The following is a 144179-nucleotide window of genomic DNA, read 5'->3' as shown; positions in this document are numbered from 1 at the left end:
AAGTTTGGCAGGAATCAGAAAGAACAACCCTGCAAGGATTTTTAAGGATTATTCAAGCATTCTCAAGGTTGGAGCTTTTGCTCCAGAAGAAACTCCAGCGCATCCAGAACGCCTCTGCACGACTTATCCTCAACCTCCCTCGCCACGAACACTACTCAGCCCACCTCAGAGATCTCCACTGGCTCCCCGTCAACAAAAGGATCATCTCCAAGCTCCTGATCCACGCTCACAAAGCTCTCCATGACACCGGACCGGCCTACCTCAACGAGTGCCTCAACTTCCACATCCCTACACGCCAACTCCGATCCGCCAACCTCGCCCTTGCTACCACTCCCCGCATTTACCGCACCACATCTGGCGGTAGATCCTTCTCCCACCTTGCAACCAAAACCTGGAACTCCCTCCCTGTCAACCTACGTCTGACCCAGGACCTCCTGACCTTCGGGAAGCACCGCAAGACCTGGCACTTCGAGCAGTAGCACCCCACCCCCTTCACCCTCAGACCCTGCCGGGTGAGTAGCGTGCCTAACAAATTCACTGATTGATTGATTGATTGCTCTACAGTTAGTAGTTTTGCACTTTGTGGCAGAAACTATGGTTGCAGTCCTTGTGGCCTGAAGTGGTTTAATAGAAGTTTTCATGTTGTTAAACATCCCCCAGGGGGAAAGTTGGTAATTGCACTTTGTGCTGTGATTACAAGTGTGCTGCCCTTTAGGGGCTATGGTAAATGGCCGTATGTGTTGTTGAAGGGTATTTAAAGTATATGTTGCGAATACCTCCAGGGATGAAATGATAATTGCACAAATTGTGACTAGAAGTGGTATATTTCGATTGTGTTATTCATGCTAAAAGTTAAGCTGAGTTCACCAATCACCTAGACATGCTTAGGCACTTTCCCTTGTAAATGCTTTAATGAAGTAATGCCATTGACCTTCATTCATGTCCAAAGTATACATGCTTTAATGGCAATGTTAAGTGTGTTCCTTCAAATTTACATGCCATCATGGCATTTTAAGACAAGTAAAGATTTTGACGTGTGATTGTTGACCCCTTTTTGGGAGGGGCAAGAGTGATTATTGACGTGTGATTGTTGACCCCTTTTTGGGAGGGGCAAGAGTGATTATGCAATGTCAATAAGAAGCATTTCCATCCACTTATGTATATTTGTAAATTGCTGCTTAGTAATAAGTAGTGTGTATAATATATGTACTTTTTCCTTTTTCAAAAGAAAAAGCACAGGCTGGACAATCATTTATTGAGTGTTATTATTGTATATCTGAGAATGGGGATTGCTAGCCCCCTCACCTCCCTTGAGTAGGCCTTGAACTGCTCTGTTTTGAGCTATAATGGGGTGTTTTGTTCCCAGTGGAGGAAAAATGTGGACCCATTACTTGTGCAGGTCACAACACTAATGACCCATTTTTTACAATGGGTCATATCAAAACAAAATAAACAAATAATATAACACACAAAAAAGAGGGGTTTTGAAATGTTCATTGGCTAACAATTTGATTAGCCGTTAATTATTAGAGTTTGCCCAAGGAGAGGGACTCTTTCTAAAAAAATCTTTGGCTGTCTAGTACAGCACATGTGAATAAAAAAAAAATGATTATACTGACAGAGGTTTGTGGTCAGCCTTTTTAACTGCCACAGCAGCAACAGCTGAAGGAGCAGCAACAACGTGAGCTGTAACAGCAGCAGTGACCACGCAAGTATCTACAGCTGTAAACACAGCACTGATTAGGAAAGTGACTGCAGCTTAAAACACTGACGACCACAGTATCAATTGTATATGCTTCTTTTTATTAAATGGGCATTGGTAGCAATAACAGCAGCAACAATAACTACAGTAATCACAGCTCCAGGGACATCATTGACACTGCTTGCACCACAGCAGTACCACAGCAGTACCCACAGCAGAAACAACAGCAGTAGCAATAGGTTCATTCAATAGCAAAACCACAACAATAGCAAGTGAAGTCCCAAAAAGTTGTGAATACAGTTACCACCACAGTATCAACATTTGCTGCAACAATAGTTGAAAGCAGAGCAAGGAGCACAGGTGTAACAAAACTTTCCAGTACAGATATAATCACAGTACTGACCGGACCTTTAACCATGATGGGGACAAAAGCTGTGAGACGGCAGTCAACACAATATGGAACAAAAGCAGTAACCTCAGGAATGACCACAGCTCCCACAGCAGCAGGGATCGCTAGGGTGAAAACAGCTGCCATCATGTTGGGGAACAACAGAATTAATCACAACTGTAACCATAGAACAGACCACATCTGCCACTATTGAATAGGTAACAGAATCACCATCTACCACAATAGTAAAGGAACACAATAGTGACCACAGGTCTAAATATGGCAGTAAACAATGCAGTGATCAAAGCTGTAACCCCCAACAGGGACCACAGAGTTAGCAAGAGTCAGCAAGAGCTACCACCGCAGCAGAAACAGAAGGAGCACCAAAAATGTCTAGCACCGCAGCAGTACCAGCTGTAATCACTGCCATCACCACCAGTGCCACAGTTGTAAAAGCAGCTGCAACAACAGCAGAGACCATAGTAGTCATGACAGCTTCTTTGAAAACTGTAACCACAGCAGGGAAGAGAACAGTGATCCAACTGCTACCATGATAGGGGCAAGAAAGAGGTCCACAGATTTAATCACAACAAATACCTTATCTGCTTCCATGTCAGGTACATGAGAACCAACAACAGCTTTCAACAAAGGAGGAATCTCTGAAGTAGCAAAGCTTCCAGCACATCACAAACCACAGCAGCAACAGTAAGTACAACAATAGCATGGACCATAGCAACAACCACATATATATCCTCAGAAGGGAAAATGGTAGCAACTCCATATGACATCACAACAAGGACAACAGCACTAACAAAAGCTGTCAAAGCTCATTCCATACCCTGAAAATCAGTAGCGGAATCCAAGGTTAATCCCCAACTTCACATAAGCTTTACCCTTGCCCTGAATGAGAAACAGGTCAGTATAGGCGTTGGGAAAATAAGGGGAAAGGGAAGAAGTGAAAGAGCAACAGCTATTGTCACCCAAATGGAAACTCCAGACTTCAGAAATGAGTAGGATGTAGGAACACCAGCCATAATAGAAAACAGGATGTCACAATCAATAGAACTCAGAAAGTGTTGCATACAAAATGCTGCACACACATATTAAGTACAGTACCCTCAACTATAATGGTTTGTTTGAGGTGTCAGGTTAAAACTAGCCCACTAGAAGCCCTTGATACATTTTGAGCAACCAAATATGAAGGAAGTGCTAAAAAGAAGCAAACACAGTAGAACACCAAATATACAGCACACAAGTCGGAGGAAAAAAAGGAAGAAGGGAAAAAATAACAGAGTATAAACAGAAAGAAATGGGTGCAGGGTAGGTCACAACCAGAGAGGAGTCTTAGCAAGAACAAAACGGATGCCAAATGCTGGCTCCCATGTGCAGTTGCTACTTACACTGCTTCTACCTCTGCTCTGTTGCCCTGGAAGTGCCTTGTGTGACCTGCAGTCCAAAGCCCCGAGCCTCCTCAGTCATCACAGATCCGTTCTTCAGCGATTTCTCTTTTGATTTCCCTGGAGCTGTCTTCTTTAATGAAAAAGATATGCAGTGTTTGAATAAGACCTTCCCATATTTTGTTACATGGTTGTTTTCTGATTTTATGGGGTACTAAAAAGTTGATTGAGAAATGAATGCATGACCTGTCCCTGACAACATATTGACGACAACTGCTGCAACAGCAGTCACCCCTACCGGATATCATAACAGTTACAACGGCTGCCACAATATCTGAAACAACAACAGCAGGTGTTAGCAAGGCAGAGACAGCAGCATTGACCCCATTTGCAACCACAGCTGGGCCAGCAGCAGCAACAGTTGCCACAAGACAGAGAACCTCTGCAGCCAGTGCAGCGGGGATAACAACTACAACAGGATCAAATACAAGTAAAGCACAGACAATAACTCAGAAAAATAAAACAGTGAAAACTGCTCGAATTAATGTCAGTCACTGATAAATTATTCAGTGTCATGTTTCAGTCTATCATTGTATTTACACACTGTGGTGCTAGAACCAGGGACTAAGGGGCATATTTATACTCCGTTTGCGCCGAATGTGCGTCAAAACTTTTGACGCACAATCAGCGCAAACGTTGCCCCATATTTAAACCCTGACGCCCGAGCCCGCGCAAGGGAAAAATCTGCAATGTGCGCCATTTTCTGGATGCGGCAACCCGCCCTGCGTTAATGATATGCAGGGTAGGCGTTCCCGTCCAAAAAACGACGCACACAGCTGTGCGCCGTATTTATGCTTCCGGGCAAAAATGACTCTCGGCCGGGAGGCGGAGCAAAAAAATGACGCAAAGCCCGATTTGCGTCAAAATTTAACGCCTGGGTCAGGGCAGGTGTTAAAATGGGGCAAACACACCTGCATTTAATCAGAACACACAGAACAAACAACAGAGCAGCAGAGCAGCAGCGCAGCAACAGGGAGACATGGAAGTGATTTTTATTCAGCGGGCACGTCGACGCAGAGCCCTGCAGCAACAACAGCAGCTACAACAACAACAGCAGGGACCCCAAAGGCAGCGCAGAAGGCAGGAGAGGATATTCCGCCCAAGAACAACCCTGCATGGCCTCAGGGAACACGACATCATACAGAGGTACCGGTTGAACTGGCAGGCCATTCAGCAGCTGCTGAGAAATATTGAACAGCAGTTGGCCCCCACTTTGGTGACACCCCACACCATACAGAAACAAAGCTGCTTGCCGTACTTCACCTGCTGGCAAGTGGCTCGTTTCAGACAACTGGTGCCCTGGTTGGTGGAATATCACAACCATCATTCTCCGCATTCCTGCCAAAAGTACTGGATGCCATCATTCGCCTGACACCCCTCCACATCTGCTTCCCTAACACACTGCAGAAGCAGCAGGAAACAAAACAGGGGTTCTACGCCATCAGTGGCTTCCCACACATCCTTGGTGCAATCGACTGCACACACGTACGCCTTGTGCCACCTGCTGCAACAGAACACCTCTACCGCAACAGGAAGCATACACATTCAATCAATGTGCAGGCCATAGTCGATCACCAAGGATTGATCAGCAACATTGTGGCAAAATATCCTGGGAGTGTACATGACGCATTCATCTTCCGTCACTCTACCATCAACCAACACTTCCAGTATGGACGGTATGGCAATGGACTACTTGTTGGTAAGTACAAAAATCCAACTTATATACACACTGCACAGCAACCCTCTAGGACACACAACACATACACCACAATAGCAACACCTAGCCAGGAACACACTGAGGTCCTGACATCACTAGCCATGTTTCTGAAGTCACCATTGAACCTGTCACACATTGGAATTTACTCTACAGCTTAATGTGAAGGCATTAATGAGTGTGGTTGCCTAAATGTCACCTTGCAATTTGTAAGTGTTACAATAACCTGTACATTAATACATTGCATAAGTCTTAAGGTATGGGATGTCCAGGGTACTTTCATATGAACGTGTTAACTACACATTCATGTTTTAACTCTGCATGGAACTATCATCTCACCCCCAGTGAAGACACACGGACACCTGTATCACAAGTCACAATGCTAGGGAGGGCACACTGTACTGAAAATCCAAATACATACTGCTAACAATCAGTTAGCTAACAAACCCTTGCTCAGCCAAGGAAAAAAACTCAATGCAAAAGTTTTCTCCTACAAGTATAGGTAGTCACATTAGTACACAAAAGAGTCACAGACAACACAAGACAACTACTGCCATCAAAGGTCTGTACAAGAGTGCCTCCTACATCTACATGATCCCATTCTGTGTTTCTCTTTCAGCTGATCAGGGGTATGGCATCCAGCCTTGGCTAATGACACCATTTGGGAACCCGACTACTGCTGCCGAGCGGGCATACAATGACGCCCATAAGAGGACACGCAGCATTGTTGAGCGGACCTTTGGGATCCTAAAGTCAAGGTTCCGCTGCCTTGACATCACTGGCGGTAGCCTACTATATTCCCCAGAGATGGTCTGTAGGATCATACTCACTTGTGCCATATTGCACAATATTTGTGTCAAAAGGAACATTCCCCTCCTTGAACCAGACCCAGACATGCCTGAAGACGACGAAGAGGAGGATGCTGGCCTGCAACAGGAGGGGGAACAACCAAACACGTCTGCTGGAGTGCGTAGGTGCCAACAGCTTGTAAATAATTTATTTTCTTAATTGCTTATATCAACACTTATTGCACAATTGTAAATAAACACAGATAACAAACACCACATCATGGTTTGGCCTATTCATTTCTGCCCACCTTTAGTTTGAAATTGCTGAAGAAGAATGTCGTCTCATTGAGCAATAATGACATCACACTCATCACACAAAAAATATACACCACAAATGTCTGCACAGAGGCTATGAGGTTTCATGATACATTACCATCCACAGAGGCCAACAAGAGTACAAATGTGGCAATGACACATGCCTGATCCAGACACCTGAGACATTCTCTCACTCAGCACAAAAATGTAGCTCATTTGAAAGTCTCATTACACATGTTCAGTGACAGGGTGGGACAATCCATGTGTACGTGACCATGTCCTCAATGGCTTCTCTCAATTTTTGCTACAAACAATGACCAATTGGAACAAGAATAGCTGCCACTAACTCATGAGGAGACCTTGAAGTTACAGTGACAACATACACCCAGACAGTTGATAGTGGATCTACATTCGCCCACACATATAAACATATGTCATCCAATCAATCATATATTTTCAAGCAGCCGATCACAGTATTGTCCCAGTTCGAACCTAGCAGGAAGAATGTAACATGCCACTAAACCAGGTAATGCATAAAGGGCCACATACATCAACAACCTATTTGTCATCAGCACATGAGGAACGCCGAGAGTTCGAAAAAAGATTCAGTGCAAAATGGTATGTCAGATTGCTCCAAATAATCAATAGGGCAAACGTCAAATGGGCAAATGGGATTATTGAATGGCTAACAGTGATTCATACCCTATGGCCTTCCATGAGCCTGCTGCTGCAGGTTTAGCATAACAGAATAAAGGAAAGCCATGGATAAATTAGCAAATCTGGAAGGGCAAACCCTAGGGTGCTGGTGGCCTAAGTCCACCTCTATCGCCCCCCAAATATACAATAATTATGTACATGTGAAGTAAACACATGCACATGTCAAAAGTAAAACACATATAAGATACACAAAATCATTATTAGGACATGGTTAGCCCCATAAAAAGTGTAAGTGACAATTGCACTACCTGTTTGGACTATAGATAAATGCATTACCGTGATAAATGTGGACACATTTTTGAGAAGGAATACATCCTGGTATCCCATTCATCATTTCAAAATAGCCATCAGCAATTACCCAAAATATGTGTACAAATATGGTTATTAACCATTTTGAGCAATCATTGATATTACAGTGTGAATGCCTTCTATACATCCAATAAGGGACATGTGTCATAGCTAACCACAAATGTGGATCACATAGCACCGTTTGGTCGTGACAAAATTCCTTTCACAACTTGAAAAAATTAAGACATTTTTGTCAAATGCGTCATATTTCCACGCATACAGCATGGGTGTCATATTTATTTGACGTACAGGAGTGCACAGAATGCAGAGTCAAAAATGTTCCTATTAAAAATAATAGAATAATAAGCTGCATTACATGTCCACCATATTTTCTATGATGCGTCATATTTCCACGCATACAGCATGGGCGTCATAATTTTTTGACGTGCAGGAGTGCACAGAATGCAGAGTCAAAAATTTTCCTATTAAAAATAATAGAATAATAAGCTGCATTACATGTCCACCATATTTTCTATGATGCGTCATATTTCCACGCATACAGCATGGGCGTCATAATTTTTTGACGTACAGGAGTGCATAGAATGCAGAGTCAAAAAATTTCCTATTAAAAATAATAGATTAATAAGCTGCATTACATGTCCACCATATTTTCTATGATGCGTCATATTTCCACGCATACAGCATGGGCGTCATAATTTTTTGACGTACAGGAGTGCACAGAATGCAGAGTCAAATATCATATTCATATTTGGTTCTCATATTTGCCAGCAATTTACATTTCTACTCTAGAACTGTAAACTCAGCCTCACACAAATGTAAGGGAACAATGAAGAAAATAGTTTTGACTCTGCATTATGTGCACTGTTATGCATCAAAAAATATGACGCACAATCTGTATGCGTGAAAGTATGACGCATAACGGAAAAATAAAAACGGCGGCCATTTTATGCAGGAAGTGATGTAATAGGATATCCTGTTTACAGAATCTGTACTGTGAGTTTACTTTCACTTTCACTTTGCAGTCTCAGAGTATTCTAGACTGTGTGGCTGTGTGAAAAGTGTTGTCCTGTGTTTTACTGCTTTTGTGTCCTGTGTACCTTGTCTATTGTGCTTTTGTGATCATAGTCTTGTTGTCTAATATTGTCTTAGTCTGTTTTGTATACTTTTGTCAAATCCAGTGTTTCTTTTTTTTGTCTGTGGGAGTCTGTTCTGGGTAGTTTAAATTTGGGGTTACTTGGGCTATTTTTCTTAAGTTTTCTTTTTCCTTCACTACTCTACCTTTCCCCATTTCCCCCTTTTACTTTTTGTTCTAATTTTTTCACCTTGCTAATAGTTAAGATGTCAGGTAGGCCACGGCTTTCCAGGATGGGTGAGGAGGAATTGGGGGGATTCATTTGGCTTGTTTGCCATTTCCTCCGACTCATGCTGGAGGCTGGGGGCCGTGTGATACAGGGGTATCACACGGAGGCACGCAAAGTCCGGTGGGGGAAGGTGCGCCATCACTTGGTCCGGGTCTACGGTAGCATGAGGAATGACCATCAACTCAAGCACCGCTGGGCTGATCAGATATCCAGGGAGCAGGATCTGCTGGACCACCTGGGAATCAGGATTGGTGGCCATGTTGGTGAGTACAAATCATTTACATGTGAATAATTGATAGCTGTGTGGGGACATGTGATGATTGTTACCCAATCTGCTAGATTAGTAGCTGACTGTGTGTAATGCTAGGGAAACCTAATGTGTATTTGTTGCACAATGTGTAGGAAGACCAATGCTAGCAGTCAGATGGCTCATGTTTTCAACACATACCGGATGCCTGTAGCTGTATGTAATGTAGTGTTGCCTTTGTGTCAGACAAGCGACACGTTAATGCCTCTATTTGAACTCTACAGGTCATAATTGCCAGTGAAAAAAGGGATGATGAAACATCATACCTGCATATGTAGACGCCATAGCTAGACAGAAATTTCTAAAACCATGATGATGCTATAAATGAGTGGTGCCTTCACGTCACATGGAGTTAGCTATGTTGTCCACACATATGTCACATGTGTGTCTGGTTGGTGTGTGTTGAAAATGACCACCTAGCCTGTTTGCATTTGAGGGGTCATGCAGTCCTCAAGTAAACAGCTTTTGGATGTCTCTCTGGGATGCACATGAAGAGATGAATGCAACCCGATATTGTTGGGGCATACTAATGGAGGTGTATCTTTGACACCACATGACTATCCTGGCCACTGCATGTGTGTAGTAGGGTGTGTAACTGTAGCAGGAGACTCATCCAATGTAAATGTTGATTAAGAATTCTTCCATGCAGTATGAGCATGTGTGAAAGTGTATCATTACGCATGTCATATTCACACAGTGTCATTGTAACTGCAATTGTTTGTCAGTGCACGGAGTCTGAGTATATTCTTCCTTCCATGCTTTACAGGTGGACCTGCACCGTACACCGTGGGAGAGGTGGCTCATTTTGAGGACCCCGACACCTACAGTGAGTGTGGCCTGAGTGCTATTTTTATTGTTTGCTAGTGATGCATGATGGACTACTGTGTGTTCAACAGAATTCAAGGTTTGATGCGCTGCCCGTTCATTGGTATTGTTGCATTAGTGGGATTTCAAATATCACTTCAGTTTCCTTAGACCAATGCTTAGCCATCTCTCAGATTTAGGGGCTGTAGGTTATTCCAGTTGGCCCGCTATGGGGAGTGGGATGAGTCATGTGGAATACACTGGTTAATGTAAGAGTTGCTCTGGGACTTGGCTTGGACTGAGTCTGCATATCAGACTAACATTCTCCCAGATAGCTTCTGCAAAATGCTTGTATTAAATATGCAGCTTCCGAGTTGAGGATAGACTGAGTACACTGTAGGTTGGATCTTCCGGGGCAATGTACTTCCACAAGTTGAACTAGAAGTGTGTGGGACTAGAGTGCAATGGCCTAGGTGTTCATTCGACTCATGATCATGGGTGTTCTTGCTCCTCTGTGTGTGTGGTAAAATATGCCTCACTGGTAGTATGTGATGTTGGCCTGAGTCAGTGCATTTTGACATGTGTGGACCTTGGATAAAACAATGTTTGGCTGACTCCAAAGTGTTGCTAGCCCTTCATTGGTGTTGTGTGTGGAGGCAAATACTTGTTGAGCTTTCTATACACTCCTGGGTGTGCATTGAATCTGGGATTGTTGGTTGTTCTTCCCACCTCACCATCAAAGACTGCCATGTGATTGGGAATAGGGTACCTAGGACTGTAGCAACCAGTATGTTACACATACTTGTGACCTTTTGCAACTTAGTTTAGAACCTAGTGTACACATTCGGTTAGGGCACATGGGTTCAATATTTGCAAACAACAATTTACAAATGGCATTAAGTGAGGGTTGTGATAGTTATCACATAGAGTGACATATGTAGTGAAGTCAGTATGCGGAAGAGGTTCAGCCATAATGTCAGCTGCATTAGCCATTATTTGGATGAGAAGTTTAGGCTGATGTCACCCATCATGTAGAGACATGGATATGCTAGGTGTGAGATGGCCTTTTGTATGCAGGCTTCACATGCACTTCCTCTAAGACTTTCAATGAACTATGTTGTGACAATTGCTGTAACAAATACAGTACAAGTAATGTGCAAATGACCCATTGTGCAATTCCACCCAATGCATTTCCTATGGTAAATAGTTGCCATTTCTCTTCACAGCTGCAAACATGAGTGCCGCAGAGAGACACCAGTTTGAAAGGCGTGCCATGCGATACCGGCACATCCTGCAGGTGCAGTCGGGGTACAGGAGGATGGCCTGCAAATACCAAGCAGATCGGGCCTCCGGGGCATGGTGGGCCTCACCACAGGGTGGCCCTACATTGCCCACAACAGCCACCACCACCATATCCACCAGGTCTCCCCAAGTGGCCCCAGCAACGGCGGGGACAGTTGACCCTGCCTCGTCAGCAAGACCTGGACCCAGCCATTTTCAACACCCAGGACAGTCCAGTGGGCATACAACTACTGCCACACCATCCACCTCGGCCAGCACACAGACTGCAGCAGCCCCTCCTGTAGACCCAGCCGCATTCCTGGCATTAAGCCGTAAAGTGTACAAAGTTTTTTCAAAGGTGGACAAGCTAAGCCAGGATGTGGCATATATTAAGAAAAGGGTTCGGTCCATCAGGCGGACCCTACGGAGGGCCAACCTCTAGGACTTTTGCATGTTTAACTTTTACCCCTCCCCTCTCTCCTCTTTCCTATTTTGTACTGATAGTTGGGTTTTGGGGATTAGTGTTAGGTTAGTGTAGGTTGTTAGCTTAGTTAGTGTTAGGGAGGAGGGTGGGGGGTCCTTATTCTTTCTATTTTTCTTTTTTGGGTGGGTGGGTGGCTGTCAATGTTGGGATTCATGTTTGTTTAAAAAAAAAATATATATATATATATAAAAAATCACCCCAAAAATATATGATTGTTTAGGATAGTATAGTATGTGTGTAGGTTAGTATGTGTTATCCTGCATGTGTCCTGTCTCATAATGGTGGGTGGGGGGTTGATGTTTAGATCGTTTCGTTATATGTGTAGAGTAAGTTTAGCTTAGGTTAGTTAGGGACAGTTGTGGGTTAGTAGTAGTCAGGTTAGATTAGTGTAGGTATGACTTTTCCCTTAGTTGCCTCTTGTGTGAATAAATAGGAATAAACATATAGTTAACCCTTTGCATGATGCGTTAAGTGCTACTTTATCATGGCCTTGACATCAGTGTAGGTGAATGTTTTTCTATGACATTAGTGTCCTATGCTACCCACCACAGAAAATGGAGGTTTAACATGCCAGCTACCCGTGTGCTAACTTGGTAAGTATCCACCATTTGGGAGACCCACCATTGGTAGTTTACATCGATCACCAAGGATTTGTGTTGATGAGTAGGTATTCTACATCACAAAGTGTGCTTCCAGACTTGTTATTGTGGGTAATTGAATAGATCGGACTGCAGTGTGATGTTCAGGGAGATCTTTGTAGATGAGGTGTTGTTAACACTCTTGTCTTGTTGCCTTCATTGCTGACCTAGAACATGTGTGTAATGTTTCAGCATGACTTTCCTTCATGGAAGTATACTCAGAAAGGGTGATTGATGCAGTGTTTTCTTTTTTTCTTTGCTTAGATTTTGCTGCATAATTGCATGTTTTAGTATTGCATGGTGCCTACATTTATCAGCCACCATTAGTTGACTTGAATTGCTATAGATGGAGCATTATTCTGTCCAACACAGCATGATTGTGTGTGGTTTGTCCCTTCATCAGTTAATCTCCTCAGGATGGTAAGGCTATGATGCAATCCTGGCCACTGCACAGATGTATCAGACTACATGATGTCAGGACAGTTGTATTGACAAGCTACATGGTTGCCAAACAGGCACTTTTGAGTTATCTACTGCACAGTTGATGTGTCAAATAACACAGAGACATATTAGGTGTGCAAGTGCTATTTATTGATAGGTGCTGTAGTGCAAAATGTCCATTGTCCATGTTTGCTGAGTCCGTTCTGGTGCATTCTTACATGGTGATCCTACAGAAGGGGTGTGGATGATGCTCCTGACATGCTGGGGTGATGTCACAGACAGTGCAGAGGGACAGGATTTGGTAAATAGTAGGAGAGAGACATTCACTGGCATTGGTGACAAGTCATACAGTAGTTAGCAGAACAGTCATTGAGTGTAGTTGTAGTGAGGCTGGCATTTGACAAAACATAGGACCTTGGTCAAAGTAGGCCATGGTGCAGGGACTAGTGCTTCCGGGTACTCTTCCGTGAGAATGTGATCTGTTCCATGTCTTCTTCTGATGTGTGTGTTGCCTGGTTTGTCCTTGTTGTTGTTGGTTGTGAAGGGGCAACACACACCTCAGTGTTAGAAGACGTGGAGTCAGACATCCCGGGGGCTGCTCCCTGTGAAGTTCTTAAGGGCAGTACTGCTGCAAGGAGGGCCTGCTGGTTTTTGAGAGTAGCAGCCACATCACGATGGTAGGCAGCCAGGTCGGCCCTGAGGGGTTCAATGTTGCATTCGTGCACACGTTGACTGGATTGCAGTTGTAGGTGTTGTGTCAACTGGATGACAGCTGTGCTGATTTCCTTCTGTGTTTTAGCAAGTTCCTGCAAGAGAGATGTTAGGGCTTGCATTGCAGCTGCCTGATCTGCAAATGACGTCATGCACGAACGCACCCCCTCAAGGCTGGCTGCCATGTTTTGCATCCCCACCCGCACCTCCTTGGCCAGCTCCCGCTGTACACCAACTACAGTTCTTTCAAAGCTGGTGCCAGTGTCGTCAGAGTCCTCAGCTGTGTTGGAGCTGGCAGGTCTTACAATTGGGGTGGTGGGTGGGTCTTCTGTGATGGCTGCTTGTTCTCTGCTCCTCCTTGTGACTGAAGGTGGGGTCTGGAGGGTTTCAAGGACCTTTTGGATGGTCTCCTGGGAAATGTTTATGGGCTCGTCATCCATGTCATCAGGGAAATCAGGGACAGGCATATCGGCAGGAGATCCATGTTCCTCTGCAATGAAACAGGGTACAATTAGTGTGTCTGTGTTGTGACAATTTTGCCGTAACATGCAAGCCTTTTGCTGAGTTTACTTTGTGCTCTGGTTTGGTATTGGTATCTGCTGTCCTTCATATGAGCATTGTTATAGGCCTATGGCCCACCTGTGTGTCACATGTATGATATATAGTTATCAGACTTGTCTGCCTAATCGCCTCTAGGTGTTGCTTTGTACCAATTAGGGAATTGCCATCTTTTTGTCCTACTCGTCCCTCCGTGTATATCTATTCTTATGGAGAGACATTTTGTCGCGTGGGCTCTCATTATCCTAAATGAGACTACTGGATTTCTAGGCAGCAGGATCGATAACGGTGTGGGGGCCTGAGTCTGACCCACTTGTAAAGAACTCTGTCACCCTAAATCTTTTTTATGGCTCTGGCTAACTAGCAGTGCCTCATGTCTCCCACGGGGAAGAAATGATTAGGCAGCCGAGCGCATGACATTTTTGGAACTTCTCAGGGAAGTGGTGGTCACTCAGATCCAAACCAACTCTCTCATTTCCAGTATGATCTCATATACAAATGACAAAGACAGTATGAGTTTTATATGATGATTTCATTAAACAACTGTATTTTAGATAATAATGCGTGAGCCGCAATAACCAGAACAATACAACATAGTAGAATTGAAATAGTCACCAGGAGAGTAAAACTTAAGAACAAAGCTATCATAGTGCCTAACAGTTTCTACTCTCCCTCTGCTTGTTCTATTTAGAGCACAGCATGTTCAGCTTCTAGCTTGCCTTTCCGAATCACTGGGGAGACATCAGCCCTCATACCTGAGTAAAGGCCTGTGATCTGGTTCAGCATCTGCAACAAGGCAGGCAGCGTCTAGTTGTGGTTCTCTGTTCGGAAACTCCCTCTTGTGTGTATTGGGACAAGGAAGTGATTTTATAACTAACATGTCATCGTGATCACAAAATGTCCCTACGCAGGAATGCGACATCTAAACTCCTACCACGTCTATCGGCAATGTACCAGACTGTATCCTTGACTGAAGCACAGAGTGAATATGTTATGGAGAACTCCAGTGCTGAAGTAGGCAAAACAGTGTGAAATGAATACAAAACAAGACCGTAGAACTGGCTATTTGAAAAATAACAGTACGAAGCCTAATAAAAAGCATTTAGTGCAAAGTGCACAGAGGCTCTAAGCTGTCAGCAAATGAATAAAATACATTCAGGGCAAAGTGCACAAAGGCCTAAAGCCTGAAGCTAATGCGCAAAGGATACGTAAAACTTACCACACTACACTTTCACTGGCTGTGGGTGTTGTGATTGCCCTGGCAGCACACTTGCCTCTCAGGACCTGCCCCAAAATCTTTTTATTCACATTGACCTAAATGTAATTGTTATGTGACATATCCTATGCATGGCAATGTTAGGATGTGATATGGATGTAAACATTGTTGATGTTTCCAGCTGATGTTGGGTAATGTGTGTTTAATTGGATTGCCCTGTTTATCGTATCAATGTCCTATTTGGTTCTCAGACTGTGCAGGTGTGTTTCAGTGACCAGTTGCATGTGTCCCCTCCTCAATGTTGTTGTCTGAGCAGTATGACATTAGTGATGTTGCCTTGTTAGCCAGGCATGTGAGGGACCCTGACGTATGCAGCATGTGTGTGTCCTTAGTGCTGTGTGGCTCCTATTGCTGTTTACTTTGGCTGATGTATGTGTCAGCTATGGGCATTGGCATTTGAGTGTACTGGTGCCTTTGTCTTATTTCTAGAAATAGTTGCAGAAGTCATCCTCACCCCCTAATTTAGGTAGGTATGGTCCATGGGGAGGTTCCTGCCATTTGCTACTATAGCTGCACAGAGATCAGAGGTGTTAGTGTCAACTGTTGTTGCAGTTACGTGGCAGTTGTCGTTTTGGCTACTGGATTACTGATAGGGACCTAGTTGATGTAGGATACATTTTGACTGTTGAGTGCCTGGATGTAAGTTTGACGTAGTGGCCTTCCCACCTGTCGCTGCTTTCCCTTAGCTCCATTGTTGTCATGACAGGATGGCCCCATGGGACTGGTGTTGGTGCTGTGTTTTGTCGTGCCCCAGCTTCTGTCTGTGCTGGGCATGCCCCCCTGCTGTGCCCCTTTACCCATGCCACTTCATATATATGCTGACTTACATGCATTGTGTAGTTGGTATTCCCCACCCCGGTTGCAGTTATCATTATTGCATTATAATTCCCCATGTGACTTACCCTGCATGTGCGTTGTGTCCTGGTAGTCTGCGCTGTCCTGTTCTTGAATCCCTGTGACGATCTCCTCAGGGATGACGGCTGCGACCATCTCCTCCATGTGGTCCAGGGCCTCCTGTTGTGCTGGACTCCCCCCTCCAGTCTGCAGTGCTGCCTTCCTGTTCCTGGCCATTTTTTCCTTTGTCCTACGTTTGCAGTCATGCCAGCGTTTCTTACACTCTGTGACTGTTCTGCGTTCTTCAGCCACACTGTTGATCTTGTCCACAATTTGTTGCCATATGGCCTCTCTCCTGCTGATTGGCAACTTAGAGGTGATGAACAGTTGGTGCTGGTGTTCCGTCACCTCTTTAACCAGGATTTCCTGCTCCTCTGCACTGAAGCGACACTTTCTTTTTTTTCTAAAAATGTCCTGGTTCCTGTATGGATTATCCTGGCTGGTTCCTGGTCTGCTGTCAACTTCCTGGGGTCTGTTGTGGCATCTGGGATCCATTTTGGCTCTCCTCTGCTGAAAGGGCAGTGTTCGCGGGTGAATTTGACGCTATTGCGTCAAAATTTACGGCGCTTTCCGGGTTGCGCTGTCGTAAATCGACCCACAGTCATTTGCGTCGCGTTAACGTTGGTTTCCTTTACGACTTGACGCCGCTGTGTGCGTCACGAAATAATGACTCCCACCTGTTGGTTGCGCCGCCGTGCGTCAAAGTATAAATTTGACGCCCGCATGGCGCATCGAAATGGCGTTAGCCAGTGGTAATTTGTTTGACGCAAAACTGCGACGGCGCAGCTTTGCGTCAAAAAGTATAAATATGGCCCTAACTGTATGCAGATCAGCGTTGGTTCTGCTCTAATATTAAAGGCCCAGACCAAAATGCTAAACTGAATTCTAGCAAACTCAGACCAGGTGTGTCATTTGTGGGCAACAGCCTTGAGGCGCAGCTTGAGTTTTATGGGACAGAGAGCAAAGGCCCACGACTTGGCATATTCTTAGACGTAGGCCACCTTTCTGAGAAAAACAAACAGGCATTAGCAAATATTATTGGTGTAGAATAAATTTGCTCATACACGTAAAGACAAGCATGCACAAATATGCACGCTACTTATACCTTGCCTCATTGAAACCTGTCTCTCTCTGTGACTTCTATGTCTGAGCACTGTTTTTACCCCAAGCGTGTGGCACCTTGCAAAAAGTTACACAGTGGCACCACACATGCAGTCTCTGTGCATTTGAGTATTCCTGTTATTACACGTTATAGCATATTAACACCAGATCTATAAGCAGTGAGAGTGCTTATTTGAACTTTGCTTTTGCCTTTCGGCCACTGCAAGCTCAGAACACCAATGTACGTACCTATTTGACCGGGACTGACAATAGCGTACATGAAAGTCAAACACACACAGAGTGAAAAAAAAGAAACAGAAAGTTTAGAAAAAAATACTCACATGCATGCACGCACACACACACATACAAAACACAATCTCCCTGGTGAAAAATATCAGACACAAATGTGGATAACTGTCACAAACACAGGTTGTATGCAAACAGACACAAAGACAGAGGGCCAGATTTACAAGGCCCCAGTGCCTCCTTGTGCCACATTAGCGTCATTTGTTTTTATGCTAATGTGGCACAAGGAGGCAATTTCCGCTGCTAATATTTTTAACAAAGTGGCGCAATGCATGCATTGTGCACTTTGCTAACCCTTGCGGCACATTATTCCTGCATCAGGCGTAATGTATGCAAGGGGGGGCGTTCAGGCATTAGGAGGCCCACAAAATTGGCACAGTGAAATCTACAAAATTTCACTGCGCCATTTTCGGCGTCATATTTAACGCCTGCTCAATGTAGGTGTTAAAGTGACACACCCATTGTAATAAAATCTAAGGGCATCCTCGCACTTTGCTGCACTAGCATCAACATTTTTGACGGTAGTGCAGCAAAGCACCAAAATAGCATAAAAATGTTGACGCTATTGTCTTCACGTGCACCATGGAGCTCCGTATTGTAAATACGGTGCAAACATGGTGTCGTTAGGTTGTGGTAAAGGCACACAAGAAAAGTGGCACATCGGGATAAATGCGCCACTTTCTTGTAAATCAGGCCCAGAGTGTGCTGAATATTATCAACGCATAATGGCTGGGACCGTGGTCGTATAGCAGGACGCACAAGGAAGCCATAATAAGACACAGATGATGAGAGAACACTGAACACAGTGTAGATGTGTAAATCTTTCATCCTCAGCCCATGGAGCTCTCACCACTGGTTGCCATATTTCACTGTACTGCATTGGGTAGCACTTCATCAAACTGAGCAGCACAGTGTGAAACACAACACTACTTTATACTGGAATACACTCAGAAATATTGGGCTGCATTGCTTGATATTGTGTGGTATGAAGCAGCACTGTGCTTTTGTGTAGTAGTGTCATACAGGGCAGCACTGTATTAAACTGAGCTGCATTGTTCTGATGATTGGCAGATGTATGTGTATTGGGCAGCACTGCATAACAGTGGGTGATTTTGTTGTGTCACACTGGGCTGAGCAAATTCATGCTAGACCCCATTCTGCCTTCGGAATTGGTGGAAGTTGATGACTCAACATTACTCTTGTAACATAGATTTTGGGACAAATTCCACCAATTGATGTGTGGTGGAATTTTGTTTCCTGCAACGCTCCAGAAATGAGAGCTGGCAAGCATGAGCGGGATTTGGCATCCACAAGTGTAATTTTTTTTAATGCTGGCAGCTATATTGAGAGGACTTCTTCTAGAGTGATCTGCTGCCACTCCAGTATATTTTCTACTAAGGTGGGAGGAAAACCAACTTGAATGGCCGTGCACTCTAGCACACCACTTAGTGGCGTATGTGTTGATTTTTCAGCGCTACTAATGCTACTGGTGCACAATTGCCATACGAGCAGGGAAACATGTATATGTTCCACCTATTGGCGTAACTCTGCAGAATTTCACAGAGTTTTTAGGTTACTCCGTGGAATTTAGCAGAGTGAAACTCTGCCGGTTCTGCCCACACTTTGCTATAATAAACAGATCTGTAAATTTGAATCCTCCTTTGTAATGGGTAGCACTGAGTAATATCAGACAACATTCTATCACTTTGAGTAGGACGTTTATCATAATGGGCACCACAGTGTCATATTGGGCAGTTCTGGATTAATTCACACCTAGTAATAATAAAATCTTTGTGATTCAGGCCCAATGTATTTCCTCACAAACATTTCACTTTTTTCCAACTCTACCTTCTCACAAACTAGAAAGTTACTATAGCCTATAAAGACATTCCTGACTATTTTTTATGTCTGTCTCAAAAAGGAAAATAGGGAGAGTATGGTAAATAATAATAGCAAAGATACTCAAGACCAGCGCCAGCAAGAACCCTGTGCACTTCTGGTATCCTGTGAAGGAAGGTCAACTGGTAATTCACAGGAAAATTAAGTATCAGACAAAGGGGCATATTTATGAGCCCTTAGCGCCACCGGAGTGTCACTTTTCATGACGCTCCAGTGGTGCAATGCCCTGCACTGTATTTACAAGGTGGCATTAAGCCACTTTTTGTGCCACTTGTAAATACGGCCCCTTCACACGCAGCAATTTGCGTGGAAGGGGCATGCAATGAGTGTTGCTGTGGACGTGCCACAGCAACACCCATTCTTATTTGACGCTGCCTCAGATTTACTAGTTTTCAGAAACGTGAGAGAGCACCAAAATCTAACGCCAACCCAGGGGTGGTGTTAGCAAGGCGCAATGAGGAGGAATACTTTTATTCCGCCTAGGTTTTTGCTTTTTCTATGTGTGCTGCATTCTGTAGCACGCATAGAAAGATCAAAATGCCAGACATGCTTGTTTATGTGCGGGATGGTGTCTCTTCCTGCACTTAAACAAACATTTCAAAATGACGCTTTGGCACTTTTTTGTGTGCTACATTCTGCAGCACACACAGAAGTGCCAAATTGCCATTAGGGATTGTTTATGTGCAGGAAGGGAAACCTTCCCACACATAAACAATGAAACCTCTTAAAGAAGACATCCTTGCACCATGGTGCAGAGATACTTGCAGGCAGCACAACTTAGTGCCAGCACAGGGGACAACACAGGGATGCACTGTATTCAATTAAATACGGCGCATACCTGCGCTGTGAAAATGGCAGGATGCGGCGTTGCCAATTTTGGCGCAGTGTCGCGCTCCATCATTTTCTTTTAAAGATGGGCCTTAGCTGTTAAATTTTGCTAATTTTGAAGGTTAGGATAAGATTATTAAGTAAGCCATGTGTTAGACCTGGCATCCTCCGTGTGGCTTCCCTTAACTTTTTTGTCTTCAGATCTCCTGTTTTTGCTGTCTTCGTTTTTGCTGTCTTTAGGATTCGGCACACTTTACCACTGCTAGCGAGTGCTAAACTGCTTGTGCTCTTCCCCTAAAACAAGGTAAGATTGGCATATACTCAATTGGGATATTTAATTTACCTATAAATCTGTAGTAAAGTAACTACATGTGCCCAGGACCTATACATTAAATTCTACTTATTGGTTTGCAGCACTAATTGTGCCACCCACTTAAGTAACCCTTTAAACATTTCTAAGGCCTGGCATTGCAGAGCCTCTGTGTGCAATTTTGATCTGCCATTTCGACCTGGAAAAATAAACCTTTTGCCACTCCAAACCTTCCTTTTTAACACATATACGTCACCCCTAGTGTAAAATACGAAACCACCACATACAGGTTTGGGTCACAGTCCATAAGTTTATTCAATGTCGCCTCAGCCATCGATCCAAACCATCTCAACCGTCTTCTCGCATCCCGTCATTCTATCTCTCGAATGACGGCGATCGCGTGCGGTGATCGCGTGTGCTAATACATCACACATCTCCCTTTTATACAATGAACAAATTAATACAGAAATAGAGTTCCCACATAACCATGACATCAAATAAATGAGTAGAAACAGAAACTATGTACACCAAACATATGAACTAAACATCATATCAACCCCACCTATCCGCTAAATAAGTTTAATACATGCTATACCACAACACCATAAACGTCACCTTTGTCAAATGAGAACATAGGGGGTCATTCCGACCCCGGCGGGCGGCGGGCACCGCCCGCCGGGCGGAAACCGCCCAAACCCCGCCCCGGGAAAATGACCGCGGGGAGCATTCTAACTTTCCCGCTGGGCCGGCGGGCGATCTTCAAAAGATCGCCCGCCGGCCCAGCGGGAAAGCCCCAGCAAAGATGAAGCCGGCTCCGAATGGAGCCGGCGGATTTGCTGGGGTGCGACGGGTGCAGTTGCACCCGTCGCGATTTTCAGTGTCTGCCAAGCAGACACTTAAAATCTTAATGGGGCCCTGTTAGGGGGCCCCTGCACTGCCCATGCCAGTGGCATGGGCAGTGCAGGGGCCCCCAGGGGCCCCACGACACCCGTTCCCGCCAGCCTCTTCCTGGCGGTGTAAACCGCCAGGAACAGGCTGGCGGGAAGGGGGTCGGAATCCCCATGGCGGCGCTGCTTGCAGCGCCGCCATGAAGAATTCCTTTGGCCAGGGGAAAACCGGCGGGAAACCGCCGTTTTCCCCTTTCTAACACCGCCGTTTTTACGCCGCGGTCAGAATTGGCCAGGAAGCACCGCCAGCCTGTTGGAGGTGCTTCCGTGGTCGTTGGCCCTGGCGGTCAATGACCGCCAGGGTCAGAATGACCCCCATAGTCTTTAAGATGTCCAGGACTTATTTTCCTTCTACTACTTCTCCTTATTACATTAAATTCATCAGTGTCATGTCGTCCCTTATCTTGTGTTCGTGACCAATCATTGTCTCCGATACTTCTGGACCTTTCAGTACTTACACTCGTTTCCACCACCCCTTTCAACCGAACCACTCTGTTCATGTTCCATATCTTGCCATCTGAAGTTTTGATAGCATTCTTAAAAAGTTTAATCACATGAAGAGGTCTAGTGAACTTTGACCCCTCTAGACATCCAACTGGCGCCTTCACCTTTACCACATCACCCACAGCTATATTATTTTTACATACTCTCTTCCTTGTATCAAATTCTTGCTTCCTTTTTTCCATGAGCCTTTCTTCTCTATCTCTCCACTCCGTGTGGACCAAATTATATCCATTTTTTATCCACTCCATCCATCCAGGAGACAACTTGGTATTAGGTATCCTTTTCCTAAACAGTTCAAAAGGGGATCTGCCCGTAGTTGAAAGTGGAGAGAACCGATAGGCTGTAATCCTTTTCAAAAGTTCTGCACGCCAATTCTGAGCGTTCACCTTTGCAAGTTGAATGCTTTTCTTTATATACTTGTTGAATCTTTCAACTGCACCGTTAGTTTCTGGATGATAGACTGCTGACTTCTTATGAGATATGCCACAATTTCTCAAAAATTTCTCAAAGACTGTCGAACAAAATTGTGGACTATTATCTGACAATAATGACTTTGGAAATCCCTCTTTCCTAAAAATGTCTTCCAAGAAAATCATCACACTAGAAGAGGAAACTTCATGCACATTTTTGACTTCCACCCACCTGGAATACAAATCTATTAACACAATTAGATATGGCATAGAATTTTCACCCGGTAAAGGACCAACAATATCTATTGCTACCTCATCCCAGGGTTTGCATGGTAAACTTTTACAATACATAGGTGCATTTCGAGTTTTTAGAATTTTGTTACTCCGTGCACATTGTATACACTCTCTAACCACACGCTCCACTTCTACATCCATACCTGGCCACCAAAAATTTGCTCGTAAATTTTCTTTTGTCTTAACTATCCCAAGATCACCTTCATGGGCTTGATTCATTACCCTGAATCTTAATATTTTTGGTGGAATCAATCTTGTTCCCCTCAACAATATACCTTTATCCACCGCCAATTCATCTTTCATCAACCTCCAGAATTTCCCTAAAGCCTCAAATTTACCAGTCTCTAAAACCTCACACACTCCACTCAACTCAACATCTTCTTTCAACGCCTCTTTCCACTCTTGTTCTGTTATTATTCCACATGTAACTTCAGACACATCACAACATACTTCACACACCAATTCCTCCTGAAAATTTATATCTTTTTGTTCCTCATCCTTCCTGTTTTCTTCCACTAATCTTGAAAGACAATCCGCACTAACATTCAATGCACCTGGTAAATACTCTACTTTGACGGTCTGGAGATTCACAAATCCCTGGATGTTGAGGCGACACCCACCTTCGTCGCCAGATGTAAAATACGAAACCACCACATACAGGTTTGGGTCACAGTCCATAAGTTTATTCAATGTCGCCTCAGCCATCGATCCAAACCATCTCAACCGTCTTCTCGCGTCCCCGTCATTCTATCTCTCGAATGACGGCGATCGCGTGCGGTGATCGCGTGTGCTAATACATCACACCTAGTGTAGGCCCTGGACAACCCAGAGGGCAAGGTGCAATATATTTAAAAGGTAGGACATGTACTTTTTAGTTTTATGTGTCCTGGTGGTGAAAAACTCCCAAATTCGTTTTTCACCACTGCAAGGCCTACCTCTCCTTTAGGTTAACATTGGAATTGCTTTGTTACACTTTATTGGCATCCTTTCTATATGGTAAGAGATGACCCCTTCATGTTTGGTGTTTATGGAATCACAATTTAAAATTTGAAGTCAGATTTTAAATTTCATTTCTGAAAATGCCACTTTTAGAACGTTTGCAATTTCTTGCCTTAGCCATTTGGTGCCTGTAGTCTGTCTCTAGTCATATGACTGGGTGTAGATGGCAGCTGGGCTTTGTGTATTGACAGCCACACACAATGGGAGCTTAGGTGGGACTTGATGGGCCATCTTGGGCAGGATGGGAGGGGGGAGCTGGACACAACCTCACTTACAATTGAATAGGTTATGCCTTACACAAAGGGCTGCCTACCCCCTGTAGATAGTCTGCAGCCAGGGCAGGGAGGGCAGGACATCTGTGTACTTCAAAGGTGTGCCTTTGAAGTCTCCCCCCATCAAAGGCACCACTGAGTATTAGAAATGCATTTCAGACACCACCACTTAAGTGCACTTCTGGACTGGTGGTTAATCTGCCAGGAAGATGGACTGTTGTGCTCCTGAAGGATTGCCACTCTGATGGACTACACTCTGCTGCACTCCTGCTTTGCTGTGCTGACCTGTTGCCTGATGCCTGGGAGTCAGAAGGACTGGACCTGCATCTCTTGATCCCATAACCCAGAGTAAAGGTTTGATTCATTGCCTTTGGAATTGCTGCTGTGCAACACTTCCCTGGAGCAGGTCCTCGCATCCTTCGTTGAAGGCAGCCTTGATTACATTGCAAGGCTCCACATTGCAGTTTCAATGCTCATCGGAACCAATGCATTGCCTAGACAGCACAAGGCATCCCCAACACTGTCTTTCACATCGCAAGCACCGTCAACAGGATCCTTGATGTTGCAGCAACAGGAACTGCACCGCAAACTTGCAGCATCTCAGAACCAATCCATTGCATCAGTTGTGCAACAGATCTTCTACTCACATCTACGCAACATTCTGCAACCAGAATTTAAGGTACATTGTTCAGCGAGCCTAACTGTATCCCCGTAGCCGGCATGTGCTCCATCGCAGTAGGCCTGTACTTTTGACTTTGGCCCAGTCCGGCACAACCAAATATATATAGCTGGTGCTTTTTGCTTTTAGGTGCTGCACTACAGTTTGTTCTTTAAAAATCATAACTCAAGTTCTACTGACTGGATTTTTCATTGTTAGAAATGGGTTTCTGGTTGGCTATGATATGCAACTAAGCCAGACAGAAACCACCCACTCTAGTCTGGGCGAGGGAGTTACACACCCAAGATATCCCCTGCTCATCCCCTTGGTAGCTTGGCACGAGCAGTCAAGCCTATCTCAGAGGCAATGTGTAAAGCGATTGCACAACACACACAACACATGTGATACACTATCCACACCACAAAGGAAACACAACTCCAAATTATTTATTGTACACAACCTTATTAGACCAAACACAACATGTCAGTAATACCTTGCTACACAAGCAGTTGTCACAACATTACTTAGTTAATAGTACTCCGCAAAAGCCAGCAGTAGTCACAGAAAACACACAGGTTACTGGTTATTTTGCAACATAAGGGGTAGTCAGGAAAGCAATATCAGTAGAAATGCACATATCATGGAAAACACCTGTCACCCAAAAGGTCAAACAACATCATGAATGTACATATGAGAAACGACATTGCGTAAATGTCACAACAACATCATGAATGTACATTCAATGAAACCTTCTCATGTGGCATAGGTCATAAGACTCACCCAAAACCGGCAAGTACGATCTGCTACCTACTCAGGTGCTAAAACAGAGACATACTGAGCAAAACAGGGACATCTGTGCCCAGAATCTGGGAGCTCCTATGCTCCGATCATGCTCCCTAGGGGGCAGTAGGCTAATCGTTGGCAGCACCGGGGACCTCCATCGAAGGTCCCCACCCTGGCCTGCTTATATGGCACAAAAATGCAAGTGGGGGGCCCAGTGGGAGAGGGGGACCTCCGATGAGGTTTCCGGCCTGCTCGTGGGCCTTGCTTCCACACAGGGGCCTGGCAGGACAGGGGGCCTCCAATGAGGTTGTTCTCCCGAGCGTGAGTCTCAGGAACCAACCAGAGGTCCAGCGGGAACATGCAGGGGACATCCAATGAGGTCACCCTGATGAGTGTGATCCTCAGAAACACGGAGGAGGCCCCACAGGAGCGAGGGACCTCCGATGAGGTTTCCCCTCTTCCGAGCAGCCGCTCCTCCTCTGGCCTGCACTCCAACACTGATCTGGTGCATGAGCCTCCTTCCACAGTTCTCCCGGGTTGTGGCTGTGAATGTACCAAAGCAGGTGCCTGCCTGTGCCCTGGGGGCACTCCTCACAGTGTTCCTAGCCCTGGAGACTTACACAGAGCTTGATCGCTCCGGACTCCGTTCTCCGGAGCCTCAGGGGCACTCCACGAAGTGCGTTCGGATACACTAGCTCCTTGCAACGCACCTCGGTCACGGCGGTGAGTACTCCCTCAGGAAGACTGAGAAGGGTGCTCCACTGCACTTAAACAAATAAAGAGAACAAGCGCTACACTCCTACACAGGAGCCTTCAAATATAGCGCTATCCTTGCGCTTTCTCACACAGTCCACAACGCTTCTCCCCATGCTGGGGAAACAGAGAGTACAGCACTCTGATAGCGCTGTGAAGCAGAGAACAGGGGACTCAGCACCCAGCCTCTGGAGACAGTCAAAGGGAGCACAATGTAGTAGGGCCTAAACAAGCAGGACAGCACAAACAGTTGCAGTAAGAGGCAGTTCCTCCTAGTGACCCGCAGGTCACAGGCCAGCACAACAGCAGTAGTCCATGGCGGTTCCTGGTGAGTCCCTCCAGTAGTATTCTGTGTCCAGTTCAGTAGTCCATTATTGTCTCTCTTACCTGGGGAAAAACTCCCAGTTTTGCACAAGATTTCACAAAAAGGGGATGTTAGACCTGACATCCTTGGCAAATCTTCCCTGCCTTTGCCTCTGCTTCCTATGTTTTAACTGTGCGCTGGACTTTGTTTTTGCTGGTTTTTGTACTCTGGGCACTTTACCACTGCTGAGCAGTGCTAAAGTGAATGTGTAATTGGATTTGCCATGATTGGCACATTTGAGTTACTAGCAGGTCCACTAGAGGTACCCAGTGCCTGTAAATAAAATGCTACCAGTGGGCCTGCAGCAATTAATGTGCCACCCCCATGAGTAGCCTTGTAAACATGTCTCAGACCTGCCACTGCACTGTGTGTGCAGTTTCAAACTGCCAATTTGACCTGGTAAGCGTATCCACTCGCCAGGCCCGAACCTTCCCTTTTTATAAATGTAAGGCACCACTAAGGTAGGCCCTAGGTAGCCCCAGGGGCAGGATGCAGTGTATGTTAAAGGTAGGACATGTACTGATGTGTTTTACATATCCTGACAGTGAAATACTGCCAAATTCATTTTTGACTGTTGCAAGGCCTGTCTCTCTCATAGTTTAACAGAGGGGCTGCCTTTAAATATTTTTAAGTGCAGTTTCTCTTTAGGAGCAGATTGAGATGGGGAGTTTGGGGTCTCTGAACTCACAATTTAAAAATACATATCTTGGTAAAGTTGGTTTTTAGATTGTCAGTTTGAAAATGCCACTTTTAGAAAGTATGCATTTTCTTGCTTATACCATTATGTGACTCTGCCTGCTTGTGTTTTCCCTGTTTGGGTCAGACTAACAGTTGGGCTGTTTTTGAATCTCCACTAGACAGTGACTCAAAGGGAGCTGGGGTGTAGCCTGCATATCCTTATGGGCCATCTGGGCTAGAGTGGAGGGAGGGGCTGACACTTACACCTGAATGGGCTGTGCCTGCCCTCACACAATGCAGCCTCCATCCCCCTGGTGTGTGTCTGAAGCAAGGCCTGGGCAAGGAAGGATCTTGTGAACAACAGAGACTTTCCTTTGAAGTTTGCCTACTTCAAAGGCAGAAAGGGACATAAGTAGTAGACCCAAACCCCTCCAGGAACTCTACAAGCTGCAACAAAGAAGCAAAGACGGCTTTTGCAACATTGTAACTTCAGCTCCTGCCAGCAACTGCAACAGTTTCCAGGTCGTGCATCCTCCGAGGACTTCCTGTCTTCAGCCTGTGCCTTCAGAACCAAAGGAATCTCCGGTGGAGTGACAGAGTCACTTCCCTGCTTCAGCAGGCACCTCTCTGCAGTGATGACTGATGGCGTGGGTCCCCTCTCCAGACGAGGAGCATGGATCCAGCAACACAGGTGGTAGACTAAAGTGTCCATGACAGTCCTGACATCCAGCTGTCCAACTTTGGTGGAGGTAAGACCTTGCCTCCCCAAGCAAGACTGTACCCCCGTGCACCACTTAACTTGCAGTTGCCAAGGCTTATGTGCAACCTTCCAAGAAGTTCTTCATGCACAGTACAGATTATGCCCCCAGCACTCCATCCTGTGACTCACAGCTATTTGAGTGGTTCTCCAGTGGCGTGGGATCTCTTTGTGTCATGCTGCATGGGCCTCCATTTGCACTTCCCTTGTCCCCATGCTGTGGGACTCCTGTGCACGCTGCCTGGTCTTCTGAGGGCTCTCTGAATTGCTGAGAGCCCCCTCTATCTCCCCCTCCTGGGTAGAGGCCACCAGGTCCCTCCTGGTCCCGGACAGCGCCATTTTCTGCTAACCGCTAGCTTTGCATGTGCCAAGGATAGTTGGCGGAATCCAGTGACGCAAACCAGACTGCAATCATCCATCCGGCGTGGGACATCTTCTGTACCAATCAGGAACCCACATCTGTCTTCTTGGATGCATAACGGACTTTGGCCCTCATTCCTACCCGCCAGAAGACCGTACCGCGGTCAAAAGACCGCGGCGGTCATTCTGACTTTCCCGCTGGGCTGGCCGGCGACCGCCAAAAGGCCGCCCGCCTGCCCAGCGGGAAAGCACCAGCAACGAGGAAGCCGGCTCCGAATGGAGCCAGCGGAGTTGCTGGTGTGCGACGGGTGCAGTTGCACCCATCGCGATTTTCAGTGTCTGCCAAGCAGACACTGAAAATCAATGTGGGGCCCCACGACACCCGTTCCCGCCAGCCTGGTTCTGGCGTTGAAAACCGCCAGAACCAGGCTGGCGGGAAGGGGGTTGGAATCCCCATGGTGGCGCTGCTTGCAGAGCCGCCGTGGAGGATTCACAGGGGCAGCGGGAAACCGGCGGGACTCCTGTGCACGCTGCCTGGTCTTCTGAGGGCTCTCTGAATTGCTGAGAGCCCCCTCTATCTCCCCCTCCTGGGTAGAGGCCACCAGGTCCCTCCTGGTCCCGGACAGCGCCATTTTCTGCTAACCGCTAGCTTTGCATGTGCCAAGGCTTGTTGGCGGAATCCAGTGACGCAAACCAGACTGCAATCATCCATCCGGCGTGGGACATCTTCTGTACCAACCAGGAACCCACATCTGTCTTCTTGGATGCATAACGGACTTTGGCCCTCATTCCTACCCGCCAGAAGACCGTACCGCGGTCAAAAGACCGCGGCGGTCATTCTGACTTTCCCGCTGGGCTGGCCGGCGACCGCCAAAAGGCCGCCCGCCTGCCCAGCGGGAAAGCACCAGCAACGAGGAAGAAGGCTCCGAATGGAGCCAGCGGAGTTGCTGGTGTGCGACGGGTGCAGTTGCACCCATCGCGATTTTCAGTGTCTGCCAAGCAGACACTGAAAATCAATGTGGGGCCCCACGACACCCGTTCCCGCCAGCCTGGTTCTGGCGTTGAAAACCGCCAGAACCAGGCTGGCGGGAAGGGGGTCGGAATCCCCATGGTGGCGCTGCTTGCAGAGCCGCCGTGGAGGATTCACAGGGGCAGCGGGAAACCGGCGGGAAACCGCCGGCTTCCCTTTTCTGACCGCGGCTTTACCGCCACGGTCAGAATAGCCCCAGAAGCACCGCCAGCCTGTTGGCGGTGCTTCCTCCGTCCCCTACCCTGGCGGTCTCGGACCGCCAGGGTAGGAATGACCCCCTTTGTCTTCTCACCGCTGGTTCTTCTTTTGCACCTTCATTGAGTTAGCAAGGGCTCCTGTTTTTCCTGGACTTTTCAGTGCTTCTTGGACTTCATCCCCTTTTTCCACAGGTCTACAGGTCCAGGAATCCATCATTGGTGTCTTGCAATCTCTTCTAGTTCATGCATAATCTTCTATCATGACTTCTTGTTTGTTTCAGGAAATTTACTGTGATTTACTCCTGTTTTCCTGGGCTCTGGGGTAGGGTCTATTACTTACCTTTGGTGTCTTCTTACACTCCCAGCACCCCTCTACACACTATACTGCCTAGATGGGAAACCTAATTTCGCATTCCACTATTTCAGTATATGGTTTGTGTTCCCCCCAGGCCCACTGCAACCTATTGTGATTGTCACTATTTGCACTGTTTTCTGACTGTGTTTTTACCTGTTTTTGGATACTAGTGTATATATTGTGGTTATTACTTACCTCTTAAGGGAGTATAGTCTCTAAGGTATTTTTGGCATTTGTGTCACCAAAATAAAGTACCTTTATTTTTGTTACACTGGGTATTTTCTTTCGTGTGTGAGTACTGTGTGACTGCAAGAGCTATGCGTATCTCCTAGTTCAGCCTTGGCTGCTCTGCTACAAGCTACCTCTAGACTGCCTAGCTGCTAGACACTGATTACATTTTTCTAATAAGGGATAACTGGACCTGGTATAAGGAATAAGTACCTGTGATACCCCCTACAAACCAGCAAGCCTCCTAACATATGTAGATGCACCTCTGTGACACTTCCACCCTCCCTGTGTACAAGCTGTCTGAAAAGTATGCACAAAGCCAAATTGTCACTCTACCCAGATGTGGATTGGAGTCAAGCTGCGAAACATCAGAGTCATAAGCACAAAGAAATGCTCAATTTCTTGAAGTGGCAATGGTAAAGGTAAAAAATGGTAATGGTAATGGTAAAAATATCCACCTACACCAGTAAGAAGCATTTCTCACTACCACTATAACCATACCAAACATGCCTACGCTACCCCTCATAAATCGGACAATACCTCCTACATATAAGGCAGGGCATTTCAAATGCAATCCTATGAGAAGGCAGCACTCACAGCAGTGAGAAACCAAATAGGCTGTTTGTCATTACCAGGAGAGGCCACACTACCAGGCACATGTCCTGCCTTCTACATACATAGCACCCTAGCTATAAGGGTAGCTAGGGCCTACCTTAGGTGTGACTTACATGTAGTAAAAGAGGAGTTCTGGGCCTGGCAAGTAAATTTAGATCGCAAGTCCCTGTGACAGAAAACTGTGAACGCAGGCCCTGCGCTAGACTTACAGGTAAATTAAATATGCCAATTAGGTTTGAGCCAATCATAACAATTTTAGAAGGAAGAACACCTGCACTTTAGCACTGATCAGCAGTGATAAAGTGCTCACATCCTACAGCCAACATCAAGGGGTCAGGAAATATAGGAGGAGGAAAGCAAAAAGTTTGGGGATGACACTGCAAAAAGTGCCAGATCCAACAATCATTTTGGTGTTGTTTTATTTGGTAAAATCTATTCTATTTTTCCAACCTGGTGTAGGATCCTTCTTGTGCGGTTTTCACACTTTTTTACTGTTTGAAGTGTTACAAAAATACTTTAGACATTGCCTTCAAGTTAAGCTTGACTGCTTTGTGCAAGGTACCAGAGGATGAACACAGGTTAATTTGAGGTGTGATTGTGCCTTACCATGACAAGAATTATGGTTGCTGTTTGACCAGGGCTCACACCCCAGTCAACCAACAACCCAATTTCTCACATTGGTGTTCAGCAGTGAGGATAGGGTGTTTGTGCAGTGCCATACAGTGACTTGCTGTACACTGCCATCCCATATCTAAGACCAATTCAAATTTAAAATTCTCCCTAATTGGCCTTTTTGGTATTCCCAAAGTAATTTTTCCTCTACCTTACTATTAGTGTCTGTGACCTCACCTGCACACATGGAATTGAGCTTGTCAACCTGGAGAGCTACACTGTGCCTCAGCACAGGATGATGAGGAGGGTGAGAAAGGATCAGAGCAGGACCCACAGTAGGGTCTTGGAATACGAATGGTTGAGAAGTGGGGTAACATACTCCTAGGATTGGAGATCCCTTAACATGCAGATAACAGTGTGTCTTCCCGCAACCTGTCCCCAGAGGAGCTGATGGAGAAGAAGTACAGGTTGGAGATGGCTAAGCTCAAAATAGAGGAAAAGTGGTTGGCCATGGAAGAAAAGAAACTGGCTATGGAGAGAAAATGGCCTTGGAGTGATTGGCTCATGAGGAGCCTTAAGGAGCTGGATATCAAGGCCAGAAAGGCAAAGCCCAGCAGTGGTGGTGGCAGCATTTCTACAGTGCCTTCCAAAGTTAAGAGGGTCTGGTGTCTGACTTTGTTGAGGGAGACAACATTGGAAAGTGTTTTTAGGTTTGTGAGGTTGCCTTACAGATGCAAAAGATCCCTGATGAGGATTGGAGGGCTAGTCTGTGGTGGCATATCCATAGTGTGGGGAGGGACACACTGCTGGCCCTAAACAAAGAGGACAGAATGGCTTCAGCCCCTTTGAACTTCTGCATGGCCACCCTGTGACAGGACATTCCATTCTGGTAGAAGAAGGATGGAAACAAGCTCCCAGGAAGGCCCACCTGGAGGTAATTAGCTACATGCTGGCACTCTATAGCTAGATGAGGCGCTTCTGGAAACTTGAGCAAGAGAATCTGGACGCTAACTAGGGAGCCATGCAACTAAGGTATGACCAGAATTTGTCTTTTGTTGAGTTTCAGTCTAGTCATAAAATGTGGGTGATGAAGCCCATGGAGCCCAGGAACCTGCATAATGGCTGGTCTGGTCCTTATGAGGTGAAGGAGCGCACAAGTGATGTCACCTACCTGAAGGTCCTCAAGGCTCAGGAGCCCCTTGAGGATCCTGCATATCAAGCACCTCATGCCCCACTTTGAGAGAACTGAACTTACCATGCTCCTAGTTACTGCTGATGGGGTGGGAAAGGAGAGTGGAAGAGGAGAGTGAACCTCTCCCCAATCTCCTATGTTCCAAGGAGCAGGATGAGTCAGTGGAGGGTGTCAGCATCTCCCCTACACTGACCCTAGCCCACAGAGAAACTTTCACCAGTTGCTGGAGCAGTTTTCCTCTTTAGACTCAGCTACCCCAGGTCTCACTACATGGTGTACCCATGATATTGATACTGGGGACAGTGCACCTGTGAAAGACACAATTTACTGATTGTCTTACAAACTGAGGGCCCTTATTAAGGAGAAAGTCTCCAAGATGCTGACATTAGGGGTTATTGAGCCCTCCAATAGCCCTGTGTCCAGTTCAGTGGTATTGGTCCTCGAGGCTGCCTCTCCCAGTGTCACCCGAACTTTGGTTCTGCATGGACTATTGTGGGCTTAATGCGGTCCCCAAGACTGAACCCATCGCCGGAGCTAATGGCTGACTTGGAGCTGCCAAATTTCTCATCACGTTCGACTTAATGTCTGGGTACTGGCAGATTGCCTTGATCCAGGGGGCCAAAGAGAGGTATGCATCCTCTACCCCCAAAGGGCACTTTCAATTCCTGGTGATGCCCTTTGGGTTGAAGAATGCCCCTGTCACCTTCCAGAGGCTCGTCAACCAGGCCCAGGCTGGGTTAAAGAACTTCAATGCCATCTGTCTAGATTACATTACAGTCTTCAGTTCTAGCTGGGACCTGCTATCTCAAGAAAGTGGTTCATGCTCTGAAGAGCACATATTTGACTATCAAGGCCAATAAATGCTGAATAGGGCAGGGTTCAGTGGTCTACCTGGGTCACCAATTGGTGTGTGGAGTCTTTTGTGTGGTGTATTTACTGTTTTACTGATTGAAGTGTTGTACAAATACTTTGCCTCTTAAGTTAAGCCTGACTGCTCTGTGTCAAGCTACCATAGGTTGAGCACAGGTTTATTAAGGGAGGGTTTATATCTTACCATGACCAGGAAAGCGGTTCCTGCTTGGCCAGGGTGCATACCTGCATACCTCTGCCAACCAGAAACCCAAAATATGTGAATAAGATATGCAACCTACTTTCTGAGGTTAGCAATAGTTTGGCACATATTATGATGTGGAATTAAGGAGGTAGTCATGCTAATGGCTTGTCAGCTTAGGTAAAATGGTAACACACCGTTGTTGATGTGACTTTTATAGTGATCCTGGCTTAGTCTTATAATTCAGAAATAAGACAGTAGTAGTGTAGTGTAGCCATTTTTGATATAGCTTCATGCACATTAGTTTTACATACTAGGCCACTGTGCACTTTGCCCTAGATATATTTTATTCAGCGTTGCACTGTTATTTTACAATAACCAGTTTTTACGGTCTTGTTTTAATTTCTTCTATCACACTGTTTAGCTTAGTTCAGCACTGTGTTCTCAAATAATGCATTCTTGATCGCCCTGTGCTTCAGTCAAGGCTACAGTCTGGTACACTGCCGGTAAACGTGGTAGAAGTTTAGTCTCCAGCGCTCGTAGAAAATACACATCCTTACATAAGGACATTTTCTTAGAACATCTGCGTGTTATTTATAAAAACACTTTCTAGTCCTAGTACACGTCAAGAGGGAGATTCCAGCCAGGGACCCACAACTGTATGCTTAATGCCCTGTTGCAGATGCTGATGCAGATTACAGGCCTTTGCTCAGGTATGAGGGTTGATGTCCTCCCGGGGGAACCTGAAAGGCAGGCTTAGAGCTTAAGATGCTGTGCTCGAAAATATAAGTTAGAGAGAGAATAACCTAGCGGCACTATGATAGCTTTATTCTTGTGCTTCACTCTCATCGTTACTATTTTAATATTACTGTGTTGTGTAGTTCTGGTTATTGCAGCTCACACTTTGCTATCTAAAATGCAGTTGTTTTATTAAACAAATCTTTAAAACTTATACTGCTTCTATTGTCATTTATATATGAGACCGCACTGTGTATGAGAGAACCGGTTGTGACCCGAGTGACCACGACTTCCCTGAGAAGTATTGATATGTCATGCGCTCTGCTGCCCAATTGTCTCTACCATTTGGGAGAGATGAGTCACTGCTAGTTATCCGGAGCAAAACCCGGATTTAGAGTGACAAGTGTCATCCACCGTGGGTCAGGCTCAGTCCCCCACAGTGTGAACAACCTTGCCGCTCAAAATCTAGTAGTCTCATTAGGATAATGAGAGCCTACGCGACATGGCGCCGCCAACGTTTGGTCAGGCTCTAATGTTCGGGTCCACCGGTATATCTCAGTCTCATTTTCATATAATGACCCTCAGTTCCGTACACGGAGATGTACGTGGCACTGAGGATTTCCACCACCGCCGTATAGGTAATCCTATTTTCAGCGGGTGGTTGTTCAAGCTTGAACCTTAAAAGGAAAAAATCCATCTTGGTGTGCCTTCTCTGAACTTTTAGTGCTTCTATAATGGCGAATTCCCAGGTTGTACAAATAGCTCTTAACATGAGACAACCTGTCACAGCACATTTGCTAGCACATGGCCTTACGGCCCAGGGTGGTCCAGTCACGTTTGTGTTGGACACCCACGCAGCCTATAGAACAGAACTTTTTTACTCTTGGGTCACATTTCCAGCAGTTGATGGGAACACAAATACATTTCATACATATACAGTTGCAAACGCGCCTGGGCAATACAGGGTGTACGCATATTTAGAGATACCTCTATCTTATCAAGAACACAATAATTGGCTTGATGGTGCCTTACCCCACACAATCTTACCAGTAAGGTTAGGTCCACTAAGTAATGATGGTCCTACCTGGCCTTTATTGACCACATATACACCACATCCTGCAGTTGCGAATATGGCAGTATCTGAGGTTCGACCCTTATACATTGAGTTAACAGCACTATACAGACGATTGGTACAATTTGTAATACAGACTTTAAATACAAACCCAGCGCATGCTGCTCCAGGACAACCACATGCAGTAACACCAGGTATAAATCTGGTGACTGTACATTCTATTATGGGTGAAGTTCCGGCCAAACAAGAGGAGACTCAGTTTTGACTAGCACAAAAAATTAATACGCTGAGCGCAGTATTTCCCCATACGGGACCTCAGGATAAACATAGAATATTAACTATGTGCTTGCCCTTTGGGATGGTCCCTACAGTTGAAAACTGTAACACATGGGGCACGGTATTTGCCGCGCTCTATACAACAGCACACGGTACACCGACACTAGCCAATCTACCGGAAGTGCTTAAACAAATTCAAGATGAATACAGGGCTGCTCCGGCCCTAGATTTGGGGATGCAACTGATAGGCAATTTTGACACAGTTTCTTCAGTCATCCTATGTAACCTTAAAGGGGAAGCAGTTGCACTCGCAGTGCGCATGCGGCTCTGTGACGTTCCGCAACAGGATCAGGAGCGAGAGCTGCCTAAAATAATAGCGGAAACTTATTCAAGTATCGGTCGAGATAGCCTTGGGGCTAGACCACAAAAACCTACATTTCAGGGTAAAATTAATAAAGACAATACTAAACAACAACCTGAGGGTAATAAGAAACGCTGGGAGAAAAAACAACAAACACCTAAAAAAGAAAGGGGAGAATCTCCATGAGTAGAGACCCCATAGAATAGATATAATCTCAGGAATAGAGATAATATAAAAACACCTGATAGATATCAACAACAACAACAAAGACTTTATTCGACTTTCAACAAGTCATAAAAGTAACAATAATTTACATTTTAATATACAATATACAATAAATAAATACAATAAATAGGCTAAAATCTTAATGGTTTACAATAATAAAAGGTCTAAAATAGTTCAGGTTATATTGCTACCCCCATGTGCTTTCTTGTGCTTAGTACGGAGCATAAAAAATTGGCCAAGGTTCCACACATCTCTATGGATGATAGAACCTGGAGGCTTGCGTACGCAGTACGACACTGAGGGAGGTTGATTATCCTTAAGAGAGGGGCTACTAGGCGCTTTCTTTGCTTGGCATACAGTTTGCAAAATAAAACCACATGGATTGTGGTTTGTAGTGACTTTGCGTCACAGGGGCAGGCCTTCAAGGTGGTGCTCCAATCATTCATGGTTGGGAAGGTTACTAGTCGATGGAATGTATCCAGCCTCAGTCTGGTGAGCACAAAACGATGGCGGGGGTTTATCACGTTCATCAGGTAAGGCTGGATAGCCTCCGTTGACAGGATTATTTGATTATGAATGACAGTGGGCTTTTTTGATTCAGCCTCCCATCGTAAGTCTTCTAAATATTTTAATGCCAAAGCGCTCAGGTCCTTCCTAGAGATTGTTTCCAGAAGAGCTGGATTTGTGTAAAAAGCTTTATTGCCCATGTTTAAAAAAAAAGTCATAATGTATTTTAGCCAAGGCACCCTTGTTGCGTATGTAGATTCCATACAGTCGGTCAAAATGGCCTTATTTAGTTCAGTATGTTCCGAGGTCCAGATTTTGTGCCATAACAGTAAGGGTTGAATCTTTATCAAATCGGTAATAAAAGGGGATCCCAGTTCTGAATGGATTATGTAAGATGATGTACCTTTTGGGACCATCAGTAAATATCTTAAAAAGTCGTTTTCAACCGTCTGTACTAGGTTACAATCAGTATGTCCCCAGATGCCGGACCCGTACGTGACTGCTGGGATGCACTTTGCTTTGTAAATTTTTATCATGTTTGGCGGAGTAATCCCCCCTATTCTTTTAGAAAAAAACCTTATGGCCATTGTTGTTTTTATAAGCTGGGCTTTTTTTGACTTCCTACAATTGGCCCAAGAGCCCTGATTGTCAAACATTAAGCCCAGATAGGAAAAGGAACGCGCAGTTTCTACTCTCCCCTCCGCAGTTGTAATGTTGTAGGATTTTCCGCGTTTCCCACCACAATTCATAATGAATGTTTTTGAGTGATTGACAGTGAGACCCAGTTGTGACATGAATGTGATACAAGTAGTTAATCATTTTTGTAGGGCTAGCGGGGTCCTGGCCATTAGAACTGCATCGTCTGCATAGAGTAGAACCGGGACAGCACGATTGCCTATTTGGGGTAGATCGTTGCAGTTAGTAGCCAATACGTTTTCTAGGTTGTTTATATACATCGAGAATAGGAATGGGGCGAGAACACAGCCCTGGCGCACACCCCTAAATATGCCAAAAGGGCGTGTACTCTCGCCCTTGATAGATATCAATATACTGATACACGCCAATCTTGTTCCTTTCAGGACTCATCGGAAAAGAGAAATGAGAGAGGTGGCCGATCAGAGTGGAGAACAGAGTACGTGAAACTGAGACAGGAATCACAACGCTCTTCGGAGGTTTCTGTTAAGAAGGAAGAGAAACCCGTGCAACAAAAAAAACAATTTAAAAAGAAAAAAGTGGCAGCTGTCTCAGTTAGACATGCCACTCACGAAGAGGGTTCTCTTGAAGAACAAGAAATGGGCTATAGCACTGCTAGACAGCGCGGCAGAGGTCACAATAGTTCGCCTGAATCTTCTAGAGCATCTGGAGGTGAAAGCAACTGATGACTTTATACAAGTAGAAACAGTGGACAGGCGTGTCTCCGAACCCGATAGGTTGTATAAAGTAACTATACAACTGGAAGGAGACATTGAACGCACTATACACGCAATCTTTTGGGACAGTGTAGTAAAAATATATGACATTTTGTTGGCCGAACAAGATTGGACACCTGATTTTGTCCACACCTGTCCATCTGGAGAAGAGGTTATTAAACCTTCCTTCTCGCCCCTTGTTCCATAGGAACTCGCTGAGTCCTATTCCATAGAATGGGCTCTAGCACAGGCACCTGCGTTATATAGAAATCACGTAGGGTGGGATAGGGACTCGCCATACCATGTCATTCCCATTAAAGGTGAACCTCAGCCACAACCGCAGTATCCCATAAAACATGAAGCAAGGGCACTGGTGAGAGAGATACTTACGCAATTAGAATACCAGGGTGTGACTGAACCCTGTGTCTCACCGATGAATAACCCCTTATTCCCTGTAGCTAAGCCGGACCATTCATAAAGAATAGTCTTAGACTACAGACATTTAAGTGGACATACACGTACATATGCCATACAAAACTCACATAGCACTGCACTAATGAGCAACATAGTGTGGCAAAAATACAAAACAACATTAGATATCTCGAATGGGTTCTTCTGCCAGAATACAGCGCCTGAAAGCAGGGATTTAACTAGCTTTAGCGCACTAGGCTCCCAGCAAATATTCTGTTGTTTGTCCCAGGGGTATAAGAACAGCCCAGTACTGTTTGCGGCTTGTGTGACTGCTATATTACACAAGATAGACCCTGAAGCATTGTCATATGTGCATGATATATATCTCACAGATGATGAGTTACTACAACATTTAAGACGGGTAGCCCGCATTGTTGTAGGGTTTGCCGAACTCGGCTACAAATTTAACTTCAAAAAGTCAAAAATTGCCTTCCTCAGCGTCCTGTTCCTGGAATATGAGCTGTTGAGTGAACGGAAGAGCCTAGCGCCACAATTTTTAGAAAAATTTGCACAATTGCAACCACCAAATACGATTAAAAAACTTCAATCATTGTTGGGCTTTCTAAATTTTGGCAGAACATACATTCCTGATTATGCAACACACATAAATCCTTTATATGAATTGATACGTCCCGATTTTTCAAGTAAATTCTGGACAATTGAACATACACGCACTCTTCGAGAATTGCAGACAGATATGCTAGCGGCAAAACATTTACAGACACGGAACAATAAGACACATTTGGTCATCAGGGTAATAGCTGGGGCCATCGGTTTTACTTATGTCACATTTAATGAAGGTGAGACAGTCCCGATAGCATACAAATCACATTTGTATTCAGCTGCTGAACAACGCTTTGCACCCACGGAAACAATTCTCACTGCTGTCCAGATGGCTGTTGTTAAAGAAAGACCTCTTGCCCAAGGAAAACGCATTATAGTCATTTCTCCTATTTCAGCCCTAGAGGCTGTTACAAAAGCTAGCGTCCCGAACTCAAAAGCACTTCATCCACGATGGATACAATGGGCTACGTCTTTAACAGCCACTGATGTAGACTACATTTTTGACCCAAAGTTACAAACTCAAGAATTTCTGCAATAGGAAGTAGAATACCCGGTTCCCGCTGACACCTTGCCTATTGATCAATATCATGTAGTCATGTACACCGATGGCTCTGCGCAACCAGCGATTGGAACTAAGCTGCATGCGCGGTCGTGAGCGGCTATATGGAGGGGGAGAAATTCTGTCCCCAACATACCTATACAAAGACCTTAGGGGATTGTACAACGCAATTGGCTGAGCTAAAAGCTCTACTGATGGCACTAGAACATACGGATCCGACACAGTTCACACTGATTGTTTGTGATTCATATTATTGCGTCCAGTCTTTTACTGAATACCTGCATTACTGGCGTTTGAATGGGTTCAGAGATTCAAAAGGCAACACCATAAAACATAGACTCCTGTGGGGGAAGGTAGCAGACCTAAAAGAGACGCTACCTAAAGTCCATGTTGTGCATTCACTTGGACACCAGCGCGATGGAATACACGTTGCTGGAAATACTTTGGCTGATGAAGCCGCAAAGTCAGCAGTGGCAGTCGCCACTGTAGCTGCAGTGACTCGTTCGAGTTCTAAACCAGACACAGATATTATGGCTGCCATAAAAGCTACAGTTGATGGCACGCCATATCCTAAAGGATTTCCTAATAAATATCAATACTGGATGGGAAGTATGCTGAACGCTGAGGTTAAAATTCCAGGTGTATGCGTACGCGACATCCCCAATAAAGATGTAAGACCTCAATTGATTAAAGCAGCGCATGAGGGGGTGGCATCTGCACATGCTGGTGTGGCGGCTACAATTTCACTTTTGCAGGCCCGTTATTGGTGGCCCGGTCTCTATAAAGAGACTAAGCAGTATGTCTTTTGTTGTGACATCTGTCAACAAACTAAAGTTTCCACGGCCAAGCGCCTGCCGCAGACACCTCTCTTAATTTCAAATAGACCATTACAATGTGTGCACTTAGACCATTGTGGTCCATTAACACCTGATAGTGCATACAAATATATATTAGTCGCTGTTGATTCCTGCTCCAGATTTGTGTGGGTGTGGCCACAACGCTCGGCTGACGCTCGGACTGTTATTAAAGATTTGTGATTCTTTGTCAGTACATATGCATTTGCGGCCTTCCATTCGGACCAGGGCCCTGCTTTTGCCTCAAGGGCATTCAGGGACACCATGACTTCGTTGGCGGTCCAACTCCAGTACTCGTCTCCATTTCATCCCGAGGGAAATAGTGTCGTGGAGCGATTAAACCGTGATTTAAAGCAATCCTTAACTGTCAGAGTCTTAGGTATGGGTCGTAGTTGGCTAACCCACCTGTATGGAGTTCAGAGAGCACTAAATAACCTGCCTAGAAGGTCCCTGGGTGGTCGTACTTCATATGAGTGCCTGTTCCGAACACAAATGTTTGTTCCGGATCTTGATGGTCCTGGCGTGGAGGCAGCGGAAACACCTTTTGACATAAATGATTGTGTCACTGTTTTACAGGAATTACAGCAGTTCCGTGAAGATAACTCTTCTTAAAGTGCTGCCTCCACGGGAATTAAGGATGTGCCAGTAACACCTATTGGCTGGATTCCCAGGGTCGGGGATCTTGTGTGTGAAAAGGTTGCAGTGAAAAAAGAATTTGGCCCTTCTTATCGAGCACCAGTCCCTGTGTTAGGGATTCACGGTACCAGAACTGTTATTCTACCACCGTTGCCAGGTGCCAAAGAAAATCGCTTTGTTTCCATTGACAATGTCAAACTACAACATGTGGCCAATTCTACACAGCCGACCAAGAAGAACGTCCAGTAGTTCCTGAATCCCTCTCACTGCTGGTGAAGAAGTTCAGCTTCAAGTTGTTTATACCAACACTGATACCTCTCCGAGCTTGGGGAGGGTGGATGATGAGCTTGCATTAGTTCCACTAACAACAAGCAATTTGGAAACATTTGATCAAGTCACTATGACTACAAGCCAGACGGATGGCGCTGTCTACATTGTACCACCTCAGGAAACACCAAGTCCACCATTGGCCACGGCTACGCCATTTGCAAGAACAGCCTCTGGTTATTTTGCCGACTACAACGACGGTCTATCGGACTCGTTTGCCTCTTCGACTGCTGACCTGTCAGGTACATGTAAGCTAATACATTGGCTTAAAGAAACATATTTCGTTTTTCCATGGAACTATGTATGGCTTTCCTTGACTGTCCTAGCCTTTCTGCTTTGGATTGGTTTTGTCATTACCTTTTTCTTGTAAATACATGGTCATTTTCTTCCCGAGAGATCAGCGATTGAACAGGTGGAGGAGGTTTTGAAACCACATTTTTCATCACATAAGATTCGAAGAGACATGTCTTTTGTGAACATTTCTGCAGTTCCAATACCTGATGGGATTGTTTGGGACAAAGTAATGTTTGATATATATGGTCTCACTGAAATTATTCAAGTACCGTATGTGTTAAAATTATCAATGAACGATATAGTCATACCAGGCATTGTATCTGATGATTGGGATGTGAAAACAGTTGATTCTATGATGACAGAATTGCAATAATATACTGTCTATGAAAACGAAGATGTTTACCAGTTTAATGAAAATTATGGTGACATGTTTTGCTATAATTATTATGGGCACCACTTCATACATAAAGCGAGCAGTCCAAAAACGATATTTAATTATACACAATGGGAACATTGCTCAACTCCCCCGCAAGGGAGTTTAAAAACTTATTCTGTAAAGTTTGCGTATTTTTCTGGGCATCATCAAAAAATGCTGAGTCACATTATTTTAAGGTAACTCCTACTAAGGATATACATATGTTATTAACAACACAAAATATATATATTCGGACTCTTTTGTTTCCCGGTTGTCAATTGAAGGTTATGAATATTGGTCAAAATATGTTGATTTAAAAAGGGTTTGGGGAACAAAAAATTGGCAGACTAAGGGTAGAGAAACATTGTTTAGAGCATGTCTCATCCCTGTTCAAATGATCTTTTTAAATGAAACAGTACAACAAACAAGTTGTTTAGGCTTAGCCACAATTAGGGAATTAAATACGCCCAGTATACGTGCCCCTGCAAAATTTGATAACTGGCAGAAGTACACGAATGCAACTATAAATGAGCTCAATGAGTGGGTCCAGAATGGTACATTTAATGCTTCACTGACACGTCCAGGTGGGTGGTTATTGTGGCCAATAGATACCAATGGGTGTCATCAACGTTTTGTCACCTCCTTGGGGGGTTTCCGAACGAGTAGGTCAGACCCTCGCTATATATCACCAGAACATGCTGAAATAATTACAAAATATAGTGTAGGAAAATTGTGCCAACACTGGCTATCATCATTCTCACTAGACGCGGTTAAGACACACCTCAGTCTCCTGTCTAACAACACTGACTTACAAGATTTCTTGTCAGGCCCAAAGATACCACGTAAGAAGCGTTTCTTGTATGAGGTATACAATGAAATATGTAAAACTTTCCCAACAAGAGGCTGCAGCACGGTTACGGCAGATAGATCAGGAAAATTTGAAAAAGGCATTAGCTGTTGTGGATAATGGAATTCACACCTTGTCCGACCGGATATATACAATTAACAACATTGTTTCTTCTGCTATAGACATTATACGATCTGATATGTCTTCTTTATATCATGGACAGAGTCAGACCAGGTCCATTATGCAGTTGGGTTGGACACTTCAGACATTGAAGGCGGGTTGCGTTCCGTGGCAGCACATCAGTGCCAGGGAAATGTTTTTTCCTTTAATTTGACGCAACAACAACTACTAATGGCCAAAAAGGAGGCGACTTATGTCATGCTTATCATTGAAAAGATAGAAAGACTGTCTTTTACAGTGGCCGAGATTCCTTCAGCAGAGTGGTTAATACACTGGGTTATTAATCTGCCTATTTCTACATTACAATTCACTTCTTGTTTGAAACATGTTCCGGTAGGCAGATATGAAAAGTTGGGAGATAGTTACATCCATGAGGTGTGGGAGCTTCCCTTTGCATACAAATGCCTCAATGGTATGAAAGAGGTCTTTCTTAGCGGTAGTGAATGTGAGACTTCAGTCAGCCATTCGATGATTTGTAAGCAGCTGTCCTTGCATGGGGCATGTAATGCCTCGGTTGCGAACTTGGCTTGCTATCTGAAGGGAGTTCCAGTCCCCTTGATTAAACGCACGTTCCAGGTGCTATCAAACGGCAGCTATGTCCTCCTCATTAGTGAAGACTGTTGTGGCATGCAGGCCGTAATAGTTTACGTTGTTTCGGTCTCTAAGGTAGTTACATGCTACAGGAACGTGTTGTTTCTCCCCACTAAATTTAGGGAGGTAGATGATATCTGGTCTCACATTGCTACTTCCAAGGTGAATTTTGACAAGTTAAGTAGACTAAAGGCTTTATTGTTTCAGAAGCATGTGGCCCTTACATCTGCACGCGAGACCTATGCACTTCAAGTGGCAAGGTCGTCGGCAGAAATACAGTCCCTATTAAATACGAACTTTCCGAGACACTTTGGTGAACTTGTGGGACGCATATATTTAATGCGTCCAGCACGGCTGGATTAGCACATTTTTTCAAAGCTGTTGGTATTGGTTTTGTTCACACCTTCTCCTCTATATTCGGTTTGATACCTTTGGCTATTCACTCAATTTTCAGAAGCATTTTTGGGGGACTTCCAATAACTTTGGCTTTAGTAGCCGGCATTTTGCTGTTGCTGTTGTTTTTCCGCAATGGCTGTCCCGCCGCAACAAGGACAAATGAAGGTGCTCCCATCGGCGCAGCTGTGTCGTGAACAAATGATGCAGCAGTTTGGAGCAACACTCCTGGAACATTTGGGGTGTGACTGGTCTCTGTCATTCAGACCGGTTTTGGATTGTGTGCAGCCCGTGTTTCGGTGCCGTTGGTGCTCTTTTGAACATGCACTGGAAATTTGTCTTTCACAGCAACGCCCCTCAGTGATTGATGCTGATCTGTTGATGTTCTCGTTGAGGGTTCATTACCAGACATGCGCGCTGCGGCTGCGTTTGCTCAGAGAAGCTGATTACGAGCTACCCTTCCTGGAGGAAGTTACCATTAACTCGTTAATAGGCACTACACGGGATGCCGCCTTGGTTAACACTGAGGCTATGAAACACACCTGCTCCTTAGTGGTTTTTGGCGCAGATTTACCGTTTTTGTCATCTGCCGAAGTGGAGGACCTCCTGCTTTCCATGACTGATGCTTGATTTGAAACTGTCCTAAATTGACATTTTCCTTTGAATTCGGCTCTTGGCCGCATGCTCATTTTTTAAATTACGAGTAGTATGCTTGTGTGTCCTCTTGACTTGTCAGAATTAAGTAGGGTTTTTAAATATATTTTAGCTTAGGGCATTTTAGCTTTGGCTTAAACCACTTTCTACCGACAAGGGGAGGGTGTAGTGTAGCCATTTCTAATATAGCTTCATGCACGTTAGTTTTACATACTAGGCCACTGTGCTCTTTGCCCTAGATATATTTTATTCAGCGTTGCACTGTTATTTTACAATAACCAGTTTTAACGGTCTTGTTTTAATTTCTTCTATCACACTGTTTAGCTTAGTTCAGCACTGTGTTCTCAAATAATGCATTCTTGATCACCCTGTGCTTCAGCCAAGGCTACAGTCTGGTACATTGCCGATAAACGTGGTAGAAGTTTAGTCTCCAGCGCTCGTAGAAAATACACATCCTTACGTAGGGACATTTTTTTAGAACATCTGCGTGTTAGTTATAAAAACACTTTCTAGTCCTAGTACACGTCAAGAGGGAGATTCCAGCCAGGGACCCACAACTGTGTGCTGAATGCCCCGTTGCAGATGCTGATGCAGATTATAGGCCTTTGCTCAGGTATGAGGGTCGATGTCCTCCCGGGGGAACCGGAAAGGCAGGCTTAGAGCTTAAGATGCTGTGCTCGAAAATATTACTTAGAGAGAGAATAACCTAGCGCTACTATGATAGCTTTATTCTTGTGCTTCACTCTCATCGTTACTATTTTAATATTACTGTGTTGTGTAGTTCTGGTTATTGCAGCTCACGCTTTGCTATCTAAAATGCAGTTGTTTTATTAAACCAATCTTTAAAACTTATACTGCTTCTATTGTAATTTATATATGAGACCGCACTGTGTATGAGAGAACCGGTTGTGACCTGAGTGACCACGACTTCCCTGAGAAGTATTAATATGTCATGCGCTCTGCTGCCCAATTGTCTCTACCATTTGGGAGAGATGAGGCACTGCTAGTCAGCTGGAGCAAAACCAGGATTTAGAGTGACAAGTGTCATCCACCGTGGGTCAGACTCAGTCCCCCACACTGTGAACGATCTTGCCGCTCAAAATCCAGTAGTCTCATTAGGATAATGAGAGCCTACGCGACAGTAGTGCAATAGTAAGTCATGCCTACTCACCCAAATCTTTGTGAAATAGCCCCTCTGTATGTCACATTGAGTGCCATTTTTTCGTTATTCTGATTTCTTTCAGGCCTTTTCCATAGTAAATAGTATAAGGATGCTTCCTGGTGTGTCCATATTTGCCCACCAAATATAGGCCTTCTTCGCGCCAGATTCCTCTGAATATAGGTAATAACGTGAGAGGTGAGACAAAAAGATGTGACTGACAGTCTGTCTTTGGAGACTGAATTCTAATCAGATTTGGGATTGAGAGGTAGCTGTGCAAGACTGAACCAAATTGAAAGATAACCAGTACATATGCAAATGCCAGCATTACCTTTGCGTCAAGGACTGTCAGGACTGGCTCTGTGGTAGGGAGATGTGTTTGTCGTTCAGCCTTCAAAAGAAATGTGTCACTTTTCTACTTTAGCTTTGTAGCCAAGAGTGATACATATTTGCACCATCGCCCCTCCAGCCAGAGACACACATATTTGTATACACTTCCCTTATCAATACTTATGGCCACATATGTGGAACATCTGCTAGGTTGCTTTGCGAATTGGTTGAGTCTGGTGAGTGCCCTTCGCAAACAAATTCGAATGAAAAATAGTATTCCAATATCTCTTGCACACTTTTCAGCACATATGCAAATCAAGCCCAGTTTGTCTATCTGAGACCTTAACGGAAATTGACATTTTCTATGGTGGCGAAGTGAGTGTGGGGGGGACTCCTATAAAGAATGAACATATAACACTGCAGTCTTATTCATAAGAAGACAGTCGCAGTCTTTGAGGAAAATATTGATCTGAATGCGGTGGTCCATAGAAATAATTCAGTATACATTGAGGCAGAACGTCCTCCGGTTTAGGAGGAAGTACAAATTGAGGATTTGGAAACTGAAGTAAAGAACGACAGCATTGCTTCTCTCGCTACCCAGCATTATTCCTTATGGAGGTTCATTTGGTTTCCAAAAGCAATATCAGTCCTCGAAACTACTGAAGTCTTCAAGGGGGGGAGGGGTTGAAGGCAGATGGGCTTCCCTTTCCTGCCAAAATAGGCTTGACATTTAGTATTCCAGGGTGTTTTTGCAGTTACTAAGGACCAGCTAAATGCAACACGTATCTACTTTAGGGGATCTACCTGTAGCTGTAAGTTATTAAGTTCCAACTTCTACCAAGCTTGTTTTTCTCTTTCCAGTACAGTAAAAGGCATTGGAGTGAACAAGCACCATTTAAAGTTTCCTAGTTTCCTATTTTGTACAAACGTGCATTTCCATTTGCACAGTAAAAGAGGATTACCTCGACATTCCCTTTTCCACCTAAACCTCAACTGCTGGTTCAGGGAGTTTTTCACTTTCCACCAACATCTGCTATGATCTGCAGGTCAGAAGTACAAAAAAAAACAGCAAGGCTGGCTCAGTTCATCACCCAGGGATGTTCAAAGGTAGGTACAGTAAGTGCTATTACACTTTACAGCATTAAAATATGGCACATACAATGCTCGGAAACCCCAGACACTATGGAAAGAAGGACTACGTGAATACAAAAAAGGCTATTGTCCATTGCACTCTAAATTCTTAAGGAAGGGACAGATGTGTTCTTGAATGCTGCCAGCAAAACACATGAAATAGCTGAATATATGTCATAATGTCGCAAACATATTTTGAGATTAATGTGCCTCCTTGTAAAAACACTGTGAAGCTCCCTTGGTTAACATAGTACCACCTATTCATTGACACAAAAACCACATGATTCGCTGATGGCTCACCTCCTCTTTTATATTTTAACATGCGCTAAGAAGATCACTCTTCTCACCAGAATATTCTCACCGCGTCTAAAGCAAAGGACCACAGCAGGCGCTCTGGTTGTAAGACTACTCAAAAAACCTTTCCGAAACAAAAGACACTTTCTTGTCAGCAGCGATCATTGCCGTTAGTGTGTCTGCAATGTGTGCACGGTTAGTATATCACTTTGGCAGGCTCCCCAAACACAGACCCATAGTCACGTTTCTTGTGCTATAGACTCATCACTGAATGAAAGACGCTTCTTGGGATCATATCTTAAAGCATCGATTCATCATATATATGTGTGTAATAATAATGTTAATAATAGTGACAGTTTATGCACCATCCACTACAACCTGAAGTATCTCTTAGGGCTCACAAAGATACTACCACGAGCTAGTTTTTCAGACCGGGGAGAATGAAATGCTGAATCAACCTGTGTTTTCTCAGATGTATTCCCACTGTCCCCCAGTATACAACTGGCCGTCCATCAGTCCACGCAGTTATCTCACTGTCCATTAGTTAGATCTTATGCCAATCTGCGCTCGGTCCATCTGTCCACATTGTTTGGCAGTATGACATGTCTGAATGATCCCATAATTAATCAATCAATCTATCTATCTATCTATCTATCTATCTATCTATCTATCTATCTATCTATCTATCTATCTATCTATCTATCTATCTATTTATTTTAGTTGCCCATCTATGATCAAGACCAGTCAGGTCTGTCCTTCTATTCAAATACACTCACTTTCACTCTAGCCTAAAATATTGGCAGTGATGTGAGTATGCATTTGCTGTTTCTTAGTCGGATTGCTTGCTTTCTTTTTCAGTTGATTGTCTTTCTTTGGAACCCTCTTCACTCATTGGCCAGTAAACTGACTAATCCGTGTCTTATCTAACAGGTGCTACTGGCTAAAGATGCTCTGTTTCCACTCTACTTGGTGGACTCTCTTTCGAATGATTTCTTCACAATGGTTGTCCAGATTTCCACGGGGCAGACGACAAGGCCTGGCTTAAAGACATTGTCGCAGGTGCTCTCAGGTTTCTCTCTTCTTCCGCTCAGATTGGACGGGGATTGTGTTTGGGTGGGAAGGGAGTGGGCGCTGTGTTGATACAGCAATACCCCTGGGAAAGGCACATTAACATGGATCAAGGGATTTCCTAGCAGTATAAATACCTGCACACGACCTGCGTGTGTACTGCAGTCGTCTTTATGTTTATATGCAAGTGAAAAGGGCCGAGCGATCCTCCTGCAAACCTATTATCCACTCACAGCTCACCTCGGGCAGAGCCTAGGACCGCGCTTTACCTTTCCTTTCTTCTTTCTTGCTGAGGAGGGGATGAGTTTCCAGGCTTTCGTTACTGCCGACCCGTTCGTCTCCCTGAACTCTGATTCCCCCTCCGCTCTGCCTCTGCGAATGCATCCCGGCACGGTGGAGTACCTGCCCGCGTCCAACCACCCCACCAATGTCGTGTCGACAGGTACCGTACCCCACTAACATTCCTCTTTTCGCTTTTCAGTACTAACACCACGGTAGTAGGTGCGCGCTCTCAGGGTATCCTCGAGAAACGCTGGAGTAACCCAACAAACCCCCCCAGTTTTGGAAGGTGAGTGCCAGTGGGGTTAAGTGCATATACTGCAACAAAGCGCTACGACAGCGCAAAAGAATACAACAGTTTGTTTTTTTGTTTTAGAAAATGAGTGTGAGCTCACGAAAAAGGCAACTACCTGTGGCTGCATGCCATAATATCTCATATAGTACTATCATGTGACGTAATGTTATGTCGTAAATATCTCCCTTTGGGTGTAGATCTTCTATGATTAAAACCAATGTGGAGATATTTTTGTGACCAGTATTTGGGCTATGGTATGTATGTCAGACGATATTCCCATAACCATTCCTGGTATCGCACACTATGTGGTATTGGAATGCACATCGTGTGTACTCGTGTTGGCCAAAACATCAGAATTTATAATTCACCCAACAGAGTTCACTGTCTCTTGGACTGACAGGTTAACCAGCAGCCTTCTTTGAAAAGGTCCGTTAAACTAGTGAACATGGTTACAGTTGGGAGAGCGTGGAGCAGTCTCACATGTATCTAACTCTGCAATACAAGGATTATCCAAAGAATGGAGATAATTTGCATGTATTTAGAGCATATACGAAGGAGAAGTCGTATCAACGTAGAATGAAACAATTTGTACCACCCCTGTAATTAATTCCGCTTTTCAGGCTTCTAGAACAAGCCATACTTTCGAAATATAAACAGATGCACAGCAATCAACCCACAATATCCTCTTTGTCCATAGAAGCGATAACCTAGGAGCAGGGCGTGAAAAGTTTCAACAGCTTTGATCGGATGTGTCTCTTTACCCGTGATATAGAGATTTGCACAACGTTCCAATGACACCTTCATGAAGGCTGATGTGCTCATCTTTCTCCTTAAAATCCAAAGCGATTCCCAACTTTTATCATGAATTCTTGCGAACTTTTTTTGTGAAAGAGTAATCATTTTTTTTAATTTTAGGTAGTATATTTAACTTTTAATGTTGGAACACCTGTGAATTTGGCATCCAATGATTCGGCCATGTCAATTTCTTTACTCCCATTTGAAAGTACTCACAGAGCACTTTAGAGTCATTCGTGGCATGCAGCGTAAACATTTCTCCATCCAAGATACATATATGACACTGCATCAGGTGTGAAAGAGCTGACAAAGGGCTGGCCTCATGCATTTCTGGGCACAGGATGTGGGTAAAAGAGAGTAATGCATGCACGTGTCTCCCGCTGACATTACCAAAGGTCATTTTCACACGTCCAATACTCACAACAGCCTTTTATATAGATGAGTGAGAGTGAATACCATAGACATCAATTAGGGGTTTGTACGAATGGCACTGCCTTTGTTACATCAGATCTTTAGATTCATGAAAACAGCTGGCTGCAGCAACAGAAAGCACACAGGATTATTTTAACCATCATTTAATTCAGTCACATGTTCTCATTCCTCCTTCCATTGCCCAGAAGCAGCAACAAAGGATGCTGAAGGGCAAGGGTAGAACTCTGTGATGCAATCAGTGATGAAAGGATGCATGATATCATGTCTGCTACCCCGGGGAATGTGGTGAATCAGCGTCATTAGTGAACACTTTCATTTTGGGCAGCACTCGTATCCATTGGTTTTCATTTATATAATTGACTGTGGTCCGAATTTAAGAAAAGTGGTGCTTCTTCCAATGCAGCGCCATTTTTCTTGCACCGCTCAGCGTCCAGTAATGCCACCATGTGTGCGCCGTAATTAACATACGGTGCATCATGGAGGTAGTTAGGGACCTAGCGGCAAAATGTTTGGCGCGTTGCAGGGTTAGCGGCAAAAATGTTGACGCTAATCCTGCTAAGCACATTGAGGCCCTTTGAAAACAATGGTGTGCCTCCTTTTAATGCCTGCTCTATGCAAGCGTTAAAATTGGAGGTAGAAATGGTGCAAATAAATCTTTTAGATTTCTTTGCACCATTTTTGCGGGGCCCCCCTTGCATACATTATGCCTGGCGCAGGCATAATGGGGCGCAGGGGGTTACAAAGTGGCACAATGCGTGCATTGTGCCACTTTGTAAATATGGTGCAGTGCTTTTTCCATAATATCGCCACAATAGTGTAAAACAAATACGCTAATGTGGCGATATATGACGTTAGGTTCTTCTAAAAATTCGGGCCTATGGGTTGGGGGCAAATATTTTAAATGAATCCATTAGCGCACTGATTATATCACTATGAAAATCACATTGTGCTTTGTAAACTCATAAAACTGCTTACTCTGGAGAATAATATTATCTATGCAAACCCAAGTAATTAAAATCTATTATTAATACGTCTTAGTAATTAGTACTATTAATATATACTGAAAAAACTATATGTGTGAATATTTTCGGTTTGAAGAGAAGCAAACGTCCTAATCTGCAAACAGGAATTCAAATTTTAAACATGCAAATGCGTGTGCTCATCAGTTCATCATTACCCAAAAAATCAATTTTTAAAACTGAAATCAGGGCCACAGAAATTATGCCATGGGGAGGGCAAAATTTGAGGCAGGGTTGACTAAATTATATTGCAAGAACAGGCAACTCATGCAGCATAATGTGGTATTTTTTTTTATATTATTACCTCATGATTTTGTCATTTTAGCACACGTTAGCGATATCCGGGCATAGGTTTGACCTGGTTAATACCAGTCTGAAACTTAAACAGCAGTAAGCAATTGAAAGGTAACCAGTCCACCTTTTTTTTTTTTTATTTAAGATTACGCAGTAGATGATGGATTATGTGGTAAATGCGATAAATTCATAGTTGTGCGGAAAACGGTGTGGCTGAAAATTTGCACAATTATACTGCTTCCATATGCATCAAAGGCCTGGTACTGGTGTTTCTGTTGATTCAAACAACACTGACTGCAGAGAGAACCGAGGCTAGAAGTCCAAGGTCCATACCGAACTCCTTCATCCTTTCCAAGATTGTAAACTAAGCAAGCAAGGAACCCATGCATGTCACCTTAGATGCTGCAGATGCACACATCATGAACACTAGACATTCGAATGAACTGTTGTACCTCTGAACACCTTTGCCTCTTGGAGTGAAAAGTTGTCACATTTAGTTGTAGTCCTCTCTCAGTTTTTGCTTTTAATATTTTGAATTCACCGCGTGACATTTATTCCAGGTGAGTTTGGACCGCAATTGTATTTTGAACCAAATTAAACTATTCTTTTCCTCGTGGGAAGCATTAAAGTAAAGCAATCCAAGCCCATTGTAGGTGTTCAAAATCACATCTGTACCTACTTATATGAGAGAAGATGCAGCATGAGCGTCAGAATACATAGGTTTAGGTGCCTTCATGGTTATTTTTTGACAGTGATACACATTTAGTACACCTGTGCAATAGATTACTTACATAAGTATTGGACTGAGTATCAATGAGTGTTTTGAAAAAGATTTTTGGTGCACAGTGCACACTGCTGTTTCTTTTTAGGTCTGACGGCTTCAGGTGTCTCCATAACCTCATACAATCAAAAAAGTTAATGAATAAAAATATATACATTTATACATACGCAGAGGGGATTTGGGTCAGTCCTCTTCATTCACTGGCCTTCTCAACTGTCATTCACATGTTGCTTCCACTCACCAAGACATACAGCATGGAGCAAAGGATCAGACCACTTCAGCCATTGGTTCTCTAAGGGATTTTGCATGATTACTTACTTATGCAAATACACCAAAAAGTGCACTTCATATATTTTAGTTTTTAGTAATTCTTCTGTGCTAAACCATGTCTTCAGTTTACAGTAATTCAAAGGCAATAGTAAATCATGTTTGTGCCAGTAAAAATCATATTTGAGGTGTATTAAAATTAAAATTGATTTGTGAATTTATTCCAAGTACACCTGCCTTCTAAGAAACACATATACTATATGCACTGGCAATTATTTTAATTTTATTTTTTACTGCCGGTACGTCTCCTAGCTTAGGCAGTGGCATATTTTTGTTTTTTTGGGTGACATTGCTTCTAATAAAAGCCTTTTAAAAAAATAAAAAAGTAGGTCTTTTGACTTATCCATTGCTTGTTAGTGTTCTGTGCCTTGACTCATAATGCCCTGTAAAAATGAGTCTGATCTATCAGCCAAATTAGAAGGAGGTGTGAGATCTGGAAATTCAAACCTTAGGCTTATTGATATGTACTTGGAGATAATTTTACAGGTCAGGCATGACATGGAGTTTAGCTGTTATACTGTTAACATGGCAAGCCTCAATTTAGTAGTTTATTATAGTGCACAGGATTCTGCAATCCCTGTATAAACCCTTGTCTCTAATTTATTTATAATAGATGGTATTCTGTAATCCCTTTATAGACTCCAGTATCTAATGTCTTTATAAACAGTGACTCTCCCAATTGCCATGACTCGACTATTATAAGTTATTACAGTTGAATTCTGGTCACAATGCTTGCTGCTAGAGCCTGCAGTCATTGTGAAAGGGAGGTCAGGTCACAGATCATAATTGAAGCAGCTGTTTAAAGCAAGGAAAATGGAATGTTGCTTTTATTTCCTCTGCTCTATTTTGTAGCTTACAGTGACAAGCAGAGAGAACATGTTTATGTTTTGCACGCCTTAGATAGGTTGAGAAAAGCTAGAATATTTCTCCATGTTGCTACACATTACAAGCTAGTGCAGCTTTTTAATTGAACTTTTTCTAACATCTGTTTGTAACAAATAACTAACAGGTTTTTGATGTGTTTAATTGTGAACTAGAGGTTTTATTTTTATTCTTCATATTTGCAAACATGCTCACTCTTTCATATGAAAGAGCTAAGCACCAGGGGGTATATATATGAAATAGTGGTGCAGCGCAGTGCAGCAAGCCACCTTGCTGCGCTGCGTCACTGAGAAAGGGCAAGAATGTGCTGTATTTAAGGCAATACTGTGCATACCTTTATTTTCCCCAGCGCTGACGCACAATGGGATGCCTAGTGCCAAAGCAGGCACCATTTCACCATGGTGGAAGGGTGCTGGTGTTGCATGCAGGATTGTTTTTGTGCAGGAAGAGGCACTTTTCTGCATAAAAACAGTCCTGAGATGCCTTTTCCTCTTTCTGTGTGTGAATGCAGCACACATACAAAGAGGAAACAATGAGGAGAAATAAAGATATTTCTCCTCGTTATGCCTCACCTGGGGAGGTGTAGGTTTTTGGCACAGTTCGAGGACTACCACATCTGGTGAATATGGGAATGTGTCAAAATCCAAGGATGTACATGGGAACACCCACGCAACACCCATGGAAACACCTCCCTGGCGCAGAGTAATGCAACACAGTAATTTGCGCTGATTTGCAATACTTGAGATTTATGAAGTCCCTCAGGGCCACGCAAGGTGGCCTTGCGTAGCTTCTTAAATCTCACTTAAGGTTTGTATCATGCATGTACCACGTTGCATGGTGCAAATGCGATGCAAACCAGGTCCTAAATTTGGCACAAGGTTTTAAGTGGTTTGTGTGAATGGTGATGGTTTGACCATGTATTATATGGAGACTTGATCCTCTATATAGTTATGGAACTCCTCAATGACTTGTAATAGCCTTATAATTTATGGCTGGAGGTACTTTATCTCTTTTATAATCAATGACTTGTGAAGGACCCAGTTGCGGATTATAAAACAAAGCTGTCAGAACTCAACTGTAGTAAATTATTGCAATCAAGTTCTGACGTCACAATGCCTGCTGCCTGCGCCAGCAGCGGTGAAGAAAGGCAGGTCAGATATCGGAGCAGCTGCTTAAAGCAACAACTTGAAAATGCTGCTTTCCTTTTTAATCTGCTCTATTTTTCTAGCTTGCAGTGACTAGCAGAAAGAACATGTTTATTTTTGGCATTCATTAGATTATTACAGAAAAATTAAAATCTTTTTGAATGCTTCTACATATTCTGAAATACTAGAGCTTTTTTTTTTAAACTGACTTGTATTGAACTATTTCTAATACCTTTTTATATTTTGCTCAACCAATATGTAACCAGTTCTTGGCACATTTAATTTTGTACTAGAGGTTCTAACTTTATTCTTCATGTTTGCAAACATGCTTCACACCAATGTTTTAAGTGGTTTGTGGAAATGATGATGCTTTCACAATGTAATATATGGAATAATGTACCTCCTGCCTTACATGGTAAGGATATTGCACCTCACCTCAGAGTTCCTTAATCTTATAAAGGAACTCGGCCATTGGCATTGTTCCTTCATGTGGTTTTAGAACTCCTCTGTAACTTGCAATATCTTTATAATGTACGGCAGGGGGTACATTATTCCTTACATACTAAATAATAAAATTTAATTAATTATTTAAATACCACATTAGTGTATTATATTAAAATAGTGCTTGTGTTTGAAAGAGTCCCTATGCAGTCTGGTGTTTGTTGTAATTGTTTCTAAGAAAATACAGCTCTACCTGGTTAAAAGGTAACCCCTTACCTCACATCGAAGTAATTCTTTCAGTGGCTCATGGGCTATTAACCCCTCTTTGATGTTTAATAGATGTGTTCTTATGTTGGTTGGACAATGTAAATGTAAATGATAAATGGTGATCAATAGATTTGTCTTGAAACAAATTTGAAAGGCATGCCTTTCCCACCTACTGATTAAGAACTTTTTTGATTAGGGTCAACCAGCAAAGATGAGGAAAACATTACATTTGCTTTTATTTTTAAAGCTGTAGAAAACTGTATTAGTCACATAAAAAATGTACAGGGTCTTTTAAAAAAAAATCAAGGATCATATTTTGTAAGATGCATATCTTAATTGTTTGTTGCTTTCTGTCAAGGCCACTTAGGGTCCATCCTCAGGCATACATGCTCTTGTCTCCACTGTGGAACACTCGTGTCTCTGCACCAACCAACTCACTACTTTCTCAGTCCTGACCTATTTTTCACCCAATGCTCCCAATAATTCTGTCATGACCCCATTTCTCCCCTCCATTTCTGTTTCACATTATTTTAATTTCATTTGATCTGGTTAACGTGTTTATTCTCAGTCCCCAGCACCACCGCAAGCACTACAGCCTGCTCCATCACATATTCTTTTTAGTCCACCCAGCTATATTTCTACAACTCTGTGTTTCCTTTTGCTCTGTAGAGTAGCTTGTATGCTCTTTGTGGAGTCATAAAGGAAGTATACTAACTTGCACTGCAGCTTCAATGCAGGTATGCCGGAACAATATAGATGCCATGCAGCAGAATATCTGTCTATTCCTGATTGGCTGACATCAGCAAGATTGGCTGCATCGATAAGTCATTGCATTTTTGTTTACAAGTACTTTAATGAAAACTCAAGTCTGTGGCATGTTAATCAACTTCGATTAATCAGAAGCACAACCTCTCAGCTACGAAATCCTGCAAGAGTCAAAATCCTTTGTACATTTAGGATGGACCTTACCTTTAGGATGGGTCAGTCGACTGGGTAGAACATACTGGCAGTAAAGCAGTTCAGTTTGTTCACAAATTGCAACAAACGGGAGTGAAGTCATTTGCAAAGTCTGCTTAAATGCTGCCATAGTCCTTCGTTTCATCCTGGCCAATTTTTCAAAATTAACTAAAACGTCTAAATCGCCAACCTAAAGCCCAGCTCTTTTGTTCACTACAGTTTGCTACATTCCTTCATTCACTTTGACTCATTGTCTTACTTCAGGCTTTCTAATTTTCTCATGTTGTTTCATGCTTGCGTATAAAAATGATAACATTTGTGATACCACAGACGTAAAAAGGGAAATGTAAAAAATAACAGTCATGTAAGAAACATCAAGGTTAAAAACCCAAAATTACATTACTGTCTACAATGGATAGGATTAATCAAATTAAAAAAGTATATTACGGGCACAAACATCAGATACAATGGCACGTCGAAAAAGATTGTTCTAAAATAGTGAAACATACATCAACAAGTTATTATCTAAATATGCAAACAGGAAATAGTTATGAAAAGGCTTATACTTTTTTGTGATTGAATCAACTTTCACTGTAAGCAACATCAGTCTTCAATAACTTAATCAGCGTTACATTTCAAATGATCCATTGGTAAATGTATGTAAGATAATGTCTACAACATTTAGAGATCACTTGTTTGCACATGTTTAGGGTCAGGGTCTCCATGCCAAGCAGTGACTGATCGTTGAATATTGAACTACAGAAATGTTCGTGAGGTAGCAATAGCAGGGGTGTAACACAGGTGGTGCCTGGCTTGGGAGGGGCTAGGGAGAGGAACCAGCCCTCTAGGGGCTCCTCACTCTTTAAGGCAGTGCCATTCAGCCAAAGGTCAATGAATATCTGCGAAACATGGACATCTCAGAGTCCCCATCATTTTGCATTACACCACGAAGCATCACCACAGACAAGGATTAAGAGGAAGTATGTTGACTTGTTTAGAAATCGTGTTAACACATTTCTCCCTAATATATGCTAGGTGGTACAAGAAAAACTGGCAATGAATACATTTTTTAAAAATGGTTTCTTGTTCACAGATACACATACGAGTTTACCATACTGTCGTTTAGGTCGTGGCGAAGGTTTTCCATTGTCATCCCATGTAGAATCCCTCCATCCGAAACCCTGTTTTGAGAGCTCTTAAATATACATGAGACGCAACATGTAACTGCAAATGACAACTAACATTTAAAGCAATTACGGACCTTGGTACTGCTGCTCACAGTATTAGGTCATCAATGCCAAGAATGCTTCTTGGTTAATATATGAGGGGTTTCCCAGAGCTTCTTCAAACCTAGGTTTTAAAAACTCGCTCTATTTGAAATAGCCAAGACAGCAAACTTGCACCATCACAAATAGCAGTTCTTAATAGACAAATCCTTATAGCACATTCATTGGCTATTTCAAAAGGTGTATTCAATACAGCCGAATATGGTATTATTGGCACCTGCTTCAAGGGGGCTATTGATGAAGCTCATAACAGATCATAAGCGATCTAAATGTAAAGCACCTTTCGTGATTCCATTCTATCATTCGGTCAAATAAAAATAGGTTTCTACACGATTAAATCATCCAAACCTCTGTACTGACCCATCTTCTCTCGATAATTTACAGGTGGGGCTCAGGGAGGTTTGCTATTTCCTATAATCAGTGATTTGCTCTTGTGGAGATTCATAAAAAGTTGTTTCTTTTCCCAATTTTTCGTTGAAAGTTGCTTTTGATAAGAGGACTACATCATTAGTTAATCCAGATAGGTTTTCTCATTTTTTTGCAAGCAAATCCGTGTAATGTGCATTTATCAGAAACAACACAGCACAGACGGTAATCAGAAAAACATTAGCTTTTTTACACTACCCGGGGGTGCAGGTCAATGTCAACAATGTTAAAGTGTTTTGGGGCCCAAATACAGCCATGAAACACTCCCTGTAACACAGGGAATTCTTCACTGCATTTGCTACTGTCATTATAACACATTCTTGCATAATTGTTATTATGAAGGATGTGGGCAATCTCTACAAGGTTTTGATTTTGCACCCGATTCCTCTAGGGTTGAAAAGAGATTGAAGCAATTCACAACATCAAAAGCAGCTCTAAAATACAAGAAGGCTAGATAATCATTCCAATTAAATTAAACACCTCAGTCTGTCGCATTAGCTCACTTCAGCCTGACTAATCGTTTCATTTCAAACTGTACCAATGACCTCAAGTATATATCTTCAGTTTCCTCAAAGGTTCTCTAACTGAGTCAATTAATGTAAAATGTGAGTCTGCCTATTTATCTTGATTCTGGTGCAGATATTTTCAGTGACGTTGTGAAAGAAGCAATTTTCAAGTCGTTTCTAATGAAAATCCAGAATGAATTTGCAGCAATTTTTGCTTTTTCATGGATTCATTATGTGGGGGTTGGTCTCAAGGTCTAACCCCACTCCATATTCCGTCCCGTGACCTGGAATTGCCTGAAGGGAATATATTCTCTCTGACGATAGTTCCTGGAAAGGGGATGTGGGGTCACAGTGCTCTGCTGGGCCAGCGAAGTGTTGCATAGTTTAAATTGAAGCAATGTGAAGTCATTTACGCCTGTATTCTCAAACTATACATATATTGTTTATTCACATGAGTGCATAAATACATCTGGTAAAGGACAGACAGCGATTAAGTGTGAAGATGTAAAACATGTCAACAATTTAATTGTAATACTAGGAATTAAAGAGCAATAGAAATGAGTGAACGAATACTTACAATTAAACCGCACAGGTGATTACTAAAACATAAAGTACACCTGCAAATGAAGGGTAAATCTAAATGAACAAAAAAAAATATAAATTGCTTCATCAATCTTATAAAAAAAGAATAAGGTCCCCTCCCCTCTGGCCTCTCTCTCCCACGTGTTAATATCGAGACTAAATTAATGCAACAAAGAAAATCATGGACAGATATGTTTGTGAATACAGTTTGTAAATACAGAAAAGAGATAAAACGAAAAAGGGAAAAGCCAAAGAACAGACATAGAAATCAACTGCACTTTAATTTTTCAGTTTCTTTAATGCAAATTGTAACTGGGCTTTAGAATACTTGTCTTGAGGAGGTATATATTTTAACTAATTGAATACAGAATGCACAGATTGATTGTATGGTATTACCACAGCAAAAAATAATTTGACAACAAGTAGGTGCACTCAAACTCATCCAGAAAGAACAACGTAAATGGCGAATTTCACAGCCTAGACCCTATTAACCTCGTAACTGAGCTTTGATCCTAGTTTGCACTCTCAACAGTACATGTTTCACTTTAAATTGACCTTTGAAGTATGATGTAACATGCACATGGTGATATCACATTATAATTCATGAACTTTAATCATCAGGCTATAAGTAGCTGTGAAACAGACTTGTTTTAAAGTTGGATGATAGGCCTTATGGACACACAGGGCGCTTGAAAGGCATGCATGCATATGTAAAAATGTGGAATTAATTCAAATAATTATGCTCTGAAAAGTGATATATTGTTAGTATTCAAACCATTCATTTTATCTGACGAATAAAACATTTCCAAAATATGTGCAACTATAAATCAATATTATCTGTGTTCAAAGGAAACTGGTGAAAACAGAATGTCAGTGAGGATTTGGCATTCTGTTGTGAATGAAGATGGTGGTCAATATATTTGCAACTACTAAATAAACTACCAGGTTCAAGCATCTTAGCAGTTCCTCTCGACATCAGAGCTCGAAGTGGAAGAAGCAATATAACTTGTCCAATTTGCAATATATACAAAAATTGCCAAGGCCTTTAGGTTATGCTGTTTTAAAAGTGCACATTTGCATTTCCTTGAAAATCTTCAGTCAGCACTTCCCTGAATCAAGTGCCAACATGTGGCTGGGACTACTGGGAACACCAATTGTTACTGATCACTTCATTCAGAAACATGAAGTTCCCACACCTCATTGTGCCCAAAATGATGAGCCTTTGAGGTAGTCAAGGGATAAACCAGGAAATGCAGATCAATAATATATCAACATTTAAAATCTTTTACATTTGGATAGAAGTCAATAAGGAGAGTTGGATTGTGTTTAAGGTCTTTATTAAATCTTTTAGTAAATAAGTTATTTTATTAGCAAGTCGTCAATGTTCAATACAAATACAGAACAAAGCATGAAACACGTTCCATAAATCTAATACTACTCTAATCTAATTTAAAGTAAAATAAAGCATCAACAGAACCCATAAAGAGCTCTAGCCTCGAAAAGTGCAAAGCATAAAACTGTAAACTTTAGAACATCTCATGTAGAGAGGTACAAAAAACTCAGTAAGATTTTAATAGCATAAAACCAGAACATAATTAATTAGCTCTCAGAGTGAATCCAGGATGCATCAGCATCAAGTCAAAACTATCAGAATGAAGTGCTCTCAAGGAAGTCTGAGGATCTATGAATATCAGAGAGTCTAAAAGTGTCTAAGAGTCTCTAAGAGAGTTTATTGTCTTGTCTGGGAACACACATTTATACAATGCTAGAAAAGAAACAAATTGTGAGTCTTGCGAAGATACCTTCTGGTTTCAGTCAATGAAATGACGATATCTTCATGAGAACAAGAAAGCTTCCATCGTTTTTGCAAGTTTAACAAAGAATGTCCAAAGCACAAGACACATTGGTATATTCTCTGCAACATTTTTCTCTCTGTTTCTCAGTTTCTCACTCTCTAAGACAAAACAAATCAAGGTAAGTATAATACATTCCACAATGAAATTACTCTTGTTCCCATACACCTTCTGTGACAGAGCCTATTCATAAAGAAACAACTTTTAAGATTAATCTAACATTTCAGCACTTTCTAGATGGGTAAAATAGGTAAATAGCTAAGATCAAACACTCTCTCTATTCATTCTACTGTTGCAATAAGACATTTGTGTCATGAAAATATATACACTTATGAGCATGGCACAGGTCAGAAGTAACAAAGAGGAAAGGACGAGGAAGAAAAAAGGGAAAAGTTTGTGCTTCTCAGCAGTTTAAACTAAATGCATGTGTTTATGCAAGCTTCGAATGGAAAGCCATGTGTACATTCAGTAATTAATTTAGGCCTAAAAAATATATTGTATTAGGTTAATGATTATTTATCTTAATTACTAAAATGCTCTAACTCAAGCTTCCCAAAAGCTGACAGGATGGAAAACTATTGAATTTAAAATGCTATGCAACTGCTTCATGTACAAAACAAATCATGTCTGACTTGGAGGCAGGTATCATTAATATATAACAAGAAAACTGTTCAGTAACGTACAATTTAACAGACAATATGTCTTTATTGCAGGGTGTATCTCAACATATTTAATAGATTAAAGAATGCATTTCTGAAAGTGATAAGACCATATCAAGCACAGTTAATTGAGGGCAGTGAGTGGATCATAAAATCTTAAAATTATCCTTAGGAATCATTAATGACTATCTCACTGAATGTGGAAAGGTCCCTGATAGAATCAAATGGAGTATTATCTTTTAAGACTTTGGAAGTCTCTGATGTTCATGATTTATTCGTTAAAATGGTAAAACTAATTTACAGGAATTAATGTATGTGTGATGATAAATACAATAGAATTTGTTCTATCACGAAGAAGACAGGAACAATTAAGAGATGGCTTCTTTAATCCTGATATCAGACTGTGGGCCAGATTTACTCACTTTTATGCAATGTAGAGCAGGAGTCAAATTGTCTATGTTGCAATGAGTTGCATAGGGAGGAAACACAGTGCAGAGCCGTATCAATGAAGACAGGCCTGCTGCTTCTATCATCCTCTTTATTGGTTCACCAACAGACACACTTTCCTTGCAAACAGCCTTGCTACATGATGCAGAGGTGAGCGTATGCTATCTAACATTGGACTGTTCTGAAAACATACTCTTCCAATATACACTCCTTTGCCCAGACAAACACATAAAAATTATCACCATTGGAAATGTGCAATGCACTGCAGCATATATACAATGCAGTTTTTTTATAAAGAAATAATCACATTGTCCCTTGTTGAGGCCCACTTTAAAGAGGCATTAGTTTTCGATGCAAAGCCCAATGTTAGTAGACTGGGCTTAGCATCAAAACCTAGGAGGAGTTCTGCTGATCTGGCTTTGTAGTGCCCCACTAGTGCCCCCTTGATGCAAAGCGATCCAAAGCAGTGCAAAGCAGTGGAAATGGGTTCTTGCAACAGAGCAAAGCTTTAGTAAATATTTCCTATGTATTAGTCCTTCTCAGTGCGATTGGGGTGAAAGTCCTCTCCCCTTGATGAAATGCCATTTGACAAAATGTATTTATTGACTCATATGGACCCATGCCTGTCTTCTTAATAAGTATCTTGGACATACACACAACACTTTATTTGCATCTGCTTTTACTGCCATATATAGCTGTGTTGATTTTTCGAGATTTTTCTTTTATTTTGTGTGTTATAACGAGCTGAATTATAAAGTGCTAAACTTTTTAGACCTGCCTAGAGACAGATTTAGCTGTCTTGCAAAGCTTATACGAGCCATACAAGGAGAAAGGCAAAAGGCCAGCTGCTCTCAGCTATTGGTTGTTGAAAAATTCATGTTTTGGATTAGAGCTATTTCACTGGTATAACAGGTATTTGAGTCTGCAAAGGGAGGTGTACCTCTATATTTTTTATATTTTCTTGTTTGGAAAGACTTTAGTGATTCCTGAGAACAAGAGAGTTTTTGGTCAACAGGCTCTTCCCAGACTAAGTCGGTGTGACGGAGGGGTAGCTTCGGCAACATGTACTGTTTGTGCTTGCAGTGGACCAGGCTTCTGTTTATCCTTGTACGCTGTAACTCACTTAGATGTCCGTCACACTTTTACTCACAGGCCCATACACACAAAATCATCAACATGCAGCAGAAACACGTTTATTAAAAGCCAGGTCTATTTTCTCTTTCAATGTTTAATCACATTTTATTAATGATATTTTATTCACTTTTGATGACTATTTTTCATTGAGAGCGGGATTTCTGCTCTATTTTAGATAATAAATGCAGATAAACTCAATTTTGTTGTCACTCATGTAAAGTTGTGTCATAAAACTTTGTTATAAACTGTTTAAATAATTGCATCTATAATTTACTTGATGACGTAGGCATGTGAGAAATGTATGTTATGTACTTCTGTGTATTTGCACAAAACAATCTAGAAAAGTTAGGTAAAAATAGGCAAATTGCAAAATTGGCATTAGAAATATATTTTAGTGAAAAATGTATCCTTGCATCTATATTAGATGAGATGCCTCATTTCCCACTTTAAAAAAGTGCATAAAGCACCACCACCGCAAACAACAGCCATTCGCAATCTGGTCATACATTGTGCCCTTGTTCCCATCCTAAAGTTTTGCCACAACTGTGGAATAATTCCGCCGCTTGCTGGAAAGGTGTAACTTTGTGAATTTCAATGTTGCTAGTGTAACACACAATTAGCAAAATGACACAAGATTATGCCAGCATAACGGAAATTTTGACCAGCCCTATTGATGTTGTGAGTAAAATATTCAATGGCAAACCTGCTAAGAAATCAAGTGAAGATAAAATTGAGTTCCTAAACATACATTTACAATTACCTCAGTCTAATTAGTAATTAGCTAGCCTCGGGAATGTTTGTGATTATGTTAACTGCAATATTTTAAAAACAAAATATCAATGCACATTAAACACACATTTGAAAAAATGCCTTTTGAATACTCCTGCATTGTCTTACCAGCACCATCTGTTTTTTCTTTGGTCTAAACTCCTGGATACTTTCCCATGTACTTCTCCATTCTATTCCACATCAGCGGGCCTGCATTACTCAAGTCCCTCATGTCACTATGGAAACCAGCAGTCGACCTATGGGGTAATGGCTGGTAAGGAAATTAACCTATATAACATTATTAAACCGAGAAGTTTATATTTTTATTTCAAATGCTTAATTTAGGATGCCATCGAGCTAACTTGAAGCAAAAAAGTAGCCAGCTTTTAAAAAAGGAAAGGCAGCTTTATGAAACACGTCTTAACTGTAGCTGATGAAAGCAACGCGTTAACATCAGAAAAGGGGATGATATATAAAACACCCCAATACTGCAGTGGTAAGCTGGGAAGACAGTGGAAATGTTCAATTGCAGCAGATAAATGATGTCACAGATTTCGAAGTTAAAGTGTTTTCTGTGCTCCCTCAAGGTTATTACACATGGGGGCTTCTGTAATCTTATTAGCAGAAGGGTGCAAAAACAGGAATGAACATCATTATGTGATTCTAGTCAAATCACTTTACTTCATTGTGCCTCAAATTGTAAATGTGGGTCATGCTAAATTGTATTTGAAAACAATAACGCCCGCTGTTTGGCATGGTTGTAGTTAACTCAGTAAACTAAAATTTGTCAATTTCAGTGTTTTATAGTTTTTAGTTTTTAGTTTTAGTATTATTTCAGCACCTAACTATAACTACGCTTTTTTCAGTGAACATTTGTTTTTTACATCGCACCACGCCCCCTACTAATCAGAGTATGTTTTAAATGTGTTTGGTAGTATAGATAATGTGAAATACAGGTGAGCAGCATTTGTGTAGTACAAATTACAGCACATGAATTTGATAAAATCTTAATCCAAACATTTTCGGTCTATGAAACAGAATAAATTAACACAGGAGAAAAGAGCATCTAAGCTTGATTGTTGCGAGTGAGGCTTTAGAAAATCAAAAAGAAGTTCATTCATTCACGTCTCTAGGTGCTGGTGCATCCTTGATCCTTGGTTAGATAATACACTGGGTGTGGGAAAAACTTCTTATACCTCGTTTTTAAATTCAGTTTTTCCAATAATAAATACACAAATTACACTAAGTACACATTAAAACCCGGGATACACTCTTGACACCTGCCACAATGTTCTTGGCCATTTGCAGAAATAGGCATTTGTATTTAAAATAACAAGGGAAATGAAATATATATTTGATTACATAAAACATGTACTGTCATTGTATCATGTTCATTGCATTGTCGTAAAACTACTCATTTGCGCTTGATGAAAACGAGGAAGATTTTCCAATAGCTTCAGGTAAACATAATTTTCTATAGTGGATAAAGACCATCAGTGCCTCCGACCTGCACTATGTTTCAATGTTTTTCTTTCTTACCATATTTTAGGAATCAAGCCAACTACTCAAGAGATGTTATCTGCGAGTATCTCACAAACCAGAATTTTGCAGGCTTGCAGTATGCCTATCCCTAATGTTGTAAATGGTGTTGGAACATTACAAGGTAATTTCTGATAATTTTCACTGTTTAATACAGCATTCTTTACACAGAGAGACGTTTATGCAAGGATATTACTGGCAGAGTTGCGAGGGTAGAAAATCTGAAGACAGACACTATTAATTTAGTTTCCAAATCCGAACACAATGACTGGATTATTTAGAAAGTGTGGGCATTAATGTGATAGGTAATGTGGTTCATGGCAATACTGTGTGAAAGCCTACTTCTTAGAAGTCTTAACCCCTGTGAAATGAAAATCTACAGAATATGGGCCTCATTTAGAGTTTGAAGCACAGAGGTAGTGGAGTACCCTGTCACTAAACTGACAGTCCAGTTGCTCTATTTAGAGTCAGGTGCACTGTCAAGTTTTCTCAGGCGTGCCCTTGCTGGTACATTGGACTGCCCCCAATTTAGGGTGGTCTAATGTACTTTTTTGTTCAGTCTATGAGAGGAAAAGCTTGCAGCCCTTGAAGAAAGATTTTTCTTTTTTTAGGAGTGGGTCCTGTGTTTGCTTTGCCACCAGATTCAAGCTAGCCTGGCTGAGGAAGGGTGATACCCTGAAACTGGTCCCAGGATGCTTGTTTCTGGTTCAGGGAGCACCTGGCCTAGCAGTTTGGGCTGGACTGTGCCCATGGAAGGAGGAGGTTAACATACACCAGGAGGTTCAGGGGTATGAGGTAGCTCCAGTGTTGCGCAGGGTCCATGAGGTGGATTGGGTAACTGGCCTGGGGAGTCATATTCCTAGTGGTGGAATGGGCACTCTACTGGCTCTAGGTGAGAGTGACAGGGAGAGGTGTTCCCCCCAGTAGAGGCCCAAGTTGTGGAGTGTGGAGACACCCCAGAAGAGTGTGGGTTGAGTGTCAGGGGCAGCCAGGTGCTGTCTCATCAGTCTCAGGAGGGTGATATGGGTACTTTTTCAAGGCTGAAGCACTGGATGGTTGGGTTAAGGGTAGTTTGGTTAACACGTGTGAGGGGCTGTGTAATGTGATTGCTGAAGAGCATATGTCCAGTCTATGTTTTTCAGAGCTATGCCAACACCAGGTGGAGGTTGAGTTCTCTGACCCCCGGGAACTTGCACTGGAGGCAGACCTCAGGGTGAGTATCAGTGGGTCTGAAGAAGCATTTGGGGGTGCTCCTGAAGGGAGTGGTCTAGGTAGTTCCCAACCAGGTGAGGTGGGAAAAGCTTGAAGTGTCCCAGGCAGGTCCCAGTGCAGTGGGATGGGTGAGGGATCCCATGTCCAGAATCTGAGGAGAGGGAGTGGGGGTGGGCTGAGCCCCAGGGTGCCCGAGATCCAGTCCTAGGGCCTGGAGGGTTACATGAGTGAACACCAGGAGTGGAGGCTAGCCTGTACCGTAGGGCCATCTGCTGAGGGAGACTCTATAGTGTCAGGAGAACATGGGGGGTGCCCACCAGTTCTGGTGTCTGGTAGTACTACTCCTAGTGAGGGGGTGCAGAAGTCGAGAGGGGGTTGGGGTCCCAGTTGAGGACCTGGAGGGTCAGGGGTTGGCTCTTAGGTCAGAGCTCCCCAGGAATAACCTTGGTGATACCATTTTTGGGCTGAGGGGCACCAGGATCTGCCAGGGAAGCAGAGGTGAGGGAACGAGCACCAGCCAGACTCTCATGGAGCCCTTAGGGAAGGTGTTTCCCTTGCAGGGGGTAGGTGTGCTTCCCAGGAAGTCCTGGCTAGCCAGGCAATGGTCCAGTCAGAGGGTACAGACCCTAGGCTGGAAGGTCTGGTGCAGGGGGTGGACCTGACTTGACGAGGAGGGCGGTTTGCCCAATCACCCCCCGGTGTGAGTTCTTGGGGTACTCTCCATGGTGAGGGGGTGCAGAACCCTGGGAGAAGGGGCAGGGGAGGGAGATACTCACCCCTGAGCCCAGTTCAAACCAAGTGTACAGACCATGAACTGAAGGGCCAGATTCATGGTGTCCTACTTGACCTGGAGGAAGGGGCTACTGTTAACAGTACCTTTACCCTGTTGCATTCTGGGGAGGACACTCCTAGTGGGGTGGAGGTGCAGGACTCCAGAGGGAAGGGTAGGGGGAAGGAAGCCTCACCCCTGACCCTGGTCCAACGTGAGGGTACAGACCCCATGGTGGAAAACCAGTTGAAGGTTAACATCCCTGCACTGGTGTGAGAATTGTGCAGGATGGCTTCTATAAGCAGCCTGACAATTCTGGAATCTGGGGTTGCCACTCCTAGAGAGAGGGTACAGAGACCCAGAGGGGAGGACCAGTGCCAGGCTGTCATCCCTGACCTGATGGAAGGGAGAGTGGTCAAAGCGTGGCATGTACCTGGGGCCACTGCCCCCCCTCTCCACAGTCACAGTGGTTGGAGAGTCTTGAAAGGCCTAGCTCTCATCCCTGACAGCCGTCAGTAGCCACTGTGGCTTTCTGTCCTAGTGGACAGAGTTGCCCATGGGGGGGCACAGGAGTCACACCCTGGGGGTAGAGTGGGTCACACCACTGTGTTGGCAATAGTGGCACTGTCTGCCGCCAGGGATACATCTGTGAGCAAAGTAAGGTTAGGGGCTGCACAGATTGTATCCACAAGTGAGGAGAGGGGTTCCCCATGGGTTAGCTTAGTGGGCCCTGAGAGTATGGACAGAGGGATCCAACTGGAGTCAGGAAGGCATAGAACTGGGACATGCCCCTGCTGTTGCGGGCCCCAATCAGGGAAGTCCATCAAAGTATTGATTGGTCTACCCTGGCATTAGGCTCGTGGGTGTTGTGTTGGACTTGGCCCTTTTTGCAGGGTCATCCCCAAACTGTTTGCAACATTCCTCCATTTTTTCTGACCAGTTTTTGCTGGCTTTAGCACTATGGGCACTTTACCACTCATAACCAGTGCTAAAGTGCATATGGTCTCTGTGTAAATTGTATTGTTGATTGGTTTATCCATGATTGACATTTGTGATTTACTAATAAGCCCCTAGTAAAGTGCACTAGAGGTGCCTAGGGCCTGTAAATCAAATGCTAGAGAGCCTGCAGCACTGATAGTGCCACCCACATGAGTAGCCCTGTAAAAATGTCTCAGACTTGCCATTGCAGTGTCTGTGTGTACAGTCTTACACTGCCAATTCGACTTGGCAAGTGTACCCACTTGCAAGGCTTAAACCTTCCCTTTTTATACATGTAAGGCACCCCTAAGATAGGCCCTAGATAGCCTAATGGGCACGGTGTAGTGTATGCTAAAGGTAGGACATGTACTGATGTGTTTTACATGTCCTTACAATGAAATACTGCTAAATTTGATTTTCACTGTGCAAGGGCTATCTCTCTCATAGTTTAACATTGAGGCTGCTTTTAAATATCCTTAAAGTGTAGATTCCATTTGAGAGCAGATAGAAATAGAGAGTTTGGTGTCTCTGAACTCTCAATTTAAAAATACATCTTTTAGTGAAGTTAGTTTTTAGATTGTTAGTTTGAAAATGACACTTTTAGGAAGTAGGTATTTTCTTGCTTTAACCATCCTGTTTGTGCATATCCTGATGAGCCATCTGAACTGGAGTGGAGGGAGCAGTGGTCACTTACACCTGAATGAGCTGTGCCTGCCCTTACACAATGCAGTCTCCAACCCACTGGTGTGTGTCTGGGACCTGGCCTGGGCAAAGCAGGATCTTGTGAACAACAAAGACTTTCCTTTTAAGTTTGCCTACTTCAAAGGCAGAAAGGGGTGTACGTAGTGGACCCAAAACCCCAGAGTTTAGATTTCTTTTAGATCAATTCTGGAACCAAGAGGTGCCTCTGCCAAGGAGAAGAGCTGAAGAGCTGAGGAGAAGTTCTGCCCCTGCCTGTGAATGTGCTTTGTTGGGCTAGCCTGCAGTTGCTGCTTCTGCCTGTGAAAGGGGACAAAGACTGGACTTTGTTGTGCATTCCTGCTTGAAGAACAATCACCAAGGGCTTGAACTGAGATTGCCTTCTGTTTTGAAGTCTCAGGGCCATCAAAGACTACCTCTGGCAGCACCTGGACTCTCTGCTGAGACTCCTGCCCTGCCAAGTGTCACATTGGTTATCTCTTAAACACCTCCTATCTAGATATAGGAAGACAGCATTTCTTTCTTCTCCTCCTTTGTATAGCTTTTTTAATTAAGTTCCACAACACCTCCACTGTTTTACTGTAAACAGTAATGGTTGCCGTTTCATTTCTAACATTACAACAGCCAGCCCATCAGAGTGCTCATTCTTGTGTGACTCATGGGACTCTCATGCTCCCATGAAAGTGTGAAGACTCACGGGAAAAACTGACCTCTTGACCAATCACAGGGCTCCATTTTTGATTTTGCGTTCTCGCTGGATTCTCTCAAGCCCAACTGGCAAAATATACAATTCTTTTTACCCTTAAAAAAACTACTGAATAGATTTACACCAAACCACAAAAAGAACAATCTGCAGACAGATATCTAGCTTCCGGACAAATCTGGTGTACTTCTGTTCAGTAGTTTTTGTAACAACCTGCCTTGAAGAAGTCTCTGGAAAATGACCTGGGACCCCTTTTTTGCTTGGGCCTCACTTCAAGGATCACCCCAGAACTTTCCAAGAAGGAGCTGAGGTGGATAAACGTTTTTTAAAAGTTTTGTGAAGATTCGTCAAGCATGGCCAAAGTTATTATAAAACCAAAAAAGCACTCCATCAAAGGAAAAGCAGACCTAACTATAACTAGTGACTGATAGTAGGTGACACAGCCAGAGATTAAAGGGATGTTATAGTTAGGTGAAAAGTTCAGTGACAACATAAAGTTTTGAGCTCATACAAATCCACAGAAATTCAGCAGTTAAAGTTATCACTGCTAACTATAGCTTGTGTCCCCAACATGCACAGCTTATGACCTCACATATGTGGGTGTGTTACCTCTTAATATTAGGATAAGGTGACATGTAATAGGGCAGTGACATCTATTAACCTCAGAGGTCGACTCAAATCTTTTGACTCAGACAGGAGTAATGATCATCAAATCCACAATGAGAACCAATACAATCAACAATCAAAATATGCAATAATGAGTCAGTAATTTACAAACACCATGACCTATGTGGTCATGAATCACCACACCAATGTATTAAAGTTTAAACATTTATAGTCCTTAAAATTACAATGCTAAGGTCATGTAAATGAGGTGCAAAACCAAATGATAGCAATATAGAAACAACATAGGCTGTCTGAAGAATCTCAGTCTTGTGAGAGAAATTACCATTAAACACTCCAAGGGAAATATGCTGAAAAATAACAAAAATATTTGGAAAATAGCAACAGAATACATTTAGTTGTGTGATTGAATCAATCACAATCAAATAATACACATTCAAATTAATTGTTGGATCAGACATCCTAACTACCAAATTCCAATTTGAAAAGCATCTGTGGATTGGGCTTTGCACATGCAAAAATTAAAATAAGACAAAAAATAATTTGGAAACCATCTAACTATGGCACTATCAAAAATGTGGTTGGATTTCTAAAGGGAAAAACAAATACACATTGGTTAAACCTCTCTTAAATGAGACAGCAGCTTGCAGAGGCTTCATCAGCAGAGCACAGGAACAGCAGGTCTTCGGAGATCAGCATCAGGATCATAAAAAGTGAAAACAGTTCAACAATGTTGGGCCTAGGGTAACTGAACTGTTAGAATCAAGGACAAGAGCTGAATAAGCAGAATGGGACTGAAAAGAAACTGAATGAAATCTGAACAGCATGGAGCTGAAAGAAAAATGATACTGACTTGTGTCACCTAAAGCTTGCTAAATTAAAGTCCCAAAGGTTATTAATTAGGCTTCACTTGGACAAGACTATGACATGGGTTAGTGCCCAGCCAATAAACTTTCATCTGGACTTCAGTTGTATATCTTTTTTTTTACTTTTCCAAGATAGGCTCATGTTCACGCTTCTCTGTAGATGGCAATTTCTGTGTAACAATGACATTTTTAAACAAGCATTTGCAATGCAATGGGTCTTGCATCTGCTCGAGTTAGAGCTCTTAGCATTGTAAACTTATAACCAGACTTTTCTTGCCACAAATTAAAAGAAACAAAATGAGTGCGATTGTGCTATGCAAAACCCAGCGCTAAAATTGAAAACCAGAAAGCAGAGCGCGATATGTAAAACCCAGTGCAATCACACTGCGTGGAAAATAAAAAGCTAAAGTAGTACAGAAACCAGGCTGAAAACATGGAGCCTCGTATGTTTTCAGTAGTTGGCCTGTGCACTCGAGGAGGGCTAAACACCGGAAAAGGCATGACATATATGCATGCCTTTAACAAATGAAATCACAAATGAAATCAACTGGATTTTAAAATGCAAGCCCACAAGCCAATGAAAGTGACAGGTGTGACATGGGCGTGGTTAAAACCCCAAAGAGATTACAACAGGGACAAAGCACTTGTGCGCTCGACCCTAAAAAACGAGCGCAATCGCGCTATGTGAAACCCAGTGTGGTCACGCTGAAATTGAAAAAGAAAAAAAAAAAAAACGAGCGCAATTGCGCTATGTAAAACCCAGTGTGATCGCGCTGCATGGAAAATAAAAAGATACAGTGCAGAAACCAGGCTTAAAACATGGAGCCTCGTATGTTTTCTGTTGGTCAGTCCGCTCGAGGAGAGCTAAACAGAAAAGGCATAACATATGCATGCCTTTCACTAATGAAATCAAGCTGATTTTAAAAGGCAAGCCCACAAACCAAATAAAGTGACAGGCGTGACATGGGTGTGGTTAAAAGCCCAAAGAGATTACAAAAGGGATGGAGCGCTTGTGCTCTCAACCCTAAAAAGTGCTGTAGCCGTGACAGTGCATTTCCAATGGTGTATGTTTGAAAACAAAATGTGAAAGCTTTTCCCAAATATACACTTTAGAATATCAGCCTAGGCTGTGGCCTGTTTTATACATAGTGGAAACGCTGTAGAAACGCACGCTAAAAATGGTGATATTGTCACTGGAAAAAAAGCTTTAGGCTGCATTTTAAACAAGGACATGCTCTTTAGTTGAAAGAAAGTCTGAAAATATTCGGTTCAGAACGGAGCATTAATGAAGCGGCAAAATGAATATGCAATTTCTATAGCACGTACAATTAAAAAAAGGTCTCAAAAGGTGAAATGAAGGGGACCGGTGGTTCAGACTTCGGGATATTTTCAGGGTGTATACTAGTTTAGAATTAAAATGGGTGGAAAGCGGTCTTAACAAATTATTACATACCGAAAAGCATATTTCATAAAGAAACTATGTTGATGCATTTAGTCAGCTAGCAGTAGGAGACCCAAAAAAAAAAAACTTTCAAGGTAGTGACAGAAAGAAGAGTGTGATGATGGGGGGGGGGTGAGGCCCTGAAAATATGCTATCTGGTGTCTAAATAACAAGACAAAATCTAAATTTGGCAAAACTCCTAAATATATAGATGTACACGACATGGCAGGGAAATGTCTGTGTTCTGCCAGATGCCTCACCCATGTTAAACATGATCAGAGAACCTGCAAACAAAGCATGGCTTGGGCACCATCATTCAAGAGCTAGAGATGTAATTCTTTGCCTGGGCACCTCAAGCTGCGTGGCCAGTGCTTCTGGAAGCCAGTGTCCATGAGACAAAGACTTGCACCCGATTTATACACAGTAAGCAGCTGAACCTTTGCACCCAAGTAGAAGCGAGCAGCAACAACAACAGGGTTTGCTAAGAGTTGAAAAATGACTTGGAATAAAACGGAAGTACAGTCGGCATCATGTAAAGAAAGACCGGCATTCCTTGACAAAAATATAAATGGGTACCTTACTGATTGGACTAGGAACATTACTCAGCACAAAGACGTCAGAGGTTGTGAAATTATCTACGTAACTGGCAAAAGTGCAATTAACTATGTAACATCGTCGATGTCATGCAAAGCGCTCGACTTCTGCCAAACGAGATCGCGCTGCTAACAAAAGATAAAAAGTAGTCCACAAACCGGATGGGAAGCAGGAAGCCTTGCATGTTTTCAGTACTTGGTCACTGCGCTCGAGGAGGGCTAAGCACCGGAAAAGGCATGACGTATGCGTGTCTTCCACTAATGAAAGCAAGCAGATTTTAACAGGCAAGCCTATGAACCAATGAAAGACATCTGACGTGAAGTGAATGGGGCTCCAAGCCCTTTTCTGACTCCTAAAGCGTCTCGCAAGTGAAACGCATGAGCAAGCGCATGCGACGCAAGCTTGACCCTAAAAGCAGCAGCACCAAACACAACATTTAGTTAATGTTGCTTCCTTTCAAAAACTAAGGCTCATTGTTAAAAGTTGCAAAAGTTTTCACAAGACGGGCACATTTAACAGGATGTCTAATAAACAATGTTCGCAAAGGTTTCCAGTAAAATCAACATAGCATTTACACAGTGTGCTTCTGGAAATATATTAAAAGGTAGGCTTTTTTACTAATACATGAAGAATAAAACATTTCTAATAATTGCAAACCATTAATTTGGTTGTACAATAATATTATATATGTTCTGTCAATACATGTAGTTATAAATAATGAAAATACATATTCACAGCCACTCGTTATTTCTCATTGAACTCGAGGTGTCTGACAGCATGTCAGCCACATATTGAAACATGCATGTTTTATTTTTTTTCTAACACATGTTTCTCTATTTAGGCGTTTTAGTACATGTTAAACATTTCATTTTGGTTACACATTTTTTTTAATAATGTTTGCTCTCTAACAATCCCTCCTCTGATGAATATATGTGCCGTCACAAAAGAATACTACATTAATTCATTAATGAAACAACTCAAAACTTGGTTTGTTTAGTATATCTACAGTTAGGCTTTCTCAAATTTTCAAAATTTCTCAAATCATGAAAGTTTTTGCTCCTTATCTTTTCCATTTCTGTTTCTTCCCTCCTCTGTGCATTTTTCATTTTTTAAATTGTATGAATCTATACAGTTTGTAAAATCTGATTATACAAATGAGACACACAACCACTATTAATAATGGTTTCAGTATCATTCCCACAGCACCCTGACCAAGATTCCCAACCAATTTCCCATTTCAGTGACACTTTTGTCTATTTTTCCCACACAACTGGTTGTTTTAGGTCCTTTAATTCAGAATTCAAATTTGTCAAATCTTTAATGTAGCTTCTAATTTCTTTACTGTTGTCTGGGATAAAAGAGGAACAATGTTGCACCTTTAGCATCCTACAGACTCCGCCCTCTTTTGCTAAAAGAATGTCTAATGCAAGACGGCGCTAAAAACCATCAAACGTACAGCAGACATTTCAGTATCCATCAAGATAATTGCCCCAGAAAATCTTTTAACATTTCGTCCACAATGGTTGATAGCTTCCTTATTTTCATGTCATTCAGAACAACTCATTCATAAGGAATAATTGCTACAAATACATCCCCAATTATATATGAATAACTTGCTCTTTTTGATCTTGGTCTTAAGTTCTCATGTGTATCATTTATGTTGTCAATCTGGTACATTTTGGGAAAAACTACTCCCAGGTAACAAACCCCATATCATCCCCTAGGGAGACAATAAGAGGCATTTCTTCAACAAATGCAATATACACCAGGAATTGCAGGACCTTGTCTATTTAATATAAAGTCCCATGTATCCTTAAATAGAAATACATGTCTGCATTCTCTTGTTCCCACAATCTTAGTACCAGTTCAGGATTGAGGCATGTATATACAAAGCTTTCCTATATGCTGATAATCTAAAGTAAGCTTTCCTTGTATTTTAGGCACACTATATACATGGTCATTCCTGAAGTTTTGTTTCACTAAACCCTTCTGTATTTTCTCCTTCATTGCCTTGCTTCTGTCATCAGTCTGATCCAGGAAAGTTTTCTCAATTGATGAAAGTATATATGTAAGGTTATTCCGGTGTGCATAGGCTGTGCCAAATATCAGTGTAGGCTCAAAGAAACCTCCTGCATTGTCTCAGTTCCTAGCTTTAGCCATACTACTCAAGTGTTGGTTAACTGGAACAAAAGAAAAGACTAAATGAAAATTAGAATAGAAATACTGTATGTATTCCTGATTATAAAGCCTTGTTAATAGAAAATTACAACTGCTCCCATAAATTAGTGGTAATCTATGATATATAATCACTTCTTCCACTGAGGAAGGGATTTAAGTACACACATAACATCCTCTCACATCCATAGTATTAACATATTCATACAGAAAATGATAAAAAAAAACTTAGAAGAAAGATTTCCTTGTGAACTGTCTAAGTGTAAGTATTTCTCATCTTTGTGGAACTTGTCTAACTCAGAAAATTTAGTAGTCTCTTGTACTTGAAAAAGTGTATAAGTAGTTTCAGCTTTATCAGCAACACTCTTCATGCTTATGATCAATAACAAAGTTATCAACACCCATACATCTGCCAATCCAACACACACACATTTGCACCCATTGTGTCAATTACGATTGGAATTCATGGCCTGTAAAGAACCAAAAAGTGAAAGAAAAGAAAAATAGATGTAACTATGCAACCAAAACAAAAATCAAAACAGTCTTCAGTCTTCTTGGTAATTATTTACAGTAGCTTTCAGGCTCTCCCAAGTTTGTCAACAATTGATTTAGCAGCTTTGTCAAAATCACTTTTCAAATGTCTCTTCAGTAGATCACAATCTGAATCTTCACCAGTCTGTACTGTCTTTACTCTTGCAGTCTTTTACTCTGTCTTTGTCACTTGCTCTTCTTGAGACTGTACATTTTCTGCTGGTGCTCTCAAGAACACCAGATCTTCATCAAGGATATGGTACTTTAAGAGTATGACTCGCATGAATCCAGTTTGGAATTCCAGCACACATCACAGCACTTACTGTTACCAGAATAATCTGGTATGACCTATTCTACCTGGGCTCCAAGCAAGTCTTCCACATGTGCTTTTTGATCACCACCCAATCACCAGCCCGAAGACTGTGACATTGGTCTTGGGATGGTGGCACAGCTGTAGCTTCCACCTGGTGAGACAAAGAGTGAACCACATCAATTAGACCCTTGCAGTAATCCAGCACCAAGTCATCTGTTATGCTTACAAGCGCATTTGCAGGGACAGCTGGCAATCTCATTGCTCTGCCCATCAGTATCTCATGAGGCAAGAGACCAGTCCTTCTGACAGGTGTACTTTGCACGCTCATCAGAGCCAAAGGTAACGCATCAGGCCATTTCAGATTAGTGGGTGCACACATTTTTGCCAATCGAGCTTTCAGAGTACCATTCATCTACTCTACTAATCTAGAAGATTCAGGTTGGTAACTGCAGGGAAGTTTATGCCCTATGTTTAAGGATGAACATAGCAATTTTATCACCTCGTTATTGAAGTGACTTACTCTATCTGATTCTAAAGAGGCCGGAAAAACAAATCTTGGACTCAATTCTCTCAGTAACAGCTTTACTACTCTGAGGCTATCATTTCTATGTGTGGGGACGGCTTCAATCCAATGACTAAATATACAGAAAATCACTAACACTTATCTCAAACCACCACACACAGGCATCTCAATGAAATCCAACTGCATTCTGGTAAATTGACCACCTGATCTTCCAATGTGACTCAAATTGACAACAGCTCTTTTTCCCATGTTCATTTGCTGACATGTAATGCATCTCTGACAAATGGCTTATGCAACCTGCCTAGATTTTGGATTGAACTAAGATTGCTTAAATGTTCAAATCGTTGCACCTTTGCTAATGCAAGTTTGAACATGATAGTATCTAGCCATTTGTGGCAGTAGACAGTTTGGCAAAACTACTGGCCCTTCATTTGAAACCCAAACTTTAACAATTTTTCTTTGATTGCAATCGAATTGTATCTAGCTTCTTTTTTTACCTTCTGGAACCTCATCTTGAAATCTTTCAATTTCTTCCCAAGTGTCAACCATTGTCAACAGAAAACTTTGAATTGTCTCATCAGTATCTGTTACATTTTTCAACTCTTCATTAAAAGTGAACAAAATCTAGTGATCTGATCTGCGTTTGAATTACCCAAAGAGATAAAAATCATTTGATTTTTGGTGAGCATTACATTTCACTACTGTGATTGTCTCATGCAATTGTAAAGCTTGTAGTAAATCATGAATTTTGTCACTATTCCTTATGGGTGAACCAGACGAGGTGATGAAACCTCGCTGGGACCATAACTGCCCAAAGTCATGCACAACACCAAATCCATACTGGCTGTCTATAAAAATCATAATTTTAAGATGTGATGAAATACAGCATGCCCTAGTAAGAGCAACCAATTCAGCCAGTTGTGCAGAAAATATTCCTTGAAGCCATGAAGCTTAGAGTACACCAGAAATGGTGCACACAGCAGAACCAGATCCCAATGTTCCCGCACTGTCTCTTAAACAGGAACCATCAACAAAAATGATTTGATAATTTTTCTCTAATAGAGTATCCTGAATATCAGGTCTGGGTTTGGTGCACAGTTCAGTAATGTCCAGACAGTCATGTTCCACTTCATTTACATTTTCAGATTCAGCAATGTCTATAGGTAACAAAGTAGCAGGCTTATATACAGTATACCTTTTCAGAGTAATATGGAAAGAGCCCAAAATAAGAAGCTCCCACTTTCTCAAACGGGCATTTGTCAGGTATTGTGTCTTGGTCTTGGTGAGCTCGACCTCAATGGAGAGAGGGACCGGAACAGTTAAGTGATGTCCCATCACAATGATCTCACTCTGAGCAAGGCTGGCTCCAACCGCAGCCACATTTTTAAAACAGCTTGGCAATGCTATGGCAACTGGATCAAAAGTAGCAGAAAAATATGCTACAGGATGATTTACGCCACCATGTTCCTGTGCTAGGACAGAAAGGACACAACAATCAAGTTAATGGGGGGCGTGGCCAGCAGCCAATGAAGCTGTACGTGTACCACGGCGCTCCGGGGCCGAGAACGGGCCCCAAGCAAAACCTAGCCTTAAATAAGCCCAGATAACCCTATCAAAGGCGGTCCCAACACCAGTGGACCACTGAGCAGAAACCAGAGCAACAACAACAACCCTGATCGGACAAACGGGAAGAAAATGCGAACGAGCTCCACAGCTCCTGAGACCCAAGATGGCGGTCACGTCGGGAAACCAGCTCTGCTTGGATAAAACAACAGAGCACTCCGACTCGGAACCACGGACCCGAGAACACAACCCCTCTTCCCAAATAGAAGCAGAGAAGGAATTGTGACCCAGTAGCCAACCTGGGCAGGAGGTGAGGAACACCGGAGTGAATGTGAAAAACAGGTGAGGACGCGGAGCTTAGCAGACCGAAAGTTTGAGGCAGAAAAAACACCAGAGCGGTGGGGCGCGCTGCGAACCGCAAGTTCAGGGAACCTACGAACCTAGGGACAGCAACGCCCCTTGGATCCCCCCGCTCGACACAGCTGGAAGTTCGCAGTCACAGTGAGGAATTTTCGGCCATAAACACGGCGAGTGCTGGGGGAGAGCGGTGGGGTCCCCTCGCGGATGGGTGCTGAGTTGCTGCGCTGCCAGGGGGGCGAGGAGAACCTGGGCCAGCCGATTTACCCGAGATCGGAGAGGTGGCAACGAGAACGGGGATAAAAGGCATTTATAACCAGAAATAAAGAAGGCCATTTCACCAACTTCAGTGCTATGAGTATTAATTGATCCAGACACCATCTAGAAGCGTCAAGGCCCCTCCGGGGGGCCACTCCAGAGAAACTACCACTAGAAACTTCAGAAGCAGCAGCGCCCCTAAGGAACACCCAGAATCAAAAACTGAACCCCACCTCGCACATATGAACACACCTGTATAATTGCCTCTGCCGAACCAAGGGAATAGACGTGGTCCCCAGCCACACTGCGTTCGTTGTCTCCCGGTCCGCCGGAGAATTGCGCACAAGCAGAAATCTACCTCGTCCCCCAGCACCCAGAAATTGCTGGCGCCCCGGCGGGGGCTCCCGCTGCGATGAACGCAACACTGAGAGCTAACCCTCCCGCCCATTAAAATCTTGTTCATCGATCTATTGACCAACGCAAAGTTGCACAATACTCGAGGTGAGCCCCTCGGCGACAATACCCAGACACCTGTACACCAGATCACCACAACTGAAATCCTCTACCTCTGCCAACCTACGACAAACATAACAAAATGGGCAAGCCCAAAAAACGAGATGGACAAGAACAAGAAGAATTGATGACCAACAAGATGCCTGGACAACCTCTTCACCTGGCCTCCCAGAATGCACCAATTCAACAAGAAACAACCCTGGATACAGTCCTACAAGCCATAAGGGAATCTCGCGAAGTACTTGAACAGAAAATAGACAGTCTAACCGTGGACTTATCACTGCTGCGAGACAACCATCGTAAATGCACAGAAAGAGTGGGGCCACAGATTTTTTTTAAAATCTGGTGACATCCACACAAATGACAATGACCATAGAGACGGCCGAGATAACGTCCCGAATCAAACACTGGAAGCCAGAGCTGAGGATGTGGAAAACCGCTCCCGCAGGAGCAACCTGAGACCATTTGGTGTACCGGAGGGTGTGGAATCCTCTGCGGCAAATATGGAAACATTTCTAGAAAATTGGCTCAAAGACACAGTCCCACCGGAAGGCCTCTCAGCATTCTTTGCGATCGAAAGAGCCCACTGAGTTCCCGGCAGAACCCACCCCCCCAGCAGGATCCAGACAACACCCGATAGTGGCAAAACTATTGCACTTTAAGGACAGGGACTACATCCTTTCGCAAACTCGTATTAAGGGTGAAATCATACTGAATAATCAGCATATCATGATATTCCCCGACTTCACCAAAGAAATTCAAACCCAGAGAGCCTCTTATAATGACTATAAACGTACTCTATGCGAAAAAGGCATCAAATATGCAATGCTCTTCCCAGCCAAACTTAGAGTTGAGGATGAGGGCAAGACACCCTTTTTCTCAACCCCACAGCTGGTGGGAGACTGGCTGGAGACCCTAAACTTTACATCTCTAGATACACTGAACAGATCCTCCTGAACACCTGACAGGAAACGTGGTAGATCCTCCAAAAGGGCACTGGAAATAGCACCTCCCAGACACCAATCTCTACAAGAAATGCGCGAGGCAGTCGATGCAGCAGCGGCCCTGAGCAGATGGACTTTGCATCACTCGCAAACCTCAGGAGGTGCCTCGGACCACGACTCGAGCTGCGGGAGCTTCTCAATTTCGTTGCAAGACACTTGCACTAATCTACCAAAAGTGACCCCCAGAACAGCAGAAGAAATCATCTAACCCCTCACGAGCCAAACAGTGAATATCCAACTTACCCAGTGAGCATTACCTACATACAACTTTCGCTGAGGAGAATTTACCAGACAACTACAAGGAAATAGTAAACCTCGAATACTCCTCCACGTGCAGCAGATATTCCTCAGCCGGGTCCCCGGAACGGCCCGGAGTGTAAGCTCTCGGCCCTGACACACCACCCACCACCAATAGGACTTAAGATAAGTTAAAATGGTTTGGACGGGGAAAGTTTTGTTATCCAGTCTTGGGGAGAGGGAGTTGGGGAAAGTTTTCGTTAGAGTTGGGAATGGGACAAGTCATGCAAACACAATCACCTTAGTTGGCGGAACTCAAACCAAACCTAGGTCATTAAGCCGGATCTCATCCTTCGCAAAGCTCACCATTAATCCTGTCAACACAGTCAAGATCAATCTAGATAATGACTACACAATATAAAATAATAACCTGGAATATAAGAGGCTTAAATAATAGGTCCAAACGATATAAAGTGCACAACTATCTCAAACGCAGGGGGATTCACATAGCCCTATTACAAGAAACCCATCTGATAGAGCAGGAAGTTAAAGCCCTCAGCAAAAGATGGAGAGGCCAAATAATTGCCACTAACTATTCAGCCTCTGCTAGGGGAGTACTAGTGTGAATCCGCCCCGGGGTCCCTTTCCAAATACTCCACAAGATCATTGACAAAGAGGGAAGATATGTGGTGATAAACGGAACACTAGGAGGAAGAGAAGTGACCATAGGTGGTGTATATGCCCCAAACCACTACCAAGGCAAATTCTTAGACATATTGGGGGTGATTCAGACCTTGGCGGACGGCTCCAAAAGAGCGCCCGCCGGCCCAGCAGAAATGCCCCTGCAACGAGGACGCCGGCTCAGAATTGAGCCGGCGTAGTTGCAGGGGTGCGACGGGTGCAGTTGCACCCGTCGCGTATTTCAGTGTCTGCAAAGCAGACACTGAAATACTTTGCGGGGCCCTCTTACGGGGGCCCCTGCAGTGCCCATGCCATTGGCATGGGCACTGTAGGGGCCACCAGGGGCCCCGCGGCACCCCCTACCGCCATCCTGTTCATGGCGGGTTTCCCGCCATGAACAGGATGGCGGTAGGGGGTGTCTGAATCCCCATGGCGGCGGAGCGTGCTCTGCCGCCATGGAGGATTCACTGGGGCAGCGGTAAACCGGCGGGAGACCGCCGGTTTACCCTTTCTGACCGCGGCTGAACCGCCGCGGTCAGAATGCCCTCGGGAGCACCGCCAGCCTGTTGGCGGTGCTCCCGTGGTCGGTGACCCTGGCGGTCACCGGCCGCCAGGGTCAGAATGACCCCCATTATCTCTAGAAATAGGCCCTCTCCTGGCAGGCATAAATATAATTGGAGGGGACTTTAACTGCATAGCTAGTAACACCCTAGACAGATCACACCCACCAGTGTCACAGTCCCAATCGTTAAAAACTGTGAAACTGTTCACTGAATGGCAACAACACTGGCAACTAATAGATAGCTGGAGAACAACTAACCCACACTCAAGGGACTATTCATATTACTCACCGGTACACGATCTACACGTTAGGCTCGACACCATCTTGGTATCCCCCGAAATACAGAGTGACATGTTAGCAGCTGAATATCTTAGCCGAACGATATCTGATCACAACCCCCTGATATCTTCTCTATCCTGGGGCAGAGAGAGACCGACAATCCCAACCTGGCGTCTTAGAGCAGAAATGCTCGAAGACGAAGCATTCAAACACACAGTACATATAGCTATAGGGGAATTTTTTAAACACAATAAGAGAACTCCATCTACCAGGTCCATTGAATAGGAGACTTTTAAAACAGTAATCTGGGGTAAGTGCATTGCCGAAAATATAGGTGTCTGAAAATCAATAGAAGCAGAACTTCTACAATTGGAAGACTCTCTTAGAGACTTGGAAAGAAGGCGCCCTACACCCCACGTTACTGGAAACTAGCATGAAAATTCATGAGGCAGGTAATAAACGTGCTCGCTTCAATTATAAACAATACTTAACCAGACAACACTCAGAAGGGGACAAAGCTAGTGCTTTACTAGCCTTGCTTGCGCAACCCTTCAAAAAAACAAACCGTTATAGTCGAAGTCAAAAACTCACAGGGCACACACGTATACACTCAAAAAGAGATAAATACTGTCTTCCGCGATTACTATGCAATCTTATATGCACCTCCCACCGTAACATTAAAGACCACCCAGTTACGTGAATTAGAAGCCCTCACCATCCTCAACCTGACAGATGGTGAAAATTCGACCCTAGCACCGCCTATATCACCTACGGCGCATACGTCGCCTTGCTAGCCCCCCACCTTTGCACATTATATGCAGAAGCATGGAACAGAAATACTCTCCCCCAATTGACCAATGTAGCCATCATGATCCCCTTGCTGAAAACTGATAGATCTGCCACAGATGTTCGCTCTTACCGCCCCCTCTCTATGCTCAACATAGACTACAAAATACTAAGCCGGATCCTAGCTGATAGACTACTTCCCCATATGCCTTCATTGATACATCAAGACCAATCAGGTTTCATACCCAAACGCAGCACATCCCAAAATATTAGACGCCTAATATCAGTAATCCACTCCTTGCCCCCGAATTTACCACAAGCGGCGATCATTTTGGTCGACATAGAGAAGGCATTCAACAGCTTAAGATGGGACTATCTAGAGCAAGCTATGCTAAAATTGGGACTAGGTGAAGGGTTTGTAAGATGGACCAAACTATTATATGCTAACCCCACCGCAAGAGTAAGAACAGGCAATTACATATCCCCTCCATTTCAGGTCGGAAGAGGCACCAGACAAGGATGTCCATTATCCCCCCTTCTTTTTGCAATCGCAATAGAACCCCTAGCCCAAATGGTAAGATCCGGCCTCTACTATAAGGGCATCCCAATTAATAACTGGACTCACCACATTGCTCTATATGCAGATGATATGCTACTGGTCCTACAAAACTTAGAAATAGATCAACCAGAGGCCATGAGAATGCTGGAGCTTTACAGAGCTGCCTCCGGACTCCAGATTAACTGGAGGAAGCCCTCCATTTTTCCTCTGCACAAAGACACCCCAGAACCTAATGACACAAGAGGTCTTCCTTGGTCACCTAACACATTCAAATACTTAGGAGTAAAGATTTACCACTCAATAAATGATCTACTAGAAGGAAACACACAAGGAGCACTTAGAGGGATTAGAGCCAGCATGCGCTTCTGGGAAACACTGCCTTTAACAGTCACAGGCAGAATTGCTCTTCTTAAAATGATAGTGCTACCCAGATTGCTGTACTATTATTCGACCATCCCGCTCATAATCCCGAAAGCAACGTTCAAAGAAATAGAGTCCCTGTCAGCAAATTTCATTTGGGGTCCGAGTAGACACAGAATAGCAATACGGTCTCTTCAAAGACCTACAGCTGAGGGAGGCCTAGCCGCCCCTGACATGGAAAAATATTACTGGGCAGGACAACTACAATGGATCGCAAAATTAATATGCAACCCTCCAACTGTCGGTGACCTATGCCTTCCCTTAAACTGTTCAATAGACCAGATAATGGGCATACTACTGAACCCCCGGAAATCCAAACAACAGCTTCCGATAGAATGGGAGTCAGCTAGACACTGTTGGACCCAATACTTAAAACGCTCTTGCACTAAAACTCCATATGCACCAGAAGTCCCACTGTCCTGACTGACTCATATCTCAGGGAAGCAAACTATCCCAGGTCTCAATAAACTGATAACACATAACATTATAAAACTGGGAGACCTATACGGCGGAGGGAAACTTCACACCTACACTGAACTACAAACTCAATACGACCTCCCACCCGGCTTATTCATCACCCATAATGCCATCATTAAAATCGCCCAAAAAGCATGGAGAACTGGAACCCTTGAACCCCCCACTCATAATAGCTGCAATGTTATTTGCTCAATAGGAGACCAGAAAGGAGTGGTATCAGGAATATACAAAGCACTACAAGCTAGCACACGCTTGCCTCTAGCAAAACTTAAATCCAAATGGCAATCGGATTTAGACATCACATGGGAAGAAGCGCAATGGGATCAGATCACTTCACATGTCCACTCAGTATCCAGATATGCCAGGTTCAAATTAATAAATCTGTACATCTTCCACAGGGCCTATCTGACCCCACAAGTGATCATCAAAATCTACGGCACAAACAACGCAGGCTGCCCTAGATGTGCGGAACCCACAGCAGGCTTCATACATATGCTCTGGAGCTGCCCCCAACTTATTGCATTCTGGGAAGAGACTTTTGCAAAAATGTCAGCTTGTACTGATAGATCACTGAAGAAATCTCCAATTGTAGCTCTACTAAGGGACTTCCCATGCCCGACAGCCCTTAAAATATCCAATAAGTTTATAGACCTAGCCCTGATCCTGGCTAGACGAGAAATCACCTCAAACTGGAAGTCCCCAACAGGCCCACAAATAACCATATGGCAAAACACATTAGAGAAATGGTCAGATACAGAAGAAACAGTATTGCTACGCAAGGCACTATGAGAGCACAGACCCAGAGACGACGCCTCTCAATGGGACTCAATTCTGGAAAAACTGAAATCACCAAAAGCATCCACCATAGAAGCAAGTATAACTACCTCGGAATCTGACACAGAATCAAACACTGCACCTGAATCCTAACACTTTGCGAGGGAGGAACTTAGCAGCCTACTCTATTGAGACTTGCCAACAGTGAACTATATCATACAAAAGTAGAAGCATGAGGGGAGGGAGTGGGGAGTAGCCGTTTAAGTAAAGTAATTACTATATCAACGTTACTGTTATGTTTAAAACTATAATAAAACTTAAAAAAAAAAAAAAATAATCAAGTTCATGACAAAACAATGACAATATTTTTGTGAAGTCAAGCGTTCCCAGAGCTGGTGCTCTGCACAGACTCTTTCTCTGCTCAATAAAATCTTTCATACAAGCTTAATCAAATGGCACTGGGTTAGTAATGTCTTTCTGGGTCAATCTTTGCGAAGGCTTCGAAATAACAGAAAAATTGAAAATCCATTGGTGGCTGTGACTCAGCATCCCCAAAAACATTCTGATATCTCTTTGAGTATCAGGAGGGTTCATTTGCAATATAAATGTAACCCTTTCTGTGGACACTTTTCTTGCACCTTTCTCTATTTGATGTCCCAAGTACTTCACCTCTTTTTGACAGTACTGTAATTTTGCTGGTGACACTTTATGTCCATTTTTACCTAGATGATTCAATAAAACCTGCATGCGTCTCGTGTCTTTGAAGCAACAAGTAAGTCATCAATGTACTGAACCAATGTAGATGGGAAAGGCATTTCCAATGCTTCCAAATTCTTTTTCAACACCTGATTAAATACTGTTGGGGTTTCTGAAAAGCCTTGTGGAATTGAACCAGGAATACACATGATTGCAGAATTTGAAACAGAAGAGAAACTGTCTGTCTTCATGTAGAGGTACTGAGAAAAATACTTGTGATTAGTCCACCGCTGGGAACCATTCTGCACCACATGGAATTTGGAGCAAACTCACAGCCGGATTGGGTGCCACTGGACAATATTTGACCACAATGTCATTGATCTTTCTCAAATCTTGACTATGCCAAATTTCCCACTAGGTTTTCACAAACCCATAATAGGTGAAGTACATGGACTGCTCAACACTTCTTTCAAAACTCCTTGCTCAACAAAATCTGCAATTATAGGAGTAACTCGTTCAATTACATCTGGTGCCATACGATAATGAGGAGTTTTCAGGAAAATTGCATTAGGTTTAACTGTGACTTTGACTGGTTCCACTCCTTTAATTAGATCACTGTCTTTCCCAGAAAGATCTCACACTTTCAAATTAACTGTGACTTGTAAATAAGTTGGTAGGCCCTGTACTGTAAATGCAGATAAAAGAGTAGTCAATAGAAACTCTTCATTAATCAAATTATAGTCAATTGGTGTGGATGATTCCTGATTGTCACCATTTGTTTGACTGGCAATTCCATAACTTGTGCAAGTAATCGAACATCTTGAGTTGCACAATAAGGCCCATATTTATTCTTTTTTAGCACCGCATTTGCACAATAATTTTACTCAAAAGTGGCGCAAACTTACAAAACACAGTTGTATTTTATTAGTTTGCACCGCTTTTGCATCAAACAGTGGCACAAATGTGGCGCTAAAAAAGTCTACATATGGGCCCTAATCTCTTACCAGTATGCATACTGAACTTGAATTAAGGACTGAGTAATTGGCTCAGTAATTGGATTTCTCAGGTGTTGATTCGTTACTTGTACAACCTGTAGTGTTCTCCCAGAAAGTGGCACATTGGGAACTTCTCCACCTCACACAGTAGAGAGTGTAGCTCCTGTATCAACCAAGAATAAGACTTCATGACCCATATCTGTTCCATTTAAATAGAGACCACTCTGTTCCACCTCTAATGAAGCTCCTAGCACACATTCTTCTTCACCTGAACTCTCACTCAGAATTTCATCATTCTATTCATCCTCACTGTGTAACGGGTACTGTGTTATCAACTGCCTGTTTTGACTTAACCTTTGACCCATGTTCTGCTGAGGAACTACTACCTGCTGCTGTGCCATTGGAGCTTGAGGTATTTGCATTTGCTGCTGTTGTAGCATCATTTGCATCTGCTGCTGCATTTGCTGTTGTTGTACCTGAAAATATGGCCCCTGCTGTTGGGGAAACTGCATTTGTTGAATCTGCATTTGAACATTTACATTAGGATTCCAATTTCTTGATCCTCTCAAATTTGGTAAAAGATTATGTGAATTCACCTACACAACACCTTCCTGCACCACCAATGAACACTCCTGCGTCCAAAGTCCAAAACCCCCTCAAGCTTGACAAGGTAGTATCTTTTTCATTGTCTGCATCTCACCTAGATTAACATTAGTATTCAAATCAACACGATTTCCATTTCTACCACCACCACACCCTCTTCGTCTCACCAGTCCCTGAATCAGAATCACTTGCATGTTTCCTTGTTGTTGTGGAATTCCCTGCATCACTTACTGTACTGCTCTAATCTGCATCACCATTGCCTTTTCTTTCCATCTTTTCTGCTTCATGTCAACTTCGTCACTGCAATATTTAGCAAATTGTAACACTTCATCAATCGGTTTTGCTTGCCAGCAAATCAAATAACTCTTAAGCATGTTACTAATTTCAGGTCTCAAACGATGCACAACCCTGAACACTAAATGAATCATGTCTTTTGGTTCAATTTCCTCTGTATCATTGTAATGCTTGAATGCCTGCAACAACCCTACACAATATACAGGTATTGACTCCTTTGCTTACTGAGCTGCCGTAGCAATTCTCTACCAATCAATATCTTTAGGGGTAATTATTATTTTCAAAAATTCAATCACTTTCTAATAGCTTTTCATTACTTCAGGAGATCGTGCACCTGTAAGTGGATCTCATGGAGGCGCTCTTGTTGGCCAGTCAATATTACTTTTGTACACAATCCCTAAATCTGCTTGGACCACTATTTCTAAAAGAGTATTTAAATCTTCCCACATGCATTTTGCAAGTTTCACAAACTTGTCTGCCTGGTGATAGCATTCCATTAGTTTCTAACTCAATCTCAGGTAATCATTTGACAAAATATCACTCCTGCTCCAAGGGACATGTACATAATTCCCTCAAGGAATTTCTCTCATTAGTAATATCTTTATTGGACTATCAGTCTGATGTGTGTCAGTAGAGTTCAAATTTGCAGATTCTCTTTTCTTCTGTTCTCTTTTCTTTACCCATCTGACTTTCCATTTATCTAATGCTCCCCATGTTTAAATACTTTGGATTAATTCTGTGATGTGAATTTTCATTCCAGGTCATCTTCTGTTTGCAATGTCTTTTGAATCAAATTCAAATCTGTAATTCCTCTTTAATGATTTAGATTTCTTAATATCCACTTCATATTGTTCTGCAAGTTCTGATAATTTCTGATGGGCCAATCCTGTTTTCTTTGTGACATCTTTAATCAATCAATCAATCAATAATTTATAAAGCGCGCTGTGTACCCATTAGGGTTTTGAGGCGCTGGGGGGGGGGGTGGTGCTGCTATCGTTCGAAGAGCCATGTCTTGAGAAGTCTCCTGAAGGTGAGGAGGTCCTGGGTCTGGCGCAGTGAGGTTGGGAGTGAGTTCCAGGTTTTGGCGGCGAGGTAGGAGAAGGATCTGCCACCAGAGGTCTTGCGCTGGATTCGGGGGACGATGGCGAGGGCAAGGTTGGCAGAGCGTAGTTGTCGTGAGGGAACATGGAAGTTGAGTTTGGTGTTCAGGTAGGCGGGTCCGGTGTCGTGTAGAGCCTTGTGTGCGTGGGTGAGGAGTTTAAAGGTGATCCTCTTGTCCACGGGGAGCCAGTGGAGGTCCTTCAGGTGAGGGGAGATGTGACATCGGCAGGGTATGTCAAGGATCAGGCCGGCGGATGCGTTCTGGATGCGTTGGAGTCGTTTGATGTCTTTTGTTGGGATGCCTGTGTAGAGTGCGTTGCCGTAGTCGAGTCTGCTACTGACGAGGGCTTGGGTCACTGTCTTTCTGGTTCCTGTTGGAATCCACTTGAAGATCCTGCGGAGCATTCGGAGGGTGTTAAAACAGGAGGATGAGACTGCGTTGACCTGTTTGGACATGGTGAGGGTGGAGTCAAGGATGAAGCCGAGATTTCGTGCGTGGCTGGCTGAGGTGGGTGGGGGGCCCAGAGCGGTGGGCCACCACGAGTCGTTCCAGGCCGAGGGGGTGCACCCGAGGATGAGGACTTCCGTCTTGTCGGAGTTGAGTTTCAGGCGGCTGTTGTTCATCCACTCGGCGATGGATTTCAGTCCCTCGTGGAGGTTGGCTTTGGCGGTGAGAGGATCTTTGGTCAGGGAGAGGACGAGTTGGGTGTCGTCGGCGTAGGTGAGGATGCTGAGGTTGTGCTGGCGGGCCAGTTGTGCGAGGGGGGCCATGTAGACGTTGAACAGCGTTGGGCTTAGTGAGGAGCCTTGGGGTACGCCGCAGATGAGGTTGGTGGCATTGGAGCGGAAAGGTGAGAGTCGGACCCTCTGGGTTCTGCCGGAGAGAAAGGAGGAGATCCATTTGAGGGCCTTTTCTTGGATGCCGGCTTTGTGTAAGCAGGTTAGTAGGGTGCGGTGGCAGACTGTATCGAAGGCGGCTGATAGGTCTAGGAGGATCAGGGCTGAGGTTTCGCCGTTGTCCATTTGTAGTCTGATGTCATCTGTGGCAGCGAGGAGTGCAGTCTCTGTGCTGTGGTTTTGCCTGAAGCCAGATTGGGAGGGGTCAAGGATGGAGTTGTCTTCTAGGTAGTGGGCGAGCTGTGCGTTGACGATCTTCTCGATGACTTTCGCTGGGAAAGGGAGGAGGGAGATCGGTCGGAAGTTTTTGACATCGTTGAGGTCAGCCTTAGGTTTCTTGAGGAGGGGTTGGATTTCTGCGTGCTTCCAGCTGTCCGGGAAGGTAGCGGTGTTGAAGGAAAGGTTGATGATCTTTCGGAGTGCGGGGGCGATGGTGGCGTCGGCTTTGTTGAACACGTGATGTGGGCAGGGGTCAGAGGGAGATCCTGGGTGGATGGAGTTCATGGTCTTTAGGGTTTCGGCGTCGTCTACTTGGGTCCAGGTGGTGATGTGGTCGGCGTGGGAGGAGTTGTTGGGGGTGGGGTCTGGCGGAGGTGAGGTGTTGAAGCTGTCGTGGATGGCTGCAATTTTCTGGTAGAAGAAGGTGGAGAGATCGTTGCAGAGTTTCTGGGATGGAGGGATGTCGTTGACAATGGCGTTGGGGTTGGCGAGTTCTTTCACGATGCCGAAGAGTTCCTTGCAGTCGTGAGCGTTGTTGTTGAGGCGTTCTGTGAAGTGGGAGCGCTTCGCGAGTCGGATCCGTTGGTGGTGTTCACGGTTGGCTTCCTTGAGGGTAGCAAGGTTCTCGGGTGTGCGCTCGAGGATCAATTTTTTCTTGAGTTTCTGGCAGGTGCGTTTGGAGGTGGTCAGTTTGTCTGTGAACCAGGCTGTTTTTTTCTTTTCTTGGTTGGCGGTGGGTCTCTTAAGTGGGGCTAGGATGTTGTCGCAGTCGAGGATCCATTGTTGGAGGTTGGTGGCGGCGGAGTCCGGGTCGGTGGGGTCGGTGGTGGGTTTTTGGCGATGGTGTTGGTAAGTTGATCTTCGGTGACTTTTCCCCAGCGGCGGTGCGGCGGTAGAGGAGTGTGGTGGTGTTCGGTGTTTTTCTGGAAGGAGAAATGGACGCAGTGATGGTCGGTCCAGTGGAGTTCGGAGGTGTGGCTGAAAGAGATGTGATTGCTTGAAGTGAAGAGTGGGTCAAGGGTGTGGCCGGCGATGTGGGTGGGAGTGTTGACCAGCTGACGGAGTCCGAGTTTGAAGAGGTTGGTGGTCAGTGATGCGGTATTGACGTCATTCTTGTTTTCCAGGTGGAAGTTTAGATCTCCCAGGAGGATGTAGTCTGAAGAGGCGAGGGCGTGGGTGCTTGCGAGGTCGGAGACGGCGTCGCTGAAGAGGGCTCTAGGTCCTGGAGGGCGGTAAATGAGGGTTCCTCTGAGGGTAGTGTTGGGGTCTGTGTGAATCTGGAAGTGGAGGTGTTCGGCTGTCTTGAGGGTGTCGTCCGTGTGGGTGTGGATCTTAAGGGTAGATTTGTGGGCGATGGCTATTCCTCTGCCGATTCCGTTGGTGCGATCTCTTCTGGTGATCTTGTAGCCGTCAGGGATGGTGATGGCGATGTCAGGGGCCGAGGAGTCATTCCACCAGGTTTCGGTCAGGAAGGCTACGTCTGGGGCTGTGGTGTCGAGCAGGTCCCAGAGTTCGATGGCGTGCTTTCGTGCGGAGCGTGTGTTGAGGATGATGCAGTGCAGGTGGTTGGTGTTGGTTGTTGCTGGTTTCGTTGTTTTTTTGCAGGTGAAGTTGCAGGTGCGGCAGGAAAAAGGTCCTTTGGTGTGCTTCGGGGTGGCCAGGAAGCACTCTGAGGAGGGGCCAGGGTTGAGGGCGAGGAGTTAGGTGGCCGAGTAGCGAAGGCATGGGGCGCGGGGGTGTGAGGACCAGGGGGGGTGGCGCTGGGCGCGGTCCAGGCGCGGACGGGCGCAGACGGGCTTGCCCCTGGTGCGCCTCCAGCGCGCCAGCGGCGCGGACGCACAGCGCCAGCCATTAAGAAGGGAGGGGGGAGGGAGGGAGGAGCCGCTGGGAGGCGGGAGGGAGCGGCGAATGGGGGCGCGAGGGGGGCGGGGCCGCAGGGAGGCAGCGGCAGGGAGAGAACTGCAAGGGGGAGCGCCCAAGGGGCGAAAACACGAAAAACAAGGCACAAAAAAGTCAGGCACAATTAGAAAAACAGTCACAAAATACACTAATGGTACAAAATACAGTCAGGGTACAGCAATCAGAGGGGCACAACGGGGGTAGAAGCGCAAGGAGGCAAGGCGCTGAAAAATCAGAAAAACACTTACAAGCCGGCGAAAAGCGGCACACGGGTCAAGTGAGGCTTACCAGGGCCTCGAACACGCTAGCAGCAGCGTGGGAGGGGGTCAGAGGCAGGAGACAGCAGGTTGGTGCTGCGGACGTGGGGGGCGAGCTCTGGACCAAAACAGGTCAGAGGTCGCTCACTCGCGACGCGCAGCGCCAGCCTTTAAGAAGGGAGGGGGGAGGGAGCGGCGAATGGGGGCGCAAGGGGGGCGGGTCGCAGGGAGGCAGCGGCAGGGAGAGAACTGCAAGGGGGAGCGCCCAAGGGACGAAAACACAAAAAACAAGGCACAAAAAAGTCGGGCACAATTAGAAAAACAGTCACAAAATACACTAATGGCACAAAATACAATCGGGGTACAGCAATCAGAGGGGCACAACGGGGGCAGAAGCGCAAGGAGGCAAGGCGCTGAAAAATCGGAAAAACACTTACAAGCCGGCGAAAAGCGGCACACGGGTCAAGTGAGGCTTACCAGGGCCTCGAACACGCTAGCAGCAGCGTGGGAGGGGGTCAGAGGCAGGAGACAGCAGGTTGGTGCTGCAGACGTGGGGGGCGAGCTCTGGACCAAAACAGGTCAGAGGTCGCTCACTCGCGACGCGCAGCGCCAGCCATTAAGAAGGAAGGGGGAGGGAGGAGCAGCTGGGAGGCGGGAGGCGGGAGGGAGCGGCGAATGGGGGCGCGAGGGGGGCGGGGCCGCAGGGAGGCAGCGGCAGGGAGAGAACTGCAAGGGGGAGCGCCCAAGGGGCGAAAACACGAAAAACAAGGCACAAAAAAGTCGGGCACAATTAGAAAAACAGTCACAAAATACACTAATGGCACAAAATGCAGTCGGGGTACAGCAATCAGAGGGGCACAACGGGGGCAGAAGCGCAAGGAGGCAAGGCGCTGAAAAATCGGAAAAACACTTACAAGCCGGCAAAAAGCGGCACACGGGTCAAGTGAGGCTTACCAGGGCCTCGAACACGCTAGCAGCAGCGTGGGAGGGGGTCAGAGGCAGGAGACAGCAGGTTGGTGCTGCGGACGTGGGGGGCGAGCTCTGGACCAAAACAGGTCAGAGGTCGCTCACTCGCGACACGCAGCGCCAGCCATTAAGAAGGGAGGGGGGGGAGGAGCAGCTGGGAGGCGGGAGGCGGGAGGGAGCGGCGAGAACAAATGAAACATAATTCATCTTGATTATGAGTCAATTCTCTTTAATTCAACATATGAGTCAATTCTCTTTAATTCAAGTGTTCCCCTCAAACATTTAATTTAATTCTAATTTTAATTTTGCGTGGTTCAGTGTTCCTTCCCCTTCAGTAACTGCTTTCATTGCTGATGCTCCACTCACTTTCTCCAACCATTCTGTTTACTGCTGAGCTATCGAGTCTTGTAAAGAAATATTAATATTCACATTGGGCACACATTGTTGAGTATTACATAGCAGACCCATTACTCTTTGATGTGACACTAGAAATGAATTTAGTTTTAGATTTGAAGTCTCCAAATTTTGTGAAATTCTAGAATAAGTTAAATCTATAAATAGACCTGTTTTGTCAAAAGTCTTATTTATTGGAGACATAACTCCCACAGTTGTATTGAGTTTCTCCATTTCTGCACTTGAATTAATAAGATTCTGCATATTGCTTGCTTTATTACTCTGACCTTACAATCGAACAACTAGACCAATTGTAACAGGAACTGTTAATGCTTCTGGGCTTTATGGGGTATTCGGATTTCTTGAGTAAATCTTTCCAAAACTCTGACTTGAAAATACTGAGGAACTCGATTGTGATATTGTTACAGGAGTACATCTTGGCATTCTCTGTGCTTGACTAACAACTTTTACAGGAGTCATCGAATTAGTGGTGCCACCGATACTATAATGCTCAGTGCAGAACTAACAACAGGAACTGTAGAATATATCTCAGGCTGAGCGATAGTTTGAATCACAGGAGTCTGAGTTACTGTAATAGTAGGAACATTAGTTGCAACTTGTACTTGACTTTGTGTTACCACAACTGGAGGTGCACTTGGACTAGCACTAATACCTTGATTTGCCTCTTTTACTGCAGATGAGGGAGGACATGTTCTCAGTAATTGTGTTATAAATTCATCATCTTCTGAATCACTATCATAAGTCAGTGATCTTTTAGCTTCATCTGACTCCATCTTAGTCATTTCAGAATTATTTTTCTTACTCTTTGATCTGACACTGTCTCCTTTCTCTAGTGAGATTGCAGGAAATGTTCCAAAACCTTCCTTTTCTCCAAAACATCTGCCCAGTATTCCATTTATCTTCCAGCAATCACTGCAAGCACTGGTAACATACCTAATCATATCTAAACAAGCATTGGAAAAAAACAAATTTCCAAAAATCTGAATTTTAAACAAGCACTGGCAAAACCAAAATCTCTCAAAACCAGGAGTATCCTCTCCTATTGAGAGAAAACCATCCTCTGCACCCAACATCTGTGGGCATGTGACCTCCTAATATGCCCACATGTCCAGTGGCCAAAGACTAATTATAGGGGAGAAGGTATGTGCCCCCCCCTTCCTGGGCCTTAAAATGCCACAGGGACACCATCCCCTGGAGCCTAAAACATTTAGATTAGGTAAGGGGTGTGCACCCTCCCTCCCTGACCCTAAATGGGCCCCAGGGACCCAATCCCTGGGGCATTTTCTGTTCTAATTGGTTGCCACAGAGAACCCACCCAGGGCATTCACAAAACATAATGTAATGGCTGCAGGGGGACCCCCAGTGTCCCAGCACCTCCAGCCAGCTAACACACTGGAGCCAGCATTGAACCCGTCCAGAACAAGCAGCTGCTTCTGCTTCCTCTCACCTGAGTTTTCCCTGCGGAAGCATACTCAAAGGTCCCGCTGGCTAACAGAGCATTTGTTTTCCCTCATTGCACTCCTGCAGGCAAGTCAAAACTATAGTGTCTCAGGGCTGGTTTCTCAGGATACAGTTAAAGAGCTGGCCAAAGGGGATGGTGTCCATTTGGGCTTAGGGTAGGGGGGCCATGTGCACCCTCTCCTAAAAGTAAAGTTTTTGGTCTCAGGGGATGGGGTCCCCCAGGCACCTACATGCTTCTGAGTGGGCCCCTGCAGTCTCTCCCCTAAAAATATATAATCTGCCCCAGAGGATGTGGTTCCTGTGGCCTCTTAAGGGCCATTGAGGGATACCGCACATATCCTGGGAATAGGGTCCCCGGGGCACATCTGTGGTTCAGAGAGAGGGGCCACATGACCCCCTCCTCAAATGAAAACATATCATAAAACACTGACCAGTATTTCATTTTTTTAAATGCTCACAAGCCGAGCAGGACTTTAGCAGGATCGCAACATTTTTCAAAACAAAACATTTTGGCTCCAGTTCCCTCTGAGACCACACCTCTGGTCCTAATGGGGCAGGGTTTCCAGTCCTGCCCCCTTATATACTTTTTTAAATCATACACAGGACAGATAATTAAGTCCCTGAGATCTGTAAAGGCTGCCTGCAACATTTTACCTCATGTTGCGGTCAGCCATTCATAGCCTTGCTGCCGTAGGAACCTTGCTCCCACTAGAGCAAGATGACCAAAGAGTAAAAAAGCCCCCTGGGCCATTCAGAAAGCTCTATGTTTTAAAAGTGGGTTTGGGAGACTCCTACAAAAATACAAAAAGGCACACTTTCTGGACCAAGGTCTAGCTTCCTGCCAAGTGTAATTCTGTTCAGTAATTTTTGTGGTAGCGATTTTCCAAAACGTCTGTGAAAAATGAATGTGGATTTTGAGTTTTGGGAATCCCCTTGTATTCTCAGCCCCCACTTTATGGATCACCCTGAGAGTTTCTTTCTATCTATCTATCTATCTATCTATCTATCTATCTATCTATCTATCTATCTATCTATCTATCTATCTCTATATACATACATATATATAGATATGTTTTCTCATGATTTTCCCATAGAGGTGATGGAAGGTGCTCCAAAAGCTAGAATGGGAGCATATTTTCCATAAATTCGCACTACCTTTCTCAGCCATATGAGAATGAAGCCTGACATTCTCAGTAAAACATATACTTCCAACAGAAGCAGGCTGTAAGTTGATTACCTTGTGTTCTACTGCAGCCTCCCATAGTGTTCTAAACAACAACTAAAGCGCTAACATTCTTATTTATGAAATAGTGTATGAAGTGTGGCGCACCTGAAGCCATCCTGATTGAGTCATAGTGGTAAAACGTAAAACATTGAATTTAGAAAGGAACAAAATGACAAGGTTTAATTTGTCATAGAAATTATGGTTAGTGCTCTAGGGAAAACAGCCTTTACAATGAAGGCACAGCTGAACCCCACATGCCATTACCACAGAGGCTTAACTATGCATGTGCAGACTTTACCACACATGACATTACCACGCATGCCTTTACAATGAATATGCCTTTATCATGCATGCCATTGCATCAGATTTCGTTGTAAAGGAATGAATGGCGAAGGCATATTTGGTGTAAAGGTTTTATATATGAATGAATAATTTTTATTCGATCAAATAAATAGATCATAAAAGAGTTACATACAATACAATTTTTTTTAAAACATATAAAATATACAAAACTTTGTCCATAAAACAAACAAAGACCCTTCCTTCTAAAACTTTTTTGTCATCCTATCTTGTTATTTAAGACAGCAACTTCTTACGCCAGGCCACCGCTCCTTTCAAGAAGTGGCCCACAGAGAAGCATATATCAAAATCATTTAACTGCTGAAGAAAAAGCAAGACAACCTTGCAATTAGTGAAATTTTCCTTTCGGAACAGTGGTACCAAATGCAGTTTTCAAAAGTGCTCGTAATACTTGCAACAAAACATAAAATGCAACAACGTTTGTGGTGAATACTCATCACAGGACAGGTGCAAATAGTGCTAGAGGAAAACTGTCCCTGTGGAAAGGACAGCATCCAATGAAGAGACCCCAATCTAAAACGTATTAAGAGCATTTGCTCATATGCATTGTGGACAAACAATAAATGGGGGGCTGGGCCCACGGACATTTGAACCATACAATAATCCTTGACTGTTGCCTTGCCTACCTCATTTGTTTCTCTGTCCGCCCGTCTGTCCGCCCGTCTGAGCTCAAAAAAGCGATCACAAACCCACGATTTATCATTTTTGGTGATGAGATGCGGGCTTGTGGACGAATGTGGGCAACCCACATCGGTCAGAGAGACCTTAATATATTTCAAGCACAGTAATAAACAGGCAAGATTACTAGCAAGACAGTCCTTAATAATCAGCTGATTGAGGATGGCTTCCTCATTAAGCTAGATAACGCACCACTGCTCCAGCGGAGCAGCGCTAATTGTATTCTGGAAATATTCAAGACCCAGTTCCTGGTGTACAGAAAAATGTGGTGTAGAGGGCAGGGTGCCTAGCAGCCGGCGACAAAACCGATTTTCCTCTACCTGAAGGCTCCCTATATCCTTAGGACCCCAAAACCCAATACCGTAGGTCACAGCCGGCAAGCATTTTCTCTTGTAGATCTCCAGTATGGGGGCAACTTGCTTTCCCCCTAAATTAGCGGCTAAGGAGTAGATGATACCTACTGTGCGCACAAAAGCGTGAAACCCTACTTTTCAAGCAGGGGCACCAACTACATGCTTCATCAAATTCTAACCCCAAGTATGGAAACAAGCTTACTTTTGTCAGAGTACGTCCTCCTATATGTATAGGGCGTATCATGGTATTTTTAGGGCTAAAGACCATTACAAAGTTCTTTGAACAGTTGGTTTTGAGGTCCAACTTTTTCATGAACTCAACAAAACTATCAACTAGCTGTTTAAACTCATTTGCTGTCCTCGCGATGCATCGTCCGCATATAATAGAGCTGGAATAGCATTGTTATAGATATGGGGAACATCAGCTCCTGTGGAGAATAGGGTTTTCTCTAGGTCATTAATATAAAGGAAAAATAAGAGGGGGCGAGAACACACCCCGTTGTACTCCCCAACTGACATAGAAAGAAGAGGCGGTCCTGCCATTAGGCCCATATCTTACTTTTGTCCTTTGTCCTTGGTGAAGGAGTCTCAGAACTATCTTTCAGACAACTATCGCGACCCATGGGCGATAAAATTGCCCAAAGTTTTTCCCTATTGACACAGTTGAACGCGCTCGACAGGTCCATGAAGGCTAAGTGAAGAGACCCACCATTCACATACTTGTACTTGGCCATGAGGAGGTAAAGGTTAAGGCACTTTTCAATGGTGCCCAAACCTTTCCTAAATCCATATTGAACCTGGAATAGAATTTTTATCTCCCAAGAGATCAAGCGTTCCAACACCTCCGCCCCATTATTTTGAAGAGGAGTCAAGCAACGAGATTAGTCGATGGCACATAGGATCCGAAATGTTGCCCTTTTTAAAGATTGGGACCACTACAGAAGTTCACCAAGATGTAGTGGGCCCAACCCTACACACCATACTAAAAATCTTAGTTAATAGAGGGGCCCAGAATTCTGGATGTTTTATGAAGAGATCCTTCGTGATCCTGTCAAGGCCTTATTGGGGAGGCTATCATGTATAGCCTTTAAGACTTCAGACTCCAAAAAGGTGGAGCCCAAGTTCAAAGGCAAAGTCACCTGTGCAGAATCGTCCCTTCCTCTTCAGCCCTGTAGATACCAGAAAAATGGTTGCGCCAAGCTTTGGGGGGGATATGCGATGTAACAACAGAAGAGTCCTTCTTTTGGCAGCCTAGCACTATAGTTTTCCAATTGCTCATCCTTAATTTCGGCCTTCTGCTGTTTCAGGGCCTGGGCGTAAGTCTTTCTACAGGCAATAACATTAACCTGATCTCTGGGAGATTGACTAAGCGCCTGGCGCAGGGAGGCACTAGCTACCCTACATGATTTGTCAAACCATAAGCAGCCAGTCAAAGGGCCATTTTTAATTGGTCTGCTCATGAGGTCCCTAATATGTAACAAAAGCTCAATGAAGCCTGCCAAGGAATTGGCAGTATCACCACTACCCACCTGGCATAATATTGGCAGGAATGAACAGATGCTCTGCACCCAATCCACAAAAAATGCCAGAATTGCAGAGCGCCAGACCACCCTCCTCCCATTGTCCTTTAGCCCTAATTTTTGTCTGGGACCAGACTCTTTCGGCCCTCCCTGAAAAGGTGCTTTAAGGTATAGGGCGAGGGGGTTGTGATCAGTAAAATATGATGGAATCACTTCTATCCCATAAATTAGGAATACAAGGTCCTGAGAAACAAATACATTATCAATAGTAGAGCTACAGCCCCAACTAGTGAAGGTCGGTACCACCATGGTGTTTGAGCTAAATGTAGGTCTAACCAGATCATGTGTCAAGAGGAAGGCATGTAAATGCCGCCCCTTCAAGTTCAAACCCATTTGTTCCACTTCGCAACTAACGGGATCAAAGGGGGAATCCACTAGATACAATGTATCTCCCAGCTTTGCATTAAAATCCCCTGCCAAAAGTATATTGAAAGGCCCACCTTTCACCTGAGCTATATCAACCAAAGAACTAGTAGCTAAGGAAAGGTCTTGGAAGGTGGAATTGTTAGTAGATGGAAAATCATTGTTATAGTAGTTCACCATAAAAGTTCTTAACTTACCAGCCCAGCTTACTTCAAATACCGGAATCCCACCCGAATCTATTACTATTGGTAAAACCTTATATCCAATATTAACATTGAACCACGCCACCAAACCCCCTTTAGCTTGACCAGAGGGTGAGGTGGTGGCAAGGTTGCTGAAACTGGTGTACCCATCAAGAACCAGTTCTGAGACTGCCCAAGTTTCCTGCATAAAAACAAGATCAAAATTGTATATAAACAACCGTCAGCTCTCAACCTCTAACTTTGGCACCAAACCAGCCACATTCCAACAAGGAATTTGCAATGCGGTGTCTTGCAGTTTAGTAGGAGCGGATTAGATGGCAAGTCTGCCACTTCCTGAGGGGCATTTACAGATAGACTAATCTCAGACCCAGTCGATGTGACAGCGATATATTCTTCCTCCACCTCCCACAGCCCCCAGGCAACTCCCCTGGGCACATTTAAGATTACAGGTGATTGTCAGTCCACATCTTCCACTTCATTTAAAACTGACTAATGATTACTGAGTGGGAGATGGGTAGAATAGCAACGACTCTCCAGGCCCCTTAAGGGAGCATGGCGAGAGGTTTGATTGTTAACAGTATCTCCCATGGGGGCTAGATGTTTATAAAAAAAAAAACAATGATAAGATTTTAATCTGCTTAAGCCTCACCATACTGGCTTCCGCAAGTGCTAAAACTTCCCTATCAACATTGGGGTCATGGAAGTTGATAATTACGATGTCACCAGATGATTGCCTCCTTAATTAGCCTATGTCTCCCCCGACGTACGAGAAAGAGTTCTTTAAAAACGTCCCACTTACCCCTTACATTTGTATTTAGCCAGAAAATGACTTTATTTTTAAGAGCTGATGTACATTCCATTATGGGGCCTTGAGGCCTGGGCACATTGTCCAAGATAACAACATATGGACATGAGTCTGGTGGCAAGTCTATCACTGTGAGCTGAGGATGAGGTTGCTCAGCCCGTTGTTGTCTACGCTGGCTGCCAAAGTGCCGCATTTTATTTGTAGTTTAGATAGTAGATTCCTGTATATGGGAGTTGGCAGAGAGAGTGGCCAGCTGATTAACTGTGCTGTTTTCTCCACCCCCAGTATGTAGTCCTAAAACAGGGCTCTGTGTGACTACTCTAAGAAGGCAATTAGGACTCAGGACTGTCACCCTAGCGGGGGGGAATCAGAGGTCCTTGACTGGGTTGCTACGGACCGTGCTTGCATAGGGCCCTTCTTTGCCATGGAGATTAAATTGTCCAAACTGGTTTCTAGCTAGGCTAATCAACTATGTATTTGTTACAGCTTAGAATCCGGTAAGTCATTTAACCAGATCTTCAGTGGTGCCCAAGAATCAGTATTTAAAGAATGTAAAGGTGCAGGACTAACAGGGGTATCGTGGGTCAAGAGCTGTGGTTTTGAGGCTGGTTTAGATTTTAACTTAGTCGCCCTCCTTTGCCTTTTTGGTAGTGGGCCAGAGTCAAGGGAACCACTCAGACCATCCAGAGTACAAGGGCAATCAACTACATTCTGGCCTACATTCCCCACTAAATTTCCCATATTGACTTCATTTAATTCCAAACAAAAAGTTTGAGTGTCAGGAGCCACAGAAGAAATATCATGCAATGTACTTTTGGCAGAACCAGTTTTACATTTAACAATGGGGCTCAGAGGCTTACTAAGGGGCCTAGATTCAATATCCTCCATAAAAAGAGATAGGTGGCGCTCTGCCAGCTTAATTTCACTTGACACCAAATCCACCTCACATACCAAAAAATGCTCAACAGAGGACCAGGGGTGAGATTTCGGAGTGGGCTTAGAGCTCCTGGTCACCTTCCTTTTTCCCTATTATGCCTCAACTTACTCAAAAGGGTGGAAGCTAAATGTACCTATAACATAAATAGCACAAGGTTAAGCATAAAAAATAAAAGCTGAAGAGTGTGGGCCCAACCCAGCCTCTAACAGTCTCTGTCTTTGCCCGGGCACATGCTCGGTGCATCCTACATGCGTCCCGTGCTGCGGTAAGTGCGGCCGGATTTTATGCACCTCTGGGCGTGAATGTCTGTGCTAGCGGTGTCCTGCCGCGATGGAGTCTGGTCCTGGAAGTGCGTGGCTCCCCTTCAGAGCGAGGTGGTGAGCGTATATATAGATATATATATATATGAAAAGTCATTTTTAGGGTTTAGGGTATTTATGGATCTTTGGGAGGCAAGGATAATTTTGGGGTTTAGGGTAGGTATGGATGTTTGGCTGGCAAGAGAATTTTTTGAATTTAGGGTGGATATGGGTTTTTAGGTGGCAAGGGTAATTTTAGAATTTCGAGGTGGTATGGATTTTTGAGTGGCCAATGTAATTTTAAGGTTTAGGCTGGGTATAGGTTTTTGAGTGGCAAGGGTAGCTTTAAGGTTCAGGGTGGGTATGGGTTGTCGGTGGCAATGGGCTTTTTAGGGTTGAGGGCAGGTATTGGTTTTTAGGGGGCAAGGGAATTTTTAGGGTTTAGGGTGGGTATGGTTTTTGCGTGACAAGGGTAATTTTAGGGTTTAGGGTGGGTATGGGTTTTGGGTGACAATGGTAATTTTAGGGTTTGGGGTGGGTATAGATTTTGGGGTGCCAAAGGTAATTTTAGGGTTAAGGTGGGTATGGGTTTTAGAGTAGCAAGGGTAATTTTAGGGTTTAGGGTGGGCATGGATTTTCGAGTGGCAAGAGTAATTTTAGGGTTTAAGGTGGGTATGGGTTTTTGAGTGGCAAGTGTAATATAAGCATTTAGGTTGAGGATAGGGTTTTGAGTGGAAAGGGGTATTTTAGGGTTTAGGGTGGGTATTTTTACGTTAATTAAAAAAACATAGAAATTCACTGAAAAAATTAATTAATGTTACAGGGACCTTATAGTTAAGAAATATAATTTTTTTTAAACATAGAAATTTACTTAAAAAGCTTACAGGGATGTTGTAGTTAGGCTCCTATTTTAAATGTATGAAACCGTAGCAATTCACCGGTTATAGTTAGAGTTATCTCAGGTAAATATAACTCATGCCCTAAGGTAACTATGACTTGCACGAACCAGACCCCCTTCATTCATTTTTTTTAAAGCGCCAGGGAGGTGGGGAACCCCTGCAGCTCGCACATATTTTATGTATAGCCCTGGAAAGGTGGTGATCGCCAGGGCTGTGGTGTGAGGCCGTGAGGCCTCCCCCACACTCATAAAAAGCACTTTGCCCCGGGGAGGTGGTGGTCCCCCAGGACACACAGCCCCCACACACATAACAAAAATCACCCTAGGGAGGTGGTGGTCTCTGGGACTGTGGAGGGGCCAGGAGGCCCCCCCACTTTCAAAATTATAAATGCCCCTGGGACATTGCCTACTCCAGTGCTTTAAAAAAAACAAGAAGGGGAATCTGTACTTCTTAAAAAAACAAAAAATGCTGCAAATTTGGGAATCTCAACATTTTTAAAATATGCTTTTTATCCCTGGGGGGTCCCTCTGGGACCCCAGAACCAGAACTAAGTGATCAGGCTGTACCTACCCTGACCTCCTTTCTTTGTTTTTTCAAATTTTTTTCTGGGACTTGACTGAAGCCGAGTTGTAATATGGCTGGCAAAACTTCCTGGTTTGCAGCAAATCAGATCTGTCCATTTCCCTGCACCAGTTCATTTTTTTTCGCAAATCAACGCAAGGGATCCATGGCCCTAGATATACAAATTTATTTTCCCTTTTATATCTCCAAATCTACTGAACGGATTTACACCTAATAAGCGAAAGCATAATCTGCAAACCTAAACCTAGGTTTCTGCCAAATTTGGTGTAATTCTGTCCAGTGGTTCGGACTGTAGTCGTGTCTAAAGATCCTATGGGAATTAACATGGGAAATGCAACTGTTTTTGACACCCCTTCTTCTCAGCCTCCACTTGATGATTCACCTCAAAACTTTCTGTGTGTAACAAGAATCACCAGGCCACTTTTTCACTTTTTAAAAAATGTTGTGAAGATTCGTCAAATGGTGTCAAAGATATAAGCAAGTTACAAAACGCTTTTTCTATGGAAACATGGTCCTAACTATAACTACGTGGAGACGACCGCCACTAGGTCATATATATATATATATATATATATATATACATATATATATATATATATATATATATATATATATATATATATATATGTATATATATATATATATATATATATATAGATATATAGATATATAGGCTTAAAAAGACTTCAGACATTCACTTAAAAATATCACTAATTGAAATTATGAGTACAAGAAAACACCTAAAATTATTGAAATTCACCAGTTTTGGTTAAGTAAACTAACCTTAAGCTGAGCCCCCCATCATGCACTGACCTTAGTGATGACCCTACTGATTAAATCATCCTTAGAAAAAGATGCTCTGCTCATTTCCCTTTAAGGAAATAAATATTAAGTAGCTTAATATTAACTAAATGTCTAATCTAAATTATGTTTCACTTACCTAACCAGAGCTGGATAATTCTAGTGTCTATCAGGGTTTGTTCTGTAACCATAACTTCACATGAGCTGTACCTTTTCAGAGACTCTTTGAGGTTGTTTAAAACTACTTCAAGGTGTTACAATCAAATATATCCATACTTTAGTATGTGTGCTTAGCAACTCGCTTAACATTTTAGGGTTATGAACTTGTTTTTAATGTTCTCAACATCATTTGAATGTGCATTGATTTTGTCCATTATCCCCTTCCCCAAAAATACCTTCCTGCATGAAAACAATCATTTTCTGTGTGTGCTGCAGAATGCAACACACTTAGAAAGAGAAAAATACACTCCTGTGGGAAGGCACATCCTTTTGACACATTCCGAGATTTACTAGCAGAAGTAATACTGAGAATGTGCCAAAATACATGGGTGAATTCATGAATTCATGGGAACCCCCACACTCCATCCATGGAATGCCTTCCCAGGCCAGAGTAGTGGTAGGTGGCTCTGCATGGCTTAGTAAATCTCACTTAAGAGCTTGCATTGCTTTGCATGACGCAATAGCTATGCAAGCTCTTAGTAAATCTGAGCATTGGTGTCTTACCAACTCCTTGGCCAGGTCCTCAAGTTCAGGATCCATGAACTTGCACTTCTTTTCTCTTCTTGGGCAGTTTTATGCTCACAATACGTTAATGATATCAGAAGATGACTCTGTATTCTGTTTGAATTGTTCCAAGGTGCATAGGTGCTATGGACATGCAAAATAAATGTCTGCACATTCCCACACAGGGAGGCATTGTTAGTGTATTTTGCTGGTGCCCTGTGGTCCTTATGTGTGTTGCTCAGATGTTTCTGCTCTTTATGGATTAAAACTTGATTGAAGCACATTTTGACATTCATGTGATAAATGCTTGATCCTATTAGGGTTAGATTCTGCTGATTCATTCTTTTTGTTCACTCCAATGAAAATTTTCACTCATTAATCTATTGCAAAATCCTGCTACCAGACTGGTCACTAGGCCATTAAGTTATAAACACATGTATCCTTTCCCAGACTATTCACTGTCTTTGAATTGATATCAGGGTCTGTTTCAATGCTATGACAATTGTACATAACACTATGCTCCAAAAGGTCCCTGAATTTCAGGCTTCCATATTTGAGAGGTATACCAAGAATCAGGCATTGTGCTCTTTTGACTGATCATCGATGGGTTCTCCCTTCAGGGCGGAGGAGCGTCGCCCCCCACCAGTAGCAGTAGCTGCAAAACCTTTTACTGAAAAAGGATAATAAAATATGTTTATTATCGATTTTCAGTCAAAGGGACGGAGCCACGAGGGTGATGAGTTGTGAGGGGGAGTGCACGGCACTCCCCCTCATTACGCATTAATGATTGGCCGGCCATCTCGGGCCGGCCAAACATACATGCGCACTGGGCTCTCTTCAGCCCAGCAACACAGTTGTTGGGCTGGAGAGAGCCTGCAAAGGCTCCCAGTCTGCCTCGGAATTCTCTGGCTGGGCACTCCCAGCCAATCCTGATGCTGCTCTGAGCAGTGTCACGATTGGCGCAGGACAGGCTGGGAGCCTGTGCCTGTTTGTAGCCAGCAACAAAGCAGAGGAGCGGCGTGCAGCAGCAAAAGTAAGTTTCTTTTCTTTTTTAATTATTAATTTTTTTATTTCCCCTTCACTCCCGCGCGCCACTCTGCCCCTTTTGAGCTTAGTGAGCCACCACTGGTTGTCTCTAACCATCTTTTTCCATCACCACAGCTCAAAGTCTGGAATACTTTGCTCCTTACTATGTGTGTTGTGGCTGATATGATGAGTTTCAGAAAGTTTAAAAATTGTTTGTTTTTTAAAATCAATAACTTCTTTTAGCCTTTTTGCGTTCATTGTTATATCTATGGTTGTTTTATTGCACACCAGCATTATCAGAGAAGCAGTGTTAGCTAAAAAAAATGCACCATGTACCCTAACAGCCCAGATGTCACAAACCTCATCTTCCTCGTTGATATCCCCTATAAGATAACATTGTGCGCTGCCACAAATGCACAACTCTACAGCCACAGCTCATAGACGAATAGCCACAATAATTTATGCAAATCGCCGAAAATCCCAGAACCTCTAGCAAGCAGGAAGGGTTGTTCCCTCCCCAACTTTTTATGGACACAATCGTCTAAGCATAATTCTACTGCAAGCTTAATTAGGTCAGTGGCAGTTGTAAATCCTCCCATTTATCATTACTCTTTGGCACTTCATGGTTGCAACCAAAGATGGGGCTTCAAGTCAACCTGAATTCTTTGGGAACTTCGAAAGGGATGTTTATGGGACGTTGTCAGGAAACTGTTATGACTACATTTATAAATGTAGGGCCAAATTCACAAGAATGGTCTATGTATGTGACCTACATTTGGACTACTTCTGGCTTACTCATGAATTTGAGAAGTAAGCCAAGAGTACTCCTGATTTAGACATTCTTATGCATTGCCAGCGTTTCCCATTGGATAACATTGGCTTTTGTAGTCTTCCACACTTAACATCCTCAATTACATATGGTCAGATCACCCACTCATTAAATTTGAAGCATTTCTGAGGATCAGCACTCCACTGAGTAACGCGTGCCTTAGCATCTTCTGAAACTCAAGCAGGGTGAATCTCCAGGTAATAGCTAATATCTTTCGTGAAAGCTGTCCACTCCCCAACCCCTTTTTTGAAAAAACGTATGTTGGTTTTTAAAACTGGCTGCAGCACACACATAATGTACATGCCCAAGAACGTATCCAAGTGCTGCAGCTTCTTTCTAAATACGCTTTGTGAGGCAATGATGAATTGAAAGCAGCAAAGCTCAGGCTAAGCAAACTTCAAAGAAAGTGTCATAAAAGCCATGGCACTTTATAAAGGGAACATTTTAGCGAGGGCTTGAGGAAGTATAAAAGCTTGCTCCTCATCACAAAAGTCCTCTTTTTATTCTAATGACATTAATTTAGCTGTAAACAAACAAAAGGAAACTTTTAATTTATTAAAGGAAGTCCCTTGTTCCACGTGAGCTACCAAGTAAATTGAATGCTCTATGTGACACACTCAGCACTTGTTTCTAATAAGAAAATAGATTCAGTTAAGGATAATATTCTGACCACATATCTGCCTCAACAACCTGGTGAGAATGTGAACTGTGTCTCACTCCTCAGTACAGTTTCCCAGCTCCAGTATGAGATGCTTATTTATCCCATTCCTAAGGTGAAATCTGGCTCCTCGCTGCATCTTTATGTAAGCTCAGTCTGTCATAACAGCCTACCCTCTGTTAAACCTTTTGAATACGTCCCTCGCTCGGGGCATTGTCCCTGACAATAATAAGCTGCTGTAACAGTTCCCTTGCTGAAAATGTCAGGCTACAATCCTAAGCTGCTGAAAAATTATCGCCCCATTTTACTTCTCCCCTACATAGCCAAAAGTTTAGAAAGTTTTGTTACTCAGGAGATAAGCAGTTTACTCTGTTCATTCAACTTTCTTCAACTACTGCAGGCTGGTTTCTGTCTGCCCCACAGTACAGAAGCAGTGATGCTTTTTGTCCTTGAAGATCTATGATGGGGGGTGGATTTGGGACAAATGTCCTTGCTAGTTCTCCTAGATTTATTGTCTGCCTTCAATGCTGTTGGCCACAAGATTCTCCTGAACCATCCAAAGGCAGGTGGTTTACCAGGTCAGGCTATTATTTAGATATCCTCCTTTCAAGGAGGCTGTATACATCAAGTGCACCTTGGCCTGTTTTCTTCTTGTAAGACCGATGTCAAATGTGCAGTCCCCCAGGGCACAGCATTATCTCCTTTGCTGTTTAATGTTTATATCTGCCCATTGATCTTAGCCCTGTCTTGTCATGATTGTAGATTCTACAGCTATGCTGATGACTCAACTCATCTTCTGGCTTGAGTGTACTGCCCAGTCCCACCAAGAATTCCAAAACACCCTGATGTTCCTTTTGAACTGGATGGGCACTAACTAAATGGTGATAAGACTGAGCTCATTATTCTCAATCACAGGACAGATATCCAGTCGTGGCTCATTGGTGTAAAAGGGGGTGGGGCTGCGCGTGCACGTGGGGAAGCCGAGGGGTGGCAGGAGGGGAAAAGTATTAATAAAAAATAAATTTACCTGAATGCCGTACTCTGCCTTATGTCACTCTTCCGTCTCTGCTGCCTTCTGCTGCAGGCACAGGCTCCCAGCCTGCCCTGATCCAATCCTGACGCTTCTTAGAGCAGCAATAGGATTGCTTGGGAGCAGGCAGACTTGGAGCCTGTGCCTGCAACTGTGTTGCTGGGCTGGAGAGAGCCCAGTGTGCATGTGTGTTTGGCCAGCCCGAGACGGCCAGCCAAACACACATGCGCTCTGAGGAGAGTGCTCTGTGTACTCCCCTCAAGTACTCATCACCCCTGTGGCCTCGTCCCTTTTCAAGAAACAGATAATAAACACAGTTTATTATCTGTTCCTTGAAAAGGTTTTGCAGCTGCCGCTTCTGGAGGAGCCTCCTCTGCAGATATCTGGGTGAATACCTACTTGCCCGCTGGGCTTTAGTAGATGACCTTCTACAAAACATTAATAAATCAAAGTAAATATGTACATACAGTGGATTTGAGTCATTGGTCTTCAACCATTGGTTTAGTAAATTGTCATAACCATTTTACTTCTCCACCCAGCATACAACATGGATCATTAAATAAAGCCACTTCATCCATTGAGTGACATAATTTTGCCTGTGATCATGTGCATAGTTGCCTACAAAGTAATTGTTAGACATTTGGTTATTAGTTGAGAGGGGTGGAGGCTCCATTTAATTAAGGAACACAATCCTTGGCAGAGTGAACCACAAAAGTCACTAAATACACATGTGCTTAATCCTCTGGTAGCTTGGCACAAAAGCAGTCAGGCTTAACTTATAGACTATGTGTAAAGTATTTATGCAGCACTCAAACAGTAATAAAGTAAAAACACAACACAAGGACTAATCCCAAACTAACTTAGTAAAATTGAGTACAATTTAATAAATAAAAGAACACCAAAATGACATAAATCCAATCATTAGAAGCAGAGTTTTAAGTTTTTTAAATTGTTAGATAAAAATAGCCCCATGAAAGCACAAAGTGCCACTTACGGTTATCTGATCCTTCTGGACCAGGTCAAAGTCACAAGTTGAGACCGACACCTATGGACCGTAGGTCGGATACAGGGATTAGGTTTGACTCGCTGAAGATGTTACCTTCTCAAAGTCCAAGTCCACATGATGAGACAAAGTTTTGCATTGGCCAGGGTTCAGAGGAGGATGATGTTGGCACGGGCAGCAGTCATCGCTGTAGCTTCACACTGGTGGTTGACGCAGGTGATCGCAGTTTGGTATGAAGGATAGCTCACCATTGGAACTTCATGTTGACAGACGATGCAATGATTGTGCTGCCACTTACAGTAGTGAAGAGCTCCAAACGTCAGTTTTTTCACCTGTGGTGCAGATTATTGTAGATTTGAGGCAGGAGGGCACACTCTGATGCAAACCACGTATTCAGGAATTTGGGGGCACCTACTTGTGGTCAGGACTCCCCCCAGCAGGGGAAAACAGCAGGCATCAGGCATGTCCAGCTGGTGCTGGTCAGTTGGGCAGTTGCATGGAATCTTCTGGAAGCCTGTAGTGTCCCTGCAGCTCAAACAGGTGGTCTGCCAACTGACCCTTGGAGCCACTTCTGGGAAACCTGGGTTCAAGGCAAGGAGGTCCAATCTTTCTTTCTCAGACAGACTGCAGGGCAGTCCTTCTTCATAATTTTCCAAAGATACAGTAGTGTTCTGGAGAGTTTCCAACAGTGCCACATGTGTGCCTGTTGCCAGGCTTTGAGTGGGGGAATTCCTTGGTCTACTCCCCAAACTGCTTCTGGTTAGTTCACCCCCTTCCCCTGAGCTTGGCTCCAAACTGTCTATGGTGACGATGGCAGGGGCAGGCCTGGCGTCAGATCTCTTTGGGTGTGTGCTGCAGGCAGAGTCCTTTGGAGTGTAATCAGGGCAGGGCACAGCTCCTCTCCAGCCATCGTATCAGGAGGAGCCACTCCATTCATACCCAGGCCCCTTTTGAGGCATGTCTGAAAGGAATCCACAATCCACAAAAGAATAGCCATTCAAAGGCATGTCACCCAGGTCTCCAACAAAAAGGCACATTTGGTTCAAGGAGAAAAATGCAAATTTTCTAAAAGTGGCATTTTAAGAATTATGATTCAAAATCAGACTTTACCATTAGAGGGTATCATAAATTAGAATGCAGATGAGAGGAAGAAGCACTTTTCTATTGTGTCCCAAACTGAAGTTATCACTTATGAAGCGTATGAAGTGTATTAAAGAAACGCAGTGTAAGTCAATGGGTGATATAGATTTGCAACAGTGAAAAATGACTTTAGGAGTTTTTCACTGCCAGGACATGTAAAAATTGAATACACATGTACGACTTTTTGAATACCTTGTACACTGTACGATGCAAAATGTTGCTCTCTAAAAAGCCACAGCTTCACATTTATTATATATAATCTTTACAGTATGCATGTATAGAGTCCAACCCCACTTAGTACATGATTTCCAGGACCGATTTCAGAAACCTAATGCTATAGCTTAGCCATCACAACTATTCCTTTCCAGTAGGGTGGCCATCTTACTTCATGTCATTATGGGCATATATTATATTACTGGACCATTGAGTGTCATTCTCATGGTTTCTAGGTGTTGTAGTCTTGGATTTCTGCCATTGAACTTATTAGACTGACACACCTGACAGCTATGATTTGTAGGTTAAAAGTTTGTAACTAGAAACAATGTCCATGGTGACTTGGAGTGAGGTGGTGATACTACTCTCAAATGCCTTCCTGCTACCATCAAGTGTCTGAGTACCAGAGCAGGATTTTTTTGTATTATTGTTTTGATATTGGTAATATGGAAAAAAGCTTTTCAATTTTATTTAGTTTTAATCTGAAGGAATTTTGTGCTCAGCTTCTGGAAGGATGTTGCAAAAAATGTGAATTGGCCACAAAGCACAGGCTTAAAAATTACACTGAGGGCGAGATATATTCTGTGCTATTTTGCAACTCATCCTATGTACTAGTAGGTTGGTTCACAAAATACTGAATCACTGTGGGTTGCAATTCAACTTACCTCAAGAATATTATTGAGGTAAAACACAAATTGTGACCCGTTACGATTCGCTGCCATCACAGGGGCAGTAGACCTGCATGTCTGTGGATTACTTTTAAATCCTTTTTTTCTTAAATGCAGCCTGTTTTTCTTTAAGGAAAACAGGATGTGTTTAGAAAAAACATGTAAACTATTATTTAAGAATAGAAAGTGGTCCCATGATGACCATTCCCAAAGAGAAATGGTTCTCTTGGGTCCCCTTCCCATTTGTATATGGTATACCACTACCTTTCAGTAGTTGGTAAAATATTAATGCTTTACATCCATATTTCCTAACAGTTTCCTAAACCAATTTAGTAATTCAGTAACATGTCACTGAATTGCTAAAAGGATTTAATACATTCAAAAAAATACATTTTCATGTTGCAAGCCCTGGTGTTTACTTAATTGCATTCATATATCTGGTCCTCAGTTCTCTTCCTGCTTTTGTAAAAATAATATTTTAGCATATTGGTTTCTCTTTTGCCTCTGAAATCCCAACCGGCTTCTGCCATTGGTTCAAACAACATCACAGGAATTATTTGAAATATTAAGCTCACATTTGTTGTAATGAATAGAAAAGGGTTTCACTTTAAGTTAGCATTACTCCTTGGAAAAACGTGTGTTCTGTGAACGGTTGATTTTTTGCAGAACCTGAGCATAGACTGCATGTAACACTCAGGACCCACCATCCTCTTGTTTCTTGTACCCCTCTGTTGCCTGTCTTTCTTGTAACCATGTCTCTCACACTCTCTTGTTCTACCCGTCTTGGAATCCTTACCTCTCAGTCCCATCCCCATCCCTCAGGTCTCATGGATCTCCCCTGGTTTCAGATCTAAATTCTACATCTCTTTTTGACATAAGTTTTCATCCCTATCTTCTGCACCAGGTTTCCCTTTTTCCCTTCTGGTATTATTGATCTGAGTGCTGCCTCTGTAGTCTAATTTGTACCCACCATTAGACCACCAATCACTCTTCTCATTCTACCCAATGACAGCTTCTGGTTTGCAGGTGCTTAAATAAAATCCCACAGCTTTGTAGGCCTAATGGACTAACGTTATAGACCAGGCCTATTGATTTTGCTAATGCATCTTAGAAAGACCTTCTACATTTGTACTGGGAAGAATGGCATTTCTCAGTAGACATATTCCATGTTTAATTGGTCAGTATTTGAACTTCTCAGAGAAAAGCTATAAACTACTTTTTATTGTTGCTGCTACAAGTTTAAACGAAAGTGAAGGCATGTTCAAGTTGGGAATCATTCCAACTATTCATTGCCCGATGATGACTTATAAGTCTCTAGCTGAGAGCAGCTCCCTGCATCATCCTTGGACAGTTCTGCTTTATTATCCTGAGAGTCAATTGCTAAAAGAGGTACTTGGTCTCCAGTCTGAGGATTGCCATTAAGGAGCCCCCAAGACACCAGGCACATGTTTATACAATAGGGACCCAGTATCTTCTGATGTCTTGGGACTGCTTGAAACAGATTTCGCACAAAGGTGACAGCTAGCACTTTACAAAGAACCCAAATAAGTAATCCAATGACCACATTCTTTGATGCCTGACAGAAAAGGATAAAGGATTAAACCCACTTTTTGACTATCCATTTCTTACACGTCAGTAATCTGACCCAAAAATTCATTTGAAAAAGGGATCTTTAATAAGGACAGCCAATGAAATGTGAGGCTGTTAAGGAATTTTTATTAATGTTTTTGAAGTTTTTACATAAGGTACACAAGACCCTGGAGAGCATGAGTGTTTTGGACAAATTTGAATTATATCTGGGATTATTTACCTGTGAAAAATGTATTTGATACATAATAATACCTTGGTACATTCTGGGGTAGAGGTGCACTTGGGTCACTTGGAGCACTTTTGTTAGTGATTTCAGCATTACCTTTTGCCGCTACATTAAAAGAGTGCGACATGCTGCTTTGTCTGTGCTAGCGAAGCGGGCACATTGATATTTCTGTATTGCAGTCACGTTTCCTGTTTGGGGGAATTCATTTCACTCTATGAAATAGTTGATTTGAGGTGTGGCTCTTCCTTAAATATTGCTTTTGCAGACAATCACATGTACAGTAGAACACTCTTGCAGCCAAAATGTCAGATGGCATAGATTTTCAATATTCATGTAAAAAGTGGTAATTGTTCTCTTGATTCTTTTAATGTTGTTTGGCATAAAATTGCTCTTGCTTAGCATGCAAGTGTCCCTGTTTAGCATTGTGTTACAGAGACTTTATCACATATAGTACCCTGGGAGTACAAAGTCATGTGCATCCATTTTTTGTGCCCACGATCCCTGTAATATAACAAAAGGGGCCACAGACATTTATTCGGCTGCTTCAGTAAAACAGATGGCACTAGCACACATATAGCATCTGCTCTATTTTAAGGGGAGTGCCATCATTTGCACAAGGGGATGGCTCAATGAAAATGAGGGACAAACTTTGCCTCTGTGCCCACCATGCATTTTGGACATAGGCACAGTGGTTCTCAGGATGAGTACTGACTGTGCACCACAAATAGGTTGCACACCGTCAGTGAGCGCCTGAGTTTACAGTCAGCAATGCCTTGTTGAGTAAGAGATGTTAAGTGGGACACAAAACAATAATTGACATCGAACTGCATAACACATTTCATAATCTTAACTGCTTTCTCATGACAGAAAAACTCTGATATTGCATAACCCATGTGAAAGAAAGGTCTTGCCCTTGCCAATGGATCAGAGGTCTACAAGACATAGCTGTCTTGTGGTTATGTCACCAGTGATACCTTCATTCAGTATGGACCCTTTTATGCCACAACACTTTGCTTTCTGCAAGTTTTAGTTTTGCTTAGGATTCTAAAGATCAACCCAAAGATCTAGAATCCTGGACAGTAAACCATATGATGTGTGGAGACCTATTGCCAAATTGTCTGTTACGTGGATGATCACTGGATTAGTTTGGCTGATAACCCTGAATTAGTAAACAGGTGCATGACTGTGCAGTAGCTGGTGTACTAGCACAGATGATCGATTATGCTCGTTGTTTAATATAAAGGGCGTGTTTGAGGAATTCAGGTGGCCATGAGGTGGTTCCACAACTGAAGTCTGAATGTAAGCCAAGATTGTGGTTGTGTATCCTTTGGAACATGGTATTGAGTAAGAAATGACATGCTGTAACCGGTCTCGTAGTGAAGCTTTGGGAGAGCAAGAGCTCACAAAGGTGTAAGGTGTTCCCACTGTTGAAAGACACCAGCTGAGAATGAACCAGTATGTGTTCCACAGCTGTTTTAGCATGTGCACAGATAAAGCATTTACACTAACACATAATAACATTCCATGTAGGTTAATAAAGCAAGAAAACGAAATAAAGTAAAGATGTACTTATATTAGGTGAATAAACAAAGCAGTGAATAAAAAGTAATTAATGCATAACAACATAACATACAAAATGTCTGGGCCTGATTTACAAAGGTAAACTTACATTTTTGTGTAAATTTACTACTTTTTGGTATTCACAAACTATGTGGAGAGTTTTATGTCTCCGCATTCCCTATACTCATGTGTGCGGAGTTCTCCACGCCCAGAGACTCCACAATAGGGGCGGAGAACTAGGCACACATATAGGCCCTCATTACAACATTGGCGGAATTGACTGCCGACCGCCACAGGGACAGCTGGCAACATTCTGCTGCCGTGGCTACCAGCCGGCAACACGTATTATGACCGCTGGCGGTATTCCACCATAAATCTGGCGGAACACCCCCGATGGTCATGGCGGCGGATGGCGGTAAGGCGGTGCTGCTGACAGCAGCACCGCCACGCCAGCAAAACACCGGCGACCGTATCATGAGCAATGATATGGCCTGGCGGTGTTTTGCTGGCAGACGCTGCTGCTGACAGCAGCACGGTGGACTGTCTCCAGCTGGAGGACCCCCTGCAAGAAGGTAAGTCAGGTTCTCCGACCGGAGTGGGGGGTGTTGTGTGTATGTGGGGGTGTGTGTGTATGTTTTGGAATGCGTGCATGCGGGTGTGAGTCACGTTGGATGCATGCGTGAATGAGTGATTGTGAGTAATGTTTGTTGTGGATGCTTGTGTGTGACAAGCTATGTTGGCGTGTTTTGTGGTGTGTGGGTATGTATGTGTGCATGTGTGGGTGGAGGTGTGTATGCGTGTGTGCATGTGTGTATCTGGGTGCGCGTGTGGGTGTGTATATGTGCAGGGGCAGAAGCGGGTGGGGGAGGACTCTGGGGAAGGGGTGGGAGGATGGGGAGACCCCTATCAGTGCCAGGGAAGGGATTCCCTGGCACTGATAGTGCCTACCACCATGGTTTTCGTGGCAGTAGGTTTGGCACGAAAACCATGGCAGTAGGCCGGGTCGTAATCCTGAGGGTGGGAATGTGACGGCTGCCGGGCTGGAGACTGAAGTCTCCTGCCCAGCGGCCATTACCACTCTGGCGGTCGGTGTCCCATTTTTTCTACCGCCGGCCTGTTGGCGGTATTACTGCCACTTTAACACCTACCGCCAGGGTGATAATGAGGGCCATAGTCCAGTATAAGTATAGTAAGTGTGGAGTCTGTGAACTGCATTTTGTAGCACTTTTTGTAGTACTATATAATGGACTTCCAAGTGCAGTTTGTGTGTTTTTTAGAAATCATCAACAACAAATTAACCTCTTTGCTACCCCTACACTGATCATGATACCACTTGACTTTTTCTTTTTGCATAGCAACATTTTCTTTAAATTTACATAATAGTTCCCCTGACACAAAAGAGTTCCTGGAGTTTGTACTTTGAACCCATTTAGGTAAGGAAGTGAAACTGAAAGACCCCAGTGGTAAAATGTGATAAAGTTACTCCCATGCATTTCCTTCAAAAATGAATAAACACTCAACCCTGAAGACAGAGAACTTTTAATTACCTTATTCATAAACGTATTAGTCCCCTCATCTAGAACATTTGAATATGGTCTATATTTCACCACATTGAGATGTCGGATTCCATTAAAGTCTAAAACCTTTACCATTTGTCAATATAAAATGTGTACCACAGTCAAATACAATAGTTTCAGACATACCTTGACACGCAAACTAATCTACTAACAAATACTCACTACATCAGTGGTTGTGGAGCTTTCAAAAGAATACTATATCCACTTAGTAAAATAGTCAACAATGCTTATGCAAAATGTTGTATTCGCAGGAAGACTCTGCAAAGTCCATGGTCAACCTTTTTTCATGGCCAACGCAGTAATGAAATAAGATAGTGTGATTTTCCAATGTTTATCAAACAGCAAACGTTCTCAGCCAATATGAGCTTATTCCTTAACTGCTTGTGTGTGGCTGAAATATCCAAAAGCCTACTATGTACATTACATAACAACTTATCACATACTTCTTCTCTGATTCTAAAAATCATATCTGTTCCAATTGACAATTCATCTGCAAAACCCCTTAATTCCTTTCTCACATTTCCACCCCTGTTCCATGCCTGCACAATACATCATTTGACACTGGACAAGACAGAACCATTCATGGATGCAATCAGATTCAGTATCTGATATAAGTGCATTCTTGCACAGGGTCAGTTAGATCACTCATTCTATTTTATCCTGGCCAGATTATGGATTAAACTAATCAGTTTATGCATGGGGAAAAAGTGATGATATCACTTCACTTAAGCAAGTATGACACTTTACAGTGCTGCTTAGCTTGCTTTTGAATACTTAATTATTCAACTTAATGCCAGTATTCTATCCCATTCCGGATTCTTTCAACAGCTATAACATGTTCAGTTTTCCTTCATGTTGTGCTAATAAACATGCTAGTTTCCGCTCCTCATTGAAGATTATTCCTGTAGTGACACATCACTTCTCAGTGTAAATATCAGGGGCCAGATTTACTAAGGGACTGTGTTGTCCTTGCATCACACAAGGTGACACAAGGCAACACAAGCCCTTGAAAGGGATTTATGTGAATTTACCAAGCCACAAATAGCTATCTTGCATGATCCTACATTGTTAGTAAATCCAAGGTAATGCAAAGCAGCACATTTCACTATATTGCATTACCTTGCAGCAGGGAGGAGTTCCATGGGTGGAGTCTGAGTATTACAACATATCCACCCATGGTTTTTGACACAATCCCAGATTTAAAGAGGTCAATAAACCCAGATTTGAACCAAAATACTGCACCTCTCTGACCGAATTGTAACACTCTGCAGCAAGGGTAGAAAGAGGAAAATGCCTCAAAGGTTTTTTTTTTAAGGAAGGTGTCCCTCCCTTTACAAAACAACCCTACTCATAACATAGGCACCCTTGCAGCATCGCACAGGGGTGCCTACATTAGCGCTAGGCAGCTCACAGTGCATCAGCACAAGGAGATAGCAGCAATGTGCCATATAATATTAAATATGGCACATTTATGCTGTCTCCCTTTCATGTAGCACGGCAAGTTCCTTTGCTGAATTGTGGTGCATGAAATGTTAGTAAATCTGACTCTTGGTCTCTCTCTGAGTATGCGTTTCATTTCGTTTTTCTCCTCGCAGTCTCTGTGATGCCTATGCACATGTTCGGTCTTGGACATATTACATGGTGCTTCTCTCACTACATCTTTGAAACGTTTTCCAAAAAAATAGCTTCCCATTTCTCAACATCTGTCAGCTCTTACAGCATCCATTGTGGAAACAGCTCATCGCCCACATGCTGAGCGAGGAAGTACACACTGGAACTGGTCTTGTATGAGTCCAACAGCTGTGGTGGCACGCTTGTCTGCACACACAAAGGTCGCTGAGGAGTATTTACCATGTTAGTGATACTCTGCAGGACACGGGCCAGTCACAGAAGTGTAATATAGGGACATTATTTTAGTTTAAAAAAGTTAAAAGAAGAAAATCAAAAGATTGTTACCCAAACTTTGGCTGTTTCTTTTCAAATGTACCTATAATAAGTTAAGGGTGTGCTATCTTCTGCTTAGGACTGCAGCAAGGCATCTAATTATATCTGAGAAATAATAGGTGAACTGAGCTTCTCATTTTAGTCATCCCTATTTCTGATATTATATAATGTTTATGCAATAAGAGATGTTATTTTTCTTTGGATTGCACTTATGTACCATATTCAATGTATGTATTCTGAGGTCAACATGTCTATTGTCTAACCCCATGAGTCTGAAGTATAGATCCAATCGATTACATTAAGATTGTTTAAGGGTACATACAAAATGTATAGTTTATGCTCTCTACACACATTTGTTTGAATGCAACGTAATCCTACTCCCAGAAATACAGACATAGGCGGTCATTATGAACATGGCGGTGTGGGCCACCATGCCGGCGGTGGCGGGAAAACCCGCCAGCCGACATGGCGGCCCACACCGCCACATAATGAAGCCATGGAGGGCCACCATAGGCGGCCCTTACCCACTGCCATGCTGCCTCCGTCAGGCAGCCTGGTGGTGGACGGCATCATTATCCGACAGGGCTGCGGTGTCGCCCCTTGGATAATAATCCCTTAGCCTCCAGCCAGGGAAAGGCTGGCGGAAGTGGTGCACTGGGGCACCCCTTGGTGCCCCTGCACTGCCCATGCCCTTGGCATGGGCAGTGCAGGGGCACCTGTGCAGTGCCCCATCGCGCAGGTCACTGCCCGATTTACGGGCAGTGATCTGCGAGACGGGTGCAGCTGCACCCGCCGCACAGAGGCATTTGTGGCGGCTCAATGTGGAGCTGCTGTCAATGTCCCAGTGAGGCATTCCTCTTCCGGCGGCGCTGGTGGTCACTGAGAAGACCGCCAGCATGAACACGGCGGTTTTCACCGCCGTGTTCATAATGAAGGCCATAGTATGGCAAGCTTGACACATGTTTAGGAAACTTTTCTCATTCTTTTTCTGAAGGTGTTTGGATAAAAACATTGTAAAATATTTGATTACATCTCAAGATGCCAGCTATACATAAAACAAATACTCTTGAGATGTTCTATTTGTGTTACATCTGTAGATGCAAAACACAATGAAACTAAGGGCCCTATTCACAAAGCTATTTTTGGGCTGAACACATGACTTTATTTATTCTAGGAATTCCCAAAAGGATTCCTGGTAGGCAGCATGGTTGTACTACTGTGGATTTCTCTGCCAAGAGTGCTGACAAACTGCCAATAGAAAATCCCATGCAAAGAATTGAAAGGACACTACCATTACAAGATGCCGTTTGCCTTGTAACTTGAGAACCCATACAAACTTATTTATTTGCGGGCATTCCCAAAATTCAATCTGACCCCTTTTTAGAAACAGGTCACATAGTTACTTCCCTTCAGGATGGCAAGCGATGTGGACCACTCCCACATCTTGTTGGGTGTTAAGTAAGGCTTTTTCCATGGTAAAAACATTGGATAAAAAAATGCAATTACAAAGTGTCCTTGTGCTGAAATGCATGCTATGTAAATTTCCAAGCAGGAGGAGAAGTATGCAGGAGATGGACCAGGCATGGATTTCCAAGCGTACTTTTGGGAATGTTTGCAAATTGAAAAAACATAGAAGTACCTTTAGGCACAGGAGTAAATCTATGGCCATACTTTATTTTTTTTTCTTGACCTGGGCTCTTAAATTCATCAATATTCTATTTACAATAAGCGCATATTTTTCTATTCCATTCTTAACTGCATCTTATATTTCATCTTTTTCATCAAAATGTTGTAGCGATGCCAAATTAGGAAGGAATCTATTAAATCTAATACATTTGCATTAACAGATTTTCAAATAATTACTGAATTAACAATTGCTCCAGAATGCTGTGAAGTATTATTGAAAGTTAATTAACAATCATAGGATTAATGCCTTTTATGCACACGCAGTGACATTAAATCTATTGGGTAATGCAAGCAATTGTGTTTTTCCTTTTCTTTGATAGCCTGACTTTGCTAAACAGTGAAGGAATGTGAGATCTATTTGATACTCTAGACCAAATTTAGAGTTTGGTGGACAGGGTACTTGATCACAAATGCAACAGAGCACCATGTCTGCTAAACTGATCACTTTAGCCTACTTAGGATCTGGAAGACCACCAGTTTTCAGAAAACTTACTCCAGCAGCCCAACAGTGTAGGAATTGTTGAAGGAAAAACAAAAAATGACTGCCATAGACAGGAAAATATCTCCTTGGGTGATGGGCGTCATTAGCTCTTAGTTTTTCAGTTATAAGCCTCCTTTTGGGAGTCTATCTTTGAAAAACCAAAACTTTGCTATTCTTTGGTGGACAGCTATTAGATGGTGGCCATCCACCAAACTTTTTGTACATTGACAGGAGCTGTCTCAGTCTCAGCGGATTGAAAAACATCAGGTGTACATAAGAATATATATGAAAAAATAATAACAAACTGAAAGTCAAGGAAAAAAAGATATTTTAAATGTCCTTTTTGTAATTATACGTATATTTGTGTTGAGAAAAGCCAGGAGCATAGTTTAATTAAGGTATTTTTAAATGTTTTGTAAGTACATCCTTCCTAAGACTTTGGGTCCATCAGTGCATCCTTGGTAAAAAGACAACAATGTGCTGTGCATATTTGTACAAAAAATGGCAGTCCTATTACCACGTGTGCAGGTAAGGACCTGATAATCACTCAAGGTTTGAGGAACATAATAAGTGTGGATTTATGTAAAATATGGCCAGCTGTACTCCTTTCCGCCAGCTATGCAGAGTGATGTACTTTGCAGCCCTAAGGGAGGACAGACTCTAATGCATATTTATGTAGCTCAACCTGGCAGGCAGGTAGCACTATGCCTTCAGCAGAGCCGCTGTCAATGCAGCTCTGTTAAAAGCAATGAAAGTGTGCTATTTGGCCATCGTGTTCCATGCAGCCATTCAGCACTATTTTTTTGTTTTTTATAAATAAACTCCCAAAGCTGAAGTTTGTAATTGAAACCCCATAAAACAAACATCCTTGACATACTGGATGTTGCCTTTGTTGAGCTTTCTTGTTTGGGACTGCCAGCCTTTCCCTGACGGTCCCAAACAGGAAACAAATATATATAAATATTCACCCTAATTACGATAGGCGTTCTGAAGTTTTTTGACTGAAGTTTTCAAAGGTTTCCACCAGCAAAGTCAGTGTTTCATCCACCATTGGAAATACTGTGGGGGAACCAGACTGAAAAACTGAATGGTTTTGATGGAGTATCCTGTCTACCAAACTCTGCACGAGGATATGAGGGTTTTTTTAAGGTTTGGTGAACTGTAAACTTGGTTCCACTAGGTTATCAGATGGATCAACTCTTCTACGAGTACAGCCTGACATTTGTTTTAAATTGATAGCAGTGACATGGAGATATCTCTGCCCTTAACAGATCCATCACCATGGTGACTCTACTGAAGGCACTGAAGCTGTGCGGGCACAATGATTAAACAAAGTGTGAGTATGTTATTGAAAAACAAAAACGTAATGAACCTTGTGAGGACCTGGGTTGTTGGTTGAGGGAGGGTGTGAGCCCCTCTCATGCAACAGCCACAATCCCTGTCAGGGAGAACCAGACAGTCAATAATTTAATCTGTGCTTAACCCTGTGGTAGCTTGGCGCAAAATCAGTCAGGCTTTACTTAGAGGCAAAGTGTAAAGTTCTTATGCAGCACTCAAACAAGTAATAAAGTGAAAACACAGCACAAGAAAAAATGTCACACCAGTTTAGAATAATAGAGTAATTTTGTATAAATTATTTGGCATCAAACAAAACATTCCAACCAGTAGAACTGCAGTTATGAATTTTAAAGTGAAAACAAGCACCTAATCGATCAAAGCACCATCCGCGGACATATAATCGCATGAGACAGGGGCAAAGTCGAATGTTATAGCCGACCACAATGGAACACAGTTCAGATACACAAAGTGGATTGGGCCCGGTCTCTGCTTACTTATGGACTTAGAAGAAAGTTTGGATAACAAAGTTTGAGAAGGTAAAGTTCAATGGGGCAAGGCAGCTGGTGGTGTTGGACGGGGAGGCTTAGTCATTGGGGAGCTGATGGACAAAGTTGGGGTGAAGATGCGGGTTCAAGATGGTGGGAGCCTTTTCTGTCACTGAGGCTTTGATCAGGAGGCCAGCCAACTAACCCTTGCAGTCAATCTAGAAGTCCTGGCTTCAAGTAGAAGAACAGGGCTCAAGCAGCAGGGCAGAACTCTAGGGACTAAAAGCAAGCTTCAGGCAGAATAGCAGTCCTTCTTGGTGCAGCAAAGCAGTCTTCTGAAATACAGAGCAGGCCACAGCAGCAGGCAGTCCTCTGAGAGTCCTTCTGTAGGTCTGGAAAGATAACTGAAGAATTGGACTGAGGGTCCCCTTTTTATACCTGGTGCCCACTGTGAAGTTGGAGAAACTTCTAATGACTCCTCACGAAAGTGTTTGGAATTTCCTGCCTCCATCCCCTAGTCCCTGCCTATCTGCAGGCACAATAGGCTAGTATGAAGTTCTTTGTGAGAGAGAAGCACACAGTCTATTGAAGTCCACATGGGGCTGTGTGCAGCTTGGCCCCCGATCATACCTGAGATGGCCCATCCAGGCATATCTAGTCCCTCTACTGTGTGGCTGCCTGAGAGGAATCCACAAAGGTCAACTGCCAAACACACCCCATTATGTGGCCCAGGAACAGGCTGCAGGCACCGAATGGTTAGGACATGAAAATGCCAACTTTCTAAAAGTGGAATTTTCAGAATTATGACTTAAAAATCCAACTTTATCGTCAAAGAGAATTTTAAATTACATTTCCTCAGCCCCAAAACGTGACTATTCTACCTGCTCCTAATCACAATTTAGCACATATTAGATTTAATAAGGTAACACAATATTATCCTATAGGAGAGGCCTCACAATAGTGAGTTTTCCATTACCAAGACATGTGAAAGTTAAAACTACTTGTCCAACTTTTTAATTTCAATGCACAATTACAATGCTACCTGCCCTATCTGCTGTGTAGGATCTACCTTAAGGATGATTTATATGTATTAAAAATGAAGTTTTAGGCTTGCAAACGGGGTTACTTCTCCAAGTCGAACCGGCAGTTTAAAAGTGCTGGCAGGTTGCAATGGCAGGCCTAAGACATGTTTTGGGGGGCTGCTTAAGTGGGTTGCACAATAGGAGCGACAGGCCCACTAGTAGCTTTTAATTAACAGGCCCTGGGTATGTGGTATACCACTTTACTAGGGACTTATAACTAAATAAAATATTCCAATTGGGTGTCAGACAATTTTACCATATTTTAGTGAGTGAGGACAACCACTTCAGTTCAGGACTGGTTAGTAGTGGTAAAAGCTACAGAATGCTAAGTCCTACAAAAACGAATTCAGAAAAATAGGAGGGGGGTAGTCAAAAAGTTTGGCGGAATACCACCGTAAGCCTGGCAGATCTAACAGACCTGATACTCTGGTTGTTTTTCATGTGGATGGGGCCCTAACGATATTTCCTGTTTGACACTGGCATGCTTTCCCTGGCAGTCCCAACAGGGAAAAATGTACGTCAGAATGTCCACCACCAACGGCCTTGAATAAAGCAGGGAACTGTGACATAACGGACACATTTTTGGCAGAGAACTCTGACCTGCAAACAGTGAAAAAGAATTGAACGTCTTCTTCGCCTGCCCTCTCCTGATAAAAGAAAAAGATACATTGATTTACTCAACTATGGAGACTTTGTTGCATTAACAAACCTAAGGTTCAGAGAAACTCGAATCTGTCTGCAAAATTATGGACTATATCTAGAAAACATTTTCTGGTTTCTCAAGAGTACTCATTTTCCAAAATGCGGTCTTATGAAATATATGAGAATGTGTGAGGCGCGTTTCAAAGAGTTAATAACACATTTGTAAATGTGTTTGAAGTCAGGCAATTACAGCATAATATGAACTGTTTAACAATACTATTGCAAATATTGATGCACTGCTATGAACTTATCATTCATACTGCTTTCTCCCGGGATGCGATAGAGCCTACGTCATGAAAGGAAAGAAAAACAGTTTCTTACAGAAGTAATAAAATAAAGAACATTTAAGCAAATGTTTAATTTATTTATCAAAAACGTGCAGTTGATTATTGATGGCATTTTGTGTTGAAAGGTGTTGTTTAAATATCCTTTTTTAAACATATAGGTAGCCTCACCTCTTGCCTCATGAGTGCCAGCCCCTGCACATTAGGTCATGGCTTTGTTTCCATGCATCAGTCCATCCTTGGAGAGGACCCCTCACTCACTGATTTCAAGCAGGAATTTCGCAGGAAGAACAAAACCATCGAAGAGCCAATCGACATGGATTCTCCTGAAATTCGAGAACTCGAAAAGTTTGCAAATGAATTCAAAGTGAGGAGAATTAAGCTGGGTATGTATCTGTTATTTTCTCTTTTAACTTTAAACTTTAGTTTTTGAGTTCCTCTTTTTAGCAACAACAGGAAATTCAATATGCTTAGTTATACATTTGCCTTCTATTGATGCTCATCTATATAGTATATCACAGTGCTTCCCGCAAATTAATGTGTTTTAAAGACAACAGTAAAAATACCTAAAAATATATAGTTATTCATAGAAAATGTTATAAAAAATGTATAAATGGGACAAACCATGTGACCCAATTACTTTTTAAAGGAGCCATTCAGTGCGGAGAAAAAGCTGCTCTTTTTGCACCGTCCTGCATTTCTAACAACCACCAATCATTGGCCTTCTGCAATGTTTGTTTGCTTGACAATGTCACCTACGGTTCTGAGATCTATTGTGACATCATTCACTGGACATCCCTTTTCAAGACTATGGGCCTGATAATGATCTTGGCAGAGAGGGTTACTACATCACAAATATGATGGATATTCTGTCTACCATATTATGATCGCCCTAGGAGATAATAGAATTGTAAAACAGTGGATGGGATGTCCATCACGTTTGTGATGGAGTACCTCTGTCCACCAATATCGTAACCAGACCCTGTCTATGAGGTATCCAAACTTCTCCCGATATGGCATGTCCAGAGACCATGTACATAAGGTCCAATCTGCACAGAAAACTATTTCTCAATATTTTACAGCTGTACTAGAGGTTTCTAGAACTCTGCTGTTCACCTACAAAGCTTATGTGTAGAAAGGTATATCTGAATGTATAGCTCCAGAAGGCACAGTTTCTTCTCTCAGCACTCTCTCATCTTTAAATGGAAATTAAATGGAAATGGGCAAGGGGAATGATGCATTTCCAGAATTCTTCTAAACAACATTAAGGGATTGGTCAACTAACCACTGAAAAGAAGAAAGGAATACTTCTTTCAGATCCCACTATGCTTTGACTTATTCATATTTTCTTTCTGGTGCAAAAAGAGTGGGAAGGAAGAAAGGTGACTGATCTGACTGATGCGGTCCAGCAATAACCGAAGGAGAAAGCATACATCCAGGCTAGCAAACCTTGCCCAGATCTAGCTTGGAAAAGAGGTTGTCAGTTGCAGTTATCTAGTACGAAATACAGCTACATTCAGCCTTTTGAACCAACAACAATCTGCCTAACAGAGCTGCAAGAGCAGTAGGAGCAGCAGGAAGGATTTTAAGAAAGAGGATTAGTCCAGCCCTGAAACACTCTTCACAGGCATAGTCTGAAAAACACAGAAATAAACATTCCCTCAACCATTCACACACACAAACACTAAATACATAATTGTGAACACAAATGAGAAAAATAAAACTAACAAGGGTTTTAGATGCAACTCCAACAGTCTGAGGAACCATTGCACAAACTCCGAGGATGCTTATACTCCATGCTAATGAAATAAGGGGTCACTATGTAAATTAAAAAAAAACGAAAAATGTAATATTCAGGGAACGCTGCAATAGCAGACACACATTTCACAATACCAATTGAATTCATGCAAATAATACAGTAAGATTACAGATCAGGCAATGTAGAACATGGAAGTAAATTATGGAATTGATGGTATATTATTCCTGTTGTTTTCTGTGTAGGACATGTGGGTGTATGATTTGCCTTGTGCCTTTTGCTGTCTCATCAATAGTACCAAATCAATAAGAATTATTAGAAAAAAATGACAGACAATACTTAAGAATTGAAATATTCCTTTATTCATTGGTCACTTAACTTGTACCCATAAAAACCGAAGAAAGCCAAGGCTATGTTTGCATTATTTCCTCAAGGGCCACTTTGGCTCTTCAGTTTAGATAGGAGACACATACAGGAAGTAAATTAGCTCCATGCCTAGAATTGAAGAGTGAGTATTTTCTGGCACCGCCTGGAAATCTAGCAGGAGATGTTGGGCGTGTGAAAAGTTGAAATGTCGAAGGACTCGTAGCTCCAAGTACTTTTTGGATAAGCATTACATAAGAATTGCATTTGGTGCGCAAGTTATGGATTACATGGATGTTGTGTGAGTTATGGATTTCAGAACTAAACAGAACATTCGAATCTCAGTAGGCCTTTTTGGTTTTAATTCATAACTATAATTTCTGAGATGTTTTTGATCCACATGATGAGGTGTTATAGCCAGAGCTAAACATACTTTACTTTAACCTTGGTTTTTCAGTACATTTTCTGTGCATTGTGATCACCTACATCTTCAATGAAGTATTGTACTCTGATGTTTGTGACCAAAAGCCTACTCAGTGGAGGTTGACTGCAGGGACTGACTCCTGTCTGTATGCAGCAGGGTTGGTCACCTACAGCTAGCTGGCCCTCATCTGTCTCCAGGACCTAACTTGACTCCCAATAGGGGCCAACCCTTGTTGCACAATTCTTTGCGCATGTTGAGCATGGCTTGGCACTTGGGTCTGAGCTACAGCCAGAAGCTGTGCCTAACCCACTACAGGTGGACAATCTCCACTTCACATAGCATGTGAGAAGTCTGGAAGAGGTTGGATTATTTTTTATTTTTTGGGCAGTTTGTGGGTTTACTAAACACCATTTGGGTTTGTGAACCCACACAAGTTGGTGGGCTGTTGTTGGACCAATGACGTGTCCACTGGCTCAGGCATGTGTTTGTAAATCCAAGAAGAGCCCATAAACGTGTACAGATTGACATTCCCTGAGCTCAAGATCACAAAATTGAGGAGGGGCTCAACATGGGTCCAGGAATCCCTGTTGCTGTTCACTGACACCAAGGCAGGGTTTGCAGACATTTGGGGCCACGCTGGAGTTCGCAAATCTTAACAATGGTCTTAAAATAAAGTCAAAAACTCCTAAAAATTAGATCTCCACAATGCATATTCTTTGACTGCTGAATTCAATTAAGGATCTTTTCAGGGTGCAATACTGGCGGAAGCACTTGTGTGAACATTTTCTTCCATACATCTTTGCTGCTGTCCTCAGGCCCAGTAATGCAGTCTATCATTGCCCCAGCACCTCATCAATAATATTATTTTTTACAAGATTCTACAGCTTTGAAGAAATCCGGTCTGTGTGTGTCAACCAATCGCTGCTGTGATTGGCTCCCTTCAAAAACCCACTGCTATGTTCTGCTGGTAGGGCTCCTGTAGAAGCAGTTCACTTGATAAATAAAATCACAATACTTGCATGCTGCCTAACCCCCTCAATTCACTGGGCTTGTCCTCAAAATTGCTACCTGCTGCAGAAAATCAAGCCTCCTAAAATGACTTGCAGTAAATTCTAGTGCTCCACAAGAGGCCAACTATTATAAGGTCAGGAGAAGTATGGTATATAAAGAAAACGACAACCAATTATTAAGTTAGAGTCAGACCGCACGGCAACCTATAAAATTAACCATGTATGTTGTTTTAAGGAGGACTAAATGACTAAATGGGCAAAATGTATATTGGAGTGTAGAGTAAGACTTTGGTCACTTTAGTTGTATTATATTTGAAATAATTTAGTTTTTCTGTCAAGTTTAACATTTCATGGACCTGGTTACGCAAATACCATTATTGCTGAGCTCGCTCCTCTCTCTACTCGACACTCGTAATCAGCTGCAGCAGAGGAAGAAAATGAGACTAACATTGTAATCTAGCTAGCAAAGCAGCAGCGGCTCCTCCGCTATGGCAGAGGAGCATCACCCCCGCTCCACCTCACCAGCTGCAACCACTGCAAATCCTTTAAAAATGAAAGGATAATAAACTAAGTTTATTATTCTTTTATTGTTAAAGGGGTGGGGCATTAGTAGTGACGAGCAGTAAGGGGAGTGCACTGTTCACTCACCTCAGTGCATATGTATGTTTGGCCGGCCATCCCGGGCTGGCCAAACACACATGCACACTGTGCTTTCCAGACCGGCACTGGGTTGCCAGGCTGGAGAGAGAAGGCACAGGCTCCAAGTCTGCCTGCTCTGAGCAGCGTCAGGATTGGCCACAGGGCAGGCTAAGAGCCTGTGTCTGCCTGCTGCTGACGGAGATGGAGGATCAGTGGTGAGGCATGCAGGAACGAGTTTATTTTTAATTTTCTCTATATTATTCATATTCCAAAATACGCCCCACGCACCATCCCGCCCCAGTAATCCCTGTGAGCCGCAACTGTAGCCAAGTCTAGCATACAAAATCATAACTGCAATAAAAATATGCGGTGACTGATTAAATTGTTGAAAATATTTACTAACATTTCACAAAGGGGATCCCTTACAGTCTTTATTTTATTGGTTGTTTCAGGATATACTCAGACAAATGTCGGAGAGGCCCTCGCAGCTGTGCATGGATCCGAGTTCAGCCAAACTACGATTTGTCGGTTTGAAAATTTACAGCTGAGTTTTAAAAATGCCTGCAAACTGAAGTCGATACTGTCTAAGTGGCTGGACGAGGCAGAGCAAGTAGGAGGTAGGTTTTCAAATGTCTGAAATGAGTCATTGGTGACCCATCACAGCCTTTCCAGTGTGAATTATTTTCCATTTCAACCTGTTTTTCTCTCTTAATCAATATATATGAGGCTATTTCTTGCCCCAGAAGTTGAGAACAAAAGAATTTTAAAATAGTTCAGTCCAAAGGTAAGAAAGAATGTGAAAGAATGTGATTGATGAGCATCATGTTGTTTACTGTAAGGGATACTGCTGTGTTCCCTGGATATACTTAGTACAGCAAGAAAGAGTGGAGCTTCTTACCATGCCTGCACCCCCCCACTCCCACCCTGCACATGCAGGTGGAAATGCTTCCACTTCTGTTTCCTTTTGCGGACCCACCTAACATTGTCCATTTTCTGTCCAAACAAAAAGAGATCTACACTAGGTTAAAGGTGACTGATGAGATCCTTGCCGTTATATACAACGAGATATGACAAAATATCTAGGCCAACGTTTTCTAAAATAAGAGATTCTTATGTTCAATGAAACTCACTGACAGCTACTAATATTATAACAGTTCTAACAGTGTCCTCATCAGACAGGATTACATTAGTAGCCACCATATGCAAGATTACTACTGGCATAGGTGTCAGCAATAATACAAAAAGGGTTTATATGGAAAGACTCTACAAAAGTAGGACATAGCGGCCAGAACTGCAATGTCTCTGACACCAAAAGTGCTAACATTTGTATAATGTCTCTCACATGATTTATCATTCAAAAGTCAGCTTTAAATAGATTTTGGAAATTCAGCCACTGAAATATCAGCTTATGAGTTCTGAAAATAAGCACACTTTCATCTTCAATATACACTCTCAATTTTGGTATATGCATCTTAATTCAACCAAGCAAAATATTCTAATGTAGAAGGGTGGGCTGCACAAAGGAGAGCCACTTACAGGTAGCTAATGAGATACCAATAGTCACTACCTACTCTTTGGAGAAGCCTGATCTGTATGATTGATGGAAAATTAGCTGTGCATGGCAACCAATGTCAATTTTAGGTCCAGCTTAAGCCAATGCCTTCTATTATTTGAAAAACAAATAATGTACATGTGTGGTGGCCGTTGGGTCAGCCTCTTTCAGTCATGGTGTCTTTCAATTCTGACCTTTCGGCCATAAGCTTCTTTGACCCGAACCATTCAGCTCTTGGCTTGAGCCACTGTTATTTGCATCTTAGATGAGCAAACAGGAATATTTTTTCTGACTGTCTTTCTATTAGCCATTTGGGCATATACGTTTGCCTCCTCTGGGCTGCATGAAGGACTGTTTTACATCTAGAAATTATGGTAAATTATCAAACATTCATTTTTTTCTGAAAAGTAGAGACACAGAATCACCACAAAATACTCTTCTATATTCTCGCATGGTTGCTGCTTCCTTGCTCAGCTTTAAGGTCAATGGCCACATAGTGTGCATGCCTGATGACTTGTCCTCCTTACCATGAAGCTGCTGCCCACGTCATGCATATTCCTGTCTGCTCTTCTGCCCTGCTGCCACATATTGCTCAAGCTACTGCTTCCTTTCTGAATGCCTTGTAACTCTCCTGCTGGCTGCCCTTCTCCTGAATGGCTATTCTTCCCTGCAGTTAGGAGACTGCTCACACTTTGAGCTTGCCCTGGAACTCTTGTGCATCTTCCCATAAGGCTGTTTGTTTGTGTTAAGAACACCCAACATCTTCCTCCAACTACACACAAACATTGGCCTGGCCAATGAGTGTGGCTTGCAAATCACAATGCAAGCAGACCTATTGGATTTTCCAATGCTTATTATTACAGTAACCTATTTAGCATTTAAATACATTTGAAGTTTTCAGATTATTTACTGCCACCCCGAACCATAAACCCTGAAAATATATATACATTCAGTATATTCTACTGTGAGCAAACAAGTAATGGGGCTTGCATGCTGTCGGATTCTCATTCGCTAAAGTCTAACAGGTCCTGTGCAGATTGTGTTGCTGCTAGAGTGAAGTCTTCTCCAAATATTTGCATCGCTGTACAAAACCTCCAAAACATTATCACTGTCCAATAATAGACTCTCTCCTTGCATAGACTCCTTCATTATTTGTGAGGAGCCTTTTACTGTGGGGTACACTGCTGCTCTAATTGTTCCATTGATGCTAGTTCCTTCACGTTCTCATCCTTCATGATAGTCAGACGTTCTCATTCCACATTACTGGGTGGGAACTGTCTCTGGCAGCTGCCAGTGGCCAGAAAATTGTAATTCCTTGTAACAGAAACTCTTCTTGAATGGTCAGGTGAATGCTCACTTACTCATATCACTCTGCTCGTTTCAAGGAGGATGGCTTCTTGTGTATCCCTGCTGTTGTCCAAAATGAGGAAACGAGTGAGTGTGAAGTGTGTGAAACAGAGGTGCATGATGGTTGCATTGAGTCTATGGCCAGATTTATTTAATTCGGAAACACTTGAAGAAGAGCTGTAGAGTGTCAAATAGTATGTGGAGTGGGTCAGCGATAATGTAGTGCACATAACAACCTAACTTGAAAGCCTTCCAGACTTCCAACGAATGCAGATTCTTTTGAATTATGGTTAGGTAACTTATACAAGTGATTCCTTTTAACTACATGCAAAAAAAGATCAAATTGCATTATTAGCCTCGTTGGGGTTGTCGTGCATGAAAGACAAGAGAACTTACAAAACATAGGGCTGGGGTTGTTTCCCGGTAAAAGTACCTCTACCTCAAGTATGTAGCTCACTTCCACTCATGCAACCAGAGGAGCTGCTGCCAGGGCAGGCGGGAGTTTTCTTATGTAATTCTTCTTTCATACTGAGCACAGATATATGCTTTGTGATCCAGGTCAGTTGTAGTACACATGTGAAGGAGAGTGGCATGAGACCACCAGCTGGTGACCGATCATACAGTTGCTGTTCAGTGCATCTAAAATTGGCACATAGGGGCTTCCTGGTCACAATCTGGCAGACAAGGTAACATAAGTAACTAAATACACCTGGTCTTCTCCAGTGGGATCTCTAATCAGTTAATGATACACGTCTGCGAATTCCAACATTAAAACTGAATTGCTACACAGATGTCTGACATGTGTCTGCTAAAAACCATCCACTCACAACAGCATCACTTTTCACATGCCTCTCTGTTCCTGTTGGCAGCACACTTTGCCTGGAGTATCTAATCCTATGAGGCTAAATGTGTATAGTCTGCCGAGCAACAGAATGGCTGCTGCCTTCTTGATCTATAATAGTGTTTAGTATCAGTCAATTTATTTGTGTTGCTGCTGATGAAGCAATCATTGATACTGAACTCCTAAAACGGAACAATCATCAGCTTTACCTTTGACCCCTGTCATATTTCTCAACGCATGATAAAACAGATTCAAAATCGGCCAGCTTTTTTTCTCTGCAACCTTAACAACAAGCTGCAAATGCCTGTTCATACTCATCTTATTGCCACATTCGACTGTGGGACAGTGGTGTAACGAAACTTGAGTTGACCCCCCCTGCAAAGAACACAGAGGGCCCCCACATGCTGTGGGGGGCCTTTGTTACGCCACTGCTGTGGGAATGCAACCCTAGATGTGTCTCACAATAGCCTCCTTCACCATTCAAGGCAACGCCCCACTGAGCAGCTGGACTGAGCACCACCTCAGAAAAACATGATTATCTCACTACATAAACTGCAAGTTTTACTCATTACCTCTAAATGCAAGACTCACATTCAAACATGCAGCCTTGTTTACAAGACTGTCCAGCTGAACAACCCTCCCTACTTCTTAGAACTGCTACCCATACCTAGTAGACAAAGAAGCTTTGAAACTCTGACCGCTACTATCTCCAGCGTCCAACTTCACACCATCTGTCAGCCAGAAATGATACTTCTCTGGGGCAGCAATTGCTGTCTGGAGCGCCCTTCACTTTGGTATCAGATCTGAGCCCGCCTTTCATGTGCTAACTCGTCCCTTACTAGATAATTTATTCACTCTGGGACTCGTTTTAGGCCGATTAATCTTTTGACCCTGATTGAAAACACCTTAAGACGAGATAACTAATCAACATGTCAATCAATAAGTCAATAACTTCATCAATATTCACCATAACAAATCAAATCAATGGCATTAATGAGAAACAGGACACACCATGACCTTTCAGTCATGAATAACCACACCGAATTTGTAAGGATTTGATTTTTATTCCCCATTCGTTACAATCTACTAGCAAATTTATTAGTCTCAAAACCAAGAAGCACATCAACATCGCCATAATATGGCAACTCGAATAAGATTTCATCAAAGCAAAGATTATGAATATTAGAACATAGCACGACGTCAACATGGATTAACTTTAGCAGAGTATCATTAGCGCATTATTCAACAAAGCATAGATTCAGTCATTTGTCTATTTGCGTCCGTTTAATGAACCCCTTAACTAACCTCGAATTAGCATTGGCATGTTGGGCTTCATGCAAAACAATTTTGGCAACACTAATTTAGAAAACATCTATCTATGGTCTCTGTCAAAAGAAGCAGTTGGTACCTAGAAAGGAAAGGCAAACAGACAATTACAATTTCATCATCATATAGTTACCCTCCGTAATGGGTCAGCATACAGAGTCAGTCTTCGTCCTCAGGACATCAGTTGATTCGCCATCAGCCAGGAAACACAGCAAAGTTCAGCAAGACGGGGGAAGTAGGGACACTTCCCTCATAAGGAGGAGAAGTATAGAACGGGCAAGGTAAGGGTGAGGATGGGTTGAAGAGTTAACAGCAAAGTCTTTAGACAGAGTGACAAAGTGGCTGGGTAATAGCAAGACTAGTTCGCAATGGCATCTTTTTTTGGCTCCTCGTGTCAAAGTGTGTTAACCCTTTTCTGTTGTACAGTCCCCTAGTTTCCAATTGGGCAGATTTGGCACACCACTATCTCCATCCAATAGTTTACTGATCGTCCCATCAAAATTGTCACCTCATAACAGTTTTCACGTAGTTTATTGGCTCCTGTGATTGACGTCTCCAACGGGTAGAATGTCCGGTATGATTTCATCTTCTCGTGGTCCTCTCACATCCCCAGTCAGTAGTTCCATTGTCTATACCGGTTTAGGCGACCTTGTACCTGTTGCAAGTTTACACTGTTGCATTCAGCAAGAATGTTTCCTTGAGCAAGTCGAGTTTCATGAGAACGGATCTACTACAGTTACACTCATCTTCCAGCTTCTGGAAAAATACGATTACATGTCCTTCAGCAAGTCAGCACACTGCACGTTAGAAAAACACATATAATATGCAACCTGGCAGCTAGGCCCCGACTCGTGCTAACTACGGCCTAGTGGTTAATTAGCAAAACCTTAATATAGAATTCTTAATACTCAATACAAAATCATACTTTAGTACCTCAATAATTCATTATTAGTCAATTTTATTAGTCATCGTATACGTTGGCAGTCACTCCCCGTGGGCACATTTCAAACGCACGTTTAGTAAAACACAGCAATATTTTTCTATGCAGCAGTAATATGCATTAACTCACAAACATTTTTATGTTAATTTTGATTATAAGAGCTACGCTCCAACACATGCCATAAGGTTACATTTAAAACCCATCTCTTCCATCACATCTTCCTCCAGAAAAGTATTTTTCATTAATTAGAATATTGAAATGTTGGGAGCTCCACTGAAAACAATGTTGTGTCCTGGGCTTCTAATGGCTGGTAGAGGCCCGGAGCTCCAACATTCCAATGTTTTTGTTCACAACTATTGCTGTGAACAAAGGCCTCATGGAGCCCGAGGGGATTTGACTCCCTTTGTGTTCGTGAGGTCTTTTTTTATTCATTAGAACATTCTTCCCCCTAGTGGCAGAATGTTCTAATAACATTATAGCCCTCCGTAGCTGGGCTACACTGGCATTAAAGTTCTGCTCTCTTGTTAAAGCCCTTGCCTTGCGATCAGGCCTTTAACGCTGGAGCGGGCTTTTAATGGCCACTATAGCCTGCGACTGCGGGCTATAAGGCTATAGTATATGCTCCTCAGCTACGTCCCTCAGCAAATGTGATAATCATTCTGAACAAACATTGACTTTGACATTGATATTCTTTATAGAGCGCACAAATGCCCAAGGGCGTCTTGGCGCTGGTGTCTGCTAAATATTCAGCTGTGAAACTAATTAACAAATCAGCTACCTTAGAAACAAGGAGGGGTTTTCTGTTTGAAGTTCCTAAGGAATAATCTACTTTCTTATTTAATCTTCAGCTCTGTACAATGAAAAAGTTGGGGCGAATGAAAGAAAAAGAAAGCGTAGAACAACTATAAGGTACATAAATTGTGTTTTAAAAAAAACATCGTAAATAATATTGTTGTGATTATGTGTATAGTAACCTGCGAATAATATGAAATAATTAATTGATAACATGGGCTGATTAATACGGCATTGGCAGAAATAAGGGGCAAGAATATTTTTGGGCTAAGTGGCCTGTGGCTAACCCGGAAATTATGGAAAATGTCATCCTAATACTGTAATTGTGTGCATTTCTCCATTAAATAATTTTAATTTAAAAAATGCCACTGGTTCTGCGAATTACCCAAGCAGCGCCCACTGGTGGATGTTATTGGCTCCACACCTCCTACTACAATTCATACCACAGGCAATTAATATGCACTTTCCAGCGTCAAATAAGTAATAAAAAAGAGAAGTGTCATAGGTCACAAATATTTTCAGATCATGTTCTAAGAAAAATCTTGCTTATTGGGAGATCTGCTCTGAACGTCATAAGAACACCTACTTTGGCATTAATATTCCTAGAACAGGAAATATACGAGTGTGCTGCTTATGATTTTCATTCAAATTGGAGGCTTATACGTATCTATCTTCTATCTCTTTATACTTTCTATTATATTCTTTTTGCTTCTTCACTCTTTTTCTCTCTCTCTTGCTTATGATACGCCCTTCTTTTATATTAATCTTATTTGCACATTAGAAATCCTTTTGCGCTAGCATTCCATTCTACCATGTACTGATCTCTTTCTGTAACCTCCACTGCATACTTTTTGATTAAGCTATTTTCCTCTTTAATGTTCTTTTGCTCTTTCTTGCTTGCCATACTTCACTCCTGCACTTTCAAATCCTATTCTCTCTTCCTCTACCAGTATCCTGTCCTCATCGTGATCCCTCGCCTGTCAGAGCTGAAACTAGGGACTGAAATGAGAATTGAGATAAGTGGGCCTCAAAGAGAGTTGCACAGGCCCTAGCACCTTTACCATGTATACCTAGGCAGAAGACCCTCACTTAGAAGTGAAATAGGCAAGGCATATGTGCCTGTCATTCTTGGATCTCACGTGAGACTTATAGTAGGACCTAATTTTACCCACATTTTTAATTTGAAATCAGCAGATTCTAAGAACCCATTCACTAAACCCTAATTGTTAGACTATGAAGTCAATAACTGGCTATAATGCAATTTCACAAAGAATCCCAAGAGCATTCCTGTAAATCTGCAGAAGTAATAGATTTCCAGAAGTCTTTTCAAGTTATTCATGTGTAGTCTTTCCAAGGTGGAAAATCCACTTCATTAAATGTTCTCTTTGATATACACATTTTGTACATTTAGGCCCTCATTTTGAGTTTGGCCGGCGCCAATATGGCGGTGTGGCGGGTGCACCAGCACCCGTAACGCTTTCAACTGTCCGTAATTCGGGCAATGGAAAGCATGATGGGGCTGTCCATGGGGGCCCCTGCACTGCCCATGCCAGGTGCATGGGCAGTGCAGGGGCTACCCATGGGGACCCCAGCACCCACTTTCCACCAGCCTTTGTATGGCAGGTCTACTCCCATGCAAATGAAAGGGCACTGGTAATACCCAGGGCAGCGCTGCAAGCAGCGCTGCCCTGCGGGATTGAGACCGCCGAGACAGCCAGGCTGTCCGCTAGCAGCAACCTGGCGGTATCGGCGGTTCGACCATGGCGGTTCCACCACAGTCATAATGTGGCAGTCAGACTGCCACTATGGCGGCGGTCCGACCGCTACGGCGAGTCTGGCGGTCTTAAGACGGGCAGACTCGGAATGAGGGCCATAGTGCCTTCACTTAGACCGCAATAAAACATGAGGGTTTGCCCATACCTTTCCTCTGCCAGAAAGAACCTCTTTCTGAATTATGGATTGAGCAATCTTGTGTGTTCTTTGGGTGGGAAAATACCTGCAAAATGCCCTTCAATACTCAAAAACCTATGAGGTTTTTTTTCCATATTCACTGCATTATGCAGGAAGGCCCCTGGAATCCCTACCATTGGGCCCCAGCCCTAAACTCATGATGGTGGAAACAGCACCATACTGGGGGGTTAACCAATGTTGTAAGTGATATTTATAAACATACATGGGGAATTTTTTTTCCCAAATCCCCTTTTTGTGCATTTATTAACACTGAGGCAGTAAAAAAGTTGGGAATTGGACCGCAAAGTTTGAGATGCATCAGCTCTTTTTTATCAGAGGAAAGACACAACGTTGACAGGTTGAAAGTTAGTGCTCCCGAAGACTTCCAGTGGTAAGGTCTATGGACCCAAACTAGGAGTCTGCTAATTCAACATAAAATTGTTCACTTCACAAAATCCAAAACTATTGGCTTTGCTAATTCACAAATGTACATTTACAAATCTTATCATGTACATGGATATGACCAGTAGGACAATACACAAAGGTAAATTACACTTTTGAGTAATTTTCACATGGAATTCACTTTTACAATTCTGAGTAATTGTACTTCTTTTGACTACTCACAAAATCTGAGTTTAAAGTTACTTAAACGTGGAGTCTTACACGTCTCCACCTGCTGAAAAAGGGAGTAGAGCCACATTTAAGAGTGTCAGTTACTTCTGCCAAAATTAAATAGTAATAAGTCCAGCTTCACATATGGCCAACCACTGGACCTGCTAAACTCTGTCATAGAAAATGGTGAAGTTAGGGACTTAAAATAAAACTTGATAGGAAATACTGTTAAATGAATTAAATTATTTAAAATAGTTACAAATATAAATAATCATAAATTAATGTCCTAAAATAGTACACATTTAAATATTATTTAATTTAAAAAGTTACTAAATATTCCATAAATAAATAATATCTATGTACTATTTTTATATTTTTTCACATCAAATTATAATGATTTATATTTGTAACTAGTTTACATTATTAAAATTATATGTACCATTGTTTCCTATGAGGTTTTATTGTAAGTCCCTACTTTGATAGATTTCTCTGGAATGGTGTTGTATTACCAGTGATTGGCTATTTTTGGCGCTGGACTTACTCTAGGACTAAACTGGATTAATTTACTCGGGTCCTTTTTTGGCTATAGTAACTTCAGAAGGGCAGTTTGTAAATAGCAATGGGTTTACTCTTTTGTGAGTAGGTACACAGCCCTTCTTAAAGTTCCCCTAGCCCTCCTTTAACCTCTACTTACTCCTCCTTATGCCCCTCCACTTTAGTAGTAAGTATTCACCCTTTCCATGCCACTCCATCATCCCTTTCACAATTACTAGTAAAACATATAGTTGTGATACTCCATTGTTGGGACAGGGATCTCTGCACAAAAATTGAAAGAAGTGGTGGAGGCAGAAACTCCACACAATAGTTTGTCAATAGCATTTTGTAGCTTGTTGATAGTACTATTGAAAAACTACAAAACATACTACAAAACGCAGTTTGTGAAAAAGCTCCCCCAAATATTGAAACTGAGTAGTAAATAAACAATGTTAATTTTGCACCTGTTACTCTGTCCTATAAAAAACTCTACACTTTGAAACATTTGTCATGCTATTGCCGGCGCCAGGCATAATGTATGTAAGGGGTGTATTCCCACGCAGGAAGGCTCTTACAAATAGTGCAGTGAAATTTACAAGCTTTCACTGCACCATTTGTAGCTACATTTTTAACGCCTGCCTGAGGCAGGCGTTAAAGTGATGCTGCCATTGTTTTCAATGGGCCTCCCTTGACTTTGCAGGATTAGTGCCATCATTTTTGGTGCTAATCCTGCAAAGCGCCACAATAACATCAAATTGTTTACCCTCTTTTCCTAACGTCTGCCATGGTGCGCTGTATTGTAAATATGGTGCACACACGGTGTCATTAAGTGGGCGCGGGGCGATGCAAGAAAAGTGGCACATCAAGAGTTATGCACCACTTTCTTGTAAATATGCCCCTTAATATCCGTTCTGCACAAGAGATCCCCGTGTACTATCGTATTGAAAGCCCAGACAGATCTAGTGAGATATATAAAAAAGGTAAAGATATGTGTGTCTGTGGCCACTAATTTCAGGTAAGTGTACCAATCAACAAAAGTTTTTTCTTCTTTGCTCCACTGCTTGTTGTGCATTTGTAGATCTGTGCTGAAGGAAACACTCAATATAAATATGTATGATGATTTTTACAGTATTGCTGCCAAAGAGGCCCTCGAGGCACATTTCGGAGAACAAAGTAAGCCCTCTTCACAAGAGGTAATGAGGATGGCGGAGGGACTCAACCTGGAGAAGGAGGTGGTGCGCGTCTGGTTCTGCAACCGACGGCAGCGAGAGAAGCGGGTCAAGACGAGCTTGCACCAGAACAGCTTTAGCACTTTCACAAAGGATCACCACGAGTGCAGATGAAGGTTCCAGCATAAGCAGCTTGTCTGAGATTATTAAATTGTTATTTATTTCTGAAAACGTGTTCTTTAAAAAAGAATACTGTCTCAAATGAGCTCTTCGATATCACTGCTAACAATGAAAAATATACCATTTCCTCCAACTTGGTGCTAACATATAGGTGGCAATTTACTGTTGATAAATTAAAGCCTAGAGGATAGCTTACACCATTGACAAATCCAAAAGTCGCCATCACAATACTATCTACGTGATATGGACAATGGCTCAGACAAATTAAGAAACTGTTGACGCAAAAGTGGTTATGTGGTCTGTCCAGGAAGTCTGCATGTGTGCCTGCCAGTTTGCAACATTTACACAGCAGTCGAAGCACCTCTCTTATTCTTAGTTTTAGTTTACTTACAGAGAGGAGCAAACAGTATACAATAGTGCTCAGCACACTTAAGGCCCGATTAAAAATTGCACTGTATTGGAGTAAACATAAAATCAAATGCGATTTTGTTGTAACTGTACGTTACTCTGCATCAGTATCTTGCAATTATGAGTTACACCCCTTAAAATGTAGAATAACCAAGTGGGACAAATTTTTATGGACGTAAAACCACACAGAATTCCCAATTCTATGGGGGTGTAATGCAGACATTTACGACCCGCTGACAGCAGGTGGCAAACGTATACCAAGAGCTCTGGGTGGGTTAGGGGGTATTGGATTAGGAAGGGAAATAATTTTGTGGCAGTCTACCACTTATCCAAAAACATGTGGAATGAAGCTTGGCTGCTGCACACAAAAGTCTCATGTGATTTTTCTAGCTACATTTACTGGCTGGAAAAATTTGGTATGGTTCTCCCAAACCCGCAAAAACTGGATGTTGAAAAACCAACTTTCACTGATCAGCAGGAGTGCAGTTCAATACGGTAAGGTCACTCTAGCGTCGTATTCAGAATCGTAACATTTGACTATGAGAAGGGAGGAAAAATAAGATCTTCACGCAATAGCATTGTAAAATATTAGAACTGCCTTTTCTTCAAGTGAACCCGAGGGAGATAAAAGGGAAAAATACTAAATTCACTGGCTATTTTATTTTTGTAAAGATGGGCAGTTACATGACTGTTAAACACTGAAACCCAACATGGGAATAAGACGAATAACAAATAAGGACACTGTGCTTGTAATGTGGTGAAAGAAGATAAACGTATAACTGTGGAAATTGAAGAAACATGGCACTGAGCAGATGCAGAGCACACACAATACCATGGATTTGACAACAATTGGAAGACTCATTAAACAACACGTTCAATACATAGAGATTGAGCGAGTGGTACAAAAACACCACATTTATAGGGATGCCAAGCATTATAAAGGATGCTCCCAAAATCTTCTTGAGGACACTGCAAATCACCTCCAAGTTCCATTTCTCTGCAAGGGCAAGCAGCTTGTAGCACTGTATTTGTGTGTGCTAAATCAGTGCCTCTGTGACTTCATAACTATGTTTGGCTGCGGGTACTCTAGTCTACATATCACAGAGTAACATAGTTTACACCTGCTGTAAAATAATTGCAGCTAACATTGACACCAATTTGCCTGGAGATTTCTTAACTTTCTGTACTTGCATATTCATGAGCTTTGTTTCCTGTTCAAAAGGACTGTGCTATGTACAATGCCCCCACCCGCCCACATGTAGATGTGTGGGTGGGTGGCAATTAAGCAGGGAAAATCTAAAAACAAGTACCTAGGACAATTAGAACCACTTATGCACTTGACTGGGAAAATACACTTTGTGGTCACATTAAATTACGTAGGCCTTTATGCCAATGATTTTAAGACTTACATTGATCCCAATGTAACTCATTTCACACGAAAAGCTCACCAGAGGACAATTTCGTTTTAGTTCATCTAATGTTTGTGAGGATATCCAAGGAGTGTGGCTCATGTGCAATACTGTATGCATGTCGTAATATTATGTATTCACTTTACCTTGTTAACTGTGTTCGTTTATGTGTTGTTTTCTATTTATTAGCATACGCAATTTATTATATAAAAAATCAGGATATTTATCATTAATGAATAAAGTACTGAAGAAAATTAACCAAAGTCCAGATTTCTTGAACAAATTGATTTCACAACCACGAGTATTTTGAAAAGGCAATTTAACGTACTTTATGAGTTAATCCGATGTGAACATCAAGATGGGGGAAAGGGGTGATTTTAGGCATTTTACGAGGAAGATGTATTGAATATAAGGGTGTGGACAGCCTCTGGAAAACGAAGATACTTGGGGTTGCATCGAAATGGCATCTAAACTGACTCTCATCTTTTGCTTTTCCAAACCTTTATACGTGCATCTAAATGGTTCATCTGTCCCCCAATATAGTCACCCAACAGCTCAGCCGTTTTCAGTACTCTGATTGCATCATCCATAATCAAATATTTCGTAGTAAGAAGTATTTTTTAGGCAAAGGATGCGTAGCTATTTGTTCCATTACTCTGGTAACTGTGGTACCCTGGTAACTCTGAGTCTCTCTCATCACCATGCAAGCCATCTGATAGCCACTGATAGAGGTGTGAGAAATCATATCATAACAATTAATTTATATAGAGAACACAATACATTGACTAACTCTGGCATTCAAATACAAAGTAGTAAGATTACCCAGCTTTTTAGTACTCATCCTAAAGACTTTAGAAAGATGGAAGGTGAAGCCGAATATATTGAGAATTGCACCTGTGGTTTGCTGATTTAAGGGAAGATGTTTTGTCATATAGAAGCATTATAGTTTATATGTGTTGAGATGAGAAATTATGCACAAATAAAATGAATATATTTATTTTAAAAATGTAGTGAATTCCCAAATCATGAGAGGTTTATTTATAAATTCATGTTGCTGTCCTGACATACAACCTCCAAAATCTTAGTATTTGCAAAGAATCTTTAGTCTGAATATGTTCGACATGTCCAAAGTGGTACTAGCTTTACGATTTTCTTGTACATGCTAAAAGAAGTACACTGAAAGTACAAGTTGTTTAAGCCCTTCACTGTCAGGCCTTTCCCACTCCTGTGCCAAGCCTTTATTTTGCTAATTGGGATAGTTGGCACTTAGCCCCCATAACTTTTTGTCCACATAAGCTATCCACGCCAAATTTGCGTCCTTTTTCCAATATCCTGGAGATTCTAAAGGTACCCAGAGTTTGTGGCTTCCCCTGATGGGGTCTAGAAATTAGCCAAAATACAGCTTAAAGTTTGAGTTTTGGGGAAAAATAAGAACAAAGTGCTGCAGAAAAAAGCATCTGTTTATTTCCCTGCAAATGGCGTCAATGAAGGGTTTGCAGTCCTAAAACCACAATCTTCCCAGCTTTCAGGAACAGGCAGACTAGAATCAGATAACCACATTCTTCAACACAGTTTTGGCATTTTACTGGGACATACCCCATTTTTCCTATTTTTTTGTACTTTCAACCTTCTTCCAGTTAGCGATAGATATGGGTCTGAAAACAATGGTGGATCTCGGAAAACTATCTCCCTTGTGTGGGTGCCCAAAGCAGTGTCAGCCTAAAAACATTTAAAAAATTTCACTCGCTGTGATATCCCCTCAATCTCTACACGTTTTTTG

At 43.0% G+C, this 144179-nt stretch overlaps 1 protein-coding gene across 1 annotated transcript; it reads left to right on the top strand.

Moving 5' to 3' along the window:
* Positions 1 to 49303: 49303 nt before the first annotated feature.
* On the top strand, positions 49304 to 140576 carry POU1F1 (POU class 1 homeobox 1). The gene is made up of 7 exons (XM_069203126.1): positions 49304 to 49445; positions 54176 to 54178; positions 64784 to 64852; positions 125309 to 125533; positions 129792 to 129956; positions 136194 to 136254; positions 140363 to 140576. The coding sequence occupies exons 1-7, from the start codon at positions 49304 to 49306 to the stop codon at positions 140574 to 140576; spliced, it is 879 nt and encodes a 292-aa protein (XP_069059227.1).
* The last annotated feature ends 3603 nt before the right edge of the window (positions 140577 to 144179 follow it).

Source organism: Pleurodeles waltl, chromosome 8 (assembly GCF_031143425.1).
Source record: "Pleurodeles waltl isolate 20211129_DDA chromosome 8, aPleWal1.hap1.20221129, whole genome shotgun sequence".
Taxonomy (NCBI): domain Eukaryota; kingdom Metazoa; phylum Chordata; class Amphibia; order Caudata; family Salamandridae; genus Pleurodeles; species Pleurodeles waltl.
The sequence above is the reverse complement of the archived record's forward strand: the minus strand, read 5'-3'. Positions and strand labels throughout refer to the sequence as shown.

What these genes read in the sequence shown, in the direction of transcription:
- POU1F1 (XM_069203126.1), top strand. Translation starts at nt 49,304, where the DNA reads ATGAGTTTCCAGGCTTTCGTTACTGCCGACCCGTTCGTCTCCCTGAAC. An exon ending in CGAGGCAGAGCAAGTAGGAG is followed by an intron (nt 129,957 to 136,193) that starts GTAGGTTTTCAA and finishes TTTAATCTTCAG; the next exon opens with CTCTGTACAATGAAAAAGTT. An exon ending in AAGCGTAGAACAACTATAAG is followed by an intron (nt 136,255 to 140,362) that starts GTACATAAATTG and finishes TGATTTTTACAG; the next exon opens with TATTGCTGCCAAAGAGGCCC.